Here is a 142,529-nt window from a genome sequence, read left to right as displayed (position 1 = left end):
ATCTCTGTCTCCTCATCGTCTTCTTAATATTGTGTCAGAGCAAAGCAGCATCTCTAACAAACACGCTGTTCCCAAGGGCAATGCCGCCTGGCCTGCAGCCCCCTGGCTGCCATAAAAGCCCCTTGGGGCACCATAGTATCTGCAGGGTTTAACTTTTCAATTTTTCCACACCCCTTGGGTGTGAAGTAAACTTTTCAAATACGACCTGATCCAGTATTGTCTGCCTGAGTCTGCTGAGAGCCGGAAAAATACCTTTGTGAGGTGTGAACAACCCCATTCATCTCACTGGTGTCTTAATTAGGACGTCTAACAATGACCCATAAATGTCAGTATCGTTAGCTATTTCACTACGGATCAGTTCAGCAGAAACATCCAGCAAATATGGTGGATCGTAAAGAAGGCAGAGCTGAAATTGATCCTCTTGATTTTTAAATCAGTCTCATGACGTTGGCGGGCCTGCCTCAGGCTACCTAACTGTCTGGGGACAGCAATGCTGCAGCACGCTGGGAGGCAGTGGGCAGGGAAGCTTGCCCTGGTGCTGTCCTTGCCAGGCCTGTCCTGGGGATGGAGAGAGGCCTTGAAGCTCCAGGGCTCCCAGTCTAGCACTAACTTTCAAAGACAAAGAGCTCAGGTCCAGTGGGAAGGGGGTGCCTTGTGCTAGGCAAGGTCTGTGGGGTGGGGCAAAGGACACTCACTGCCCTCCAGCAGCTGTCTGGGCAGCAGAATAGACGGGGGGGGGGGGGTAAATGGGGGACAGCCAGCTGCAACATGGTTGGCCGATCCTTTGGTAGGGGCAGCCAAAGGCAGGCGGACGTGATGCTGGCCACATTGCTCCCTTATGTACCACTGGCTGTGAAACTGACCTGCTGTAACCAGCTCAGCCTGATGCACTATTGGCTGGGGAGAACTTTGCAGCTCAGATGAGCAGGTGGGTGGAGATTCTTCACCAGGGCTGGCTGGGACGAGATGCAGTCCTGCTCTGAGCACAGGGCCATCCCAGCCAGAGCCTGGGGGCTCTGCCAAGCACTGTCCCATATTAGTTTGTCCCCAGGTCTTTGCTGAGGAAACTCAACACAGCATTTGTGCCCACACACTCTCCCCTGGGGCCTTTCATCTTCCTGGCGCTGTCTCTGTGGAATCATCGAACGGCTATTGGCCCTGTCCCCTAACACTGCACGGTCAAATGAGCTGATTAATAAATCATCACAGAGGGTTTGACACATGCAGGTTCACAGCGCCCCGGATCTCTGCTATTAGCACCTTTGATCTAAATGGCTCAGGACGGCGTCTGCCACCTCTTTCAGCCACCAGGAGCCCAATATATCTCCCGTGGCTAGTCTGGAAGGAGGGAAGTGGCGGGAGGCAAGTGGGTCAGTGGAATGTGTTTGCCTGAGTTGGAGACAAGCCAGGACCCCCGGCTCTGCCCTCCTGCTCAATGGAGCCTTGGGAGCATTGATGCACCCAGAGGGGAAGAACGAGAACTGTGTGATGCTTGGCAGCCAGTCCTGCCCTCAGCCACCTGTGGATGCACTGGGGCATCCCCTGAACCTTCCTCAGATCTGCTTGCTCTACCCCAGTATGTCAGCGTCCGTACTCGATGGGGACTCAGCCCCAGGGTCTGAGAAAGCGTCTCCTCTGACAGACCCACGAGCAATGACATTGCCCCATAGTGAAACAAATCCAGTGAAACGCGATCACTTAGTCTGTGCTCAGAACTCAAATACAATCTTGGCCATGTGGGCCCCACCTAGTCCCCAAATCCCGAGCCATGGGCCCCACCCACTTGGTCCCCAAATCCTGAGCCATGGACCCCACCCTTCCCAGCCCCCAAATCCTGACCCATGGACCCTACCCAGTCCCCAAATCCCGAGCCGTGTGCCCCGACCCACCCAGTCCCCAAATCCCGAGCTGTGGACTCCAACTCCGCAGTCCCCAAATCCCGAACTGTGGGCCCCAACCCCACTGGGATGGGGTGCACCAGACACTTTGTGGCCCCGATCTGGAGGCCCTGCAGCCCTACTACACCCCATGGCAGGAAGGAGCAGTGGAGGTAGTTCCTCCAGGCCTTCCTAGAGAGGTCTCTTGGAAGCAGCCAATTGGAGCTCAACAGGCTCTGATAAAAGGAGCTGCAGGGGCTGAGTGGCTCAGTTCCCGGCTGGGAGTGGAGGAGTGAAGAAGGGGCTTGGTTCTGGCCCCAGGCACTTGAGGGGTTGTGTTTACTGGCCCTGGGAGTGAGAGGGCCTGAGACTGTAAGTGGAAGGCTAAGGGGTGAAGATAAAGGGGCTGGGTGGGCAGAGGCCCCAGAAGCAGCAGCAGAGGATTGCAGGGAGCAGCATGTAGCTGCTGTTCATAGGGTCCCAGGGCTGCAGCCCAGAGCAATGGCAGGCTGGGCTCCCCCACTGTCCGAGTGGCCTAACCCTGAGAAGGGGACCAGGCATGTTCAGAAGCCCAAGCAAGTGGTGGGATTTAAAGGGCCCAGAGACAGGGCTGAAGACCCTGGGAGGTCAGGCAGTTGGTTGAACCATTTGCTACCCTGGAAGGGGTTCATCCATTTTTGACTGTGTGACTTGGCGAGAGAGCTGAGCCGCTGGAGGCCTGCCTAGTGAGGTCAGCAACCTCCAGGGAGCACCAGGAGTGGGGGGGAAAGATCACAGCACCGCACCCAGCTGATAGGAGACACTCACGACAGGTGAGTGTCCCCCTCACGCCCATCCACCCACCAAATCCTGTGCTGTCTCCAAAACGGGCTCTAACCACTGTCCCGTCGCAAAATGTGAGATCCAAGCCCAGCCCAGAATAGGAACCCTAACGCTGTCCCACCCCAAATGAGGGCACTAACCAATCTCTTCTTTAAACCATGGTTTGTAAGTCCAGCCCAGACCAAAACATGGCCTCTGATTCCAGCCCAGACCATTAGCATATTGTAGGCTCTTACCATGTTCCATCCCAAACGTGGGCTCTCCTACCTTCCCACCCAAACGTGCTTTGGCCGTGTCCCATCTCAGGCCATGTCTAATGCCTGTCCCGTCGCAGAGCGTGGGCTGTAATCCCACCCCATCCCAAAGTGGGGGCTCTCGCCCTAGCCTGTCTTAAAATAAGGCTCTAACTTCATTCCATTCCAAAACCTGGGCTGTAAGTCCGTCCGTCCCATCCCAAACCGTGGCCTCTGCCTCATCCCATCCCACAATGCCCATCCCAAACTACACTATCCGATCCTTTAATGCTGGCTTGAACCATATCCCATCCCAAACTGGGGGCTCTAACCAGTCCAGTCCCGAACAATGGGCTCTTACCCCATCACATCTCAAAAAGTGGCCCATAAGCCACTTCTGATCCCCAACCCTAGATTCTCATCCTGTCCAATCAGAAAATGTGGGCACTAACCATGGACGACTTGTGCCTCCCCATGCTTGGGGGGTGGGAAATGTGACCGCTGGATGTATCTCCCCTTCCCAGTGACACCCTCCCCGCCCTGTGCCCAGCCCAGGGTCACCGCGCTCGTCCCATCCTATGTTACCTGTGGGGGTTGGGGGGAAGCACTGTCCTTCTCTCCCTGTGCCTCCCCCCGGCACCTTCAGCTGCTCTCCCTGGAAGCTGCATGGGGAGAAGGACGGAGTCGCTTCTGCCTGAGAGAGCCTGGCTGGAAGGCAGCGGTGGCCTGCGCCCTGCCTGGGCTCAGCTGCTGGGGACAGGGACCAAGCGAGCCGGAGCCCCCCCTCCCCTCTACCGGCACGCTGCCTCCCAGCCAGGCTCTCTCAGGCAGAAGCGGCTCTGTCCCATTCCCCATGCAGCTGCCAGGGAAAGCGGTGAGTGTGCTCCGGGGGGGGGGGGGGGATAGAGGGGAAAATGCACAGGGAGAGAAGGACAGAGCCCCTCTCCCTCCTTGCCCCTGGCAAGCCAATCTGGGGGGCACTTGACCCTCCAACCCCTCCCCTCACACACATCGCCTCTGGCTCTAACCTCACCCATCTCCCAAAAGTTGGCCCAAACCAAGGGCTCTAATCCTGTCCCATAACTAAAATCTGCCCCTGCCCTCTGGGTGGCTGTGGTACAAACCACCTGGCATTGGGATGCACGTGGCAGGACGCAAAGGCATCCCCGTCTGCACCATGTCTTCGTTATGAAATTCTGGCTAACGTGAGTCTAAAACCAGCCAATCTTAAGCATCACCAGGAATCCTAAAGGCCTAAACCACTGACTAGTTTCAAGCACAAATTAACTGAATTTTAGTCCAGTTGTCCATGGAGTTGAACAGGCTGCGGAAGACCTGACTTCCTAACATAAAAACAAACGGCGAGTGCTTCCCTAAACAGCAACAGGCTGGAAGGGGCAGAGGGTACAAAGCCTCTTCGTGCCGCTGCAGCCTGAAGCCAGGGAATAAAGCTTGTTCTCCTGCCAACCCTCCTGCGTGTCAGGCTGTTACTGCACCGTCATGCGCCCTGCCCACCAGCAATACCACTGGGACTCCAGGCATGCAGAACCACACCCACCTCATCCTCTGGGCCTAAACAAACCCTGCCTCTTGCCCCGTTTGGTCCTCTCGCATGTTCCCTGGACATGCCAAAGCTAATGCCCGCTGTCCCCTTGCCACCTGCACCCCCGTCCCGTGGCCCCCAGGCCCTCGCACACTAAACTTCCTCTGCAATTCTTCTCTCTCCCCTATGCTGGAAGCGACTAGCTAACTTGTCCTGAGCCGGTAAGCATCAATCGGTGCCAGATTGCCACTGACCGGGTGAGCCTTAAGGGGTTAAATGAAGGACATCGTGGGAACCCTGGAGTCCCACCCCTCACCTCCAGGGAGCGCGTCTCATGGGAGTGAGGGGGGATAGCCCAGGGATTTCCCCATACTGCAGGCCTCTCTGGGGCCTCAACTCCACAGGGCCTTTGGGCTAAGCGTGACTGTGAGAGCCACACGGTCACCCCTGGCGATGCCTGTGAGACACCGGCTTGTCTTCAGGCTCCCGGACACCCTCCCTACTGAGCCGCCCCATCGCTGGAGGGGGAACAGCTGCCTGGCAGCCCTGACTCAGCCCTGCTGCCGCAGGGAACACACGGCGCCTGGGAGCGATTCACTGCCCGCTTCTGAACATCATAGCGGGTTTGGTTCCTGTCTGGGGGGAAGGCTTGGTCTGGCCCATTTCCCCTGCACAGGTCACCCAGCCGTGCCTGGAAGGAGACAGACACCTGTCCCCAGCGTGCGCCTGAGTCAGATCCCAGCCAGGCGCCGCTAGGCGGGCAGTGTCAGGAAGAGGTGGCCACCGCCTGGGGACTGCAGGGTGGAATGGCCGAGGCTGGGCCGGGCCCTGTGGAGGGTAGGAGAGGGCAGCCCCCCACATCAATGGGCTTGTCCAGGCAGCTGAGCGACCGGCTTGCGGCAGCCTTTCCAGAGCCCTAACTCCACAGGGGCCAGCCAGCCTCTCTTAGCCGCTCCCATTTCCATAGGAGCCACAGGCTCTGTTTCCATGGCGATGGCAGAGAGCCTTGGCCTTCAGAGCAATGTGGACCTGCCACAGGTAAAGGGACCAAGGCAGTAAACAAGCAGCAGGAGGAAAATGAAATCAGGGCAGAGATGAGCAGAGACGCGTATCTGCAGCTTAAGCCGAGAGAGAGACTGAGAGGAAATGTCAGCTCAAAACAAAGTGCTATTAAATATGGGCCGGGTTACAGCCCTGACATGCTCTGCCCAAAGCCACACCCTTCTGCCGGCAGGCAGTACTGGCTAGATCACTGCCAGTCGCCTGCACTCCTGGGCAGGGCTAGCATGTCCTTTAACAGGGATTTCTGAAACCCCAGGTGCAGAGTCCTCTGTGGGAAACCAGCGTGTCACCCCGAAATTCCCAAGGAAACTGCTTCACACATGCCTTCTCTGGAACAGCAGAAATCATTAACACCCCCCACCACCACCCCCAATAGCCGCTTCCCTCTGGAGATCTTACAGCGACGGACGGACGTGAGTCCCGCAGCCCACATAGCAGGTGGGCAGGAAACCTCCTCATCTCAATTTTACTGGTGGAGAAAGCTGAGGCGCAAAGAAGTGACGGTTTAAATTTTCAGCAGTACACAGGCATGTCTGCAGGTGCCCGGCTTGCACACAGGCTACACCCGAATCTCACGTGCAGGTCACGGGTTTGCACACCTGCACGCTTGACTTGCACACCCGCAGGCGATGCTCTATGTACACCAGCCAAGCCTGTGCAAAGGCTGGTGTGTGTTTCGAAGATTTGGACTCACAAAGAGAGTTAGCGTGAGAGTCGAGACGAGAACCAAGGAGTCTTGACTATAGGGCAGGGATCGGCAACCTTTGGCACACGGTCCGCCAGGGTAAGCACCCTGGCGGGCCAGGCCAGTTTGTTTAATGCCGCATCCGCAGGTTCGGCCGATCGTGGCTCCCATTGGCCGCAGTTCGCCGCTCCAGGCCAACGGGAGCTGTGGGAAGCAGCGGCCAGCACATCCCTTGGCCTGCGCCGCTTCCCGCAGCCCCATTGGCCTGGAGCGGCAAATCACGGCCAGTGGGAACTGCGATCGGCCGAACCTGCAGACATGGCAGGTAAACAAACCGGCCTGGCCCGCCAGAGTGCTTACCCTGGTGGACTGCGTGCCAAAGGTTGCCGATCCCTGCTATAGGGTGACCAGATAGCAAGTGTAAAAAATTGGGACAGGGGGTGGGGAGTAATAGGTGCCTATATAAGAAAAAGTCCCAAATATCAGGACTGTCCCTATAAAATCGGGACAGCTGGTCACCCTACTTGACTACCAGTCTGCTGCTCTACCATTGACCACACTCTGAGGCACCAATCTGCCTATGTTAAGTGGATCAGTAATAACACACTGCCCCCTGGTGTCCAGTTGTGTGTAATCAACCTTCAACATGAGATGGGTCTGTGGAGCAGCCAGCAATTAGATGGGGCTTGTGGATTCGGTTGATAAGCTGATCGATATGCCATTTATACCATCAGCTCTCTGTCACCCAGGGATGATTCAACATTTCTGGGAGACTGCAGCAGCAGCTGCTTCATTCAGTAGCTGAACCAGGAATCTCCTCCCAGAAGGAACCAGACTGCAGTGGAATGCAGGCTTTGGGCTGGGCCAGTGGCCCGTCTCTGATTGCACCCAGCTGCAATAGGGCCTAGCCCTTCCATTCATCCTTTTAGCTAAGCCATCCTCTTAGCTGTGGCTGAGCTAAGCCAAGCCTCTGTTTGGTACAGGTTTCCACACTCCCCTGTCTGCTGTGCTACGGTCCATATCGCTGGGGTCCAGCACTCCTGACAATGCCCTTCTCTGCAACACGTCCAGCTTTCTCTGATTGAGCCGCCTGCCTAACCCAACCCACTCCATCAAAGGAACGCAGGAGAAATGCCACCTTCCAACCAGCCAGTCACAGCCCAGCTTGCAGCCCTGCAGGGCCTGAGCAAGCCAGGAAAAGACAAACAAGAACCCCACTTGGCTAGTTGGGTGCCGTTGGCAACTCTTGCAAGTTTATTGTGAAACTCATGCTATTTGGTGTTTCTCTTCAAGCCTCAGCTCCTCATCAGGTGATCGCATGCTACTCACAGCAATTCAGTGTAAAAAAGAGGAAGTTTCTATCCCTCATGAAAATGTGACCTCTAAAAGGCTCAGAATCCAGAAGGCAAATAAAAAGACCCAAATGTATTCTCTTTAAGCCAGTCTCATGAGTTTTGAATGCTTGGGTTGGCAACACTACAGGGCTGCTCCATGTGGATGTTTGGGGAGTGAGAACTCCTGGCTCTTAGGGTATTTCTCCACTGCCATTAACTCAGGCTCATTCTCAGCTGTTGCCCCTCGTTCCCCCCCTCCTGGCCACACACAAAGCCCATGCACCAGTGTTTGGTGGTGCTTTACACCTTGGCTAGCTGGCCTGGCTCAGAATACAGACTAGAGCATGGGTGCTGCTTTCACTCGGGCTGGAAACCTATCCACTGTGCCATGAGGACACAAGCTAAATCACTCAAGTGCTGGTAGTCTGTCAGTGCCTTCCCACAAGTTTCCCCACGTGCCCAGGAGTTTTCCCACAATTCACTGGGAAATACTCCCAGAGTGGCTCAGCTTATGGCAGCGCAAAGAACCATGGGAGCTGCCCCCAGAAGCCCTAGTGAGAGAGACAGGTGAGTGCAGCACCAGTGCGGACACGGTAACTTGGGTAGGGCAAGCTCAGTGTTGCAGGTCTCCAACACCTGGACTACCTGTGCAGGGAAAACACAGCCTCAGTGGCTGTGAGCACCCTAATGCGCCCCTGCTATTGCAGGGCTCTGGAACCAAAAGTGCTGCAGAGCAGGACACAGAGCAACCTGCTGCTTTGTTTCGGACACCACAACCTTCGCTGACCCTCTGTCTGTCTAGGTCCGTCCATGGCCTGTAAGACGTGAGCACCTGACACCCGTTCATGGATTTGTCCCTCACAGCACCCTGGGAAGTATCGTCACCATTGTACAGACAGCAAACCCGGGCACAGGGTGGACGGTGACTTGCCCAAACCTGCAGAGGAAGTCTGCAGTTGAGTCAGTGAATGTGGGTCTCCAGAGCCCAGTGCAGTGTCCTAAACACCAGAGCCCCTTGTCCCCTTCACCCTCAGCCTGTCTGGCTCTTCCTCCCTTCACACTCCTCGTCTCCACACCAAGCCTGCTCAGTAACTGTACTGCCACGGCTCGGGCACCGTGCTGCCAAAAATAAATAGTCAATCGAGTCGCTGTCTAGGAGGGTGCTTTACGGGGGTAGAAGCTGAGTTTTACTGTGACTATTTATCATCAGGGATTAGCTGGCAGGTTGCTTCCCCGTCTCTTTAGTTTCTTTCTGACTCATTTTTCCCAGGCTGCTTAATGGGAAATTTCTTGTCATTTCTGATATTTGGAGAAGTGTCTTTCCTGTGGTTTGAACAATCGAGCTGAAAATGCCTTACAGTGCAGGATCTCCTCTGACACGTGGTTCTTGCTCTCGGTCTAGCTTGTGCTCACTGACTGTGTAGTTGGGAGGGTTTGCCTGGGTTTTGAATCTATCACTACCGTGAGGGTTCTGCTGGGGAATGTTTCTGCTCAGGGCTATTTAGCAAACCAGCTTTGGGGGGGGGGGGGGGGTGACGTTCCCCTGGTGTTATCTGGACTGGTGATCTGCTAGGACACTCCAATCCTCGTCTTCGGGAGTCGGCCTTACCCTGCTTCGCTGTGAGAACCCCCCACTCCTGGGCTGTTCACGCACAGCCTCTAGCATGTAAGCTGCTCCCAGCTATGTGAGTGAGCACTTTTGGCCAACCGCTGCTTGGATTGTGCAGTCGAATGACACTAGCCAATATCTCTGGTCCCAGACACAATCCTAGGAACCTCTGTCTTGCAGTGTCCAGTTATGCCCACTGGACACTGCAAGTTTATATGAGTTCATCAATTTAACAAAGAAATTGATATGTACCAGGCTTGTTATCCCCAGGGGAGTCTCTGACACGCTTCAAACCAAACGCACTGCTTCAGGTAGAATAAACCAACACATTTATTAACCACAAAGATAGATTTTAAGTGATTATAAGTCAAAACACAACAAGTCAGATTTGGTTAAATGAAATAAAAGCAAAACGCATTCTAAGCTCATCTTAACACTTTCAGTGCCCTTACAAACTTAGATGCTTCTCACCACAGGCTGGCTGGTTGCTCTTCAGCCAGGCTCTCCCCTTCAGTCGCTTGGTGGCGGTGTCTGTAGATGGAGGTGGAAGAGAGAGGAAGAGCATGGCAAATCAAGAAATTTATAATGTTCTTTCTTCCCTCTTGGCTTTGCCTCTCTCCCTTCAGGGTCAGGTGAGTGTTACCTCATCGTAGTCCCAAACTGACCAAGGGAAGGGGGGTGACTCACTTGAGAGTCCAACAGATCCTTTGTTGCTGCCTAGGCCAGTGTCCTTTGTTCCTGTGAGGCTTGTCTGGGTTTGTCCCATCCATGCCCTGATGAGGTGTGAACTGCCCTTCTGTTCCCGGAGAGTTTTGCCTGGGCTTGTTTTAAGCCATGAGGACACATTTTCAGCCTCATAACTATATACATGAAATTACAACCTATAACATTACTATAACAATGCTCAGTGCATCATGAGCCTTCCGAAGACACCCAACATGACAAACTTTGCATTGGATACCAGACAATCATATTATAAGGATGAACATGGGGGTGCCGGGTGTTCCCCTGAGGTACAGAGCATCACAGGCCGGGGAGGGGGGATGTTGCTCTGTTTTTCCCAATGTGCTGGCAGCTGACTTCCTGCTGTTTGGTCTAGTGCCTTGAATAGAGCTGAGTGACCCCTTCATACTGAAGATTATATGCAACATGTTTGCCCCTTTCCCATTTGGGAACTGTCCCTGAACAGACCAGAAACTCCTCCAATGGGTGGATTACCCTCTGGAAGAGGACACTGCCGGTGCTGGTTCATTTCTCAGGGAGAGATCTTTTGATTTGAGTTTCATGAGCTGAGCAGTTACCAGTCAGGGTTTGTGCTTCTTTTGTGGGGACAGATCCTGCTCCCCCGTCCCCCCCAGTGCACAACCTGTGTCAGGAAATGTACAAACCCTGCAGGAGGGGATCAGCGAGGCCCAGGGAGCACGAAGAACTTATGAACTCACTATGGTGTGTTAAAAGATAGCTGCTCCTCTTCCCCTGCCTGGGGAAACAGGTTTCTCAGGTGGGACTTGCTCCTACAACTCCCCTGCCACTGTAGTGACAATCCAGTGCTCCCAGAAATACCTGTATACACTCTGATGACATGATGACTAATTTAATGTAAGAATTTGCAGATATAAGTTAGGGGGCAGCTTGTCAACTTATCCCTGAATATATATGGTATTTACGGTTTCTCCCCCCATAAGTGTGGGTGGGGAAAAATCCCCCCCAAAATGGGGAGAAGGGGACAGCAAGGAGCTGTGAGAATTGGGTCGGTGGTTGGAGGCTATAAATAATCCCCGAAGGATGTTTCAAACTGCACCTTTACAGAGTAAGTATATATACGGGTAAGGAACCATACAGCTAGCCGGCAGTACACCCAGGCAGTGCTCAACCTTCAGCCTGGGTGGGCACCATACACACAGTTTACCCCTGTGGCTGGGCTTTGCCTGCTAGAGAAGTAGACTTTGCTTTTTTTACCCCTTTAGGACAGTTAAATAAAAGAGCTCTCTGGGAATGTACATTAAGGCTGCTCAGTTAAACACGCTGCAGTCAGGAAAGGTGCGGTAAGGCTGATTGCACACAGCATGGCCAAGCCCAAGGGCTCAAACGTTAAGTGTCAGCCCCCCCCCCCCCCAAACCATGAAACTGGCTAAAAATAAAAATCACAAGATCTTAAAAAATAATAAAGTTTGAGTCTTTGTCGCCTGTTTTTTGAGCCATACGGGGTGTCATTTTCTCCACAACCACAAAGATAGAAACTTACTTTATTTTTAATGAAAGCCAAGAGTTTTATGGAACCACCTGACTCCAGGAGCTGTAAAGAAAAATACTAAATATTGTGAATCTCATCCTAAGCCAGCAAGAGTTGGCAGTACTGTCCGGTGGTGTACAAGGGGGCAGAGTTAAGGTTGCACATTCACACTTTGCTTCCCCCTTTCGAGTGTGCATCCTTAATGCTGCATTCACAGCAGGTTTCACATTTATATCTTGTATACGGGGGGCTGGAACAATTTGTATAGTGTGGGTGCTGAGAGCCATTGAACCAAACTGTAAACCCTGGATATGATGGAAACCACTGCAAGCCAGGGGGTGCGGCAGCCCCCCCTCCCCACACACACACCCCTAGTTCCAGCACCTGTGATTGTGTATATCAAATGAGGCCAGATTTCAAAGGCTCAGCACCCACAAGCGTGGCCAGATTTTCAGATGATCTCAGCTCCCACCATGCCCTTCGATGTGCTGAGCTCTTTTGAAAATTCTGGCTTCAGGCGCGGAAGGCCCAGGCAGTCGTTCTGTCCATTCTGGAGAGCACCACACATGCTGGGCCATTTGTAAAAATAAATCCCTATTACTATAATTTAGGGAGAGACAAATGGGAAGCAGCCCTGGGTGAGCTCCTGAGAGGGGTGCCCTGGAGCTCGCTGTGCTGAGTGCCTGCATGTGTGGCAGGGCACAGATCCTGGCAATAGAGCTGGCTGTGGTGGGGGCTGGCTAAAGCCTTGTGGACGGTGATGGAAGGGTCTACACAGCACATGCAGTCAGTGTGAGGAGCAGGTATGTTCCTGCAATGTCAGACGTTCACCAGCAGAGGGCAGGAGACTCCAATTTTTCTGCTGAAGTGCAGCTGCCGCCCATCCAGGGTCCATGGCACTGAATGCGCCAGGTGTGCACAGGTGATCTTACTTGGAGATTGCCTACACCGAATGCTTGCAAGGAGCAAAAAGCTACTGGGACAGACCGGGGCGCTTCTCAGTCCTCAGAGTCCAAGGCTGCAACATGATAGTTTAAGCCAGGTTCAGTCCAAGCCATACTGCAAGGCTGAAACATCCTTTACTTTGTGTGCTACCATGTTATTCCCTATCCCGATACCTTTGCCCAGTGTAGAAGGGACCTTATGTTGCTCACTCTCTTACCTTCCTGCTCCCTTTGTAATCCTCAGGCTGGGTCAATGTGCTCTGCACCCTTTGGGTAGCCAAGGCCCACCGGCCAAATGATCTATCTGCTGTCTCAGTCTCCCAATCCACTGCGCAGTCTGTGCCACTTTCCCAGTGGCTGGCAGGGGAACCCAGGCCCGCCCACTACTCCACATTCCTGGCCAGGGACCCTATGCCCAGCAACCACAGTCTGCTCAAGCTCCGACCCTGTTGTTGGTATTTCCCTGGACTCTTTCCTACCTCTTTTCCCTACCTTCTGGGTTTACTATGGGAGCTTCCACTGGGCCCCGTGACTACTACCTGCTCTCGGGTTCTTGCCTGTCTGTAGTCCAAGACAGGAGCCCAGGGCTTACTGTCCCCCTAGAACTCCTTCAATTCCCCTCCTCATTCTAGGGAGTAACTGCAGCCCCTCTCCTGCTCACAACATCCTGGTTTTATAAGCCTTGCTTGTGTTCTCCCCTAGCTGGGCATCATCAGCCATTGGGCTTATCAGGCCTTGGCTCCCCTCCAGGTGCAGCCTAAAGGTTAATTGGCCTATTTTACCTATTCAGGCCTTGGCTGGGGTGGGCACCCCTTCACACCCCCAGACACCCAAGTCATGCTCCAGTCATGCAGTGCAGGCTGGCAGACAACGGTGTATGTATGGATGTTTGCACAATGCTCAACAGTACTGCCAACAATGTTGTACGGCAGCAAAACACGGGCGCTGACGAAGACAGAGGCGCAGCGACTGTCTGTCACGGAGAGGGTGATGGAAAGAAGAATTCTGGTAATTTCAATCCACGATCGAGTCCCCAATGAAGTGATCAGACAGCAGAGTGGAGTGCAGGACGTCGTTGTTGGGAGCAGGCATAATAAAATGCGATGGGCCGGGCATATAGCAAGGCTCACTGACAATCGATGGACTGCAGCTATCGCCGAGTGGTACCAATGGGAACTGAAACGACCACTCAGCCGAGCCCCAAAGAGATGGGAGGATTTTATTGTGAAAAGACATGGCCGCACATGGAGAAGGAAGGCCAGGATACAAGAAGAATGGAAGACGTGTTGTGATCGGCGCAATCTATACGAGGGCTGAAGGACCGATCCATCAAGGATACATGGAATTCAGGATACATGATTTAATGGTCCCTTCTGGCCTTAAACTCTGTCAAGCTCTGACCCTGTTGTTTCAAAAGCAGAGGTCCCTACCACTCAACCTAGGCAACTCTTCTTTATCTGTAACAGTATAGGGCCTATGACTCACAGGGTATGTCTGCACTGCAGTGTTAACTGAGCCAGGATCTGAGTGGCCACACTGCAAAGGTCAGACTTGAGTGTCCATTTGATGGCATCCACAGGTGCTGCACTCACTCTGAGAGTTGCTAGGACTGCTGGGAGCATATCCCACGGTTCTTTGTGCTGCAGTAAGCTGAGCTGCTCTGATTCTTTCCCAGGGAATTGTGGGAGAACTTGTCTGCCCTTCTAGGCAGATGGTGGGGAGGGAATTGTGGGAAGGCATTTGAGGACTATCAGCACTCCAGTCTGCAGCCTCCCTGTAAAGTGGGTGGGTTACTGGCCTGAGTGTAAGCAGCACTCCTGTTTTAGCCTGTAGCCCCAGACGAGCCAGGCAGCCTGCGTGTAAAGCACCACCACACTTGGGGCAGAAGGTTTGTGTTTGGACAAGAGCTGGGTTAAGGGCAACGCCTGAGTTAACTGTGGAGTGAAGACAAGGGCGCAGCTGAACAATACTGATTCCATCCGGTAGAGGGAACTGTTGTGCACTTGGGTGCATGCATGCACACACGCGCAGACACACACAGGCACACACTAGCCAGTTTATGACAGCATTGTCCTTGTTTTACAGGTGTCTCCATCTGACCAGCAGCATTATTCTTTGCCATCTCCCATGCTGGACCAGGACGTTTTGTAGCAACTGAACATTTCTGGAACATACATTATGCAGAATTGCTTCTCTCTGACTCTGTCTTTCCTTTGGCACCCTGTAGTGGGGCAACTCCCCAGGCTGCAGGCCTTGTGCAAGGCCTGAAGAAGGTCTAAAGAAGGTACTGGGGCTGCAGAGGGGCAGCCCGGGGATAAGCAAAGGCAGCAGGTCCTAACCCCCTTGCCGATGATGAGTGGCCATGACAGACTGCAGTTTGCCCCAGTGAGCGGGGGTTAGATGACGACTGGCAGTAGCCACTGAGGCAAGGTGGGTGAGAGGGTTGGGGGTTCCCCTGGGAGGAGAGACCCAGAGCGTGGTGGGGTACTGCTGGGGCAGCACCCCAAGGTAAAGAGCACCGGAGTCCGGGAGGGACACAGGGGCCAGCAGCAGGCGAGACACTGGCCAGTAGGAGGCGCTCTGAGTGCTGGAGAGCTAATTCCCAATACAACCAGCAGGAGGCGCCACACCGGTGAGTCTCGCTTCGCTACATACCCACATTTATTTCTGCTCTCTGGGATGGTCTGTCTCTGCTATCTACCAGGCTTGTGAGCTTAATGACTTTACAGAATTCTCCTCTACAGCAGCTGTGGCTGTGAAACATGATAGCCAGGTGAGCTGAATGCTATTCACCTGGACCATTTGGGATCTATCATTGTTACTGAAGAGAACATGGAGACCAGTGAGTGTGGAGACCAAACAGGACTCTCACTCTGCCATGCCTCCCCGAGGTAGAGATGCTGCTGCCAGCCTGAGACCCACAGGAAGAAGAATGAGATAAAGTGATGGAGTTGGGGGTGAGGGAGTGACAAAGAGGCACAGCTGGGCCCACAGCTCAGTCAATTGCTCCTGCCTAGTTTGTTTTCCTTGCGTCTCTTTTCTTTTTCTGACTGTTTTTGCCCCTTAGTGAATTGTTGTCACCATGGTATATAGGAGGGGCAAATACATTGCAGAGGGGAAGTTTACTTGGGCCTTGTCTACATGGGAATAACTACTCTGGTATAATTTATTTATTCTGGAATAACTCCTGTGTGGACACACTATTCTAGAATAAAAGTGATACTCAACAAAGGAGTAATTATTCCAGAATCCTGGGGACTTTATCACAGAACAAAGGGTCCACACAGGGCACTATTCTGGAATATCTATTGCAGATTAGTTATCCCAGAACAGCTATGCTGATCAATTTCCCCATATAGATAAGCCCTTGCTTCTTGTCAGTAGAATTGACTTAACTCCAACATAAGCCGCGTGCAGAATAAACCAGAAGCTACACACTACATTCTGAGCTGGTTCTCAGATAAAATACAGCATGTCCCTGTGAGTGGTGAGATCCGCTCCCTTGCTGACAGTCCCGCTGAAAGTCCTCATCTCGCACACTTTCTGATATAGCAGGCGTCAGAGGGGGAAACCTGCCAGGGGGGACATTGGCAATGCAAGTGCCTTCTAACTTAACTAACCTTGACAGTGTCCTTTTAGCTGTACTGTCCAAGTGGTAAATTGATACCATCTCTCAGAGACTCAGACCACTTTTCCCATAGCTTCCTGGCAAGGAGTTGTCTGAAGCATTTGCTGTTGTCATTTGGAGTTTCTTCCAGTTCCCTTGTTCTTTTGTTCCTCATCTCTATTCCGTTCTATTTCCTGCTTCTCTTGTAGCCTCCAGTTCAGTGAAATAAATCTCTCCATCTTGCTCTCAGATGTATTAGTAAAGCCATGCAGATGCCTCTGGTATAGGGTGACCAGATAGCAACTGTGAAAAAACGAGATGGGGGTGGGGGGTAATAGGCACCTATATAAGAAAAAGTCCCAAAAAATGGGACTATCCTTTAAAAACAGGACATCTGGTCACCCTACTCTGGTATGTCAGCTCAATCCCTATGAGTGTTTGCTTTGCTTTGCAGAGATGTTCATCAAAGATCACGTCCACCATCCAAAATGTTCTCCCCTGAATGTGACTGCAACCATAAAAAGGGGCAAGGGGCTGAACCTAAGGCCAGCCTGCCTGTAACCTCACCATACCCAGTGTCCAGGCTTGGCCCAGGCCTGGCCCAGTCCAGGAGTTGCTGCTGGGACAGTTTGCAGGTGGGGGAGTCTCTCTTATGGAAACACACACAGCATAATCCTCCCAAAGATACAAACCCTTATGCACTGGGCTTCCCATCAAATTCAAGGTTTGCAGGATTGAGGCCTCGCTTGCTGTCTTTTTCTGGTGCTGTTGGCCTCCTCTGTCACTTTCCGAGATGCTCTGCTGCTGCCCTGTAAACTTAGGCCTGGTCTACACTTAAAGCTTATACTGGCTTATCTATGTCAATCAGGGGTGTGAAAAACCACATCCCCCCAGTGACGCCGCTGTGCTGAGACCACCCCAGTGTAGCCACGGCTAAGCAGACAGAAGAGAGCTTCTGCTGGCATGTGTATAAGGGCGCCCCTTCGGCCCACGCAGACCGCTAGGAGACTCTGCTTGTGAACTCCATGTGGGGTTCACTTACAGCATTCCCCCATCGCCTTGACAGCATTGGGCAGCACATTATCTATAATGCATAGGATTCCTCAGCCCCTTAGACCACAGAGAGGAGAGGGAGGAACTATGTCTTGGCTTCCATGTGCTCAAGCTCTTTCTCCCTCTTTCCACTTCCTTCCTGTGTCTTCTACTCCCTGAGCTAATGGACTAATTAGTGTTCTAACTCACCCCAGCCCAATCTAATCTGTCAGCTCGGCACAGCTCAGCCCCTCAGGTTTACTCGGGGTGATTTAATTGGGAATGCAGTGATCAGAGTGCTGGTACAGCTGCTGTTGCCCAGCGCTCTCACAGCACAGCGAGTGTCCTTCGGGGAGGTGTGCTCCCAGACCAGCGGAAATCCCTGTCTGGCAGCGCACACTGTGTCTGCCCGAGGGGGCGGTGCCAGCGTGGTTTCCATAGTGACATACCCCCAGACTTGTCAGAAAAATGCCTTCAGTTAAGCAATAAGAGCAGAGAGGCGAGCTCACCCAGCCACCCAATGCTCCCCAGGAATGATTCAGCGCTGCATCTTCCCTCACCCCATTCATCGCAGTGCACTTAGAACTACATAATTTACCTCCCCACTCATTGCCATGTGGGAAATTCAAAGCTTTCCTGGAACCACTGAACACTCAGCCCAGGTCCACACGCAGTTATTACACCAATTTAACTCTGCTGGGTATGGGTGTAATCCTTCCCATGTACTTATACTGCTACAACCCTTAGTGTAGACACTGTTATACCAGGATACAGTTACTTTAGGGCTTGTCTAGAAGTAAAATGCTAGAGCGGCACAACTGTAACGCTTCAGTGTAGACACTATAAGCTGATGGGCGGGGGGAGGGTACGGAAGGGTTGTTCTCCTGTCGCTGTAGTTAATAGGGACTTAAATCAGCTTAACTATATCGCTTAGGGATATGGCTTTTCACACCGCTGAGCAATGTAGCTGGGTTGATCTAATTTTCTAGTGCAGACCAGCCCTTATACATATATAGCATAGTCGTCCGTCCCCCCCCCCCGCCCATATGGGAATAAGCTATACCAGTATAAGGGCTGGTCTGCAAAATTGAAAAATTACATTGGCATTGCTAGGTCGTTCAGAGGTGTGAGAAATCCAAACCCTGAGTGATGTCGTTGAGCCAACCTAAGGCCTGGTGTAAACAGCACTAGTTCGATGGAAGAATTCTTCCCTCAACCTAGCTATCACCTCTCGGGGAGGTAGATTAACTACAGCAACTGGAGAACCCCTCCAGTCACTGTGTAAGTGTCTACACTGAAGCGCTGCAACGGTGCTGCTGTAGCATTTGAAGTCTAAACACAGCCTAAGCATCTTGATACCAAAAGAAGCCACACCTACCCTAGTACAGTTAAAGTGATACAACTAGCCAGGGCAGCTTCTTTCTGTTTTTTCTTTACAAAACCCAAGGAAATTAAAAGCAAAATAACCCCTACAGTCATGTAACATTAAGGTAACATATTTACATAAACTAACAACATTGCATACATACAACACTAAGCTTACATATACATAAACACAGAAAGAGCAGGGAAACAAAAGTTAAGATTCTCATAACAACATTAACTCACCCATCTGTATTATTTTTAGTTACAAATGAGGTTATTAGCTGTGTACACAGCATGGGCAGCGTGGGTGACTTAAGGACACTATGCAAACTTTAACCTGTGCAATCCCTGTTTTTCTGAGGTTAAATTTATAACTGTAATGTTGTATTACCACATCCTTTCCCCATTTCATTATTACTTTAGAGAGGAGTCAGAAGTTAAGGTATTTTCCCAAGGCCATCCAGTGAGTCAGCAGCGCTCAGCATTTTCTGGCTCCTAGCCCCAGGCTCTATTCACTAGACTTGCAGTTCTCGCACTGTGGTATGCAGGTGGCAGTCCCGTGGTATGTGAGCTGGCTTACTAAAGTATGGTATCAGAATAGGAATCTATTACACCTACACAGAGTAAAGGTGCCAAAGTAGGGTGCCAAGTACTAAGTTTCAGATGCGGTATGCTAGGTCTGAAAGTCTGAGTGAGAATCACTCCCCTAGACAATGCTGCCTCTCTACCTTTATTCTCTGATTGAGCTATTAATGGGCTTGTTGTATTGTTTTCCTCCCTGACACTAGCCTAATGACACTGAACATCTGGCTCCATGGAGAAGTCTTATTTGCTGCCTCTGATGGCAGTTGTGTGGCTGCCTGGGACTCAGTTGCAGGTTGAAGTCTCAGGGTTCACCAGGGATGCTGGCTGTGCTGACATAGCTAGCCCTGTTCAGCGATGTCTCATGAAAGCTGAAGCAACAGCTTTGGACATAGGCAGGTTCAATCGGCGTCCCTGCACACAGGGTTGGAGAGACATGCAGGAACACTAAAGGACAATAACAGACTTTCTCTGATTGCAATACAGAAAGTGACTGACAAGTGAGGCAACTCCAAGGGGGCTAACATTCTCTTCAGACCATCAGGCCATACTGGGCAATTCTTGGTTCCAGACAGCTGACTGCCATTGTCTCTGACAAGTTATCCTGTCCTGCTTACCACGAGGAACAGTTGCTAGATAGAAATCATACTGTCATGGGTCTTGGTGGAGAATTTCAGTTTGACAGATGTGCCACTCCAAAGTAAAAGGCAAAACAGAGAGCGAACAGAGGGATATATATCCTGACAGCTCTTCACACTAGCTCTTCTTTCTGTGCTTCCCACCATCTCAGCTGCATACAGAAGAAGGGTTCTGTTGGACAGATCTTGAATTAGATTCACTATCTAGGCAGTTGCAGCTTTAAGGCGCAGTAAATATTCAATGCAGGCACAGCAAATGCGACCCAGTGAAATAACAAGATATGCACTGCCCTGAAACTGACCAGCCAGGACAAAGCAAACTTTTCACAGTGGTGACAGTGAGCAGAAACAGTGTCCAGCAGTGGGTGGGAGGGCAAACCTGAGCAGGGGCTGGAGGGACGCATAAGGGTGCAGAGCTTAATGTTTAAGGAGTGAGGGACAAAGCAATGGCACTTGTTAGGGATCTAACTAATCCTTCCCCATGCAAATGCAAAATCCAGCAGAACTAAGTTGCTAACATGAAGTGCTGACATCTCCTTGTGTACAGCAGCATTATTCTGTATGAGGTGACCTGCAGAGGACTTTTAAACGTGGAGATTGTGCCCTTTTTTTGCTTCTTTATAAAGTGCAAAGAAGACCTGGCAGGTTTAAAAACAAAGTGGGAGTGGGTCTAGTGGGACTGCACCAGCTGAAAGAGCAATCGTGCAGATGTTCACACTAGCTGTTTGATGTCAGGTTCTGCCCTATATCCACACTCAGCACTCTGATGGCTGTTGCAGTTGTACTACCCTCCGGTACCTAGCCAAACTGCTCCCTGAAGCAGTGGTTGTGGGATTTTGAAAAGGCCTTCTGGAGACCCAGGGGATTGTAAAAGAAGGAGATAAGCTCCCATAACTCCCTAGGAGTTGCAGCCACTTGCAGAAAATATTCACTGTACAGGCTGGATGGCCAGATCTCTCTCTTTGTTCAGAGACAGTTTTTTGAATCACAAAGTGTCTCCAGGGACCCAGGGACAGGGTGGGGTGTTCCAGCAAAACACCTGGAGTGCCAAAGACCAAGACCAGCAGTGTAAAGAATTAATGCTACAGCTCAGTGGGAGAGGCCCCATCATCCTGCACCCCAGCATGAGCAGCTGTGTGAGTCCCTTGGCAAACTTTACTGGATGAAATGCCACTTTTGAGTCAGGACCACAACCAGCGTGGTTCTTCTCAAGATCTGGCTGCAGAGCTTCTGAATGAGGAAGGAGAGTTTTCTCTACTTCTGTGAGGATATAACCATGCAGCACCAGGACAGGAGTTCTACTCCCTATGGAAAAGAGAATGGTGATTTCTCTGTAGAAGCGGTGGAGCCTGGGGTCATTTCTGATCAGTCTGGGAAGCCCGTGGTAGGTGCTGTTGTGGTGGAAGTATGTATGGCAATACATAGAGTGTTGTAGGAACATGTGTCAAGGTTATAAATGTGGGGTTTCAACAGTTTTCTGTCCAAACAGTGGTTAATGTGCCCAAATCCTCACTGGTAGACAAGGCTAAAGCATTTTAAATACTCTGGGAGGGATTTCAAAAGTGTCCAGCATTGGCCTAACTCTGTTCCCATTGAAATCAATGGCAAAATACCCATTGACTTGAATGGGACCATAGATAGGTGAAGCTGAACCCAGATACGACAAAGGTGATGCTGGTGGGCAGAGGAAAGCATTTTGAAGAGTTTGCAGCAATGGTGCAGTCTCCTTTGGTTGAAGATGCTGGTGCACAGCCAGACTTGGTCAATTCAGGATTGCTACTAGATTCCCCACTAATGTTAAGCTCTCACATAGCAGCATCCGTGAGTGACGCTTTCTACCAGCCCTGTTCAGCTAGGAGTCTCTGTCACATCCTGGCAGATGATGATCTGGTTTATTTATATACCTCCAGTCTGGACTATAGCACTACAGAACACTGTACCGTGTCTCCTCATCAACATGGACCACATCACATATCTCACCCATCAGCTGCTCTCTACAATGGCTTCCCCTGGAATATCAAGTTAAGTTCAAGGTCTCAGTCCGTATCTTGCAGGGGCTCCACGCCTGGGCCCAAGATATCTAAAAGATCACATAAAGCTCCAGGATGTGGGCTGTGGTTGACAACATTGCTCCTCAGGCACAATGAAACTTTGTACCACAAAGGTGAAGGATCCAGACTTTGAAACTTTCTGCTATATGACTAGCTAATGTGATCAGAGTAGCCCTGTTCATAACATTATTGTTTATTATACAGTAGAGGATGGGGGACTATTGTGCTAGGCACTGTGCAAATGACAATCTAAATAGACACGACAGACAAACTGTGGGAGGGTAAACAAAGGCAGAAAAAGGTGAAGTGATTTGCCCTAGGTCAGCGTCAAAGCTGAGAACAGAACCTATGTCTTCTGACACCAAGTGCAGTGCCTGGACCACATTGCCTTTCACATAACAAACATTTGAAAAAGCAATGTTGGTGCTCTCAAATACTGTGCAGTTAAAGGAAATGTTATTCATAGCATGAACTGTTTAAAAGACAAAACCAAGGCAGCAGACGAAACATGAAATGAAAAGGGCCTATTCAGGACCTATATTACTCAAGCCTATTCTAGTGGATGGGTTCATGGCACTGGGAAGCTTTTATAGAGAAAGATAAAACTTAACAACTGATGGGCAGGAAATCATAGCCAGCCTCCCTGCTCTTTACGGCTCCTGGGAGATGATACTTCCACAGCCCCAGCCTTCTCCTCTCTCTTGAAGATGTGGTTCAAGCCTCTCACATGCTTGTGAATTTGATTCTGATCTCACACTCTGTGCATTAGTGTAATGACATTGATTTCAGTGGCTATACATTGCTAGAGTGAGCCCAGAATCCAGTCAAGGGTATTCCAGGACCATCTTGAGCCTGGTTACAAAGCATCTCCTCTCTATTTCCCTTCTATTATTATTTTTGTTTCAGATTTATTACCTTGTTATATATTCACAATGCAATATAAGACACTTATATAATAGATTGAATGAAAGATTTACCACATTCATTTCCAGGTTTCCTTTAAGTCAGTCTTCAAATATGCTCCACTCATTGCAGGCCACTGATAACAGAAGAGCACCTACATTTGACATTTTGAAATCATGAAAGGGCATCACCCTAATGGTTTCTAAGTAATCAAGGACAACTTTGTTAACTCCTCTGCAGTAGCTCGGTTGGGGATGAGACCTCCCATTTTGAGCAATTAAAGTCACCAGCTTTGTTTATGGGATTTTAGCCAAGAGGATTGTTGAAGGTGGGTGGTGTCAAGCCCACAAAGAGCAGGTGAAGGTGCTATCAACTAGGAGTATAATAATGCAATGAAAATGGACTTTACCCAAGTAGTTCTCTCTCCCTAGACAGGCAGTGGGATGCCATGGAGGGAGCTTGGGGCTGGGATCTAGAGCACCTCTCCTCCCAGCCCATCTCTACCACTGACTTCCTGAGCGTGTCACTTCAGTTCCCTGCACCTCTGCTCCCTGCCCCTGCAATGGGGATCCTGAAGTTGGTCTGAGTGGCAGGGCTTTGGGGCTCAGTTGTTACTGTCTGAGAGCGCTGAGGATTGCGCAGCCAGCCCCCGAACAATGTGGAGTGTCATTAATAGTTGAAGTGAAGGCAGTGGGGCCCTGCTGGAGGTCACTGTCCTCAGCAGAGGTTGCATGGGGTGCGGGGGAGAGCACACGCACAGCTCCCCCTCTTCGCTAATTGCAGAGGGAGACTGGCCCCTCCTGCTTTGCTCTGCTGTAAACCCTGCTCCTCACCAGTGATGAGCTAAGTGCTCAGGGAGGGCGGGGTGCTCTACGCAGCGCCCTGAGAGGATGAGTTACTCCCGGGGGTAGGGCAAAGCGCCCCCAGGCGGAGGCTTCCCGGGCCGGGCTCCCCTGGCACGCTGGGCCCGGGGGGGCGGCTCCAGGGGCGGGCCCTGCCGCACGGGTCCGCCCGCCTCACTCCCCGGGCGGCTCCGGCGCGGTGCGCGCCCCACTCAGTGCCCTGCCCGCTGCCCGGCTGGAGGATGGCGCTGCCGGCCGAGCGCGACGGGCTGTTCCGGGCGCCGCAGAGCCTGGTGCTGGAGGCCCACGTGCCCAGCCTGGCCGCCTACCGGGAGAGCTACCGCCACTCGGTGGAGGAGCCGCACGGTGAGTGCCGGGGCGGGGCCAGGCCTGCTTGGGCACGGAGCCCCGGCCCCGCTGTGCCCGCCGCTCCCCGGGCTGGGGCGGGACCCGACCCCGCTGCCCTGCCGGGCCTGTGCTGGGCGGGAGCCCCGGGGACCGGCCCGAGGCGGGGCAGGAGCCGGGTGCAGCCCTGGTGTGCCAGGAGCCCGCGGGGCAGAGCTAAGCTGGAGCCGCGTCTCTGGCTCCCCGCCCTCGGCTGCGGCCAGCCCCGGGCCTCTGGGCGCGGTGTAAAACCAGCGTGCAGCGGCGGTCGCCGGGCTTCGCGCCGAGACAAGTGCGGGCAGTTCCGCCGGACCCTCCCGCCTGGCGGGCCGAGCGTGGGGCTGCCCCGGGATGCAGCGGGTGCCCGTCGGGCTGTGCTGCCTGCACCAGAGCAGAGCCTTTGGCAGGCTTGACCAGCGCTTCCTCTGGAGCGAAAGCGGCGCGGGGCTCCTGCGATGGTTTTACCTGAATAACTGACAGCCAAGCCCAGAGGGGCTGGGGCTCGGCCCTGGCACACATTAAGCACTGGTCTTACTGTGCTAGTTATGCGCCGTTGTCCCTCAGAGCAGGGCTTCCTGTGTCGGGGCCTTCCGCCCTGTGTTTACCATGGGGAACCCTTGCTGTAAAGCCAGACGGTGTTTTCTAAAACTGAAACCCGTTCTCTATTCATTACCTCAAATCCTTTCCCTCTGAGCTTCATACAGCAAGGCACTGCTAGCGTGGGGAGGGAGGAAGGGAACTCTTACCGCCTCTCGAACGCTTTTCGGGCCCAGGTCTGGGCTTTACCCAGGAGGGTCAGCACTGTTATCTCTGTTAAATCTGAGGTACAGAAGCTCTTACTTCACCGGCAGCAGGCACGTTGCTAGCAGTGCTGATGGGAAGGGAACTTGGGTCTGTGGATGCAGTCCCATGCCTAAGCCACTGCCCTGTGGTGCTACCCAAGGGCTGTCTTATGCAGTGCGAGGAAGCAAAACTGCTTGAGAGTGATCTTGCTGTGACTGGTTGGAAAGGAGAGTATGCCAGAATGCTGGTGACCTCTGCCACCCCCATCCCTGCCTTTCTACCTCTCCCTAAAATGAGCCTTAGCTTTGTGGATGGGGAAAATATAATAATCTTATTAGTATTTCTGCAGTGCCCACTGTGCGCTAGATACTTTTCAAACAGGAAGGCACAGTTCCTAGTCCAAGGAGTTCACCAACTGGGCAGATTTATGGTGTATGAGAAACTAATATCCATTTGTGTCTGTGAAACCTTCTCTAACAGCTTCAAAGCTTCAGGAAGTGGCGAGATCCCCTACAACCTAGAGGGTCCCTCTCCTACAGAGAGATCCCATACAGCACCCTAGAGGGTCCCTCTCCTGGAGGGTTGGGAATGAGGAAAGGGTTGACATAAACTCAGGAAGGATTTTCTGAACCTTAGATGTGGTGTGGAGGAAAGCACGGACATTTGTGTCAGATGCTGACAAACAGGCAGTGAGGTGGAAGGTCCGGGGAGGACAAGGAATGAGTCATGGGTGGCTGTGTAGAGGGGGCAGAGTTACACAGGGCTCCGAAGGTGGAAACAAGGTTGAATTTGATATAGTGAAGGGAGGGATTGAAAGATGGGGGGGAGAGGATTATTATGGTGGAAACTGGGCATGGGGGGGAATTGTTTTAACAGCAGTATTTTGTATGGTTTGGCAGTGGGGAGGGACAAATATGGGTTTTGAGGAGGTCATTGAGGAGGCATTTGCTAGCAGAAGTAGGCTGGCTGTTTAGGGTGACCAGATGTCCCGATTTTATAAGGACAGTCCCCATTTGGGGGGCTTTTTCTTATATAGGCAGCTATTACCCCCCACCTCCTGTCCCGATTTTTCACACTTGCTATCTGGTCATCCTATGGCTGTTAGACACCTCCCACTGTCTCTGCATGCCATCTCTCCTATGCTCTCCTAGGCTACACCTCACAGGTATCTCTCTGTTGTTCTCAGAGGTAATGTACTCGGTACATTTCCCAGGGCTGTCACTCTGTTTTGATACTTCCTTATAACTAAATGCAAATTACTCTGCTTGCACAGTATAAGTAGGTGTAGAGTTTTTCATCAGAACTGTGCATGTTATGTCAAACATTCTCTTGGGTAAATGCCTGTGCGTCTAAACCTGTCAGTGAGGGTGGTGCTGTCCATATCTGAGCTCATATTAACCAGTCCATATTATGGACATACAGTTAGTTTTCGAAAACCACAGGAAATGATGTTCCCAGGAATTACTGTACGTGATTTGAAGCTCAGAATGGGATAGTGGAAAAATCTGCTTCTTGAAAAAGGGGTGGGGTTTTGTTTTGGAAAGAGTGGGCGTGTTACACAATCTGCATGGTGTGAGGACACAGCTGGAGACAGATCTAGGGTGACCAGATCGCAGGAGTGAAATATCAGGACACATTGGGCTAGCGGGGCGGGGGGAGGGGAGAGGACGACAATGACAGACACAGGTGCACAGAGCCATGAGAGGGGGCCCTAGGAAGCTGCGAGAGGGGGCCCTAGGAAGCTGCGAGAGGGGTTGTACGGCCCCTACTGCAGCCTGCACCACAAGCCACAGGGCAAGGACACCTATTGAATTCAATGAGAATTTTGCATGTGAATTGATGTACCTAGTTCTGAGATTATAAAGCCAGAAGGGATCCGGTGATCACCTGGTCTCACCGCCTGTATAGCACAGACATAGAACTTTCCCAAAATAATTCCTAGAGGATAGCTTTTAGAAAAAGCTTTTAGAAAAACACCATGACCCTTAGTATATTGTTAATCGTTAATTACTCTTACCATTGAAAAGGTATGCCTTATATCCAGTCTGAATTTTTCTAGCTGCAACTTCCAACCGTTGGCTCATGCTCTACCTTTCTCTGCTAGACTGAAGTGCCCATTATTAACTTTTTGTTCCCCATGTAGATACTTACAGTCTATAACCAAGTCACTTCTTAACCTTCTTTTTGTTAAGCTAAATAGATTGAGGTCCTTGAGTCGATCACTATAAGGCATGTTTTATTATCCTTTAATCAGTCTTGTGACTCTTCTCTGAACACTCTCCAATTTATCAATATCCTTCTTAAATTGTGCACACCAGAACTGGACACAGTATTCCAGCAGTGGTTGCACCAGTGCCAAATACAGAGATAAAATAACCTCTCTACTCCTGCTTGAGATTCCCCTATTTAGGCATCTGGTCACCCTATTTCTGTATGCATTTCCCCAGGTTTTTTGGTAAAAATCAAAACTGAACTGCCCCAGAAATTCTGGCATGTGGAATCATCGTGAAACTTGCATGGCTCCAACCCTGCCGATGAACCTTTAGATCCTCTGCACAGACTTCTGCCACTTGAGCTAATGGAGTAAGTGATGGCAGAGGCAGTAGGTTGTCATCCTATATGTGGTAGATCAGCTCTATAGGGGGATGAGACACTTTTTTTGCCACTGGGTTTCACAGATATCTGCTGACAGAAGTGGAACTGTGAAACTCAGGAATCCTGGGTCTATCCCAGGCTCCTGAATGGAGTGGTCTCTAGTAGTCAAAGACCCTTCTTCCCCGTCCCCTCCAGTCTATGTCTATCCTATTGCTGTCTAACCCGCCCCAGCTCCTCATCTGATTTCAACTGCCCCCCACTACAGCTCTGGATTCCTTGTCCCAGTTTCCTGGTCCTGTCTCACTCTCCTCTCTCCCCGCCCCCATCCCTCAGATGGGATGTTCGTTCCAGACTGGCAAAATTATAAGGCTTCCCAACATTTCAACACTTCCCATTCTAAATTTTCGGTTGCTTAACTATAGGCTAGCTCTGCCTACAACAAAGCATATTCAGAACCTCTGATTAAGGGGATTATAAGTGTAGCAGCCTCCATCATAGCTAGTCACCAAAGATTGAACCTGAGCCATCCAGACTTAAAAGCATGAGCTTCTACTACTTGAGTTCAAGATATAACTCCCTTAGCTGGTAGCTATACAGTTATCCTCTAAAAATCCACCAGAGGAGGGCACAAAACACATGTTGGACAGTGAATTACAAAAGTGCCAAATATTATTATTAGACCTGCAATACTTTTCACAATGAACATCAGCAGGGGATAAACTGGGAGTTTAAGAATATTTGGAATACAATTTTAGAATAACATTCAGTGCTGTGGTTTAAAAGAAAAAAAAAACCCGTTAAAACTCATAACTTAGCAGTATTCAGTGTTTAAAAAAAAAAAACTTTTAGGAGCTATGGGATACAAGTTAAGAATGTTGAAACAGGAAGATGTTATGCTTAGTTACCACTTGGGTAAGGCGGCGTGCTATGTAATACTTGCAAGATTTCACTGTAATGTTTTACAATATATAGCAGTGCAATGCTGATTCCATTGATATTGTTGAGCAATTCATGCTGATTTTATTTATTTCAGCCCACATCTTAATAGTTTTGAATACTATAGATCACAATTTTCAGCTCAGTTGGTCTGAACATGCAGAGCTTTAAAACTGCTATGCTCTAAACTGTATATTAACTACAATTTTATAAACCTGCATGTCAGAGAACTGTGTGCCACTACTACTAGGCAGTGGCACAAGGCAATTCAGTGTGAATCACAGAAATGTAGGACTGGAAGGGACATCAACAGGTCATCTAGTCAAACCCGTGCACTGAGGCAGGACTGAGTAATAACAACTAGACCATCCTTGACAGGTGTTTGTCTAACCTCTTAAAAAACTCCCATGACTGCTATTCCATAACCGCTCTAGGTAATTTGTCCAGTGCTTAACTACCTTTACAGTTAGGAAGTTTTTCCTAATGTCTAACCTAAATCTCCCTTGCTACAGTTTAAGCCCATTGCTTCTTTTTCCTGCATGTCCTGAGTGGGACGGGGGTGAGTCCAGGCAGTGGGATTGGGGGGAGGGAGGTCGAGGAAGTCGGTGGGTGTGTGGGGATGGACCAGGGAAAGCAGGGTGGAGGAACTGAAGGGGACAGGACTGGGACTGGGGGAGTCAGGGGGGGCTGAGGGGAGCATGAATGGGACAGGGTAGAGAGCTGTGTAGAGTGGGGCGGGGCGGGGGAGACAATGGGGCTGGGCTGGGGAAGGTCGGGGGGTTGGGGAGAGGGACAGGGTCTGGAGGGGATGAGACAGAGGGGAGCAGGACTGGAATGGGGGGAAGTTGAGGTGGTGGGACAGCAGGGGGAGTGATGTAGGTGGGATGACGGGAGAGGCTGAAGAAGAGATTTGGGGTAGGGCAGGGACTGAGGGCAGTGGGTTCGGGGTGGGAGGTACAGGGGGAACTGCGGGGGAGGCTGAGGGAACAGGGTCAGGGTGGGGGCTGAGGGCAGTGGGTCGGGTCTACACTGGCACCTCTCAGCATTGCTGTGCCGGGCGGCAGACCTGCGCCAGTGCTACCCTGGCAATGGAAGAGCCCTCAGTGGAAATGCAGACTTCATGACACAGACCCTCCTCGTCACTTCAAACCTGATGCTGCTCTGGTCAGTCTAGGCTCTTGTCACTTTCAAACCCATGCAGGGTATCTGGCTCTTTTTCAGTTCTCAGGTTAAGAAAAGCCTCTGCATTTTGTGAGGGCTTCAGCATTCACATTCCTACTTCACAAACTGTCTGCCTGACACATTGCTCCCAGGGCATTCATCTTTATTCATTATCGGCAGGTCCATCAGATTAACGAGCAACACTGGGGGAGGCAACACAATGGTGTCAAGGATTTTTAATTTTTCAAACCACTTTGGCCTCAACAGGGATAACAGCAAATCTGGACAGAGCAGATGGGTGTCAGGATGGGTTTGGGTATTTATTTATTTATTTTTTTAAGTGAAAATGTTTGGGTCTGAGCAAAGGCTGCAAACTTACCTTTGGAAACCTCTGCTGATCTTTTGCCCCAGGGGCTAACGACAGCCTGGAATCCGGGACAGATTTCCACATCCATGCAGGGTGAGATGATGGGGGGGGAGGGGAGGGGAGGGCCTGTGGGGGAGGCTGTTGGAACAGGGGCAGGGACTGAGGGCAGTGGATTGAGGGTGGGGGGCACAAGGGGGACACTGCGGGGGAGGCTGAGGGAACAGGGTCAGGGTGGGGGCTGAGGGCAGTGAGTCGGGTGAGATGATCGGGGGGAGGGGAGGGACTGTGGGGGAGGCAGAGGGAACAGGGTCGGGGGGCTGAGGGCAGTGGATTGAGGGTGGGGGGCACAAGGGGGACACTACGGGGGAGGCTGAGGGAACAGGGTCAGGGTGGGGGCTGAGGGCAGTGGGTCGGGTGAGATGATCGGGGGGAGGGGAGGGACTGTGGGGGAGGCAGAGGGAACAGGGTCAGGTTGGGGGCTGAGGGCAGTGGATTGAGGTTGGGGGGCACGGGGGACTGCGGGGGAGGCTGAAGGAACAGGGTCAGGGTGGGGTCTGAGGGCAGTGGATTGAGGTTGGGGGGCATAGGGGGGACTGCGGGGGAGGCTGAAGGAACAGGGTCAGGGGGGCTGAGGGCAGTGGATTGAGGTTGGGGGGCACAGGGGGGACTGCGGGGGAGGCTGAGGGAACAGGGTCAGGGTGGGGTCTGAGGGGAGCCCCCCCAGACGGACCTGCCAGGGGGCCAGGTGAGCCCAGCAGTGCTTATCTGGAGCGGCTCCCAGGAAGCATCCAGCAGGCAGGTCCCTCCCAGTCCCTCTTGCCCCTTCCTAGGGTCGGGTCGGGTTGAGGGGAGGGGGGCAGGGATGGGGGGGCTCTCTGCCCGGCGACTGCTGCCTGCTGCCCGAGTCTACAGGCCCCGCCCCGCTGCAGCACGCAGGGGAGTGAGACCTCCTCGCTGCCTCTCTGTGTGCCGGGGCAGGGGCAGGGCTGCGCTCTGCAGGCTCCTGCCGGCCAGGCGGGGGGCCCCGTGGGCTGGCGCCGCCATGCCGGGAGCTCACTGCGCGCTGCCCCAGGGCCCAGGGAGGGAAGGTGAGTGGCGCCGGCTTGGCGCCGTCCCCCTCATATAAGGTGACCAGACGTCCCGACCAATGTAAGGTTGGGACGCGGGACAAGTCCCCTAAAATCGGGACTTTCCCGATATTATCGGGACATCTGGTCACCCTAGACGGATCTCTTGAACATTAGAAGAAATTGCCAGGTTGAAATGTAACATACACCTCTACCTCGATATAATGTGACCCGATATAACACAAATTCGGATATAACGCGGTAAAGCAGTGCTCCGGGGGGGGGGGGCGGGGCTGCGCACTCCGGCGGATCAAAGCAAGTTCAATATAACATGGTTTCACCTATAACGTGGTAAGATTTTTTGGCTCCCGAGGACAGTGTTATATCGAGGTAGAGGTGTATTATCTCCAAATTTTGGAAGAAGGTAAAATGCTTTTACATACTTGAAGACTAGGTTGGTGGCAACTGCACCACCACGTTTTGTAATCTCAGTTGAACCAGTTTGAGTGAGTATTAGAGAGCGACTTGATGAGGGTGGTAAAGGCTGCTTTTAAAAGAAGCCTTGGCTCATGCAAACTTTCATTGCATGAAGTGTAGCAGGTTTGCAACCTCCACTGAATTTGACCCTATTTCTGTTTCCTATCAAGGACCATTGAATTTTATCTTCAGATATTAAATGTGTCTTGATCCATTTTTGTCACTTAAGGTTTGACTGTGTTACTTTTGCAGAATTTTGGGATGACATTGCTAAGGAATTTTACTGGAGGAGCCAACACTCTGGACCCTTTCTGAAGTACAATTTCGATGTGACAAAAGGAAAAATCTTTATTGAATGGATGAAAGGGGCTACAACCAACATCTGCTACAACCTGTTGGATAGAAATGTCAATGAAAAGAAACTTGGGGACAAAATTGCTTTTTACTGGTAATGTTCTGCTTTTATTATAATGTAGAAAGTGTTGCATGTAATCCTGGAGCAGTGGTTCTCAACCTGTGGTCTGTGGACCTCAGGGGGCCTGCAGACTATCTAAGGGGTCCACAAAAGGTGACTATGAAAATAAAGTTTCAGATCCCAGAAAAGGCATTCCGTTTTTCTGATCAATCAAAAGTATGTGAATACCCCCCCCCCCAGGTCAAAACCCGGAAGTGTTGTCGTTACTTTAGAAGCCCACAGTTTAGCGCCCTTTCTCACGCTGCATCAAGTGCCATGCCAAGCATGTGCAACATTTATAGTTGCATTCTGTTCAGTCAGTTTTCAGTCTAAAACAGCTATGGTAGGGGTTCGCAGACCACAGGTTGACTTTCCAAAGGGGTCCGCTCCTCCATTTGAAATTTTTTAGGGGTCTGCAAATGAAAACAGGTTGAAAACCATGGTCCTAGAGTAAAGGGTATAACTGATCCTGATTTCTATTAAGGTACATGTTAAAACATAATGACCTGAGAGGTAAATGATGGGGAGACTCCACTCTTTCCATAGTTACGATTAGAGTTAGCTTCCCATTAGAAGCTGGCTGTGAAACCTTCTCTAACTTCTTCAAAACTCCAGGGTGTGTACATGCAAAAACATGAAGTGGCGAGATCCCCTTCAACACGTTTTAACCTTCTTTGCTGGCTTGTCAGAATTCCAAAATGGCTTGGCCTAGAATTGAACATGTATTCTAGGAAGCTTGCAGTCAGCAGATGCAGATTTTCTAAATAATGTAAAAGCTATGCTGAGAAGATGGTGCATTGCTAGGGGCCTTGTGGTCTAGATGAGTAAGTGCTGGGGTGGTAGGCGGCACCTCCCACGTCTTAGTCCTACCTCAGTCACTGGCTGATAGCACCTACATACCCTTGTGAAGCAGGTAAATGTCACTTTACAGATGAGGAAACTGAGGGTCAGATACTAACTTCTGCAAAGTCACAAAGCAAATCAGTGTCAGAACGAGAGTGAAACCCACCTCCTAGCTCCAGTCTTGTGCCGTTTGGGCAAGGCCTCAGGCTCAAGGTGAAAAAGTCTGAATTTTGTGTGGAAAGCAAAGTAATCCATGGATATGTCAGTGCAGTTGAGTCCATGTGCCTTTCGTACATTCTTGTTGAAGCATTGCGTGTTTTGCTCTTAGTCCCAGGTAAAACACTTCATTGAGGAAAAGGCTGAAAGTTTAGGCCAGTAACAGTTCTGAAAACACTTTCTGTAGAGTTATTTACACCTGGAATTCCCATCCTGAACCAAAAAAGCAATTGCTAGAAAACCTGGAGTTTTGGTGCTAAGGTGCCATGTTGAAGAATACTCACTATGAGTGACTCCCAAAACGTAGTAGTAGTTAAAAACAACAAGGAGTCTGGTGGCACCTTAAAGACTAACAGATTTATTTGGGCATAAGCTTTCGTGGGTAAAAACCTCACTTCTTCAGATGCATCTGAAGAAGTGAGGTTTTTACCCACGAAAGCTTATGCCCAAATAAATCTGTTAGTCTTTAAGGTGCCACCAGACTCCTTGTTGTTTTTGTAGATACAGACTAACACGGCTACCCCCTGATACTTGACACCATGCAAGGTAGTAGTAGTTAGGCTACCTTACTCATCTTGAAGGGGTCGCGTGCTGCTGTATCACTTGAACCAGACTGCATCTGATTACATCGCATGTTCCCATGACTCCTGGTTTCTTTAGGGTCACATGCAGTCCACTGAAAAATATGTACACCTCTACCCTGATATAATGCGACCCGATATAACACGAATTCTGATATAACGCGGTAAAGCAGTGCTCCGGGGGGGCGGGGCTGTGCACTCCGGCGGATCAGAGCAAGTTCAATATAACACGGTTTCACCTACAACGCGGTAAGATTTTTTGGCTCCCGAGGACAGCGTTATATCGAGATAGAGGTGTACTTGGTTATAATATACAAAAGCTGGGTGTGGTCATTCCACACTGCCTTTCAAAGGGACACATGCCTCCAAATACAAAGATATCAGACACTCAGCTCCCCCACCAACAGATATGAACCTTTTAAGCATAGAATCCTCAATTGTGGGGCTTATGTGGTAAGAACCAATGGTAGTGTGGAAGGAAGCTTTACAGCTCTGAAGTGTAGTGCTGTAGTCAAAGTGGTACAACCCTCTAGACTGGATGAATTTATATTAGTATATTGGACCACGTCCACACTAGGGGTTCTTTGCCAGTACAGGTATACTGATCCTAGTGTGGACGTAGCTTGTACTGGTCAAAGGTGTGCTTTTACTGGTATAGGTTATTTCATACACACCCTGAGCAAAACAAGCTATACTGTTAAAAACACAATTCTGTTGGTATAATTATGTCCTCACTAGGGGCTTCTGCTGGCATAGCTGTGTCGATTGGGGAATCACACCTCTTCATGCTAACTGACACAGCTATGCTGGCAGAAGTCTGTAGTGTAGACATGGCCCCAGTAGAAAGGTACCCTAATACTGTTATAACTATTCCTGTATGGGGAGGAGACTGGTATAAGTCACCTTTATACCAATATAACTGTATCCACACAAGAGCTTTAACCAATGTAACTTCAGTAAAAAATCCCCCCACCCTAAGAAATAGTTATACTGGTAAATTTTTATTAGTATAGACAGGCCTACATGTTGGTGAAAAATATTTATTCACATACATACTGAACAAATTCTGCAGCTTTTCTAAATTTAAGATGACTCTTTAAATTCCTTTTGAAAACTTTTGTAAATTCATTCAGGTAAAAGTACACACCTTACAAACTGTATGGCAGGTTGGCGATCGGGCCAGGATTTCTATGTGCGTGTGCATGTTTTCTTCATTCAGGCTGGGCATTCCGAGTTCATATAAAGCTGCATGTAGAAGGTTCTGACAGGCAGTCAGCAGCCTACGGTTTCAACCTTCAGTAATGGTAAAAAAAGTTGTTTGCCTGAAGTTCTTTGGATTTGATTTGACAGGCTTTGTAAGAGTGTCTGACACACTCAGTGGATGTCAGAGATGTAAATATTGGTTCTGGACATCTTGCAGCACTGATGTGGTGGTGGTAAAATAAATTTTAGTAGCACACAAGGGTCATACATTAAAATATTGTTGGATAAATCTTCGGCTTGCTTATGAACATTCTAAAGCCAGCATGACTGCTTGTTCTGAAGCTGGTGTTAGAATGTCTGTAGCTATAAGATGTGCATGCAGCGGTTACTCCTGGGGGGATTCTGCACCAAAAAATTAAAAATTCTGCGCACAATATTTTAAAATTCTGCATATTTTATTTGTCAAAATAACACAATATAATCACACCAGTTTCAATTATTTTGGTAATTTATTTCAAAATACCTGTCAGCAAGTATGTTTGTAACAATACAGACAACAAAAAAGATTCAAGAAATGATTTTTGACAAATAGATTCCTCATTAAGTATATTAATACAGAACTGTGAGGAATAATTCATTTTAACTACAATACAGAAACGTATTTCCCGCACCCTGTAGAAGCAGTATAAAGAATTGGGGTAATGAAGGAGCTGAGGGAGAGGGAAGCAGGGAAGGAGCCTGGGGGTGAACCTGGAGGGTTGTTGGGTGTGGGTGGGAGAAGTATGGAACAGAGTTTTTGGGGGGTTGTTAGGGAGTTGGGGAGCTTCCCCCGTGCAGACCCTAGCTGACTCCTAGCCCCTCCCATTTAGTCGGGCATATCTGCCCCTGTTCCCATATGTCCCACTGCCACCCCCTCCACTTCCGTCCCCATGTGGCCCTGCAACCCCACTCCCATTCAGCCCCCGCCCCAGTATGTCCCCCCCACTAGCCGTTCTGAACCCCAATCTATGTGACCTCCCCAGCAGCTCCATGTGCCCCGCTCTGTCTGTCCCCCGCCCCATCCTCTGCCTCCTCACCTGGCCCTGCAGGCAGGGTGCTGTGAGGAACGCAGCCTCTCCTCCTTCCTCTCCACGGCTAGCTGCTATGGCCGGTGAGCTGGTTGCCCTCTGTTCTGGTGCCACAGCAGCACCTGGTGGGTGAAAGGTGTAACTGTAGTGCCTCTCCGGCAGAATGTATTTTGTGAGGAGAAAAAAATATCTGCAGGGAAATATGAATTCTGTGCATGCGCAGTGGTGCAGAATTCCCCCAGGAGTAAGTGGTACAAGGAACATAAGGCACATGTGGTTATGGACCTGAGGAGAATCATAGAATATCAGGGTTGGAAGGGACCTCAGGAGATCATCTAGTCCAACCCCCTGCTCAAAGCAGGACCAATCCCCAGACAGATTTTTTTACCCCAGTTCCCTAAATGGCCCCCTCAAGGATTGAACTCTCAACCCTGGGTTTAGCAAGCCAATGCTCAAACCACTGAGCTATCCCTCCCCCCAAGAATATGGCACAGTAGCTATGGAGTAGGCCTTTAGGAAGTCTGTAAGCAGGGGTTGAGAGTGTCAGAAGAAGAGCATTGTACATTGGAAACATGCACACAACTTAAAGTACTTATACCTCCCCCAGAACTAATTATAACTCTTCCCTCCACCCCCACATTAGTGAAAAGCACTCAGCCATCTCTGCAATGCAAATGTTGGAGTTTAGATCCAAGTATTTTTGAGCTATGACAGGCCAAAAAGACTCTGAGAAACGCTTCTGAAAGTCCAGACAGCTCTTCTAGGGCAGGAGTTCCCAAAATGTGGGCCACAGCCCAAAGGTGGGCTGCAACACAGTCCCGCATGGTCCGCCATGGGTGGAGTTGGGGGGCATGGTGGGGCATTGCCCCCCAAACTGTATACGTTGGTGGAGTGGTGGCTGGTGATGGCCCCTGCCTGGGGCCAGAGGAGCCCAGCCCCCCTGGAGGGCGAAATGGAGGCGGAGGGTCAATAGAAGGGGCCGGCTCCGAGAAGTGGTGGCTTCCATGGCGGCTGAAGGAGGCAGGAGGGTTTGTGGCCAGCCCCACTCCCAAGCTGCCGCACCCCGCAATGTGTGGCTGTCGGCCCCCCGGAGTATCAGCGTCACAGTCCCCATAGGGATCGAGGATTGGTGGTGGATGATTGGGACCATCAAGGTAACAGCCGGACCTGACCTGAGCGCCTGCCTCGGCTCAGCACTGGCGGCCCCCAAGCCCTTCCCTCGTTCCCGGGCAGGGGGTGGCTGTGAGGTGCACCAGGGTGCTGGGTGGGTGACTGAGGCAGGGCTGCCAGGTGACCAGCTCAAGGCACTCAACAGGCTGCTGAGGTGGAGGGTGTCGGCGGGGACTGGCTGTGGCACCTGCCTGCCCCCTTTGCCCTCTCGCTGGCCCCAGTCCCTGCTGACACGAGGGGCCATGCATGCCCCGGGGTGCCCCTCTCTCTGATGGATGCATTTTAATAGTGGGCCCCGGTGCCTATTGCAGCTGCACAGGTGGGCCTCAGGGAAAAAAGTTCAGGAATCTCTGTTCTAGGGAATCCCTAGATCGGGAAATACCTTGACTAATTTCCCTCAAACTTGCCATCAATCTCCTGTCTTGGGAGGGCTCTTGCCAGGCTAATTTGCAGGCAGGTGGTTAAATTTTGGCAAAGTTAGGTGGGAGAGAATTCAAGATTATGATGGAATATAGGTCACCAATTATGGGAGAATGACTAGCTCCAGAACATGGTGCAGATAAATATGGTATGTGGTTTTTGTCCTTTCTGGAGAAGAGCAATTGGCAATGATGGGGTGTAATGTAGGGTCTAGTAATAAACACATCGGAAGGGAATGCCAAAAGTTAGCTCTTGGGCCTGATTTCCTTCCCACACCTGACTGAGAGTGATGTTACGTTTTGGATGTAGTGGCATTACTCCCAGTTTACACCAGCATGAAAGAGAGGAGAATCATGCCCCATTTCATTAGTCAGAAGTTGCTGGTGGGGTGATATAGCTCTGTTAATTGTCACCGGACCTCCCAGAGGGACCATATGCAATTGACTAATGTTGAAATTTGTAATAGACGACTATTGTAAAGTCACCAGAGCTGCTGGGGGTGGGAATTGAAAGCCAGAGCAGAGTTGCAGGCTTGGTGGTATGTCAGGGTCGTAACCGCTGGCAGCAGTGTAACTGTTGCCCACATGGGGTTGCTTTTTCGGCACAAAGGGCAGCAGTTATCTCTCTGATCTCTTGCCTCTGCATGCATGGTGCATATCACTTTTATTCCCTTTAATAGGACTCTCTTTGTCCATAACAGAACTCCAGCAGGAACAGAGGCAGACGCCATCTTGAGTAAATGCAAGATGTTTTCAGTTTCTGATCATTCCTGAGCATCTCCTGCTGCCTAAGAACATTTGAAAGTACTTTTATTTCCTGTCCCCCGCCACTTGTGATTCCTCTTCCTGTGATTGGTGTTGCTGCCACCGACTAAAAAGCAACAGAAAACCAGGAAATGTGCCCCAAATAACTCATTTGTCTGAAATAAAAGATCTTTGTCCTAAATGCAGCATTGCAGTTAGTTACCTGGTGCTGAGGCTTCTTTGAGATCACAGGGTTATGTCGTCACTGCCTCAATAGTTTGAGGTGTTAAAAATAAACAAACAAACCAGGCAAGAGAGTTAAAAGGAAAAACTTTGTTACCTAATATTGCCCCAACCTCTAAATCCCAAGGTAGAAATGTGCTCTTCCAGGGATTGCCCACGTCTATTCCACTCTAGGGGTGTGCATACGCAGTGTACCATCTTGAGTGCACTGGCGCACACATGCCTGGAGTGGATTAAATAATGCAACACATCTCGAAGAATAACAGTTACAGTGTAGGTAAGTAACTGGGTTTTTTTTAACCTTGGCCTGTGTGTAGGAGAACCTGTAGCATGTAACTTGGCCTCTTGGAGAGAGACAGCCTGCCCATTGTACAGTTGCAGTGACAGCCATTTGGGATTTAGGGGCCTGGGGATGTATTCAGGGAGGGGTGGGATTGGAGCTCTAGGGGTGCTGCACATGAGGACCAAGGGGCGCTGGCAGAGCAGTGAGGGGTGCCTAGGATTGGGGTAGCGTTGGCATGCTGCTGGTCAAGTGGGATAGTGGCACAGCTCTGAGAGTTCTACGGCGCCTACCGGCTCTGATCATTTTAAGAGCATCTTGGTTACTTGCTTTCTTGAGCACTAAATATGAATCATCGTTTTTAAAAGGGGGAAGCAGAGACAGTAACGAATTCTGGCAGTTTTACTGCAGCTCTGTTAAAAAAAGAAAAAGAGGATATTACAATTAATGGGCTCGCCCAGTCTGAATCTGGGGTAAACATAAAATGCTGTGTTAAGAAGGAGCAAATATTAGGATGAATTGTAGAGGGAAAAGTATCTGGTAGAGTTGCTACTGCTTCAGCTGATAACCAGAGTGTTTGGGCATTTATTCCAAAATTCTTCAAATAAATCTCTCTGAAAGGAAGAAAGCTAAGTGGGTTTAGAAATGCACTGCTGGAAAAACCAGACAGTGTTCTCTGACTGCTGCTAAGTGTTGTTAATAGGGACCAGGAGACTGGAGAGATTAGTTATTTAACATAGCCTGCCAATGTGGGACAATAGATGACCTGGATGTGGACATATACATGATGGGAGGACTTGGGGTTTTTCTGCACATTATAAAGTTCTCCAGAATCTAAGCTTGAATTTAAACCAGTGTTTCTCAAACTGGGGCCGCCGCTTGTGTAGAGAGAGCCCCTGGTGGGCCGGGCCAGTTTGTTTACGTGCCCCGTCCGCAGGTCCGGCCGATCGCGGCTCCCACTGGCTGCGGTTCGCCGCTGCAGGCCAATGGGAGCTGCTGGAAGCGGCGGCCAGTATGTCCCTCGGCCCTCGCAAGCATTGGGTCAGTGTTGCTGTAACATTGAGGATGGATTTTCAGAAGCATTCCACGTTGGCCTAGCTCAGCTTTCACTGCAGGCTGTTGTAATGCTCCCATTGTCTTCAGTGGGGCAGAGTTAGGCCGTTGCTGGGCCCCTTTGAAAATCCCACTCTGTCTCACTTTGGGCAGGTGATGAATGCAGGCTCCTCGACGCTCACCCTCCAGTTTAATAGCTCCCTGATTGATTTATCTTGTGCCCAACTGCTTGGCCTCTCTAAACATGGTTGTCTTGGTGCAGGCACAGCCCAGCTGACCTGCTGCTCTTTAAGAGAAAAAATGCCACTTGGGAATTGGAGAGGGTAATGTTTGTTTACTAAGAGCTCTGTTGAAATAAATGACATATCTTTCAGCCCACGTTTTACTGCCTATGATGTTCTAATGAGCTCAGCTGCTTTGGCCGACTGGCCAGTACCAAACCATTGTGTATAGCGCTGCTGTTTCACGTACTGTGCTGTTGGTAGCCCCCTACAGTCCAGCCCTGTCAATCATTTCGGTGCTCTCCATCCTTCCAGAAATAACCAGCTAATGCACACACCCAGAGTGGCTGGAATAAAGCTGTAAACAGTAAAATATATCAAAAATATCTGAATAACCCAGACATTTGCTGCTCTTAAAAATGAGGGTAAAAGTAGTGCTTGTGTTTCCACCAACTAAAAGGTGTTGTAGCCTAGTGGTGCAATCTGAGAGTTCCAGACTCCAGGGGATTGCTATGAAACTCAGTGCAGCAGCAGTGCCAGCTTTTTCAGTGCAAGAGTGACATTCATTGAATCTTGCAAGAATACTTCCCTGCTTCACAGAGCTGTGGAGGGTGAACCCATTAGTGAGTGAGAGCTGCTGGATGCTTCATTGATGGGAGCCCCAGAAGCACCAAGACAGAGTTGGATATTAAAACATGAAGCAGAGAGAAGCCTTTATGTTGTGGATCAAATTTACTGAGCATCTGGGTGGGGATGGTTTCTGCCAGTGACTCTTAATGACTGGCTGTCTTTTGAAGAGGCACAAAAGAGGAAATAAGAAAAACCCTTCAAAATTTTCAGTCTATTGAGGGATCCTGGAAGAAAACCTGGAAAAATGACTAAATAGGCTCTGTCCAAGTAAGCGACCAGACAGAGCAAACAGGGCGTGAGAGAGAGCCTACTGAGAATGGGCGCAACCCTGGAGAGTCTCATAACATATCTCCAGCCCCAAGTCTACTAGTGTGGGGTATCGGGATGGACATATTTATTGCCCACTATGCTCCATAGCTCATTTGTCAAAAGGCCAATTCCCCGGTGTTCTTACTGCAAAATGCTTCTGCACTATACTGAGGTGGAAGCCCTCAGTGCAGGAAACTTCCCAGAACTCAGAACTTTCCTGCCAGCCAGACTTTCCAGGTGCCCTAATATATACTGCCAGCGAAGGAAGTCCACAAGCTGTCTGACCCTAGGGGCAACCACAAATGTTTGTGGAGTGTCCTGGCAAGCATATAAACACTGACTTGAGTTAAAATCTAGTTAAAACTCATGGGTGTGACTTGCCCAGTGAACCTGTCCTTAAAGTAAGGGAGTAGTGGAAAATTTGTAGTGTGTAACTGAAGTCAGAAGCTGGACTGAGAGAGCTTTAGCTATGTTGGGACACTGCATTTCAGCTGATTTTGCCCTTGGTCATTCAGTGGTAATGTGTATCTCGTTCTGTGGAGAGGACTGATTTCGTGTCATGCCTGCATCACAGCTGGGGCTGGTCTGAGGAGCTCGCTCTGAGGTGCTTCAGCTCCTGGATTCTGAGTAAAGCCAAACTAGTCTCAGTTTGGAAATGCTGAACTTTTTGTTCTTCTGTTTAGCAAAGGTCATTGTGATCCTGGTGAGCGTCTGAGTGTTGTCTCCTAGCTGGTTTATAGAATCATAGAATATTAGGGTTGGAAGAGACCTCAGGAGGTCATCTAGTCCAATCCTCTGCTCAAAGCAGGACCAACACCAACTAAATCACCAAGTAAACGGTTAGCTGAAAGGCTCTCAGCACTACCAGTGGCAAGAGTGCATAAGGGTGTGTGTGTGAGAGGGAGAGAGAGAAATGGTTTCCCAGCTCTGTTTGGATGTGGCAAAGGTGGGGAAAAAGCACAAAGGACCAGAGAAGAGATTGAAGGGAACTTGGTGTTTGTTCTCTTAATGAAGTTATACAGGTAGATCCTCCATATGCAGCTGTGTGGTATTAGCGTTCGGGAGCTTATCTTATTGTAACTTAAAGCTAGTGTGATTAAATGAGTTTAGCTTTTGATAGGTGTGGCTGCAGCTGAGATGGGGCTAGGCAGAGTCTCTTGGCAGCAGGACCATGCATAGTAAAATGTTTCCTGATCCTGTTGGCTTGGTCTAAGGGGGAATGGTGGCTAGGCCCAGAAAACACAGTTGCCAATGTCTGTAACTTGTTTCCAGGGACAGTTTTCCAAATCAGGTTGGGGTCTAGTGTCCATCAAACTCCCACCCACCCTAGAGTGAGATGTAGATCTAGGCCTTATTAAAAATACACATTTCTTAATGATCGGAGTTTCAGAATTCCAGCTGTCATTGAAGAAATGGCCTGTGACTCACCCTCAAAATGGCCTGTGTCATAAACTCTCTGCCCCAGCCATCTCATCAGAAATGTAGTAGTCGCAGAGGAGACACTTTGTGACAATGCATAAACACATCAGAGCAGTAAAACCCCATTGTCAGTTTAGCACAGTCTGTATTGGCCCAGTAATAGGAGTGATTCGTTACAATTCTCTTATAACAGACTACTTCCTAAAACCTATAAATCTGTGCTTGACGCATTGTCTCGCTTGCCGCGCCATGCCAGACATTGTTATCCAGACAGCTGACCTACAGGTTTTTTGGTCATTAGGAATTGTTTTTTCGCTTCTGAAAGCTGAGCGAGAAGCAAAGCGTGAAGTCTGCATGGCAGGTGTAGGCTGCTAGGGCGTAGAGAGGTGCCAGGAAGTGCTTCTGTGTTCGTAGCATTGATGGATGAGCATGCTGAACTTGCACATTGGTTACCTCAGTGCTTGTTGCAGTGACTTGTGTCTGTCAGATTGAAATGTTCCTGGCTGTGACACTGAGGAATATGTGAAGAGAATAGGCTGGCACCAGAATAGCGAGCTTCTTGCTTTAACAGAAGGCTAAAGCAAGTAGAGGCGTGGGGTGGGCTGAGATGTGACCCAAGGCATCTCAGTGTAGAAGTTAACTCCTGACCAGAACACCTGTCCATAAAACTAACTCCAACCTTCTTACAAAGTAGTGACCCTCCCTTGTTCACAAGTCCTGTGTGTAAGCCAGGTCACTGAACTGACATCGGCATTGGAGATCTGCAGAGCTTATCTGCCAAGACTTGAGGCTGGGACTTTTTCTTCTGCAAACAGTTGGTATCTCAAACATCTAGAATAGGGTTACCATACGTCCGGTTTTTCCCGGACATGTCCGGCTTTTCGGCAATCAAACCCCCGTCCGGGGGGAATTGCCAAAAAGCCGAACATGTCCGGGAAAAATGCCGGCCGGGCACTTCCCCTCCCGCGGCTGCTCTGCTCCTCCCCTGACTCTTCGGCTCTGTTTAAGAGCCGAGCACTACGGGCTTCGGGCAGCCCCCATGCCTCCCGACCCTGTGCCCCCGGCCGGGCACTTCCCCTCCCGGGCTCCGGCGGCGCAGGGTCCGGAGGCATGGGGGGCTGCCCGAAGCCGGTAGCGCTCGGGCAGCTCGGCTCTTAAACAGAGCCGAAGAGTCGGGAGGAGCAGAGCCTCCGGCCACGGCGGCTCTGCTCCTCCCCTGACTCTTCGGCTCTGTTTAAGAGCCGAGCGCTACGGGCTTCGGGCAGCCCCCATGCCTCCGGACCCTGCGCCGCCGGAGCCCGGGAGGGGAAGTGCCTGGCCAGGGGCGCAGGGTCCGGAGGCATGGGGGCTGCCCGAAGCCCGAGCGCTACCGGCTTCACGGTTTGCCGGGCAGCCTCCAGACCCTGCGCCCCCGGCTGGGCGCTTCCCCTCCCGGGCTCCGCTGCGCTGGGGAAGCGCCGGCCGGGGGCGCAGGGTCTGGGGGCTGCCCGGCAAACCGTGAAGCCGGTAGCGCTCGGGCAGCCCTTTTCGCGTGGCTGGGAGTGGGAGGGAGGAGGGGGCGGAGTTAGGGCGGGGAAGGGGCGGAGTTGGGGTGGGGCTGGGGGTGGGAAATGGGCGGGGCCAGGGCCCCGTGGAGGGTCTTCTTTTTTTATTTGTTAAATATGGTAACCCTAATCTAGACTGGTGCAAGGAATCCTTATGCTGCTTTGAAATGTTAGTGGGGCCACCAACGGTAGCCAGCGAAATCCAGAGCCTGGCACTTTGCAGGTGAAGGGAGGGGAATTCCTTAGGGCCAAAACAGACCTGAGCTGCCACAGCAGGGAAGCCCAGTGCAAGAGGGCCTCCGTGCAGAACAAATCAAGGTTCCACTCCTTGTCATAGGACGCAGCCTCTCTGTGGGGCTGGGCTGATAGCAAGACACAGTTGGGAGCCTACATAGGAATCAAGTATCAGAGGGGTAACCGTGTTAGTCTGAATCTGTAAAAAGCAACAGAGGGTCCTGTGGCACCTTTAAGACTAACAGAAGTATTGGGAGCATAAGCTTTTCGTGGGTAAGAACCTCACTTCTTCAGATCCAGACTTGCATCTGAAGAAGTGAGGTTCTTACCCACGAAAGCTTATGCTCCCAATACTTCTGTTAGTCTTAAAGGTGCCACAGGACCCTCTGTTGCTTTTTACGTAGGAATGTTTCCTTCCATTGCTCCCCGGTGCCATGTTTGTTTTTCTTGCTCTGTGGTCAGATGTGGCTTGGGATGGTGCTGCCCTCGGACAATGAGAGTCCAGGGCCATGTAGGAGAAGGACCGAAGGGAAAGGGCAGTGACTGCTTAGTCTCTTCTTCTGGTGCATGGTGCCTTTAACTAAGGGCTTGTATACACATGGAGCTATTCAGGAACAGCCATTCCTGAATAACCCCATGTGTGGATGTGCTTATTCTGGAATAGGTGTTTTGTTCCTGCATAATTTAACCCCACTTGCAAAGTGCATTAAACTAAAGTTACACAGGAACAAAACACTTCTTCCAGAATAAGCATGTCCATGCCTAGAGCTATTCAGGAGTAGCTGGCCCTGAACAGCTCCATGAAGAGACAAACCCCAAAGGCTCACAGTAGAAGAACAGAGCTGAGTCCTCACCTAACAATTCCCTTTTAGCAAAAGACCCCATAGATGATATTCGCCCATGTTCACTTGCAATACTGTTCATGTGGAAACTCCCACGCACAAGGCATAAGCCAACTGCTCAGTTAACTGCCTGTGTTAGGGAAGGAGCTTCCGGTTTGGATTATTCCAGAGGTGATTCTTCAGAGTCCTTTTTCATCGCATTGTTGTCATTGGCAGAGATTCAGTTCCAGGCTGCAAAGGAGCATTAGTTTGAGCTGCTGTGGCAGTTCCCATTTCCTAAGTATGATTACCACCTACACATTTTCTTATGCATCTTGTTTGGCATTCGTTCTTGCTCTCTCTGTCCTTGTAGGGTGTGTACAATTTATGGCTCTTGCAAGATTTCTTTCCTGAAATTGCAATGCATTAGCAATGATACATCTCTGGAGACAGTAACTGAGTAAGAAGCCAGACTACTTAACACAATACAGTCAGAAAAATAGATTACCAATACAGTGATTAAATTTGGTGGTCCAGCTTAATTAATGGCAGCTTAGATGAGGAAAAATATTTCTCTGTTAGGAGAGACCTTTAAATAATTGTCAGAATGTGACATTGCAGACATTTATATGGAAATAAAACTAGCTTTTTTGTTTTGCTGAATGGATACCCATATCCAGAAACTGCATTTGGTGGTATAAAAAATGTTTAGGGGTGAGCTTTAGATGTGTGGCGTGAAGGGGGTTTCTGTCTTATGGTTATGAAGACCTGACAGAGTGGCACATTCTTTTATGCCTTGGGATCAGTGACTGACTCTTGTAATGCAGACAGAGTCTAACGGTATCTTTGTAGCCAGTTAGTGACTTTCTCATCTGACCTGGTTGCAACACACACAGTTGAGTTGTACTCACATGGCAGCTTTTCTGCCTCACAACTATGGCTGTGCATGTTTGTATGGCCAACACTTTCCATGCTGCTTAACCATGTTTGTATCAATGGAGTGCATTCTGGGAGAATCTGGGTAGCTATTCCATACTGCCGTTCCCTCTGGTTGAGAACCACTGCAATAGGCTACTGGTTTTCTTGCTTTCACTAGAGTAAAAACAGTAGGGCTTTCTCTAAGTCATAAGAACAGCCATACTGGGTCAGACCAGTGGTCCATCTAGCCTCGTATCCTGTCTTCTGACACTGGCTGGTGCCAGATGCTTCTAGCAATTGGAGGTTTAGGGATACCCGGAGCATGGGATTGCATCCCTGACCATTGTGGCTAATTGCCGTTGATAGACCTATCCCCCATGAACATAGCTAATTCTTTTTAACCCATTTATCTTTTGGCCTTCACAACATCCCATGGCAATGAGTTCCACAGGTTGACTGTATGTTGTGTGAAGTATTACTTCCTTTTGTTCATTTTTAAATCAGTTGCCTATTAATTTCATTTGGTGAGGCTCATTCTTTTGTTATGTGAAGAGGTAAATAACACTTCCGTATTCACTTTCTCCATACCTTTTATGATTTTATAGATCTGTGTCATGTGCCCCCTTAGTTGTTACTTTTCTAAGCCAAAAAGTCCCAGTCTTTTTAATCTCTCCTTGTATTGGGTGTGTTCCATACACCTAATCATTTTCGTTTCCCTTCTCTGTGGATCTTTTGCAATTCTAATATATCTTTTTGAAAATGGGATGACCAGAACTGCCACAGTATTCAAGGTGTGGGCGTACCATGGATTTATATAGCAGCATTATATTTTTCTGTTTATCATCTAACCCTTTCCTAATGGTTTCTAACGTTAGCTTTTTTGACTGCTGCTGCACGTTGAGTGGATGTTTTCAGAGAACTGTCCACAATGACTCCAGGATGTCTTCCTTGAGTGGTAACAGCTAATTTAGACCCCATCATTTTGTTTGTAGAATTGGGACTATGTTTTCCAATGTGCATTACTTTACACTTAACAACATTGAATTTCATCTGCCATTTTGTCGTCCGGTCACCCAGTTTTGTGAGATCCCTTTGTAACTCTTCGCAGTCAGCTTTGGACTTAACCATCTTGAGTAATTTTGTATCTTCAAATTTTGCCACCTCACTGTTCTCCCATTTTTCTTAATCTAGATCATTTATTAATATGTTGAACAGGACAGGTCCTGCTACAGATTGTTGGGGGACCCTGCTGTTTATCTCTCTCCATTGTGAAAACTGACCATTTATTCCTACTCTTTGTTTCCTGTCTTTTAACCAGTTACTGATCCATGAAAGGACCTTCCCTCTTATCCCATGACTGCTTTACTTTGCTTAAGAGCCTTTGGTGAGGGACCTTGTCAAAGGCTTTCTGAAAGTCCAAATACACTATATCCACTGGATCAGCCTTGTCCACATGTTTATTGACTCCCTCAAAGAATTCTAATACATTGGTGAGGCATTATTTCCCTTTTTACAAAAGCCGTGTTGACTCTTCTCCAATACACCGTGTTTGTCTGTGTGTGTGATAATTTGGTTCTTTACTATAGTTTCAACCAGTCTGCCTGGTACTGAAATTAGGGTTACCAGACTGTAATTGCCCAGATCGCCTCTGGAGCCTTTTGTAATAAATCCACGTTACATTAGCTACTCTCTTCTATCCTCCAGGTACAGAGGCTGATTGAAACGATAGGTTACATACCAGTTAGTAGTTCCTTCAGAACTCCTGGGTGAATACCGTTTGGTCCAGGTGACTTATTACTGTTTAATTTATTAGTTTGTTCCAAAACCTCCTCTACTGACACCTGGATCTTGGACAGTTCCTCAGATTTGTCACTTTAAAAAATGCCAGAAGCTTCCCCTTCCACTGAGCAGTAATTGTGAAAGGAGGGCTGAGTGTGAATGATTAGCTTGCTGATGGTTCACTTACTGTTGATGTTTTGTATTTGCGAGGGCGTTTTGGTGCATGAGTGGCTTTGGAGTGCAGTCAACCTGGCAACCACTTCTGGAGACCCTGGTAATTGTCAAGACCAAGGGTCTGAAAAACTGGGATGTGCATAATCAGCCAGATCCTGTTCTGGAACACTTCCCTAGCACATTTTCCTGTATGAGGCACTGAAGTGAACTTAAATGCAGATGCACAGAGGTATAGCGTCCTTGAAGTTGCTGAAGTAAATATCTGTACTTGCTGTTACATCCACATCTGTCGTATGCAGGAGGACAGGTATTACTTAACTCAGCTGTGCAAATAGGGTGTAAATGTAACCGTGAGAGTAATTAACCAGTGGAACAATTTACCCAGGGTTGTGGTGGATTCTCCATTGTTGGCAAATTTTAAATAAAGATGGGATGTTTTTCTAAAAGAGCTGCTCTAGGAATTATTTAGGGGTAGCTCTCTGGCCTGTGTTATACCGTGCAGACTAGATGATCACAGTGGTCCCTTCTGGCCTTGGAATCTATGAAAAAACACAGTCCCCGTCTAAAGGCGCATGGCGGGCCTGTTTTCTTGCTTTAGTTAAACCCTCCCAGACTTGAAATTTCTGTGCTGTTATAATTGGCCCATTGGGGAAATATTTTAGTGGCTTTGGTTTTCGGTAGACAGGTATCCTCAAAACCGCTACTATAACTGGTACCAGTTAGCCTTCTTGTTCATAAGGTGTGTCACGATAGCAACTGAGTGAGGCAGCAAACAGTGGAAATATTCTGGAGTTTACAAAACAAGTCGGTTTGTACCTTTGCAACTCAGCCAAACCCCGGTGCTTTGTTTGGTAAAGAGTTGGCTTTGCTTAAGGAGTTAAACCTTTGCTTATTCCATCTGTGTAGTAAGTTTTGCTTGGGAGCTGACTCTGGTTTGGGAGAGCATGTGTGTATGTGTGAGAGAGAGATTTGAAATGAGGTGGAATAGCTGAGTCACTTCTTACAGCCAGGTCCCAGGGAACATGGGGCCAGATTGTGAGATCCTCACGTTTAGTACCTATCTCCAGAAATAGTCTCACTGAATTCAGTGGGACCACTTGTCAAGAAACATTCTACTAATTATGGGTAAGCCTGTCAGTGTACCCATAACGAATGGGAAGGCTGTGCGTGTTTAAATCCAGATAGGTTCTTGAAACTGAAGAGGTCATTACTAAAAGACAGGTTTCAGAGTAGCAGCCGTGTTAGTCTGTATCCGCAAAAATAACAGGAGTACTTGTGGCACCTTAGAGACTAACAAATTTATTAGAGCATAAGCTTTCGTGGGCTACAACCCACTTCTTCGGATGCATATATGCATCCGAAGAAGTGGGTTGTAGCCCACGAAAGCTTATGCTCTAATAAATTTGTTAGTCTCTAAGGTGCCACAAGTACTCCTGTTATTATTACTAAAAGAAGCATCTCCTGGGATACTGTAGCTTGTCTGCGAGCTACTTTGGTTCCATTGGTAGCCATTTCAGTGCCACTGCTGCTGTTTCTGCAGGAAGACAGAACTGCAGATGCAAACAGTGCAACCTGTTTTCCATTTTGGAAGAGAATGTGGAGGAACTCTGACAACAGCTAATGTTGCTGAGAGAAATCACTTGCAGACCAACTGCATATAGAGCTTGAAGAGAGGCATGGTCAGGGGAGTTGTGGTAGGTTTAGACCACATGTGGGATGGATATACAGGGGAGTGGAAGAATATGGTAGCAAAGAAGAGAAGAGGAGCAACTTGTAGCAACAGAGCCATTTGGTTTTGACAACAGTGTTATAGTCTATCCTGGACTAGGAGGGGGGGAGGGATAGCTCAGTGGTTTGAGCATTGGCCTGCTAAACCCAGGGTTGTGAGTTCAATCCTTGAGGAGGCCATTTAGGGATTTGGGGCAAAAATCTATCTGGGGATTGGTCCTGCTTTGAGCAGGGGGTTGGACTAAATGATCTCCTGAGGTCCCTTCCAACCCTGATATTCTATGAGTCTAAGATACAGAGGAAAATGTCAGTTTGTCAAATCAGCTAATTTAATAAGAGGGTAATGGAGAAGTACTTTTTATTTCTGGGAGTTTTTAACTTTCTTCTTTGGGTAGGGACAGCAGAAGTGGAAAAATAGAGGGTGAATGAGATTCCTGGCCCACCCACCAACAAGCTCAATCCCCAAGTTACAGACCCCCTGGGCAGAACAGATGGAAAGCCAGGGATGCAGAATTCCTGTGGAAACTGCAGAAACAATCAGTCTGTAGAAGTCTGTGTTCTCACTAGGAATAGGCACATATCTGTGGGCGACCTAGTTCTGGTTTTTTGGGCTTAGAGTATTGTAGCAGCCAGAGTGTCCATTGATGGCTATACTGGTGTACCCAGTCACTGGGGAGGGCAGGGCTGGGCTCAGCTTCCGAGTGTGTTGGTGGTGCAGCTAGTAGTTCAGGGAAAGCGGACATTACAACTAAATTGCTTAGGCTAACTTCTACCTTTGATGCCATCTTTCTTAGAGCACCAAGTGAGGAGAACCCTGGCCAGAGGGCAAGCCAAATACGTCTAACTTGTTTGAGAACTGGAAACCCTCATGAAGGAATTCCTGCTCTCTGCATGACTCTCCTTTCGGAGGTGGTAGTTTGTGTACCTGTTGTTTCTGTACACAACTCACTGTTGCTTCCACCTGTAACTTTGCTGGTTGGCTGTAGTGAAATTGTTCATGGAAGACTCTTTTAAAAGTTGAGTGAACATTCAAAAGAAGAAAATATCAAGTACAGTTTGAGCTACAGAATGAGCCAATCTGCACCTTGAAGGCACATGCAGATGTGGGTAACTTTTTCTCTTGCTACCATGGTGTTTTTCCGTGGCAAGATAAATAGACATGAATCTCTCGTCTTCTGTCTGCATGGATTTGTGCCAGGCTTTAAGTGATTAAACTCAGTTTCTATGACTGGCTGAAAGCTCGTCTAAATTACTATTTGTCCTCATTATGAAATTAACCTTGGAGAGAAAACAGATACAGATCTCTGAGATGAAATTATTCTGGGCAGACAAGAGAGCCACCAGTAAGATACTAAGATAGGAATGGCGTATGTACCACCATAGTTACTGCATTGTAATCCACTTAAATACTTGCTAATGTCATAGATACACCTGCAAAATGAGCAGTGCATTTTAGAGCAACAGGTTTCTGTTGTGTATTGGAGGAAAAGAAAATCTCTTCAGTAAATCTTCAGTGACACAGAGTAATGGATACATCAGGACTTTTGCTTAGCTTCCTCCAAATGCTTCCCTTCCCGTGTTTTGGATTTCTCGATGAGAGAATCTTGTAATTGCTGGTGGCAGTTATGTCAGTAGCATTTTCCTAGCACCAGCAGAATGAAAATGGTTCCATATTACAATACACATCAATTTCTTGCTGGTGCTGTCCCAAAAGCCCAGTTATGCAAAATATAAAGCTGTTCTAATGACCCTCATCCTTTGCTGGGCGTGGACAAACGACGCATGGGGGAAATGGACCTGGGGAAGTAGAGAGGTGAGTATGGGGAGGGTCTGGAGCTTGGAAAGAGAGTGAAAGCATCCAACAGAAGGCTTTCGGAATATATATTAACATCTCAATCTTGTGCAAGTCATCTATGTTTGTATACAAAGACTTTAATCCAGGAGCAGATAGTCAACACAGTCACTGATGAACAGGGCTTGAAAAATGCACATTACCCCTCCTAGTCCTAGGAATAAGCCTGCTACTCTGGGCAAAAAATTGCTTGAGCCACTATGTTCCTGACATTTTAACAGTTCTTGCTGCGTCTGTGTGTAGCATATTGTCAGTTCTGAGTAGGGGATGGTTTCCTGACTATAACTTAACTACCAGGGCTGGTCAAATAGCAGAAAATAAAATTTCATAGGCTAATTTCACCAATACTATGCTAATCTACTTACGGAATAGTATTTGACTCATTACAGAGCTGGTGAAATGCCACAAAATGTTAGGCAAATCCATCTAGTAGTATATCTGAATCCTGCTCCACTAACCCGCATTACTACATCCCTTGGAGTTGTCAGACCTTCTCTTCTTTTCTTTCCTTCTTTCCGCTCCCCAGGTTTTTGCTTTTCACAGAATACGATACATCTCTTCCTGAGTTGTCTTCACCCTCTGCTTTTTTCCTTTTTCCTACCTTTTGTTGCATATTTTTCCTTTGTTTTCCCCTAAATCTTTCTGACTACTTTATTTCTGTTCTAACACCAGACCTTTCCAGCCTCCCCCATTCAGGTACCCCACAGATCTTGGAAACTTTACCAGACATGCAATAGCCAGAGGACTAAACCTATTAACCACAGAGGTATGGGCACCTCACCAATCGGGGACAGTGCATCGGTGAGACGGCATCTCCTGACCCCTCTGCCTGTTGAGAAAGGGAAGCGTGCTGGGATTCCTCCGAGGGCGCTGTCCCTGGACCCTGCTCTGGGGACTCCTTCTCTTATGTTATTTTGTTAGTGTTTGATAAACATCAAGTTCTCTTCCTCTGTCCTCCCCAACACCCTGCCCCCCTTCTTTCCTCCAACCTCCTGGTTTCTGTGCAGGTGCTGAATCTTTGCTACCTCACACCTTCTCCAGTCTCCTGGTGGCTGCAAGGGGGGAAGAAGGGGGCTCTCCCCCCCCTCACATTTTGGGCTTCACTTTTGAGTTCCCTTCCCCTGAGAATAGTTCCCACCCCTGCCTCTGCAGTTAAGAATGTTTGTAAGCTGTTGAAGAATGAAACTGACCTGATGCATGTCAACTTCAGGGCTGTCTACCTGGATCTGAAAAGCAGCATTGTTAAACTAACAAGACTGACTAGTTTTCGCTCCTGCAGCTTATGGAAGCTCTGGGCAGCAGCAGCGGCACTGGAGCAGTCTGTCTGCAGACTGAACATTACATTGGTTTAACCTTGGTTCATGTTTGAAGGGTTATCTTTGTAACCATAAAGGCCAGAAACTTTTGTACAGAATCTAAGCTTTTATTTTAAAGGGTTGGCACTTGCCTGGGGAAGCTTCCTGTGTGTTCTGGGCAAAAGGTTTTTAAATCCTGCAGGTAAATGGCTCCAAAGCGTGAAGAGAACAGAAATAAAATCCTCTCTAGTAGACTCTCAACGCTTGTCATTTGTTTACATAATAGAGCTTGACGTCTTGATTAACTTCTAACAGGATGTATCCGCTGTTTGAAGCTATTGAGATGGGCCACTGTACAGAAAAAGTAACACACACACAAGAGAAACCATCATTCGTGTAGTACGCAGTACTAAAGAGAGAGCCTTGAGTTGCACACTCTTCTGGAACATGTGCCAAGCTGCACCTGGTACTTATTGCACAGATTCCCAGGATTTGAGGAAAAAATACAGACACTCTGGTAAATCAATCCTTTTATTCTCACTCCCATATATAAGACCTGGCTTTTCTGTGTAGTATTCTTTCCAACCAGTGCTGATTTGGGACAATCATGTACTCAAACTCATCAGTTAAAATGTCTCTCACAGATAACTAGCTCAAGAATTTCTTCCTCATTTTTTCTTTTTTCTTTTTTGGTGTCTTCCCAAGTATCTTCTATCTATTGGACGCTCTGTGATACGCATCCCTTTTTCCTTTTCCAAGGAATGTGTCACTTGTCCAGTAGAGCTTTTTGTGAGCTGGAAAAAACAAACAAACCTTAATCACAGTTTTATAACTGCCTAGCATTGCTGCAGCAAGTTTTTCAGGTTCACTGACCTCTATTCTAACGGGATTGCTAATCTGTCAGCCTTCTGGAGAGCCACTGTCTACCCCTACCTGCTGCAAGGCAAGGAAAGCACATGGATGATTCACAGATCAGTTGATATTCAAGGTTTAATGTGAGGCTCATGCCTAGTTAAGGACACTCTTGCAGATACATTCCCTGCTCTTTAGCTGTTTGGGGGCGCAGCTGGTAAACTAGTTTGTCACCTGTTGAATCTAACCAGATAATATGGATAAGACGTTAAAACTCTTATTGTTGACAAATATTGGCAGAGATATTAAGCCTCATGAAGCCAATCTCTGAGAGATCAGCATCAGACTTATATGGGGGGCAGATTATCCCACATCTGCTATGGCAGGGATTTTACACCTTCCTCTACAGCAGTCATATCAGATCTCAGTGGTTCAGAAGCCAAATTAGCCATTAACATTACTCAAAAGAGCCACAGGCTGCAGTGTGAATTCATTGCTTCATTTACTGTCATGCTCTGTATTCAGACACCGAGTGTTTTAATATCATTAAAACTTTCAGTGTGTTTGGGGGGAGGGATAGCTCAGTGGTTTGAGCATTGGCCTGCTAAACCCAGGGTTGTGAGTTCAATCCTTGAGGGGGCCACTTGGGGATCTGGGGCAAAATTAGTGCTTGGTCCTGCTAGTGAAGGCAGGGGGCTGGACTCAATGACCTTTCAAGGTCCCTTCCAGTCCTAGGAGATGGGATATCTCCATTAATTATTATTATTACATGTGCTGCCAAGAGCCACAGGACACACACTAAAAGAGCCACTGTCCGCTTGAGAGCCTCAGACTGAGTATCACTGCTCTAAAGCATCTGATGCTGCCCATGGTCAGAGGCAGGCACTGAGTTGTAGCCCTCAGGTCTGATCCAGTCTGTCCGTTCCCATATTTCTGTGTCACTGATTTATAATAAACTCTGCGGGTTAGAACTTGACCCCCTGGCTTCCAGATGGAGAAAAGTACAAACACATATGTGCAAGATTTGGACCTACAGATTGTGCTGGAGAACGTTGGGATCTGTGCTCTTGAACCAGCAAGGGAGCCGGTGGGGTTAAAGTCATGTACAATAGTGCGGCTGCTATCTATAACCACACTTACCTTAGGCTTGGCAGAATGTGACTTTCAGGTTTTATAATTGTGGTGGATAATATCCAGGTTTATTTTTAAGCATTTTTAAAGATTTTGATCTATTTTAAATTTTCACTGTGGGGTCAGACAATTATTCAAGGACAGTACACATTGGGGGTTCAAAAGGTTAAAGCTTTATAAACTGTTAAAACACAAATGGTCAGCATCGCATGTCAAATATACAAAGTAAATATCCTTAAATCAATTAAACATTACCGTTACTATTCCTTTGCTTGTCCATTCGTAACAAGCCTAATTCAAAAGTCTTAATCACTGGAGTTTGACTAATCCAAGGAGCATTTTTCTTACATTACAAGTGTCTTGTAAGGTGTCAAGGCTGTATCCCTACTTTGAACTTTAGGGTACAAATGTAGGGGCCTGCATGAAAACTGCTAAGCTTATCTACCAGCTTAGCTCTGGTCCCGCTGCCACCATTCTCGATGGATTCCCTCCCTGGGAAGCCTTGAGAAACCTTTCACCAATTCCCTGGTGAATACAGATCCAAACTGCTTGGATCTTAAACAAGGAGAAATTGACCCTTCCCCCCTCCTTCCTTTCACCAACTCCTGGTGAATACAGATCCAAACCCCCTTTGGATCTTAAAACAAGGAGAAATCAATCAGGTTCTTAAAAAGAAGGCTTTTAATTAAAGCAAAAGGTAAAAATCATCTCTGCAAAATCAGTATGGAAAATAACTTTACAGGGTAATCAAACTTAAAGAGCTCAGAGGAATCCCCTCTGTCTTAGGTTCAAAGTATAGCAAACAAGATAAGCACTCTGGTAAAAGGTACGTTTACAAGTTGAGAAAACAAAGTAAATCTAAGACGCCTTGCCTGGCTTTTACTTACAATTTTGAAATAAGAGAGACTTGTTTAGAAAGATGGGGAGAACCTGGATTGATGTCTGGTCCCTCTCAGTCCCAAGAGCGAACAACCCCTTAAACAAAGGACACACACAAAAACCTTTCCCCCCCCAAGATTTGAAAGTATCTTGTCCCCTTATTGGTCCTCTGGGTCAGGTGTCAGCCAGGTTACCCGAGCTTCTTAACCCTTTACAGGTAAAAGGATTTGGAGTCTCTGGCTAGGAGGGACTTTAGTACTGTACACAGTATGGCTGTCACCCTTCCCTTTATAGTTATGACACGCCCCCCAAATCACAGATAGTGTTGGACGTTCGGTTCCACACTGGCTGTGATTTCTTCCTGGAGTTCTAGGAGAAAACAGAGTTAACAAGACACATGTACCTTTAGACATACTACTGATTATATAAAAACTAACAATATGTTTCATTACAAGAACAATTGTTAACCAGTTAACTCTGGGAAACTTTCCCGGGAGAGTGCATCAGCCACTTTGTTAGAAGCTCCCGAAATGTGTTGTATTTCAAAATCAAAATCTTGGAGAGCTAAACTCCACTGAAGAAGTTTTTTGTTATTCCCCTTGGCGGTATGAAGCCACTGTAGCGCAGCATGGTCTGTTTGTAGTTGGAAGCGCCGTCCCCAAACATATGGGCGTAGCTTTTCCAGCGCGTACACAATGGCGTAGCATTCCTTTTCGCTGATTGACCAGTGGCTTTCCCTCTCAGACAGTTTCTTGCTGAGAAACACGACAGGATGGAATTCTTGATCTGGTCCTTCCTGCATTAAAACTGCTCCCACGCCTCGCTCGGAAGCATCTGTGGTTACTAGGAACGGTTTGTCAAAGTCTGGGGCCCTTAGCACAGGGTCAGACATGAGTGTTGCCTTAAGCTGGTTAAAGGCCTTTTGACACTTATCAGTCCACTGAACTGCATTTGGCTGTTTCTTTCTGGTTAGGTCTGTCAGCGGGGCGGCGATTTGGCTGTAGTGTGGTACAAATCGCCTATAATATCCGGCCAAGCCTAAGAAGGATTGGACCTGTTTCTTTGACTTTGGAACCGGCCACTTTTGGATAGCATCCACTTTGGCCTGTAGGGGATTTATAGTTCCTTGACCCACCTGGTGCCCCAGGTACGTCACTCTGTTTTGGCCTATTTGACACTTTTTAGCCTTAACAGTTAGTCCTGCCTGCCGGATGCGCTCGAAGACTTTTTTCAGGTGCTCCAGGTGTTCTGTCCATGAATCAGAAAAAATGGCCACATCATCGAGGTAGGCAACTGCAGATTCTCCCAATCCTGCTAGGAGACCATCTACAAGTCTTTGGAAGGTGGCGGGTGCATTTCGCAACCCGAAAGGGAGTACATTGAATTCATACACCCCTGCCTGGGTGACGAAGGCTGACCTTTCCTTAGCGGGTTCATCTAGTGGTACTTGCCAGTACCCTTTGGTTAAGTCTAAAGTAGAGATGAATTGGGCATGTCCCAATTTTTTCAATAGCTCATCTGTGCGTGGCATTGGATAGTTGTCAGGACGAGTTACAGCATTTAGCTTACAGTAGTCCACGCAAAAGCGTATTTCCCCATCTGGTTTGGGAACTAGAACCACTGGAGATGCCCATGCACTGGTAGAGGGGCAGATTATACCCATCTGTAGCATGTCCTGGATCTCCCTTTGTATAGCCGCTTGGGCATGAGGTGACTCCCGGTAGGGTGGGGTTCTAATTGGGTGAGCATTACCTGTGTCAATGGAGTGGTATGCCCGTTCGGAGTGGCTGAGAAAATCGGTGCAAAGCTTGTGCACAGCTCCTTTATCTGCTGTCGCTGCAGACGTCCCAGGGTCGTGGAGAGGTTCACCTCTTCCACGCCACCATTCCTTTTTCCTTCATAGTAGACACCTGCAGGCCACTCCGCGTCATCAGTTTCCTGGGCTGTAAACTGGCAAACGTTTAATTCTCTAGAATAAAAGGGCTTAAGAGAATTAACATGGTATACCTTAGGCTTTATGTTGGAGGTGGGGGAGGCTATGAGATAGTTAACAGCTCCTAGGCGCTCCTGGACCGTGAATGGTCCTTCCCACGACGCTTCCATTTTATGGGCCTGGAGCGCCTTTAAGACCATGACTTGGTCTCCTACTTTGAAGGACCGTTCTCTGGAATGTTTATCATACCAGGCCTTTTGCTCTTCCTGAGCATCCTTTAGGTTTTCTTTAGCAAGGGCTAAAGAGTGTCGGAGGGTGTTTTGTAGGTTGCTTACGAAGTCTAGAATGTTAGTTCCTGGAGAAGGCGTAAACCCCTCCCATTGCTGCTTCACCAACTGTAATGGCCCCTTAACCTCGCGGCCATACACAAGTTCAAATGGTGAAAACCCTAAACTGGGATGTGGTACAGCCCTGTAGGCAAAAAGCAACTGCTGCAACACTAGGTCCCAATCATTGGAGTGTTCATTTACGAATTTACGTATCATGGCCCCCAAAGTTCCATTAAACCTCTCCACCAGACCATTGGTTTGATGGTGATGAGGGGTGGCAACCAAGTGATTCACCCCATGAGCTTTCCACAGGTTTTTCATGTTCCCTGCCAGGAAATTAGTTCCCGAATCTGTAAGTATGTCGGAGGGCCACCCTACCCTGGCAAAAATGTCTGCTAATGCCTGGCACACACTTTTAGTCTTGGTGTTGCTTAAGGGTACAGCTTCCGGCCATCGGGTAGCAAAATCCATGAAAGTCAGTACGTACTGCTTTCCTCTGGGTGTCTTTTTTGGGAAAGGACCCAGAATATCCACAGCTACTCGCTGAAATGGGACCTCAATTATGGGTAGTGGCTGGAGAGGGGCTTTAACCTGGTCTTGGGGCTTTCCCACTCGTTGGCACACCTCACAAGACCGGACATAATTAGCAACGTCCTTGCCCATTCCCTCCCAGTGGAAGGACTTCCCCAACCGGTCTTTGGTTCTGTTCACCCCAGAATGGCCACTGGGATGATCATGGGCTAAGCTCAAGAGTTTTACCCGATACTTAGTGGGAACTACCAGCTGTCTTTGAGGATGCCAGTCTTCCTGGTGCCCACCAGAAAGAGTCTCCTTGTATAAAAGTCCTTTTTCTACAACAAACCGGGATCGGTTAGAAGAGCTGAGAGGCGGTGGGGTGCTCCGTGCCGCTGCCCAAGCTTTTTGAAGGCTGTCATCTGCTTCCTGCTCGGCCTGGAACTGTTCCCTTGATGCTGGAGACATCAGTTCCTCCTTGGACTGTGGACTGGGGCTTGGTCCCTCTGGAAGCGATGCAGGTGCTGGGGCTGTTTCCATTGACTGTGAACCGCTGTCCGCTGGTGCACTATGTGGTATTTCAGGCTCTGGCTGAGCCTCTTGGGTAGGGTTATCTACTGTTTCTGCCAGTTTAGGCTCGCTGGTGCCCTCTGGCATTGGAGTTGTAGACGGGGTTGCAAGCGCTGGACTCAGTGCTGGCAATGGTTCTGGTGCTGGTTGCGTTGCCAGTTCCGGTTCTGGGACTGGCTTTGGCTGGGTCTCTGGGATTGGATCCACTACGGCTGTTGCAGTCGTTGGCAGGGGATCCGGTTCCACCACCTGGTTTTGGGTCTCCGGTAACACAGACGGGGCCCTGGTGAACGGCTCAGGAACAGGGATGGGGGTGAAAGCTTGCTTAGCCTGGCTGCGGGTGACTATTCCCACCCTCTTGGCTAGCTTCACATGGTTGGCCAAGTCTTCCCCCAGCAGCATGGGAATGGGATAATTGTCATAGACTGCAAAAGTCCACATTCCTGACCAGCCCTTGTACTGGACATGCAACTGGGCTGTAGGCAAGGTTACAGACTGTGACACGAAGGGTTGAATTGTCACTGTAGCCTCAGGGTTGATGAGTTTGGGGTCCACTAGGGATTGGTGGATAGTTGACACTTGTGCCCCAGTGTCCCTCCAAGCGATAACCTTCTTTCCGCCCACTCTCAAGGTTTCCCTTCGCTCCGAGGGTATGAGAGAGGCATCTGGGTCTGGGGTTCTTTGGTGTGATTGGGGTGTAATGAACTGTAATCGGTTGGGGTTCTTGGGGCAGTGAGCCTTTATGTGCCCCAGTTCATTACATTTAAAACATCGCCCTGCTAAGGTATCACCGGGGCGATGTTGGTTGCTGGAGACTGGTGTGGTGGGGTGAGAAGGCGTCTGGGGTTTCCCTTGGGATGTGGGTGGGGTCTTGGGTTGTCCCCGGTGATAAGGTTTTGTTTCGGCTTGCCCCTTCTGATATTCGCTCCAACTGCTACTAGCTTTTTTCTTTTCTGTCACCTCCACCCATTTGGCTCCAATCTCCCCCGCCTCGGTTACAGTTTTGGGCTTCCCATCTAGGATGTACCTTTCTATTTCCTCAGGAACACCCTCTAAAAACTGCTCCATTTTTACTAGGGAAAGCAGATCTTCCAAAGATTTAACATTTGCTCCTGATACCCAGGCATCACAATTTTTGTCAATGTGATAGGCATGCCGGGTAAATGACACATCTGGTTTCCACCTTAGGGCTCTGAACCGCCGACGGGCATGCTCGGGTGTTAGCCCCATTCTGAGTCTGGCCTTGTTTTTAAAAAGTTCATAACTGTTCATGTGTTCCTTAGGCATTTCAGCCGCCACTTCTGCTAAGGGTCCACTGAGCTGCGGCCTCAGCTCTACCATGTACTGGGTTGGAGGGATGTCGTATCCAAGACAGGCCCTTTCAAAATTTTCTAAGAAGGCCTCAGTATCATCGCCTGCCTTGTAGGTGGGGAATTTCCTGGGATGGGAAGTGGTACTTGGAGAGGAATTGTTAGGATGGTCTGATGCATCCTGCTTAGCACTTGCTGCTTCCAGTTCATGCTTCCTTTCTTTTTCTCTCGCCTCCTCTTTGGCTTTTTCCAGCTCCATCTCTCTCTTGTGGGCCTCCTCTTTGGCTTTCTCCTCTCTTTCATGGGCCTCCTGTTTGGCTTTTTCTTCTCTTTCATGGGCCTCCTGTTTGGCTTTCTCCTCGAGTTTTTTAATTTGAAGTAGTCTCTGATGTTTTTTCTCATTTTCTTCTGCTTCTAGTCTGGCCAGTTCTAGTTTGCTAGCTGCTTCACTGGTAGTCATTTTCCTGGTTTTCTTGTGCTGGGTCTCACCCTCTGCAGTTGACTGAAACTGGGATGTATTTAGCTCAGGCTCCTGCTGAGTGCTGCTGAGTTAACAGAGAGTTTCTAACTAGCTACTTCCCAGGATGTAAAAAAGAAAAAAAACACAATTCAGCTTGTAAATTATCTTTACCAGTTGTTTGCTCATTAATTGAACCCTTCTCTTAACAAAGGACCTTGTTAAAAAAACTTAACACCTCTGCCTTCAGGCAAGGAGAGATAAGATATGCATCTACCTTCAGCTCTGCTCTCCAAGCAGCTAGAAGGAAAAAAAAATCTCTTACTGGCTTTTGGGTTTAAAACGATCCCACCGCTGTGCCACCATGTCAAGGCTGTATCCCTACTTTGAACTTTAGGGTACAAATGTAGGGGCCTGCATGAAAACTGCTAAGCTTATCTACCAGCTTAGCTCTGGTCCCGCTGCCACCATTCTCGATGGATTCCCTCCCTGGGAAGCCTTGAGAAACCTTTCACCAATTCCCTGGTGAATACAGATCCAAACTGCTTGGATCTTAAACAAGGAGAAATTGACCCTTCCCCCCTCCTTCCTTTCACCAACTCCTGGTGAATACAGATCCAAACCCCCTTTGGATCTTAAAACAAGGAGAAATCAATCAGGTTCTTAAAAAGAAGGCTTTTAATTAAAGCAAAAGGTAAAAATCATCTCTGCAAAATCAGTATGGAAAATAACTTTACAGGGTAATCAAACTTAAAGAGCTCAGAGGAATCCCCTCTGTCTTAGGTTCAAAGTATAGCAAACAAGATAAGCACTCTGGTAAAAGGTACGTTTACAAGTTGAGAAAACAAAGTAAATCTAAGACGCCTTGCCTGGCTTTTACTTACAATTTTGAAATAAGAGAGACTTGTTTAGAAAGATGGGGAGAACCTGGATTGATGTCTGGTCCCTCTCAGTCCCAAGAGCGAACAACCCCTTAAACAAAGGACACACACAAAAACCTTTCCCCCCCCAAGATTTGAAAGTATCTTGTCCCCTTATTGGTCCTCTGGGTCAGGTGTCAGCCAGGTTACCCGAGCTTCTTAACCCTTTACAGGTAAAAGGATTTTAGAGTCTCTGACCAGGAGGGACTTTAGTACTGTACACAGTATGGCTGTCACCCTTCCCTTTATAGTTATGACATAAGGTATCAAATGAAAGCTGGTATCACACTGGTAATTAATATAATTGTGAAAGCGTGTATATTAATGCTAAATGAAGAATTATGAATAGTTACTGATATACTTTAACATTTGTAACCAAACAAAGGGAGAAACAGGTTTTCTTCCAGACAGGAGGGAAGGTAGTTATCTCCCTGCCTTTAACGTAAATTAAGCATTGTGAAATCAACACATGGGAGACAGCGGAGGTAATATCTGTAGGATGACCAGACAGCAAGTGTGAAAAATCGGGATGGGGGTGGGGGGGTAATAGGAGTCTATATAAGAAAAAGACCCAAAAATCGGGACTGTTCTTATAAAATCGGGACATCTGGTCACCCTAAATGTCTGTGAGTGTCCAGTGATGAGCTGCATAATGCGGAGGAGCGCTCTTCCAAAGGGTTTGGGGATTAGGGTGTATCCAGGGTCTCCTGCGAGGCTAGGAGGGCTGGCAGGATCCTAGGGAGTTTGGCTGGATGGCTGATAAACTGGGGTTACAGGTAGAGTGCTGCAAATCTGCGGATATCCGCGGACCATGTTTGTGGATCGGATGCAGGTACAAATTTTGTATCCATGCAGGGCTCTAGTTACAGGGAGCTGTCATCAGTTTAACACCAACAAATCCCTTTTGCTAAGGGAGAAAGGTAACAAGGTCACCTATAGTTCTGGACGGCCCTGAGAAAGCATGACAATTGTAGACCTGCCCTGAAAACAAGCTTTTGGGAATGAAATACATTGTTTAAAAAAGGCTTAGCATTAAGGTGTTTTCTCTAAACGGCGCTTGCTGGGTATCAACCAATAGGCACAACATACATTCTCTAGGCCGGGTGTAGTTACTACTGTAGTTAGCCTAGCAGAGTCGTGTAACCCAAAGTTATGGATGGGGGAGACAGAAACTTCCCCCGGCCTAGATTTATATAGCAGTCAATGCTGAGTAACTCTTTATACGACGACCCAACAGTTTGCAAGTGTTTGTATTTGATTTAAACGTTCTTCACCTGAAACTCTGTTTTTTGCTTGGTGAAATACAAAGGTGTAACTGGAAGCATTTCTGTAAGGGGCGTTAATGGGGCCTTAGAGAAGGTAGGATTAACTGAGCCTCCCTACTGTCCGGTGTGAAACGAAGGCCATGCCAAACACTTGTCTGCTCTGCTTCACTAATGCGCGTGTGCTGGCTGCTAGCTACAGAGGTGTGTGTTGAGTGAATGTGTAGTTAGTAATTGAGCCCCATCCACTGGGGAGAGAATTTCTGTGGTGACGACTTCATCAGTGGTGTCCAGGCAGAGTCTACAGTCCAGCGAAATTTGATATTTGTAGTGAATTTTATTGCATAGCTCCGCAAACAAGATGAAATAATCCCGCCAATCTAGATATTCACTAGACAAATCTATGCATTCTGGAGCAGCGTCCATCTCAAGCTGGGTGAATTCTGGGCTGTCGGAGCAGCACGGAGTGCAGAGCAGTGAGCAGTGTTTGAACTGGAAAGAACAAGTGTAATTTTCTTAAAAGCTCCTGGCAGTTTCTCAAGTTCTGAAAGGCTGTAAGTAATGTAAATGGCCCAGAATTTCCTGCCTTGCTTTAATTAGACTGAATGGCCAAAAGGCATCATACTAATGCAGAGCTGACTCTGATACAGGACGGGGGGGAGCTGCCTGCTTGGTTTTTCTGTGCGTGGACAGGTTCTGTTTGCTGCTTATGACTGTAGGTTGCATTTTAACATTAGTAAAGTGTTACTCGTAAAGGCAGTGCCAAGGACCTTTGCAGGTGATAGAAATCCTTTTAGGCTTAAAGGGACATGACAAAGACATTTAAAAAAAAAAAATCCTTACCTAGGTTAATCCCATGGGGTTCTGCATGGGTTTGGGCGTGAATCTGTGCAGATCTGATAGCAGAGTAGGGGCTGAAATTTTAAAAATCAAATGTGCTTTTGTCATTTAACAATATCCACGGATAACTCGTCCAGCAAGGTGGTTGCGGCCAGCAGCAGGGACACCAGAAGTCCCGTTAGAATTGCACTTAGTTTTCAGATACATTGTGAAGTTTGTGCTGTGAAGCTCTGTTCTCCTTCAGACGATTAGCTTGTTGGGCAGAATGGAATGGGCACTGGGGGTAGGAGGCAGTGTGGCCTAGTGGATAACCCACTGGACTGGGACTCTGGAGATCCAGTTCTAGTCTCAGCTCTGATACTGTCCTTCTGGGTGACCTTGGGCAAATCATTTCACCTCTGCCTCAGTTTCCCCATTGGTAAACTGGACCTAATGATATGGACCTCCTTTGTAAAGCACTTTGAGATCTACTGATGAAATGCACTGTGTAAGAGTAGTGTGTTCATACTGGTGTCTCTTATCCTCTGTTTGTAATAACTTCATATACACTTGGAAATACCATTTTCCTGCCCTGTGTTGGGTAACTCTGGATTCTTGCTACCAGGACCATTAGAAACAGGGAGTGAAACAACACCAACTGGTTTGGTTCACACTTTGTTGATGCACAGCATCAACAGTGGCAGCAGCGCCCAGGCAGAGCAATGTTTGCTGGGTCAGTTTGTGCTTCCTCTGCAACAGCAGGTGCACAGAAGCTGCTATGCCATGTGAGGGTCTGAACTTGTTACAGTTAAGGGTGAGCTGGACCTTTGCCCTTTCTGTCTCTGCAGGCACTTTTCCTTTCCTTCTGTGAGTTCAGTGTTGTGCTTCACCCCACTTCTGGACTGGATTGACCAGGCGACAACCCCCCCGGTTACCATCTGTATCACCACAGCTGCTAATAGGCGTCTCTTTGGGAGCTTGTGACGGCTATGAAATCTCAGTGACTCGGGACAGTTTCAGACATGTCTGAGCTAAACGTAGCCTTTCGTTGCCAGGGGAAGTAGGTCCCACTTGACCAGGCCCCCCCAACATTGGGGCTGGGCGAGAGGGTCTACCTGTACAGCTTCTGCCTCTGCCTCTGCCTCTGTCAGCTTGGCCCCCGGTCTGTGTGTCTCAGCTCACAGGCAGTCTTCTGTCCTATTCAAAGTCTGCCCTGCAATGCTTGAACCTGGTCAACCTGCAGCTCACAGGTGGGGCCAGCCAGAGCCTTGGTCAAGAGTGTGGTGGGGCTACTGTTGAAGGAGCTGACACCTATGTTGGGGTTAACTGTCTGCTTTCCTGCAACCCTCCGGAGCCCACCAGGACCAAGTTAACTTTTAGCGTTCCATAGAGCCACCACCCACTCAGAATCGAACAAATGGAGGTTCACACACCACTCCAAATAATAGAGCTCCCACGTTCTTCATGTTTCTTACCCACGGGTAAAGGGGCCTTGTCTGTATTACTGTGCAGCCCATGTTGGTGGGCCAGGACTAGCTCCTCGCTAGGAACCCCAGCACTTTGGGCTGGACTTCTCCTTAGATTGCTGCCTCTGAACCTCACTAGTGGCATTCCCCTTCTCTGTTGTTTCTGCCTCTGGCTAGTAAATTTAGTCCCCTTGGGAGTTTTGGCTAAATCATCCAAGGCTTCTTCCAACAAGCCTACGATGGGCTATGTTGTGGGCCTAAACAGTCAGTCATGTTCTCCTAAGCTTGTCACGGAGGTTGAGTGTCAGCCTGAGCAGCACTGAGCTAGCAGGGCCAGCAGGCAAAGGGTTAAGATACCATACAGACGTTTGCACATAATCTAAATGATATGATCTGTTCAAATGCCTGTCAAGACTAAAACAGCCAGCCCAACCGGTGTCACTGCCCGCCCACATCACCAACCAACCAGTTCGCCATCCCAACCACCAAACAGAGGAAAATAAAGTACCGCACCACCCCCACTTCCAGGGGATTGATGGCCTTGCAGTTCATCCAGGTGCTAGATAAGGAGTGTTCTGGACCGGGGGGACAGTCCTATCCAAAGCTGAGGGTCCTTTGCAGAAAACATCCTGCTGCCAGTGCCAGTCCCCTCCCAACCCAGGGAGCTGAAAGCTTGGGTGCCTCAGGAGATCATTTCTCAATGATGTGCTGGCTGTGCCAAGGCCGCCGCCTACACAGATGCTTCTTGTGCAACCATTTCATTTTGGAAGTAGTCTCCTAGGCCTGATCTGCGCGGTGAGACTGCACCGATTGAAGTAAACTGGCTTCTGAGGCCAGGTGTGCACACAAACCTGCCCTGTTTAACTAACACGATGCTTTAGACTGACTTTTAGTTAAACTGCTGCAAGTCTGTGTGTAGAGAATGCCTGACTCTACTTAGTGAAATCCATGCGGAAAGTTTCAGTTGGTTTGAATGCCCACACAAGGGGATTTAGAGCCGGTGTAGTTAAAGCAGTGCTATTCCTGTGTGTAGCCTGGGCTGAGCTTTGCAGGGGTGCTTTCTGCTGCTCTGCTTGCACTAACATTCAAACAGTAAAAGGGTTGCCAGATTAGTCAAAACTTCTAGGAACTACTTCTGTGCCAAACCTCCCGGGCTCCCCTACAAATTGTCATGTTCAAATCAACTTCCGCTCCCCCCAAACGGAAACCTCTGTGTTCATTGTCAAGAGGAAATAAGACGTCAGGCTGACTGCTGGGGGTGGGCAGAAACAGGCCTTTTGGCAAGACTCCTAATGAAAAGTACTCCCTTCATTTGTCACTGTAGAAAGCCAGAGCACCTCAGGTGTTTGCTTAAGTAGCTGGTGTGTATTGGGTTGGGGAGAGGCAGGAGATGTGGAACCTCAGCATTAGTAGGTGAGGAAGGGGGAGAATCTCCCCATTAGATCTTGTCCCTAACTAATTTGAGGCCTGTCCTTGAGTGTAGCAGACAGTAATCCGCTACAGTAAGTTTCATTCCTCTGTGCAGTTCGTGAGAGAGCTTCTATATCAAACGGAGAGGCTGTCTCCCATGGCGTGTATTAAACACCCAGTTCAATCTGATCTGTTTCTGGTTTCTCTTTGCATGGCCTGTAGGGCTTCCGTCTAGGCTTAATGTTTTGTGCCAATCCCCATTTTCTGTGGGACCATTTTTTAGGATTCACTCCACCCACAGAAAAGTCTGTCTTTTCTGCATCAATACTGAACAATAGGCCAGTGTTTCTCTGTTGCACTTGCCAGGGCAAATAACCTTCTCCCTTTATCTATTGGTTGTTCATTTCATCATAATCTTAAATGATCCCTATTAATGCATTTTGCAGAGGATTTTAGCTGAATGTTTCAGCCCATCTTCTTAGGTTATGATTAGGAATGTGGGCCCATTAGAGGCACAAGTCTTTCCCAGGCTCTGGCATTACTGTTACATTGGCTGCTTCTGCGTCTCTCGTCCATCTTGGCTGGGGAAATCATGTCTCAAGCAGCTTCATTTGGTATTTCAGTTTATTAAATTGTAGCTCTGTATAGTGGGTTGATAAAAGCCTTTCTGATCCCCCTTAGTTGGATAACTATCCCTCAGAGCATTATAGACTGGTTAGGGGTATACCACAAGGGCTACAACCTGGTCTCCAGCAGATGAGTGGTTGATTCCAGCTTCTCCCCTCTGCTTGTGCCTGTGCTCAGGGGAAGGGCTACTGGGAGAGCGGAGGGATGACCGCCTGTACAGCCCCAGGTCCGGGCACTGGCTTGGTCCCTAGGCTACGGGGGGTTTTCCAGTTACCACATTGTGACTTGATTATAAAAGTCCTGTGGTGCCGACCAAACCTTCCTGAAGGTTCCTGTGTCTGCACTGCTGAGTCATGCCGCAGGCCAGGAGCTGGCTTTCTGGCTTCCCATGTGAGCTTTCTGTTGTGCAGTTGTGTACCCCAGGCCTCTTTCAGCATTTCCTGTCCAAAGACTGCATACTTCCCTCTTGCATTTATAACTGGGTTACGTTTTCCCTCTTGTGCATTAGGGAGCTCTTCTAGTCAGCTAAAGGGACGCTGTCAGCACAGTCAGAAAATGTTTTCTCCCCCCTATAGGAGTTTGTCTCGGTTTTCCCAGCTAGTTCATGCTGGGCATTTGACAGCATTGAGTATATGGTCAGAGTGGCTGTTTCCCTGCTGAATTGGTCACTTTCTTGTGCTGTCACCCAGTGCAAGGGAGTGAAAAACGTGCTACAAATCGTATCTTCCTGTATTGTAAAACCCCACTGGTTGGCAGAGGGGCTAGATTTCAATTTAGTGGCGGTGTCTAAATCTCATGACTTTGAGGCTAACTTGTCATTTTACGCCCCAGCTTTGTTTATCAGCTGTCCAGAATAACAGCCTCCGTGACTGCCCAGAGCATTCAGGCAAGATTTATTTTCGCCTGTTTGATTTGTAACTCCATCCACACAAACAGTGTATATATCCAACCTTGTCACACAACCTGGAAACAGGACTTCCCTCTCCCTTGTTCCCTGGTAGCTAGAGAACACCTCTTCCAATGGGTCCTTCCTCCCCTGGGAGCTCTCCTTTACTTCTCCACACCTTCCTGAATTCCCTCCCTCCCTCCCTTGTCCCCAGCCACCTATTTAATGGTGTCTCCCTAGGAGTTCACATATGGGCCTTCCTCATGTAGGATGGGGAAGGGGGAACGGGCAGAAGGCCACAGAGCTGGTACTGGCTGGGCCTCTGCCTCTAGCTCAGTGGTTCTCAACCTCCAGGCTGCATGCAGCCCAATTAGCGCACAGCTGCGGCCTAGCTCAGCTATGTGCTAAAGGCCATGGGGGCTCTGGGTCCTGGCTCCACCCGGCGGGCACAGGGTCCGGGTTGCGGGCTGCTGCACGGCCCCACATGGCGGGGTCTGGGGTGGGGTCTCTGCCCCCACGCCTGGCTCTCTGCTCTTGGCCCCTCTCTGAGGAGTGGTCTCTGGCTGGAGAGCGCTGGGCATAGGAGTTTGTGGGGAGGGTTAGGTGGGGGGTACTGTGGTTCTTAACCTGCAGCCCAGGTAACACTTTGTGGCCTATAATCACAAATAGGTTGAGAACTATTGCTCTAGCTGGTGTGTGCCTTCCCCCTCGTACTGTTGGCCAAAGGGAGATGGGGGAGATGCTCTTAAAGGCTCAGTCTGACTGCTCTACCCTTATGCTGGCTTCCTGCTGGGCTCTGTCTGGGCCCCCAAACATGGCTGTGCCTCAGGTCCTGCTGCACCTCCCTTGGGAGACTGACTGTCCCACAGCCTGGCAGATCTCCCTTCCAGGAAACTGTTCCTTTGCTCAGCTTCATCTTGTTACTCCTTATCCTTCCCCCACTCAGTCTGAACAACCCCTCTCTCCTTACACCTGCTTATCGGTGACATCCCTGCTGATAAAAGCCATGGCTGCTTGTGGAGTGCAAACACTGGGGTGGGGGATGTGTTTGACCATTGCTCAAGCAGGTTACACAAACAGTAGCTTACAAGGTCATCTAAGGGCTTGTCTACGCTGGCACTTTACAGCGCTGCAACTTTCTCGCTCAGGGGTGTGAATAACCCCCCCCCCCCCCGACTGCTGCAAGTTTCAGCTCTGTAAAGCGCCAGTGTAGACAGTGCACCAGCGCTGGGAGCTACGCCCCTCATGGAAGCTATTCCCAGCGCTATGTCATGACTACACAACCATGTTAAAGCGCTGCCGCGGCAGCACTTTAACATTGCCAGTGAAGACGTTCCCAGGTGCACTGAGCTGTTGACATTTATTCCTGTGATTCATTTGGGGGCAGGTTCTTGGCTTCCCCTCTCCTGGTGTGAGCTGCAGGTGCTAGGTGAGGCATTAGTCCCCATGCTCTTCTTCCCACACCACCTTTCCTCACACCCAGAGGCCCCTCCAGACTTCACACCAGCGCGTTTGTCACCCTGTCAGTTGGTGCAGATGAAGCCAGCACTCCATGACTGAAGAATGCTGCAGTGAAGATGGCTGTGGAGAAAGGGTTCTGTGCTTGCCCTGTGCTGAAGGGAGAATGGGTGTTGAATGCTAACTGCTTGGCTGGCCTTCGTTGCCCTTTGCCGTATTCAAGAGCTCTGTTAAACTTGATTCCCAATCGAACCTGGGGCTGGGATGCTGCGTGTTTCAAACAACAGAGGTCCTTGGCTCCTCCAGCTCCCGGGACTCTGCAGCAGATTAAAAAACATCAGTTAATCAAATCAGTCCCTGCCCCCATAATGAGATCTCCCAGGCTTCTACGGATCATCTTTTTATAATAGATCCTTCTTTGATGCCTCGCTAAGGGATGACTTTTCCCCCACCTCTCCCTGGGGTGGCAGCCATTCCTGTGTACCTCTTGCTCCCAGCTGGGCACATCTCATCTACCGGAGTGGTCCCATACTGCTTTACTGATACCTCAGCCTTTAACTCCTCCTCTATTTCACTCCTCTTGTGGCATACTTCCGGGGGTGACTGCTGTGCCACAGCTGCTCAGAATCTGGTGGCTGGCTTGCTGAACTGGGTTAGCTGCAGGGAGCACATTGCAAGCATGCTCTGGAGAGCCTGCTGGCTCCCTCCTCGCCTAAAACAGTGTGCTGAGAAGGAGCTAAGAACCCTATGGAGTTTGGCACCCACTACCTGAGAGTAATTAATTACTGTCATTACAGTTGGTATGGCAACCCCACATCTTTGTGTGTGTGTGTGTGTGTGTGTGTTCCTACTGTATTTTCCACTCCATGCATCCGATGAAGTGGGTTTTAGCCCACAAAACCTTATGCTCAAATAAATTTGTTAGTCTCTAAGGTGCCACAAGTACTCCTTGTTCTTTTTGCTGATACAGACTAACATGGCTACCACTCTGAAACCTGTTACCTGAGACTTGTCTCCCTTCTAATGCACCAATATGTTATTTGACACCTGTTGATGTGCTTTGGCTAACGGTTCCTGGAAGTGGGTATCTGGGGGCTGCTGGGTGGGGATCTTCAGTGGAAGGCCCTTGACTTTGGAAATAATTTTCCTTTTTAGAAACCTGAGTTCAGAGCATAGTTCAAAGCTGACCTGCTCCCTCCGGCAGCTGCCTGAGCGTCTCCCAGAGCAGTCTTTTGTGTGTTTGTTCCAGATTAATTAGGGACATGAGTACAGGGCCGACTCTAGGTTTTTTGCCGCCCCAAGCAAAAAATGTTTGGCTGCCTCCCACCCCAGCCCTGGGCTACCCCCTGCCACCCCAGCCCTGGGCTCTTCCCCCCCCCCCCACCCGCTGTCGCCCCAGCCCTGGGCTCTCCCCCCGCCACCCGCACCCCCTGCTGCCCCAGCTCTGGGCTCCCTCCTTTCCCCCCACCAGTGCCCTCCCACCCACACACCTCCTGCCACCCCAGCCCTGGGCTCTCCCCCTTCCACCCACACCCCCTGCCGCCCCAGCCCTGGGCTCTCCCCTGCCAACTGTACCCTCCTTCCGCCCAAGCCCTGGGTCACTGGTAACTCGCTCCCAGGGCGGGTCATTGAGCAGGAATTTTAGATGTGCACAGAACACAGACAGGATTGGTTCCCATATGGTTACAGAACTCTAGTAAAGTGGAACAATTTTCAGCTTGTGTGATTGGAGGATATCTGGAAACATATTATAAGACTGTCCTCCATAAATGAGGAAAAGTTAAGGTGCCTTTATTATTCTTTTGTTCCACTCTTTGTTTCTATGGGGAATTTGCCAATGGAATATCACTGTCTTCCTTTTAAACAAATAAAAAAAAAAAAAAAAAAAATGGCAATGGCTGTTGAAAATAGCAATTCCAGTCCTAATAACCACTGGGAAGCATTTCTTGCTCAATTTTATCCTACTTTTTCTACAGCAAGTTACAGTGGATCAGTATATTTGATTTGGGAGAAATGAAGTAACAGCTGCCCGAATTGAGCTTGAGCACTCCTGAATGTTGAGGTGTTCAAATCTGGAGGGCAGGTGCTAGATTACCTTTCTGAATATTAGCTAAATTTGGAAAGGAAAAATCATTTTCTGCTTCCATGGCTCAGACGTGGAAATCCTCCTACGTGCCTGGTTCTGTATCTAAAGCTGCCCAGGTCCAGAGCCTCCCCTCCCTTACTTTTCATTTTAAATTCTAGAGGGATCCACGTACCTCCCTTGCTAGGCTTCAGATAGAGAGGGGCACTGTCCATTTAGTCCACAATTCTTTCTTTGGGGGCTGCAAGGTGAGGTCACAGCAGTATCCCTAATCCAGTCTGGGGATGTCTTCAGAAGGGGATAGCTGGGCCAAAGCCTTCTACTCCTTGGGCACACTTGTTCCCCGTTCCCAGGGCCACCCCGCTTTAGCAGTGAGCTCTCCATTCACAGCAAGCTGCAGCATGAGGTTTCAGCTACCTCACTCCCTCCACCTCTCTTTCCTGTTGGTAGCGGCCAAGGGAATGTTGGGAAATGAAGTTCTTTCCCTGCTCCAGGGCTGGCTGTATAGGCAGGGAGCTAACCAAGGAACTACAGCTCCCAGGGCCCCCTGTTGGTTCTCAGCTCCCATGCTGGATTCCTGCCGCCCCTGCAAATGGGCTGCCCCAAGCACCTGCTTGCTTTGCGGGTGCCTAGAGCCGGCCCTGCATGAGTATCTTTAGTTTGGTCAGTCACTAACTTTGTAGTGTACAGTCATTGAAGATTAATTCTGCAGGGGCTCTGTAGGCAAAGGGGTCTGTCTGTCTGTGTGTCTCTCGCGCTGCCTTCTTGGCCAACACACCCAGACTGTACTAGGGACATCCAGAGCTAAAAGCATGACCTATTACAGCTTGAGCTAAAGAACTGTGCCTCTGTAGCTACGGGCTGTACTGGTTCCTATCCTCTGTGGATCAGGCACAGGGGGGGCCCTGTAACACACACCATTGGGTTACATATGCACATGCAGCATGGGAATTCCTAAACCATAGGATTGGAAGCCCAGTGTTACGTAGCTATGACTCTCTCAAGGGCTTGAAAGTGTTAAATCTTCTTCATGCTGTGATCCATGTGGTGTCATAAAGTTATGAAGTAACAGCTAAATGCCAGGATTCAAACTGTGCTGTGGATTGGTGCCAGGTCCAAATGGCATTTCATAGATGTATTTAATTTAGTAAAGTATTTCAAGGAGCTTTTGTTTCTCCTTTGTAACAATTTTGAAAATTGGTTCTTGACTCATAGTTTTAAAGAAAACACTGTTAGGAAAAATCACACTTCAGCAATTTCTTGCCTGTGCTACTAACACATGAGGCTATTGAACTGTAAGAACTCTGCATAATGACAGGTTTCAGAGTAGCAGCTGTGTTAGTCTGTATCCGCAAAAAGAACAGGAGTACTTGTGGCACCTTAGTGACTAACAAATTTATTAGAGCATAAGCTTTCGTGGGCTACAGCCCACTTCTTCGGATCCGAAGAAGTGGGCTGTAGCCCATGAAAGCTTATGCTCTAATAAATTTGTTAGTCTCTAAGGTGCCACAAGTACTCCTGGGTTTTTTTTGTAAGAACTCTGTAAATTTACTCTTTGTCATTTATACAGTCTTATTTTTGAAGTTCACCCAGCCTGAGTAATGAAAATAGCTGGCCGATTTCACTGACTGGTTTTCCCACACTGTGTTTGTGCAGCCTTTTCTATAGAGATGGACCCATACCAAATTAACAGCCCTAACATTATGGGGAAGGTGTTCTAGATGTTTAAATTTTGCACCTCAAACCCATCACAAGGCCTGAGGTTCTCATTCTCGAGTCAAGTGAAACCCTATTAAACACTGAGCAGATGAAGCTAATTCTTATCAAAGGATTTAAAAAAAAAAACAAAAAAAACCAAAAAATCCCCAAAAGAAGCAGAAGTGCATGTTGAGGCTTTGATTCCTGCCCAGTCTTTATTCTTCACCCCCAGTGTTTCACCTATTGTACCATGTGCTCATTAAGAAGACAAATAACTTTAAAATTACAAGTCCAAGTGCTGTGTCTTAGGAAGCCGGAGTGATCCACACACTTAGGAAAATGCTTCTGTGTGATCAGTGGCCACTAGCTGCTCTGCTCCTGGGGGGCTGGGTGAATTTTCTGTGGGATTAAAAGTGACAATTTGACATACAGGCCCCACGGCAAAGGGAACTTGTACATTCCTTACAGTTGCTTTGTGTGGGGACTGCGTTCTGGTGGGACTGTAATACGTACAGTGAGGCAAGGTATTCTGAGGCAAAAGTGAGGGTAATTCACCCTGGAAAGCACCTCCTCTTTTTTTTTCTTTTTTTTTTTAAATGAGATTACAGGTTAATAAAGGTACTAGTGTTGAAATAAAATACTTAGACTTCTACAAGGCATTTGACTTGCAATCCTTCGCTGCATAAACGGGGGAATCTCAAGTAGGAGCAGAGAAGTTATTTTACCTCTATTTAGCACTTGTGTGACTGCTGCTGTAATCTTGTGTCCCATTGTAGTGTCCACATTTCAAGAAGGTGTTGATAAATTGGAGGGGGTTTAGAGAGGAGCCACAAGAATGAGTAAAGGATTAGAAAGCGTATCTTATGATAGATTCAGAGCTCAGTCTATTTAGCTTAACAAAGTGAAAGTTAACAGGTGACTTGATTACAGTCTGCAAGTACCTGCATGGGGAACAGATATTTAATACTGGGCTCTTCAGTCTAGCAGAGAGAGGTCTGACACCATCCACTGGCTGGAAGTTGAAGCTAGACAAATTCAGCCTGGAAACAGGGTGTAAAATTTTAACAGTGAGGAAAAAGAACAGGAGTACTTGTGGCACCTAACAGTGAGGGTAATTATCCCTTGGAACAAGGGTTGCTGTGGGTTCTCCATCGTGAAATGGGCTGTTTGTCTAACAGGTCTGCTCTAGGAATGATTGTAGGGAAGGTCTCTGGACTGTGTTGTACAGGAGAGGTCAGGCTAGGTGATCCCAATGGTCCCTTCTGGCCTTGGCATCTCTGGATCGGTTTCCCAATTCCAGCCCTGTAGCTGCCTGCCAGGGTTGCAGTCTCCCCACTGGTCTGACCCTCCGCAGAGCGCAGGGTGGGAAGTGTAATCTGTTCTCATTGGCTGCTGCACCAGGGTGTAGTGATCGGCTCATCTTACTCCACCAGACACCACCCTCGCCTGAAACAAATGGGCTCCTTTGGAGTTTGTTGCCAGGGAGGGAGCGTGGAGGGGGCTGCTGATGTAATAATATGTTAATGGCACAGGAATTAAATGCAGCCAAGTAACACTTGAGGCAGGAAGCCAAGCCATCCTGGAACAACTCCAGTGAGCACTGAAGTTCAGTAACTATTGAGGGAGGATCCTAGGGCTTTACTCGCTTGCTGAGCCTCCCAGCCCCTTGTGGGGCGATTGTTGTACATACTCCCTGATAGGCAGCGTGTGGCACACTTTACCCCAGACAGCTTGGGGCAGGGGAGCAGACACACTGCTAGCTGTGTCCTTGGCTAAAGCAAACGTGCCCTGCTGGCCAGGACAGAATTCTGCTGGCATTGGAGCATGCTGTGCTGCCTGCCTGAGCACCCAGCTAGCATGCTGCACCTGTGGTCTGGACATGCTCCCTCCTCATGCAACATGCCCCCGTGGGATTCATCTGCTGGATGTTTCTGCTAATGCTCTTCTGAGGGCTGTGTCTAGCTTGTGCCCTGTTGCTTGAGTGTAGGTGGAAGAAGCAGCTCCCCTTCTCTGTTCCCATTGAGAGAGTCGCATTCAGTAGAGGGCTGGATTCAACTTAGTCACTGAGAAACTCCCTGGCAGATCCAAGATGGAATTCTGGGGCCAAGTTCTTACCTGGTCTAAGCCAGTGCATCAGCTTTACCCCAGCTCTGAAGAGTTCCTCGAGTCTCTCTTGACCCTGAAATCCTGTCTACACAAGGGCCACACTCAGATTGCCAACACAGGTGCAGATGAACTAGGCAATGTTGACAGCTCTACTGCAAGTGGGTTGCCATCTGCTGCCATGGTTAAACCTCCTGTCACCTAACCTCGCTCAAAGTGGGTCTGACTACACAAGGGTTTCCAGTATTGCTCATGGTGGCAGAGCTGAACTGGTCTTAGCAATAGTGGGAAGTGTCTGAAAATTGTCTCTAGTGTCGACAGGGCCCAAGCCTCCTGCGCTAATCATTAGTTCACTTCCCTCCCTTCATTTTACTCTCTCCTTCTTGCCGGAGGCCACACTGGCACCTGTGATCAAGATGGAAATCCATTTTCAGTTGCCATTGATTGACAGATCCATTGCCTGTCGCACACCTGTGTGCACATAGGTGTAGTACCTTGGCAGCATATATGCATATGCACACACCTGTGTAGGTACAGCTGTCCTTTCATGTGTAGATATGGGTGTCCAGAGCGCAGCTTGAGTAGGGCTCAGCAGCTACCTTTGTAGGCTGTAGATTTTCAGATACTTTAAACTTCTGGGGGATGCACCGCTTGAGTTTCTTTGTGGCAGGGGTGCCTTTGGCTCTTGCCATCTGTACTGTTTGTGACCCTCCCCACCCTCGGAGACTGGAAATTCAGTGCTGCTCAGTGAATTCTGATTGCTTCCATCCATGCTGCCCTATCCCGGAGCTGGGTTTCAGCTTGGCTGGGACTCCGGATTAAATCCTACTGCTATTGCGAGTTTGGCTGGAGGTAAGAAGGGTAGGCTTTGGCCCTTTCTGCTCAGAAAGGCAGCTCATTAGAGACTATAGGCTGTGCTGAGAGCTGGCTGAAGCTACACAGTTACTGCTTATCCTTGTAATCCTCTCCGAATGAATCTTGATCTCTGTTTTTGCAGGGAAGGGAATGAACCCGGGGATTCCATGAAGATCTCATACAGCGAGTTGTTGCACAAGGTCTGCCAATTTGCCAATGTTCTCCGGGAACAAGGTACCTGACTTAGCTCACTTTTATGCTGCTCTGATGTGGGAGGTGATATTGCTTAGGGGCGAGGGCACAAGACTGGGACCTGGGAGACCTGGGTTCCCAGCTCTACCACGGGCCTATATTCTGCACACCCATTTCCACATCTGTAAAATGGGGATAAAGATACTGACCTTTGTAAAGTGCCTCGAGAGCTACTGATAAGCACTATACAAGGGCTAGAGATTATTGTTATTAAATCCATTACTGTGTTTAGTTGGGTTATAACCGACACCTTGCTAGGAACTTACTAGAGGTTTTGATGATAGCACCGGAAGCTGGTTGCATTGGTACCTCTTTAAAGGGGCATTGCATAGAGTGGCACCCTGGTGCAGTAACCATTCCAGGTGCCTTACCAAGAACTTCAGTGATTACAAAAGCAAAGTGTGTGCGTGCACACTTGTACATCTGCATATACATGGCTTGGAAATCGCTGGCATTCATATTGTTGCCATTTCACTATAAAACTTTGTAAGCACTTTTGGTTCTTTGGCTTTATACATCGTGATGACAATGCCAGTCTGTCATTACTCTCCAAGCTAATGTCACTGGAAATCGTCAGTGGGGCCTTGCATCCTTATTAAACACATGAATGCATACAAGGTTAAACATTCAACCCAGTGGCTCCTGTCAGCTGAGCTTTAAACTGAGAGCTTCTTTGCATGTGGCAGTGATGTTGATTAACATTCTGCTAGTGTGGGGTTTTATATCCTATTTCCCGTCTCCTGTAGTGGTTGTTTCCTATGCTTTCTCTAGGAGCAGCAGGGCACAGATCTCTGATAGCCTCGTGTCATTGAAATCTTAGCTGTTCCACCAGTCTGCCCGCATGGGAAATATCTTCTGTTTCTTTTTCACAGGCATAAAGAAAGGAGACAGAGTTTCTATCTACATGCCAATGATTATCGAGCTGGTTGTTGCCATGCTCGCCTGTGCCAGGATTGGAGCGCTTCACTCCATTGTGGTAGGAGCAACTGCTGGGAATTATGCTAAATTCAGAGCCGCTGCTTGGGATATAGATAGTTTTCCTGTGGCAGAGTGATGGAGGGCTGAGAAGAGTTGGTAAGCTGGGCAGTGATTATGAGATGGATGGCGGCTAAAATTAAGGTGCCATTTCCTATCCCACTTGCCCTCGCTAAAAGACTTGAGTTTAAAAGTGGAGCAGCTTTTTGCTTTGCTCCGCGAGCTGTACTGTGGTAGCAGCCTGGAGGGGGCCATCACCTTGCCCTTCTCCAAAGGGAGCCTCAGGTATTTGACTGGCCCATTGGAGTCCAGTGCGCCTCCTGGCCCTCTGGCAGTATCTGTTAGTGCTCGGAGGCTCACTGTTGCCTTTTTGAATCCTGTAATTCCCAGCATGTCAGCATCCTTTGCTGCTGAGAATGATTGTGTTCTTTTGTCAGTTTGCAGGTTTCTCAGCAGACTCCCTTTGCGAACGGATTCTCGATTCCAATTGTTCTCTCCTCATTACAGCAGGTAAAATATTCCCCAATCCCCTCCACCTTGCAGGTCCGTAACCACGGCGTTAGCTGTGGAAATACGTTATTTTTAAAACTGGATTAACTATTAATGAAGGAAAAATATATTCCTGCAAATGGGGTATTCTGTTCAGATGGGGTGGAGGAAGGAGTTGTTTCTGAATAGAATTGCCAGTTCTGGGGTACGTTCCACTGGCACATGTGCTTTAGTAACTGTTTCTCCTTTCCTGATAAACAGCGGAGAGTTAAAAGCAGCCTATGCGCTTTGCTCAATGGCTTGTGTTGCTGCCAACTCTTCATAGCAAGTGTATTTTCAAAAACTAGCTTTGCGTCAGCTTTTCTCTTTGAAATAAATTGGATGCTTCTTGATGCAGTTTCCCAGATGCATCATTTATGTGGTGCCCTCCCACCCCTCCAGTAAACTGCAGCATTTTGAAGAAGTCCAGTAATGTGTTGCTACACATCTTAACTTGTAAAGCTAAGATGTCAGTCCATCTGGAGTGCTGCGAGATTTGCATATTAGTCCCCTGCCTTTTGCCCAGCCATGTTCTCTGTAGCACTGGTTATATTATTAATCAACCAGAGAAATGGGAAAGGCCTATTAGATCGTGCAGTCTGCGTTCTGACAGTGTAGGATTGTTCCCTACAGAACATTCCCAGGTGTTTTGGTCAGCCTAAATGTGAACCTCTCCCAAGGAGGGGATTTTACCACTTCCCTTGGAGGAGTCTTCTGTAGTTCAACTGATCTTGTTAGGCAACCTTTCCTGACACCTGCGCAAATATTCTCTTTCCCATTTTGTTTGGTCTCTTCCAGTCATCCTCCCGGAACCATTCATTCCCCTCCTTAATACCAATGACCTTCAAGTATTTGTAGGCTGTCCTGGCTAGTGAGCTAGTTTAATGATTCACTTACTGTTTTTTAGATGCCTTTTATAGAGGTGATAAGCTGATTAACCTGAAGCAGATCGCAGACGAGGCCCTGCAGAAATGTAAAGACAAGTAAGTTCCTGTTCGCCTGGAATGAGGGGACCTTGGTCAGCTGAGGCATCTTTTTGGTGTAGGCCTAAGCCTACTAATACCTATTTGGAGAGTGATTAAGAGTCTGGAAATAAGCAACCCACTTGGTGGGTCCTAATGTGTGCCCAGATATATACTTAAAAGACACTGCAAAGACACCTTTTTACCTTGAGCTGCTGTTCTAAATGTGCATATTGTACCTTGTGCACCTTATGGGTGTGCAGGCTATTTGGTCTTGTGTGTAACGTGTGCTCAGTAGCCATTGATGGAAGCTGATCTCACCTGTTGCCCTCTGACTGTTTTTGTTTGTTTGTTTGTTTGGCAAAAAGCAAAACAAAAACAACAAAAACCCAGACAATTGACTGAAGTTCTTCCTTTCCAGTTGCCTGGGAAAGCTCCTTCCCTGAGCTGCTAGGAAATACAGTCCAGGGATCTGGCAATGACACAGGGAAGGGAGATGAATGGTGGTGGGAGAAGTGATGGAGGTGCAGGTCTCTCCCCAGCAGTGGAGTAATGGTGAATGCTGAGCCGTTTGCTGTGGTAGCCTTGCTGTTCGGTTATGTTTCAGTTAGATGTTGAGGCTGGAAGCTCAGGTGCTCAGTTCGAGGGAGACACGAGGTGAATCCAGTACGACTCTGTGCCCTCCCTGCTCTGCCAGTTAGCTCTTTGAGACAGCGGCTGTGGGAGCAAGCAGGCCTGGGTAACAACACCTGCTGTTACTGGTGGAATGATTGCTTTCAGCAGTAACTAATCGCATACAATCAGCATGTTGGCCTCGGAGAGCTGTGCAGCTCCAACATGCTCAGCCAGTGCAGTGAGAGCCTCATTGTCTCTGCAGCGGCCTGTATAACGGGTCCGTGGCTGTACGGGAGCAGGCTAATGACTCCTCCTTTCCCTTCGCAGAGACTCCCCTTTGAAAAACTGCATTGTGGTCAAGCACTTGGGAAGGGAGGAGGAGCTGGTGTCAGACGGGATATGCAGCAAATCGCCACCTCTGAAGAGGCTGTGCCAGGATGTACAGGTGGGTTCCCGCAGGAAGCTAGGAGGAGGGATTCCCTCGTTGCTCTGGGTGTGAGCCCAACAAATCGATCAGTACAACCACCACTGTGATGCTTCTCTGGGCTTTTGTGTGTGCAGACTCTTCCCTGCTGCTTGTTCCCTCCCCTTTGGATTTATGGTGCCATGTGACCTCTCAAGAACCACCCCCCACCCAATGAAATGATTGAGCCCCTCCTGGCATCCTGCTGTTTCCTTTAACCCCCCTGGCAGCTCCCCAAAAGGAGTTAGTGCAGGATTCCATGAACTGAGCAGCCCAGGAGCTAGAACGAGACATGTTCCTCTTCCTGGCAGAGGAATTTTCCTTCTGAACGAAAATAGCCATCTCCCCTCCCAGGCCCAATGACACGTCTTCCCAGAAAGTGCCCGTAACACTGACAGCTGAGTCCGATTCCCAGCCTTGCCTCTATCTCCCTGCCGACAGCATGGGGAGAGGCGGCTGTATCAGCTGAGCAGGGGCTCAAGCTGTGGGTAAATGGGAGCTTTCACTGAGTGGCCTGGAGGCAAACCAAGCGCACAGTATTGTAGTAGCTGACTAGAAAGGTCAAACAGCTGCAGTTGCTGGGCACGTGACATTTGCTTCTTGAGGCAAGGCACAGGGTCTTGTTTTATCAATAAATGTCCAGCTATCTCGGAGGCAACCAGTCTGCAAGGCAGGGCTTTCCCCCATCTGAGAGAAACGTATTAAAGTATTGTAGGGACCCTAAGGCAAGTGTCCTCCCCCCTTGCAGGTGGAGCCGAAGGCAGCACAGCTTGGCAGGGTGGGGAGAGTGGAATTCTCTACGTGATTAGCGACTTCATTGCATTCTAGAAGATAGCTTGTCTCTCTGGGGGAAGGATCAGCCATGGGAAGTGTAGGTATGACCTTTGGATAGGTCCCTGGGCATCGCCCTGCACAGACCCAACACTTATGCCCTATGGGATTTCAGTCTGTTTTTAGCACGTTTCCTGAGTGCAGTCTTGTCTGTTCCCTCTGCGGTGGGAGAACTCTGTGAAGTGTGGCCTTGCTGGGCCTGAGGGCTTGCTGTGATTCTCCAGCACAGCTGAAGGTGCCTAAGAGGCTTGGGGCCAGATGCCTGGAGAACACTTTAGGCAGGGGTGGAAGCCAGTGAAGTGGAGGAGACTGAAAAAGGAGGGAGATGGTCTGACCATGGTGTCCAAGTACTTGAGGGGGCGTGCAGTCATGCTGTGCACATGCACACTTCAAGAGACGTGCTGCCCATCTCTGCCTCCTCTCACTGGAAGGAGACCACAGCCCAGTTGTGGAGGTGGAATCCCTCCTTGCCAGTTACCCAAGATTGCGAAAGCTCAGGTTAGTGCCCTGAAGCTGCTCCTTCTGCCCCGTTTGCAAGGTGGTATCATAGGTCAATGCCTGTGCTGTCCGTCACGTCTATGGTAGAGATCCAACAGTCCCAAGTGTGACTGGAATGGGTTGGGAGAGCTGCTATTCTGACATGTCGTCATGGTAATTGACCACTGTGGAAATAGTGGGAATACATGGCAGGTTTGAGGCTTGCTGAATGGTGTGCTTGCTCCCCCAAGTGTGGAACGCAATATCTCATGCTCCTGTGGGAGGGCTTAGTGAACGCTCCTTGGGCATGTTTTCAAAGTAATAGTCCATATGCACCCTTCAAAAAATGTGTGCACAGCAAATGGGGTATTTGCATGCATGGATGTGCAGGCTCCAGGTTGCATAGGCGTGCTGGTGATCTGTGATGGTAGCACTGTTTTGTAGGGGGCAGCGTATCCCCCTCTTTTTCCTGACAATCTGGCCGTATATGTTGGTCTTTGCTGCAACTCTGGCCTGTTAGCTGTGCTGGGTAGCTCCAAATACAGGGAAAATAGTGGGCACACTTCATTTTAAACAAATAGATTAACTGCAGCCTAGTGATTCTGCTTCCGTTCATCTGATCTGTAGGCTGTAGTCTGTCTTTTCTCTTGGGGGGGGTGGCGCCTGCCTTCACACTGGGTACATATTGTCTGGGCCCTGCCTGTCAGGGTGTGTGTGTAACCTAGGGCTGAGTTACTATTTGTCAAGACCCAGAAGGGTGATAGATGCTGTGGGGTGCTGTTCATTACTTAACGCCTCCTCCTGGTAAATCCATTTAAGCGCTCTCTGAAATGCTGATATTTAGTCCTGGGTCCATACCTGTCCCCTTCCACCTGCACTTGCTGCTCCTGCGCTGAACACACCATGTGAGGGTTAAATAGCCGTGTAACTGGTCTGTGTGTTTACTCCCAATGGACTGTGTGCACGCTCGGAGGTGGTGGCCTGCACAGTGTTTAGCAGAAGAGGCGAATCTCTAGGGAGTAGAACTGAAGTGGAAATGAAGGGCAGGCATTCATTCAGAGAGTGCCTCCTGGCTGAGCGTCCGTCACCATGAAAATAGGAATGTATTGCCTGCTGAGCCATCCTGACGCTAGCCCGGAAAACTCCCTGCGTGCACAGAAGTGGACGAAGGCCCAATGTGGATCCTCCACTTCTCAACTCACACACCCTCTTTGTGGATTTTTAACAGGAAAAAGAGACTGAGAGCTCAAAGAGATTCCATCCCAAGGTATTTACATCTAGCAGCAGCTTCCTCCTCTCAGCGCCTCTCCCCTTTGCTTCCCTCTCAGTGCTCCACCTCTCTAACAGCTCTCTCTCTCTCTCTGTCTGCACGGCCACGTGTATCTTCGTAATCGGGTTACCAGCAGTTGCATGTTAGTGGTAGACTCACTGACCCCCTTGGCCTTAGTCACCCGGGGGTCTGCAGACCACTCCCCTGGGATGGGATGGGGATGCTAACCTTGTTGTGTTAACATTTTAGAAATCTTCTGTAGTTGCATGAATGTGCAGAGGCGTAGATGGAGAAACAAATATCAGAGACTCTCGTAATGTGGGTCAGGGTTTGTTTGATGGTAATATCCTTGCCTGGTTTTTTCCTCTTCGTAAATGGCTAGTGCAGAAGTCCTGATGGTGTGGAGAGAGCAGCACAATACACAGCGGGCTCACGGCAGATGTACGAGCCGTGTGTCCAGTATTAGGATGGCATTTAATCTGTTTACCTTTAAAAACAGATCTTAAAATTAGCCTCTTTTTGTAGTGAAGTTGGCACTAATTGAAGTTAACTTTCCAACTGCTGTTCTGTGTAAGGAGAGCTCTTCTACTAATCCTCACTAAACCCGTTAGTGATGTTCCTTTTCAAATGTCATGTTTTTTCTAACCGCACAGACGTTGACACGGGTAAGTAAGAGGGGGGTTTGTGCAGCAGGGAGCCTGCAGCTTTAATGCCTGCCTTCCGTGAAAAAGGAGCTTGTGTGTGGGGCTCCATCTGGATGAAGGGGGCTCTTCAGAAAGCATTCTGCATCGTAAAAGAGGTGGCTAGGCAGTGCAGCTGTTCATGGCACAGTGTCGTGCGTGAGACCTTGTTAAGCAGTAGGCTTGTCTGAACAAGCAGGAGCTCGCCCAGCCCAGCCCTCACACCAGCTCCTTGGAATAAAGTCTCTTATCAGTTTATAATAGTGTGTACACTTTGGTGATAAGGTGTTTGCCTTGTGTTACCACCCGTATTAACACAGCAGGGAAATGGGCCTATCTTGCTGTTCACCACTTCTCTCATATACTGGCTGGCCCCTATCAGCGTGCTGAGATGGGTAACAGAGGCTGAGCAGGAAGGGGCACAGGGTGGCTCCAGGAGAACTGCAGCAGGATATCCTGTTCCTGCTGGCAAGGTGCTGCTACTCTGGGCGTGGACACTGCACGCCTACTGTTTCCATTAACGGAGGGTTTGCCCAGATCTTAGGCTGGGATGCTGGAGGGAGCCTGAGGGAATTAGGTGCTCAGGTCAATGGGAGTTTGGTGCTGACCTCCCTTAGGCCCTTATGAAAATCCCACCTTTTCGTTTTGAAGATCATCACTGTCGCCCTCTGTTCTCTTGTATCTCGCTAATTCCTGCCGTAGCATTGGGAATGAGCAGAGAGCCTGTCCCAAGCTGCGGGACAGAAGCCAAGAGAATTGTATTAGCTAATTTCTAGAGTACATACGAGCAGAGGGTACTCTCGACTTAGTCCGAAGAACAAACAGGAGTTGGCTCAACGATAATTACTGCTTGACCCACAAGTAATACTGAGCACGATATAATTGAATGCAACGTCCTCAGGGGAGGAATTCTATCAAAAACTAGCACAGTGACATCAACTATAGAGAAGGAATATCGAAAAATAGAGGCTAAAAAAGGCTCTGAAGTCAAAAAGGAGGAAATGTTCAGAAATCTCTCTACTCTACTTTGCAGGATGGTTTTGTAAACCGCCATAATGGAGTCACACAGGGCCTATGTCACCCTGTGGGAGCAGACTGGCCAGGATAGCACAGTGTGGGTAACTAGCAAGATAAAGTCAAGATTTGCCAATAGAAAGGAGTGTGAGCCATGGCGTGTCAGAGGGAAGCTAGGAGGGCTAAGAGGGCTCTGGAGGAACGGATAGCCGAAGGGATATACACACAAACAAGAAGGAATTCTCTATGTATATTGCAGAAGCAGGAAGCTTGGGGAGAGCTGGCGGGTTTGCTGAACTACTAGGGAGTAAAAGCAGCAATTCAGAGAAGCTAAATGACTATTTGCATGGATATCGTTACCTGAATGTCAATGCAGAGGTGTTGGGGAGAGAGCTACTCCAGACCTACTCTTTAGGTTAATAGGAGCCACTGTCAGACTGAGGGGTCAGAGGTGTTGAAGTACATTAGTTACTAAATTGCAACATGTCACCAGGCCTGGATGATACATCCAGGAGTTCTAAAGGAACTCACAATGTGGCTTACCCACTAGCAGTAATACGCAGTCACTTATTAAAATCAGCTCATCTTCTCGAGAGTAGCAAACGTACCTTGCTTTCAGAAAGGCACTGTGGGTGACTCAGGAAATCAGTTGCATGAACATTGCTTCAGCATCAAGGAAATCGGTCTAAGCAATCATTAAAGTTAGTTATAACAATGCCTAGATTAACATAATAGGGACAAACAAAGTCATGCATCTAATCTACTAGAACATAAGAACATACTGGGTCAGACCAACGGTCCATTTAGCCCAGTATCCTGTCTTCTGCCAGTGGCTGGGGCCAGGTGTTTCAGAGGGAACAAAGAGAACACGGCAATCATCAAGTGATCCATCCCCTGTCATCCAGTCTTAGCTTCTGGCAGTTAGAAGCTTAGGGTTACTCAGAGCATGAGGTTGCATCTCTGACCATCTTGGCCAATAGCCATTGATGAACCTATCCTCCATGCACTTATCTAGTTCTTTTTTACCACAATTGTAATTTTGGCCTTCACAACGTTCTCTGGCAACTAGTTCCACAGGTTGACGGTGTGTTGTGTGAAGAAGTACTTCCATTTGTTTGTTTGTTTGTTTGTTTTTAAACCTGAAGCCTATTAATTTCATCAGGTGACCCCAGGTTCTTGTGTTATGTGAAGGGGGTAAATGAAATTTCTTTATTTGCTTTCTCCACCTCATTTGTGATTCGACGGACTTTTATCATATGCTTCCTTAGTTGTCTCAGCCCCCAGAACAGAACTCTGAACATGTCAGCAAAATGGTAGGTAAAGGAGAACCCATTGATTCTTATTTGGGCTTCAAAAATGCCTTTGACAAGACTTTCACAAGAGGGCTATTAAGGAAACCAAGTAGTCATGGGCTGAGAGGCAAACTACTGTCATGGATCAGAAACTGGCTGACACAGGAAACAGAGTAGGAATAAATGGGGAGTTTTTAATATTGATAGAAGTTAATAGTGGGTTGCCATGAAGTTCTGTTCTACAAGGGACAGTAAAATGGCAAAACTTTCAGATTGTAGTCTTCACTAACTTAAATAACGGTGTGTGAAGAACTTCCGAGGGACCGCTGATGATAAAGCTAGGAGTGTGGGCAGAGTACATGATAGCATATTAATGCCACTGAGGATGAGTACAAGATACTGCGGGTTAAAATAATTTGAGTTTCTCCAACACATTGATGGATTCCAAGCTAACTAATCATTCAAGGGAAAGACAGAAGCATTTCTGTGTACAGTTCCGTGAAAGCATCTGCTCAAAGGGGAGAGAAATCATAGGTCTTGGGAAATAAATTAATTGATTATTTAAATTGACCTGCTCTCACCCAGAATGCTGGTTTTGCTTCTGATCATCCTGTCTCAAAGGATATAGCAGACGGGATGGGGCCGGGGGGATGCAGAGGTGGGCGAGGAAAACTTAGTTCTATACTGGCATATAAAGAGAGTGTGAAAGATTAGGACTATTTAGAGAGGAAATGTGTAAGGAAGGGATGTGATAGAGACAATATAGAGAAGGGAGATTGGGCAACAGGATCTCCCATTCTCATAATAGAGGAACAAGGAATCATTCAATGAATTTTATAGGCAACAAGTTTAACACTGAAAAAGAAGGAATATTCTTAGTTCATAATTACGTGTGGAACTCTCTGCCACAAGCTACCATGGAAGACACAGACGTAGCTGAATCCCAACAAAGGATTATGCCGTGTAGTTGTAGCCGTGTCAGTTCCAGGCTATTAGAGACACAAGGTGGATGAGGGAATATCTGTTATTGGTGCAATAAAAGATACTACCTTGCCCACCTGGTCTCTCTAACAAAGGATTCGTAGATGGTGGGTAATGCGGGTCTCCTCAGTTACATTAGACAAGACCAAACCATAATGGATATAAACCCTCATGCTTCAGGCAAGTTAGACCTTAACTCCATTGTAGGAATTGCTACGAAACCCTATGTTCCTACAATGCTGAATCCGCTTCCTCCTCCCACCAGACAGCAGCCCAGCCTTCTTTGACGTCCCTTGAAGAAGTCCTATCCCTTCCTCTGGGGAATTGCTGCTGCTGAGAACAGCTGAGAGTAGCCTGCTAGGGAAGGAAGTACTCTGAGCAGACCCGGGAAGTTTGGGCTGTACCTGACTGGAGAGAAAACTCTTGTGTTTAGTTTTGAACTTTGTTAGTAAATCAAACCCTAAGGAGGGCTGTTGGGATTGGACTGGAGAATCCTGTGTGGAGTTTATTTGGGGATCGAAGAAAGGAAACTTGTGCAGGGCTGCACTGAGGGCACTAGGGGGCAATCTCACATCTACAGTTTTGCTTTCATCCCAAGGCAGAATGGGAAAACCTTTGCAGGATGGGCCAAGGGTTTCCCTCCCAGCTGTAGTCAGGAGACCAGAGCTGAGTGTGCAAGGTGAAATGGCTGCCGAAGGAGACCCCGGTGCAGCTCGGAGGCCCCATGTCCCAGCGGAGGGAGATAAGTCGTGCATGTGGCACTGGAGCAGCTGTCCCTGGAATACTGCTTTCATTTGTGAGCAGCATGTTCCCAGAACTGTATTGACAAACTGGAGGGGGCTCAGAGCCCAGCCAGCCGTGATGGAGGGAGCTGGAGGGATTGACTCCTCAGGGATGGTGGAAAGATAAACTGTGTACAGCTAAACTAAGTGATGGTGATGAGTGGGACATAAGTTTCCATAAAGGCTGCAAGCCCCATCACTTGGGACATCTTAAAACTAGACTGAACAAAGTGCCAAAGAGTGTTGTGTTGAGAACAGCCTGGCGAGGCTCTTGGGAGGTGGGCAAGTCTTTGCCAGGTCAGATTCTATGGCTTGATGGGCAGTGGAAGAACAAAGGGACGTTATGCTTGGCTTTCTAGCTGGCTATTAACCCTGCCTCTTCTCCTGCGTACTGGCCAGCTCCGTGCAGGGCAGTGCAATGCCGCCTCTCCAGTAAGATAGGAGAGCGTGTCAGGTTTGTCCGTGCATAGCTGGGAAGGGATGGCGTTCCTTAGAGGGAAGATATTCAATTACATGAACAGTAGCTGTCAGGTTAATGGCCACTAGCTCTCCCAGCTTGGCACTGATGACCAGGAAAGCCTTGAGCCACGTTGCTGCTGTCTCCCACTTGAGGCCTGTGTCCTCCACAGCAGACTGGACCCAAATTCTGCAGCATGGCCCCCTGGTTCTTTGACCAGTTGAGCGTCTGTGCAGCTTCCAATAAAGTAAAACCTGGAGGCTTGATGAATACGCATTGGCACAGTGTCCCTTGGGCTAGGTATTTTAATACTAACTGCACTGCCAAGTTCTTGTGGTGGGTGGGGGTGCGTCTGTAGTTTCAGGTTGTTTGCAGACTTGAGCCGACGTTTGCTGCACCTGTTACGCTCGGGTCGCGTTTTAAAGGTTTTCTTGGTAGCCCTGTGGGTGGGAAACATCCCTGGTTTTAATGGAGGCTGTGGGTCTGAAGCATGATTTTGCAGGCAGGGGTGTGCTCAGGGGCATGGAACATGCAGCACTGTTCCAAGCTAATTAGCCTTTTGCTACAGCGTGTTCCGCTTGCTCAGTCTAGCTGCCTTTGGAGATCATCCCCTCCATCTTTCGCTTTTCTTCAGACTCCATGGAATTCCCATGTTGACCTTTGGTGGCATGAGCTTATGAAGAATGCCAGCAAGGAGTGTGAGCCTGAGTGGTGCGATGCTGAAGATGAGCTGTTCATTCTTTACACCAGTGGATCAACTGGGAAACCCAAGGTATCTTTCACAATGGCTAACTCATACTGCTTCCCTGGCCAGAAATGATGTCTGTAACAGGAACTAGTCCATAGGTCTCAGAGATACCAGTAATAGGGGCTTACCCCTGGGGGAAGTTAGAGATGAACCATGCTCATACTTCAGTTATGGAGCATTCTATGAAGTACTTAGTCTACGGTTCTGTTTTTTCTGCTGCACTTTGCGAGAACTCTGAGCTGGAGAGGTGGTAGCTTTGGGATGGAGCTGTGCTTTTCCAGTTCAGACACTGAAGTCCTGCTCCTAGTACTTGCCAGTCTGGTGCTGGTCAGCTTGGGAGGGCTGGGGGTGGCTTTGCCTTTGAAGCGTTCCCTGCTGATCATGTGTTCTTGTTGCAGGGCGTCGTGCATACGGTGGGTGGATATATGATTTTTACAGCTGCTACCTTTAAGTATGTGTTTGATCACCATCCTGAGGACATTTACTGGTGCACGGCTGACATCGGATGGATAACTGGCCACTCCTACCTCACTTACGGACCTCTGGCAAATGGGGCAACCAGTGTATTGGTAAGTTCTGTGAGGGCTGGGAGCCTCTCCTGGAAGGTAGAGACCAGCCTGCTGCTGAGCAGCCTCCCTTGGTATCTGTCTGTTTCTGTAATGAGCACAAGCCCCTGCCCTTGTGACCTGCTCTTCTCTCTACCTCATTTGAAAAGCAGCCTGGGAGTCAGCGCGCATGCTGTGCGGTAACCAGCGCCTTGGAGGCTGCAATAGCAGAGTGCTGCCCCATGAAGAGGGCGAGGCACCCGGCACGCAGGCCTCACAGAGTGGAGTTGGAGGGCTCAGCAGAGGAGGCCAGTGCCTGTTGCTCTCGCTGCTTTGTGATAGGGCAGGAAGGGCTTGGTTTGTGAGATTCTTGTGTAAACAAGTGGTTTTTGTTTGCCCTTAGAAACTAGGGCCTTGTCTGCCCTGGGGGATGCTGCGGGGATGGGAGAGCGAATGAATCAGGGTGTTGGGACAGCGTGAAAGCAGAGCTGCTATTGGGAGGGGTTTTGTCTTGCCGCTGTGATGCTTTGCTAGCACATTTATCTCCAGTGCCTGAAGGACACTTGGGAGAGAGGCTGGCAGAACCCCAACCCCCCCCTCAGGAACCCCAGCAAAACCAGGGCAGGGACTTGTCAGACCCCAGACTCCTCAGGGGAAAAAGGAGGAGGAAGAAATTTTTTTCTTCCTTTCTGGGGTGATGCCGAGCAGCGTGACAGTGTCTGCAGGCCGTGTGTTACGCCCTCCGGGCCCAGTGCAGTTCTGGAACACGGAAGTTTGCTGCTGTCCTTGTTCCCATAGCCTGTATTAGCTGCATTCACTGGGATGGTAGGGCTGGCTTTCCCTGTCACGTCGGCATGAGCCCCCAGCACATCCGCCTGTCTGGGGGGCGAGCTGCAGGACCCACATCCAGGAGGCATTGTGCTGTGGCTGTTGTGAGAAGGGGCCACGTTGGCAGTCCTCTGGCTGGAGCCAGTCCGCACATGGCCTTCTCCCCCACTTGCCTGGGAGATGTGTCCCTACCTGGCACTGATAAGCCATGGAGCCCAGAAGCAGCAGGGGGTGGAGCAGAGGGTGCTGTGCCTGCTGGGTGGGAAGCCCTGCCAGCCCTTGTGAGTGTGCAGGGGGAGCTCTCCGTGGGGCGGGGGTTGGGACTGGGAGGAGCAGGGGAGGCATGAAGAGCCAGTCGCCCTTAATCCCCAACCTAAAGGCCATACACCAGCAGTCTCTGGGCCCTCGCCTCTGCAGAGCTGCTGAGCCTTGGGAGCCATTGGAGCACTGGCTGGTGGGGGGGCCGGGGTAGCTTAGATCCCTGCCTCTGGCCTGCTCTTGTTCCTTCATGCCCCCAAGCGCGGCTGTGCTCAGCTCAGGAGAGGCTCCCAGCCCGGAGCGTGGAGGAGACCTGGTCCCTGCCTCTCTCGGTGGCACAGAGGCTCTGCTCTGTTCAGGCAGCCCTAGGCCTAATGCCTGGTCTGCCTGGAGCGAGGTGGGCTCCCAGCATCCCCTGGGCCCCGCTGTGCTCAGTCTCAGCTGCCTGGGCTCCAGGGCAGGGTGCCAGGCTCTCCCCAGGGCCCGTCACAAGGGCTGGGCAGTGGCTGTACTGACCGTGGTGTCTCATGCTCAGTTTGAAGGTCTGCCCATCTATCCAGACGTCAGCCGCATGTGGAGCATCATTGACAAGTACCAGGTGACCAAGTTCTACACTGCGCCCACAGCCATCCGACTGCTCATGAAGTACGGCGATGAGCCTGTCAAAAAGTAAGCACAGCTCCCCAGTGGGGGAGGGACCCCGATAGCTCTGTGGGCACAAGGCAGTAGGACCCCGGAGCACAGGACTGGCTTGGGACTAGTTGCCTGAGAGCTCCCGCCCTTCCCTGAGCAGATGGGTTGTGGATCCCCAACAGCAGCTGTCTGGAGCATTTTCTTTAGATGAAGGTTTCTAACCATCGGAGGAGTGACGTTCTGGAACAGCCTGCCAAGGGGAGCCGTGGGGGCAAACACCTAACTTGTTTCAAGACTGAGCTTGATAAGCATATGGAGGGGATGCTCTGATGAGACTGCCTATGATGGCATGTAGCCGATCTGCGACTGCAGCAAGCAGCAAATCTCCCCAATGGCCGGTGATGGGACACTAGATGGGGAGGGCTCTGAGTTACTGCAGAGAATTCTTTCCCAGGTGTCTGGCTACTGGGTCTATTTGATCGCCATATTTGGGGTTGTGAAGGACTTTTCCCCAGGTCAGATTGGCAGAGACCCTGGTGGTTTTTCGCCTTCCTCTGCAGCATGGGGCCTGGGTCACTTGCAGGTTTGAACTAGTGTAAATGGTGGGTACTCTGTAACGTGAAGTCTTTAAACCATGATTTGAGGATGTCAGTAACTCAGCCAGAGGTTAGGGGTCTGTTACAGGAGTGGGTGGGTGAGGTTCTGTGGCCTGCAATGTGCAGGAGGTCAGATGAGGTGATCATGTCTGGCTCTAAAGCCTGAGTCAATGAGTCTATGCTGTGTCTGGCCTGCACAAATGGGGGAACCTTCCCGTTACGATGCTTGTAAGTGGGCACCAGGAATCTGGAGGTTATGTTTCTGAGCCCTGGGCAGTGGGTTATGGTGAGCCGCTTTATCCCATGTCACTTCTCAGCGCTGCCCCTGGTTGGTCTTAGGCAGAGTCTGAAACACCCACCTCATGTTCTGATTTCAGAGTTCTGGGCTGCGGCCAGATTGCGTGGCAGGACAACTCCCACCAGCCTTGGAGCGGGACTGCAGGGGTGTGTGCTGGGCACAGAGAGCTCCTGCATTGGGGGTGTTCCATCTCCACCACCAGCCTAATGTTCCCAGACACTGTGGAGGGACTGAGAAGGGTGATGGGAACAGAAGTTGCCCTGAGCTCGTAGTCTGCAAGGACTCTGGTCCTTGCTATCTGAGCTGCCCTGACTGCTAGGGAGTGTCTGTGTGGGGCCGGCTCTGCTGCTGCTCCGTGTACTTCCCCTCTCCGCACATGCTGGGTCCTGGAGGAGCTTCTTGAAAACCCAAACTGGATGGTCGGCGAGGTCCCCTATGCCGAAGTTGGCTGTCTGGGTTGGGCAAGCTCACAAACAGGGCTACGAGCCAGTCTCCCTGTGGCCTGGTCCAGGCTAGAGAGCGCGTGCGCATGTGTGAAACCCGTCGCTTCTCATTGCAGGTACAGCAGGAAATCCTTGAAAGTGCTGGGGACGGTCGGGGAGCCCATCAACCCCGAAGCCTGGCTGTGGTACTATCGGGTAGTTGGAGAAGAGAGGTGTCCCATCGTGGATACCTTCTGGCAGACAGAGACTGTGAGTTCCTCCCTGCCAGCTCTCCTCAGACCCCCCCCAGACCTCCGGGAGAGAGCAGGGAGCCCTGGGAGTTCTGTAACCTCTAAGGGTGCCAGGTGCTGCCCCCCTTCAGTCCCTGTGAGGTGCCAGGCTGCTCTGCGGGCTTGCTGCAGTGTCGTGTCCACACAGTAGGGTCTAACCTTCCCGGGAGCTCAGGGAGCGTCACAACCACACATGCTCCCATGGAGGCTAGGGGTGAGTGGGGAGCTTCTTCCTGTTACCCCCCTGCCTGGTGCATCTCTGATTACAAGGCAGTACGGGGCCTGCCTTTCAGACGGGGCACTGCCAGGGGCTGGCTGGGGTAGGAGACCGAGCTCTCTGGCCTCCTGCTCCTATTGTGTCCAACTGGCTGCTGCTGTCACTGCTCTCCAGGCTTCCCACCTGCCTCTCCTCAGCCCATACGTCACTGTGCCCCCGCACTCCTCCCTCTGTTTCTTGTCTCCTGCCAAGCTGCCCCAGTGCATTGCTCCCTGCCACACATCCTGCCTGTGCATCAGTCCCTCCTCCCGCCGTGCCCCGAGCTGCTGGCCAGCATCTGAGCACATTCCAGGGCCGGGCAGTGTCCATGTGTGAGGGGTCAGGCAGTGTGAATGGCTGATCTCCGTTGCTTCCTCCCGCAGGGTGGCCATGTGTTGACGCCGCTCCCCGCTGCCACACCCATGAAGCCGGGCTCCGCGGTGAGTAGAAACCATTCGAGCGCCCTGTGGCTGGCGTGCTGTGTTCTGTGCTCTCCTGCTGCTGGGATTTTTCCGGGGCAGTGACTCAGGGGTGGGGCCTGGGCTCAGTGACACCTGTAAGGCCCCATTTGCGCCGACAGGGCCCTCCGTGAGCGTAACTACCTGGTTTGCTACGTTGCCCAGCGCAGGCGTGATACTGAACTCCCTAGATAATCTGTGGGAGGAACTCTCCCACCCCAAAGCCTGGGCAGCATGAGCACTGGCTGGAAGGGGTTGAGCCAGGCCTGAGCAGGGGTGAATTCCCTGGGGATGTATGGCCATTATGGAGCCTAGCGAGAGACGTGCTGCTCCATCTGCATGGTTACTGGCAGACACTCAGGGACTGAATCCCTCCCCAAAGCCAGGCTCACTCTGCGCTTCCTTTGTCTGTTTTAAGGGACTTTAATTTGTGCTGTTCAACTTTCTCTTTCCATGAACATCTCCTGCAGACGTTTCCGTTCTTTGGTGTCGTCCCTGCTATCCTGGATGAATCCGGGGAGGAGCTGGAGGGAGAAGCAGAAGGCTACCTGGTAAAGAACAGCTGATGCTGGGCTCGGACCAAGCCCTGTCACAGTTACACCAGGGCCGCGGGGAAGCTGGGGCTCACCGAGTGACTGGCTGGTTCCCACTGGGGAGTAGGAGTCACATGCGTGTTGGTTCCAAGCCAGGGGCCTGAACTGGTGTGAGGTTATCCCCTCACAAGCATATCTAGTTACACCTTTCACATCTGTGCTGCAAGACGCTCTTGTGCCATTAGAAATGATGTTGGACTCTAACCGCCAGCGTAGGAGCCCTGTAGATTGTCATCAGAGCTATTGTATAATTGACAAAAGTGTTGCGGAGAGGGGATTAAAGGCTATTTAGCGAGATCCTCCCCTCTTTAGGAAGTTTGCGGTAGAGTGCGCCATCAGGAGCAAGGGAACCTGGGGCTTTCCCAGCTGTCAGCTCTCTGCAGCATGAGCCGATGCTCAGGGTGAAGTCAGTGATTGCAACTGTTTGGGAATCCGGGATGTTGATAGGGCGGCATCCTACCTCTCTAATATTGGCTGCCCCATGGGAGATCTTACTTATGTCTGTCACAATGGGGGAGTAGCTCTTCCCTGTACGATTAACTCTTTTACCGAGGGTCACGGTGGATTCTCCATCACTGACAATTTTAACTCAAGGTAGGCTGTTTTTCTAACAGGTATGGCTTGGGAGTTATTGGAGGGCCCGTGTTCTAGAACAGAGGTTCTCAACCTTTTTCTTTCTGAGGCCCCCCCCAACATTCCACGGCCCACGTGTGCCACAACAACTGTTTTTCTGCATATAAAAGCTAGGGCCAGAATTAGGGCTAGCAAGTAGGGCAATTGCATGAGGCCCCACGCCACAGGGGGCCCTGTGAAGCTAAGTTGCTCAGGCTTTGGCTTGAGCCCCATGCGGCAGGCCCCGGGCTTGAGCGCCATGCAGCGGGGCTTTGGCTTTCTACCCTGGGCCGCAGCAAGTCTAATGCCGGCCCTGCTTGGTGGACCCCCTGAAACCTGCTCACAGCCCCCCAAGGGGCCCTGGACCTCTGGTTGAGAACCACTGTTCTAGAAGTCGGACTAGACTATAACAGTCGTCCCTTCTGGACTTGGAATCTACGGTTTCTCTGCAAGGGGCAAAACACACTTCATACCCTGTAATTAATGGCTATATAATTGTGGGGATGTGAAGGTAGAAGCAGCATATTGCCCTTTGTGTGTTGGGCGCTGAGAGACTTTGGTTAATACGCTGTAGCATCCTGCTCTCGGCAGCTGTGATCAGAGATCGGACACAGGGTAGTATGGGGCTGAGCTAGTGAATAGGCCCAGGAGTAATGCAGGAGACAGACATGGCTATCTGCTGGCTAGACTCCTCTGTCTTTCTCTGGCTGTGTAAGTAAGAGCCCATTAGAGACCATGACCTACAACTTAGGCCAAGAACTCGTGCTGCTGTAAGGCTGTGTACTGGAGGGGCTCCATGATTCTAATGCCACATCTCAATATCCTCTCCCACAGGTATTTAAGCAGCCCTGGCCTGGAATAATGCGCACAGTGTACAGGAACCACCAGCGATTTGAGACCACCTACTTCAAGAAGTTCCCAGGGTACTACGTGACAGGAGATGGTAAGACTTCAGGCAGCAGCCTTGTCCCAGGGACTGGCAGCTTGTGTGGCCTCCTCAGTGTCCCCGCTTTCTGAGCGGGAGGGTTGGTGGGCCGTTCCGCTAGCTGGGGATTAGCAGCTCATGGCATGGGAGAGCCCCTGGGATCTCACTGCATTCCATTTCCCGACTCCTTTGTCAGATGCATTGAGTTCTGCCGCTGTGTCCTCATGCTGGTGACTGGTTCTTTGTAGGCTGCAAGAGAGATAAGGACGGCTATTACTGGATCACGGGGCGCATCGACGATATGCTGAACGTCTCTGGTGAGAACAAACCTTTTGGCTGTGGTGGAGAGAGGAGGCACGTATTTTAAAAGTGCAGGTTAAAAATTCCAGCTAACCTTTACAAAGCAGTGGGAGAGGGAATCCCCCCTTGCTCCCAGCCCCCGGCAGCAAGTTCTGCCTTGCCCAGCATGAGGCACTCCCACACCAGTGGCTGTTTGCACAGCCTCTGGCCACAACTGGATAGTCTCAGCTGAAGCTACTGAGAAGGGAAGCACACAGCCAGTAAACTGTCTGTAGCCAGCCATGCATGGGGCTTACTCAAGCACTAGCTGTTGCAGCCTGGCCCATTGTCCCTCTATGCTGTCACAAGCCTGTGAGTGGAGCCACTTGCTGGGCCCCACGTTTCCAAACCAGCTGAGTCTGTGTAGAGACTAGTCACAGTTTCAAGCTCTTGGACCCTACGGCGCACTCTTGTCTGAGGACCTGGGACACCTTCATCCAAACACCCAGATCCGGAATCTGGTGGATGAAACATCCCGAGCTCCCGTGTCGCTTACATGTGCTCCCCTAGAGTTCCATCTAGGCTGTGAGCACGCTGGGCTTCTAGTTTAACTCTTTCATGGACAGTGCGGCATAAAAGCAAGGACCACAGGCTTAGCAAAGGAATTTCTTACCCACAGTGACTTTACTCTTAAACAGCTCGAGAGCCAAAAATAACGAAAGTCCTGAAACACCCCCTCCACAGTCTGATCTCGCACTCAGGGTGAGGTTTGTCAGAATTTCCAGCTACGTCATGTCCTGTCTGCTCTCTCTCTCTCCTACCGGACCTTTATACATGTGGCAGCGGTTGGCTCCCCACTCAGAGCAGCACCTCTGCTCTTAGAGTTCCTGTCCCTTTTGCAGGTGCTCCACTGGGACGCTCCAGCCCCCTCCCCCAGGCATACTCGCCCCACCTTGCAAGTCCCTGTGCAGAAGACCCATTGCTGCATGGGGAGGGGCTGGTAATTGAGACACTTGGAGTTAGTGGCCCTCAATTGCCATCTTCTCAGCGATATTCCTTCCAGGAGGCGTCACGCGCCTTTCCTAAACAGGGTGCTGGCTGCAATACAGGACAATAATAAGCAGGGTCAGACGTGTGTTCAGCCCATGATACAAACCGGAGTTGTAACTTGAGAGACTGTCATGCCTGCCGGGTGTCTGGAGGCGTCACTTACAGGAGCACTTCCAGTGAACCCAGCGGGACTGACCTCGTGGCAGGGCCTTGCCTGCCTGCCTGCCTTTGGAGGAGTGTGAGTACTGCACCAGCAGGGAATGCTCTATGAGCTCGGTGAGGCGAATTACCATGGTTACTGCTCCCTGCTGGTGGATTAAAGGCACCATGTAAATAATATTGTTAATCTGACTTGTAGACATTTGGGGAAGGGGGAAGCTCCTGGTGAAATTAGCCCCTGTTCCAGGAGCCAGGGCAGGCTGTTCCCAGCTGTTCTCTGGTGCTTTATCTTGTCTCCAGGCATGGCGCCCCCATACTGCCAGGGAGACGATTCCACGGGGCTGGTGATCATGCAGTCTGAAAGGTTCAGCCAATGTCTCTAATTCCTTCCATCCCATTGCTCCTCATTCAGTGTATCAGGCTGAATAACCCCTCCCTTGCTGGCATGCCGAGCCCTCGGATCCTGGTTGCTGGTTCTCTCTCTCATTCCTCTATCGTTTGTCGAGCTAGAGACATTCTTCTAAACCTTTCTGAAACACAATCCCATCCCACCCCCCCAGCTCCCTCAGTTTTTTCCCTCATCTCTCATAAGGCAGTTCCCAGTGCTGGTTATCGTACTCCGGGTAAGGTCTGAGCAGACCGAGGTGCATTACTGCTCCATGACATAGCGGGTAGTTACATAGAATCATAGAGTCCATGGCCAGAAGGGCCCATTGTGATCATCCAGTCTGGTCTCCTGCGTAACACAGGCCAGAGACCTGCCCCACAATAATGCCTAGAGCAAAGCTTTTAGAAAAACAGCCCATCTTGATCTGGAAATTGCCAGTGATGGAGAGTCCACCAGGGCCCTTGGTAAGTTGTTCCATTGGTTAATTCCCCTCCCCGTTAAACACTTATGCCTGAATGTGTCTAGCTTCAGCTCCCAGTCACTGGATCTTGTTAGACCTTCCTTTGCTAGACTGAAGCACCCGTTATTAAATATTGGTTCCCCATGTAAGTACTTGTAGACTGTGATCAAGTCACCCTTTAACCTTCTTTGTGAAGCTAAATCGGTTGAGCTCTTTGAGTCGATCACTATAAAGCAGGTTTTCTAACCCTTTACTCATTCTCATGGCTCCTCTCTGAACCATCTTCAATTTATCATCATCCTTCTTGAATTGTGGACACCAGAACTGGACACAGGATTCCAGCAGCGGTTTGCACCGGTGCCAAATACAGGAGGCAAAATAACCTCTCTACTCCTGCTCGAGTTTCCCCTGTTTGTGCATCCCAGGATTGCATTAGCCCTTTTGGCCACAGCGTCACATTGGAAGCTCATGTTCAGCTGATTATCCACCACAGCCCACAAATCTTTTTCAGAGTCACTGCTTCCCAGAATAGATTCCCCCATCCTGTAAGTGTGGCCGACGTTCTTTGCATCTAGATGTATGCATTTACATGTAGCCATATTTAAACTCACGTTGTTTGCTGGCACCCAGTTTACCAAGCAATCCAGATTACTCTGAATCAGTGACCTGTCCTCTTCATTATTAACCCCTCCTCCAGTTTGTGTGTCATCTGTGAACTTTTTCAGTGACAATTTTTGTTTTCTTCCAGGTCGTTGATAGAAATGTTAAATAGTGTAGGGCCCAGAACAAATCTCAGCAGGATCCCACTAGAAACCCACCCTTTCAATAATGATTACAATGACATTTTCAGACCTATCTGTTAGCCAGCTTTTAATCCATTTAATGTGTGCCAGGTTTATTTTAAATCTTTATAGTTTTTCAATCAAAATGTCGTGCGGTACCAAGTCAGATGCCTTACAGAAGTCTAAGTCTATTACGTCAACACTATTATTTTTATCACACAACTTGTAATCTCATTTTTAAAAAAAGATGTCAGGGTACTTTGATAGGATCTATCGGTTAGATAGTAACTGACAGAGGTGGCCTGTTGGTTACCTGCTCCCTCTGCCTTTGGCTGGGGTATGGTAGGAATGCAGCTTCTCTAGTACCATGGGCGTTAGTGTGATACAGTGACAGTTCTGTGACAGCCCATAACTAATGGGTAGCTCTGCTTGGTGTATCATTAAATGCCAGTGGGATAGCTAGGTGTATCAGCACCCAGTGGTTGGTGGCAGCTTGCCCAGCCATGGAAGGGCCTGCTCAGAGACACATGTTCTGGACAGAATGTAGCTTCCTGGGCTTCTCCCTTTGTTCACACAAAGCTCCTGCTGTTTGTCAAGTATCCAGGGGTGGGGCACATGGCACAAGGTCTCCCCAGAACGAGGTGGGGGCTGCCCTAAGGCTCTGAGCAGAATCTCCCAAGAGTCCGTTGTAGTGCATGCAAACAGAACACCCAACCGGAGCTTAGGGGCCCTGTTCGCTCCCAGGGCCCTCCTGGAGCAAGGGAGCCAGACACTGCTGGACTCAGCAGAGCGCTGCCTCTTTCTTTCCAGGCCACCTGCTGAGCACCGCGGAGGTGGAGTCTGCCCTGGTGGAGCACTCCTCCGTTTCTGAGGCTGCGGTGGTGAGTCACCCCCACCCAGTGAAAGGCGAGTGCCTCTACTGCTTTGTGACCTTGAGGGATGGCCAAAAATTCACCACGGCCCTGATGGACGAGCTGAGAAAACAAGGTAACAGCGGCAGAGCTGTCGGCGTTTTTCGTGTAGAGTGTGTTGTGGTAGGTTCCCCCTGTCGCCAGAGAAGAGGGAAGGGCTCTGCTGGACGTGGCGAAGGCTCTGCAGGGGCTGACGTGCCTGCTGGGGAGTTAAGCAGCGTGGCCTCGCCGAAGGAAGGTGCCTCTCGCCTAGAGAACACCAGTGCCCTGCCAGGGCTATGGCCAGCTCCCATCTGAGCCCCTTGTGCCCCTGGAGCCTGGGTAGCAAAGCAACATCAAGGAAAAGGGTCGAGTCCCAGGGCTAGCAGAGGCTAAAATTAGATCTCCCAATGTTGTGGCTGCTCATGTGACACCCCCTGCCTCCTGTGAGCTGGCAGCGGCATGAGGGGCCGTTGAGCTGGCACGCGCCCAGACCCCTCGTTCCCCAGCTCCGTTCACTGAGTGTGTGTTGGAGGCAGGCGTGGGTGCTGCTGCATGCGTGGTTCCTGTAGTTGTGATCTGTGCTGGTGCATGGACCGTATGGGTTGCTGTGCTTGCTGCTGCCTTTTAACTGAAACCAAAATGTTTTGGTCAATGTCTGTGGACTTGGTTTTCCTAGAAAGGGAGGGAATGTCAGTCCAGGTCTCACGTCCGCCTCAGGGCGTCCCTTCCAAAGCCCATCCATGCTGCTAGCGGATGGGCGTGAAGACAGTGATAGTGACAGTGATGGGCGTGCAGAGGCCCCATGGGAGCCTCTTTGCATTCCTCTCCTGGCTCGTCATTTGCTGCTGTAAAACTACATACGTGGCACCAAGCAGGATGGGAGACTGGAAGAGCTGGTGTAAGCTGGTGGTGAATCCAGCGCGCCGTCCCAGAGCAGTTATAGATGGGTGTGGTGTGATGCGTGTGGGAGTCCAGCTAAACTGACACAACCTCCATTGACATCCGAGATGACTGTGGTGCGTGAACAAAGCAGTAAACAAAATGCATCCAGGTTGCCTGTTGCCCCAGGGGAACCCTGAGGGGGGTCAGTCATTGCTATGTGGAAATGGGCACAAACCCTGGGGAAAGCTGTCTTAATTTCGAGTCCTTAAGTGCGCCCTAGAAGCAATGGAGAGAGACTAGAAATGGTCAAACATCTCTCCTGCAGCTGGAGCATGTGTTTTGTGGAGAGCTGCATGCACTCTCCTCCCCTCCAGCCCCGGGTCTCCAGGGGCAGAATCCTGAGCAGTGCGATTGTGCTGCCTGGCCCCATTCTGCAAACACCCGCACCTTTGCTAACAGCAGAGATACCGGAGTCAGCGCAGTGCAGCCCTGGGGGGCTCGTTTGTCCCACTTGCTGCTCACTTGGGTTCCAGCTCTCGCTGAGTCACTTTGCCCCAAAAAGCGCTCTGGGAAATCTTAATAATTATACTGAAAATCTCTGTTTTGTAGTCAGAGAAAAAATTGGACCGATAGCAACCCCTGATTACATCCAGCATGCTCCTGGTCTGCCCAAGACCCGCTCAGGTAAGGAGTCCTGGTTCACTCTTCTCAGATACACCATTTGGGAAGCAAGCAGCAGAGCTCCTGGTGTCTGCAGGCTGGGCAGCCCCGGAGGAAGGGAGTCACCGGAGTGCTCCCAGTGGGGATCAGCAGTCTAGGATAATTACGATAGATTTTGGTGGGGTCCAGCTGTCCTGAGAATGGTCTTGGAGTGCCCAGGTCTCTGCATGTCTAGACTTGAAGAAAGCTATGACCCAGTATGGCTTATTCAGTGGGAGCCTCCTGAAAACTGACTCTGAGTCTTGGTTTGACTCCCTGGACATACAGGTGAATCACCACAGCTCTTTGTTTGACAGGTAAAATTATGAGGCGCGTATTAAGGAAGATTGCAAAGAACGACCGAGATCTGGGAGATACCTCAACTGTGGCAGATCCAGCTGTTATAAACCACCTGTTCAGCAACAGGTGTGAGACTGTGCTGTAGCAGAGCAGCATGCCGTCCTTCAGACTAGAGACGCCGAAGCACCGAGTCCTAGTAGAGCGGGGCCGTCCGGAGGAGTATTGTATTCACTGGGGGAGAGAAGCCATTACCTGTCAAGTTGAATGTGAAATGCCATCAATGGGAGAAGATCGGCTCTCGAGCTGGTCCTCTCGCTGTGTTGTATCTAGCTGTCTGTGCCTCTGGAGAGGATGTACATGATGTTGTTGATTGATACTGCGTATCTGAAATTCCAGCCTCGGTCACTCATTGCAGAATGACTTACATCGTTTTCTTTTCCATCATTTTATTCATGTTTTTTAAATTGACTTTGTGTAATGGGCGGGGCCTGGCATCGTGCCCAGAGTGGGGATTGGTGGTTTGATGGCAAATGGTGTTTTGCTCCCAAACAGTAGTTATGTGCCTTGGGCGCCAACAGATTCCTGGCAACAATCTCTCTAAGTTAATGCAGAACGACTGGAATTGCTCTTAATAAACCAGAGTGTAGTGGGATTCGTCTGCCACTATCCACATTGCAAATAAGCTGCTGCTTCTGTATCCGTCTGTTGGAGGCTGAGGGGAGTTTTAGAAAAAGGATCTGCAACTCTGTAGCTGTGCAAGCTATTTTTAATTTTCTTTCCACCAAATCTGTTTAGTCTGAGCTGTATGTTAGCTGAGATCTCCAGGGCTCGGCAAGGGAGTAGACTGTGGCTGGGGGCTTTGGGGATTAGTGACGTTTTATAGAACTCTTTTGGTACCAATATTTTGTTATGTTAACTGCTTGGCACCAGGAGTTGGATTGTCCCAGCACAGGGTCCTCCATGAGCAGTGGATGTACTAGGGAACCACAGTCAGGAAGGGCTGAGTTCAGTGCCGGGACGTGCCATACTGGCTGTGCTCCCTAGTGTCCAATTGCTGGTTCTGATAGATCACGCCGGTGCCAGTTAATCTCAGTAGGGATAGCTCATCCAGTTGCCTTTGGGGGGGGCGGGAGGGGGAGTGGGTGCTACACATATCAAAGGGAAGGTGATTGAGAACTATGCAGAGGTGTCTTCCCTGTTGCCAGGCGAACAGGACCCGTCTCCAGAGGTGCCCCGTCTCACAGTACGTGGAAAGGGGCAGGCAGGGCCTTACTATTCCAACAAGGTGCTTCCTCATCCGAAAAACTAAGTGAAAGGTGTTTAAATCAAGTCTATGCTTTAAATCGGACGTGCTGCTTCATGGTGGGAAAACCCTTGCACGGACTCAGGACCGACAGCCTGAACATACCTGACAATGAAGGTTACGGATGGTGACAGGGTTTCTGCTATGAGTCAGTTTCCATGCTGCTTAACTCCGGCCTTGCCTTGGGGCTGCTCTGGGGAGACACTGCCTTTGTGATGTGTTTGTGTTAGAAATGGCTTCCAGGCTCATTTGATAATTTACACGTTAACATACGGAGAAAGTAGGTTTTCAAATTTGCAACCCTGGCTGTCTTGTGGCTGCCCAAAAAAATGCTGTAATTGTCCATACAACTATTTGGCACTTGAATTGGCCAAAACAAACTCAAAGCTCTGTCCCAAAAGCCAAGTCCTAATGGATAACGTTAGACTTGTCTCATTGCTAAATGTCGCTCATTTCTGCTGTTCTTATGCTACATGTACATGTCTGTGACCTGTAACCTCCGTGTATACGTCTGACCTGTGTACCCAGCAGCAATGGGACTGGGCCATTAACCTGCTACATTCTGTTCATAGGAATAGCTTCAAAACCATATTGTCCTCTTTTATCTTGGTCTGTAATTTCGGTTGGAAAACAGCTAGACTCCTGTTCTAGTTGGAATAAAACTCAAAGAAATAAAAATGAAACCCACTCTGGAGCGCTCACTATTTGCGGGTGACGGTCTGGGGGTGGTTGGTAAATGAAGATCTTAGTTGCAGTGCCCTCGTGGACTTGGGCTGGCACTTACCACTTCAGATCTGCACCATCACTCACCTGATGCAGAAGGCACCTCGCATTTTGGGGCAGGAGTTTAAATTCTGCAGTCACGCTGAGACCTGCACCCAGTAAATCTGAGTGTGCAGTAGATTCAGATCCGTGTCCTCCTGTTTCTGTGTGACTAGTGTATACTGGCAGGAGGTTTGCAGTCAGGCAGTGACTGGACTTTTTGTCATTGTCCATAAACCACGTTTAGCTGAAAGTGCAGGTTATGGAGATCAAAGCCCAAGATAGGGCCTTGCTGTAGCACATGAGATCACTGATGGGAGAGCTACAGATTTCACATACACGGGGGGGGGCACTCCAGCTCCCTACATGGCAGCCTGGAAACCTTTGTCCTCCCTTTACGTCTCACTGGATTTCACAGCCCCTCAGCCCTCCACTCGCCCTGGAGATGCTGTTTTGCTCAGGATTGCAGTGAATCGCCAAGCACTTAACTAGGGGTCTCCCTCAAGAATGGCTTCTACTTGCTGGATGTGCTCATCTCACAGAGGGCTGCCTGTTGGGGCAGTGTGAGCATCAACCCAGCTGTCCTGAGAAGTTATGAAGGGTCCCATAGCCAGACAATCACGACGCTCTCATATGAACTCTCACAGAAAATGATTAAAGACAAAACCACCCTGTCACCGGTGGGTGAACACTTCTCCCAGAGTGACCACTCTGGGTCTGACCTCTCAGTCCTCATCCTCAAAGGAAACCTGCACTGCACCTTCAGAAGACGAGCCTGGGAGCTTAAATGCATAACTCTGCTAGACACTAAAAATCATGGACTGAACAGACACTGAATTTATGGTTCATTACAACAAACTAACCCAGTAACAACTGCCCCCTGGCTCCCCCTGCAGCTGCCTCCCCCGTCCCCATGGGTGGAGAGATGTTAACAGGCCAGTTCATCTTGAATGGTCCCTTGAAATGTGTATTAACTCCTCATGCTAAACAATCTGTTCCACCTTCTATTTAGCTGTGACACTGAGTACGTTTCCCAGACCTTCAGAAGAGCTCTGTGGAGCTTGAAAGCTTGTCTCTCTCACCAACAGAAGTTGGTCCAATAAAAGATGTTAATTAATTAACCTCTACCTAATCACATGCTTTCCCCTAGTACTAGACCCACTGCAACACCTTTTACCTTATTAGAGTCATAGGCCATGGCCAGAAGGACCATTGTGCTCATCTACTCTGATCTCCTGTATAATAGGCCACAGAACTGCCCCAAAATCATTCCTAGAGCAGATCTTTTAGAAAAACATCAAATTTTGATTTTAAAAATTGTCAGTGGTGGAGAATCCATCAACACCCTCGGTCAGTTGTTCCACTGGTTAATTACTCTCACTGTCAAAAATGTACGCCTTATTTCCTGTCTGAGTGTGTCTAGCTTCAACTTCCAGACATTGGATCATGTTCAGGGGTCGGCAACCTTTCAGAAGTGGTGTGCCGAATCTTCATTTATTCACTCTAAGGTTTCGCATGCCAGTAATACATTTTAATGTTTTTAGAAAGTCTCTTTCTATAAGTCTAATATATAACTAAACTATTGTTGTATATAAAGTAAATAAGGTTTTTAACAGGTTTAAGAAGCTTCATTTAAAATTAAATTAAAATGCGGAGCCCCCCAGACCGGTGGCCAGGACCCGGGCAGTGTGAGTGCCGCTGAAAATCAGCGTGCCATAGGTTGCCTACCCCGTGTTAGACCTTTCTCTGCTAGACTGAAGAGCCCATTATCAAATATTTGTTCCCCATGTAGGTACTTTTATACTGTAATCAAGTTACCCCCTAACCTTCTCTTTGTTAGACTCAGAGTCCATTTGTTTATCACTATAAGGCAGGTTTTCTAATCCTTTAATCATTCTTGTGGCTCCTCTCTGAACTCTCATCAGTCGATCAAAATTCTTCATGAATTGTGGGCATTGGAACTGGACACTATTCCAGCAGCAGTCGCACCAGTGCCAAATACAGAGGTTAAATGAACTTTAGTCCTACTCGAGATTCCCCTGTTTATACATCCCAGGATTATATCAGCTCTTTTGGCCACAGTGTCACACTATTCAGCTGAAATAACAGGAGTACTTGTGGCACCTTAGAGACTAACAAATTTATTAGAGCATAAGCTTTCGTGGGCTACAACCCACTTCTTCGGATGCATATAGAGCTGATTATCCACCATGACCCCCGCAAGTCTTTTTCAGAGTCATTGCTTCCCTATAAGTATGGCCTGCATTCTTGGTTCCTAGATCTATACATTTAAATTTAGCCTTATTAAAAACATATTGTTTGCACCCGGTTTACCAAAGGATCCAGATTGCTCTAAATCAGTGACCTGTCCTCTTCATTATTTACCGTTTCCCCCAATTTTTGCATCATTTTCATGTTATGTTTTCTTCCAGGACACTGATAAAAATGTTAACTAGCATAGGACCAAAAACCAATCCTGCAGGACCCCACTAGAAATAAACCTGTTTAATTCCCCATTTACAATTACATTTGAGACCTATCAGTTAGCCAGTTTTTAATTATTTAATGTATGCTGTTAAATTTAATATCATTCTAGTTTTTTAATCAAAATGCCATGCAGTACCAAATCAAATGCCTTACAAAAGTCTAAGTATATTCCATCAACCTAATACCTTTGTCAACCAAACTTGTCATCTCATTAAAAAAAAAAAAAGTTAGCTTGACAGGATCCATTTGCCATAAATCTATGTTGATTTGTATTAATTGCATTACCCTCCTGTAACTTGTTATTAATCAAGTGCTGTAACTGACACTCCATTATCCTCCCCGGAATTGATGTCAGGCTCACGTGCCTATAATTACCCTTGTCATCCAGTTTACCCTTTTTTTAAAATTAGCACATTAGCATTCTTCCAGTCTTATGAAACTTCTCCAGTGCTCCAAGACTTTCTGAAAATCCACATTAATGGTCCATTGAGCTCCTCAGCCAGCGCTTTTAAAATTCTTGGATGCAAATGATCTGGACTTGCTGATTTAAAAATGTCCAACTGTAGTAGCTTCTGTTTAACATCACCCAGCTAACACACCTCAGATGTAGCCTTGGACAGATCCCAGGAGGACTTTCCTGTGTCCTCAGTATGTCTCTGCACAGATGGGCAGGGCAGCGGGTGAGCTTTCCCAGGGCCTGGCCTATAGAAGTAGGCTTGGATGGAGTTGGGGATGCTGCTGGTGGCCGCAGTGAAGCACCTAGGGCAGCAGTTCGCCAACCTTTTCAGTGCGTGGCTCAAGCCCTATTAGAGTGATCACTTCATGGGTCCGCCTTCCCTCCCATGGCAATAAAATACTTTCCTGTGTCGGCTACCACAACTGCTTCCATGGAGAACCAAAAGCACAGATGTGTTTAATGTGCATTTATCTTCCTTCAAGTGACTTAGCAGATGGGGATGAGGCAGAGAGTAACTGCCATGTGCCGAGCTAGTTGTCCACTCTGCTTGGGACCCACCGACCTGGGGGAGGAGACGGCAGTATCTGCTGCAGTAAGTAAGGGGGTTGGAGCCCCAGGGAGCAGCCCTCACCAGGAGGGATTGTCTCCACTTCACTGGCTAGGAAGTAACAGCCCCTTCTCTGAGAGAGGCCATCACCGTTACCAGGACCTTTGTACCTCCAGATTGGGTTATTGCCGTGTCAAGCCCATGCGGAAGCTACAGCAGGGCGCTTGCTGCTGGCCTAGTTCAAATGCCATCGGAGATGCTGGTTTGGGTGGAGCTTGGGGTTTGTTTTTTTTCCAGGCCCTTGATTTCAATTCCTGGGGCTGGGGATCCTCAGGGGAGAGCCCTCAGCAGGGGCATTCACACCCTTCCACCCTCCCCCCCATTGGTCTGGCATAAGGCGGAGGGTGGAGCTGTGGGCATGGGGGGTGTTGGAGTAGTGAGGAAGGCTGAGCAGTGGGGCTTGAAGCAACGCAGGGGAGTGTGGGGTGGAAAGGAGGAAGTCAGAACTGTACTTCATGTGTCTTCAAAAACTGGTCTCACTCGCTCCCTGTAATTCAATCCTCGGTGCCTCCTTCTCCACGGTCTGGGGGACACAAGGCAGCCCTGGGCACTCTGAGCCCTGCATTGAAAGGTTGTGGGCAGTAACTTCCTGGGTTTTTTCTCAGCCCCTCTATCTTCCACAGCCCAGCCCATCCTCCTCCCCTGGCCTCTGGTCCTTGGGCAGCAAATACTCCAGCCCCAGCAAATGCTGGCTGTACTTAGCCCCTTCTCTACCCTGCAGGGAGTCTGGGGGGGCTAGAGCCCCCCATCTCCCACTGCACAGCTCTGTGCCCCTGCACTGGGTATGGGGCGTACTGAGAATGTTTGTTTAAAACCAAGGAACGTAACAGCTACAAGCTTTGATCCCGCAGTGTTCAGGCTGCCCACTGCAGAGCGGGGCTGAACTTAACTCTGGAAACCAGGGAATGCAGACCTGAGGTGCACCCCCCCCCCCACACACACACACACAATGTCACTTTAACTCCGCCCCTTGCCAGCTGCACTGGGGGCAGGGGGAGGCATTACCCTGTACCCCAGGCTTTTGAAACACAGCCAGGCTATTACCCACCTTCAGAGCTGGCTTGCAACACTTCCTGCCTCTGAACTGTGCCAGCTGTGAGACTGTTAACCAGGTTGCACTCCAGCTGTTCCAATTCAGCAGGGGGGAGGGGTGATGAGGACCCCAGGTTCTGTTTGCAGCTGTGGGAGTGTTGTGGGGTCTCGGGGTTAGAATAGGGGCAGTGGGAGTCAAGATTCCTGGCTTCTACTCCCACTATGTGACCTTGGACAAGTTCTTTCCCCACGTGCCTCACTTTCTCCCTCCGGACAATAGGGGGTGATGAGCCCCCATGGTGGGGTTTGGAAAGAGCTGCACAGTCGTTAGCAAATTATCCCAGCAGTGTTTGTATCTGGCCCAGCCTTCCCACTCAACAAGCCGGGATTCAACGCACAGGCTCTGGGCTGTTAGGCGTTCCCAAGTTCCAGGCAGTATGTGACATTGTCAGGAAGGGGTAAGGTTTTGCCCATTGGGTGGGAACATTTGACACACCATGAGCATACATAGGGGTGTGACATGGAGCAGGTCTGGATGTTCCATCCAGGGGTATCCCTATGCCAAGGGGCTGAGACCTGACAGAACTCATTGCAGAGTTAGGTCCCAGTCTCTAGCCAAATGCTATAGGGCTAAGCTCTAAGGGAATCCATTGCCCACTGGAACTACTGCAGATGTAGGTCTCAGGCAAGACCCTCCACCTGGAGCCAGGCTCCCATAGGGCCCCAGCACAAATCCAGCCAAGAGCGAGGAGAAACCCAGCCAAACTTGGCTGGGGAACTGGGAGCAGCTTCCAGACATCAAAGGAACAGGCCAGGTGCAGCAAGATGGGCTCTGGAGCATGTCACGCACTCACTGGCTCCAACAAGGCCCCAGGTCAGGTGACCAGCTGGCCCCGCCCCTGCCCCAAAGTCCCCGCCCTAACTCCGCCCCTCCCTGCCCCTATTGGAACCCTCTCCAAATCCCCACCCCGGCCCCGCCTCCTCTCCCAAGCGCCTCGTTCCCTCTCCTCCACCCTCCCAGCACGTGATGGGAGGGAGAAGCAGGATGCGGCGGCGGGCTCAGGGGAGGAGGCGGAGGTGAGCAGACACAGAGCACCCACGGAGTTGGCGCCTATGCCTGCACTCACCAGTGGCGGGAAGTGCAGTGACCCGGCCCCAACCGCACCGCCGGTGAGTGCTGGGGGGCGGTTCCCTCCTGCCCCCCAAGCCAGCTTCCCCCACGGCGGCCTGGGGCCAGCCCCCGTGGAGGCCTGGGCCTAGGGTGACCAGATATCAAGCGTGAAAAATCGGGACGGGGGTGGGAGGTAATAAAGGCACTGAGAGCATCAGTGATACTCTCACCTGCCCCCAGCATAGAGTGTTTCACTCTATATGCATCCGAAGAAGTGGGTTGTAGCCCACGAAAGCTTATGCTCTAATAAATTTGTTAGTCTCTAAGGTGCCACAAGTACTCCTGTTAGTGTTGTCACAGCAATGGGCGGGGGGGGAAGGGAGGAAAGGCGTTCAGGGGAGGGCTTGAGCCGGTTGGGGGTGGAGGGAGACCTTTTCTAGGGGTGCTGGAGGGGTCTGACATGGAACAGGATGCAGGTGGGGGCAAGTGAAGTGGGGAACAGGCCTCCACTAGCAAATGTGCAGAGCAAATGGGCTGGGCCTGGGCTATTTGTTTATTTAGATTTATGCAAATGCTAAATTAAGGAGGCCGATCCATATGCTCCAGGCACTCCTGTCCTCAGGTACAAATGTACAACAGGAATAGCGAGTGCAGCAGTACAATGTAATATGCCCAGACAAAAATGACATTAAAATTCCATGAAGGGTGAGAAGACATTAGTAAATCAGGGCAATCTGCATGGTAGGAGTGCTGTAATTAGCCCCACACTGAGCATTATAAACTCAGGAAATTCAGAGTTAAAGTTACACTTAAATAAACCCAAACTGTTAAACACACAGTTAAGCCACCCACAAGTGTAACTCCGCTCTGTAGTAACACCATGCAGTAACCATGCAAGTATGGTTAATGCCCTATGGTGTTTGTAGGCACAGCTCAAACGGATTCTTAACAAACCGTTGGCTTTATTAAATATTCTCCCTCCATGGTGGCCCTCACTCTAGGGCAGCGCTCAGACTGTCTGGTGCCTTCCCAGGACATCTCTAGATCCTACCAGGGTTACAGCTCTTATGTTTCATTTTAACTGAATTTCCTGGGAGGGTATAGCCTAGGGATTTATAATGACACCAGCCCTGTAATGTCATTCACCCTAAATAATTGATGTGTATGCTGCACCTACCAACATTTGCTGACCAAAAAAAGTAGATTGATTTGCGTAAAATTAAACCTATTTGCATAGCGTGCTTGCTGGGGGCACAGAAGGCTTTTCCCTGGGACAAAGAGCCATGGGGAGGCTGAGAGGAGAGGAGAGAAGGACTGGGACAGGGTGGAGAGGACAGGCAGAAGCCCCTCCAGAGCCAACACTAGAACCCAAAATTCTTAAATCTCACCATTCCTGTGCTGTCAGCCAATACCTGTGGAACCCACTGGCAAAAGTGTCCCCTCCCCCACAGCACTGTCCACACACAGGATGACAAGCTACTCTTGCTATCAGCTGCTAGAGGTCTGTGTGGTGGAGCTAAGGTGCCAGCCCTGCTGATGCACCATGGGGGTGTCAACATGGTGGGATTTTTAGGAAATTATACACATAGAAACAATGTTAAACAGAACATTAAGGCGGCACAGGCAAGCAAGCACACAAAAGGTAGGAGATGCCAGGATTAAGGCTGCATGTGAGGCGGAGGGGCATGAGGGAAAGGTTGGTCTCCTAGTTATAGCACTTGATTACTGACCTGGAGTCTATATCCCTAACTCTGCCAGAGTTCCCATGTGATGCCAGGCAAGTCATTTAGCAAACTTTTCACAGATGGTCACTAATGGGGTGTGCCTCATTTTCTGGGTGCCCACCTTGAGACCTGGCACCTGATTTGCAGAAGTACTGAGCACTGTGTTGCAACTACAGTCACTGGGAGTGCTTGAATACATGACAGTCACTGGGAGAGCCTGAATACATTAAGTGCTATAAAATGCTAAGTACTCTTAAAAATCAGGTCCTAGGCATCTCAAAATGAGCTTGGGATACCCCCCCCCCATCTCACCAGCCGGCCTAGGGCTCCTCTGCCCCCTGGCCGGATCCCAGTGCACCTCCAGCTAGTCCCTGCTTCCCTGTGGGGTCCCGCCTGTCTCCCCGGAGCTGAGCTGCCTGGGACTGGTGCAGAAGCCTGGCCAGTCTCGGTCAGTTTAGGGGGGAGGGAACAGTGGGGGGAGGCGGGGGCTTGGCTGGGCCCCTCCAGGCAAGTGGGTCCTAAGGGAGCCCAGCCGGGGCAGGCGCTGGCCTGGCTGATCGCGCCACTCCTGAGGGGCAGGAGCGATTCCACACCCCAGGACCAGCCCTGACTGCACTGCTGACAGAGACACCTCCCAGCAGGGTTGGTGAGTGCGCCTGGGAGGCAGGGCATGGGGGAGTGGGTCTCTGGGGGCTCTAGGGGCGGGGAAGATGTGTGTCTTGGGGCACTAGGGAATGGGGGTTCTGTGTGGGGTGCTGGGCAGTTGTGTTGGGGTTGTGGGCCGGGGTGGTGATGTGCAGGGTGCTGTGCATTTGTGGAAGGGGTGCTGGGCATAGCAGGTAAGGGCGGGCTCTGGCGCTAGGGAGTTGGGGGTGGTGGTGTTCGTGTTGGGCAAGGGGGACTGTGTGGCACAGCATGCGCCCACCCCCGAGGGGAAGAGGCACGCAGGCTGCACAGGGCCAGGTGGGCCACTGTGCATTTGGCAACTGCCGGTTTGTAAAGAGTGCCCTCGCACTGGGCTGGGAGCAGGTAGGCCCCTGCAGTGCCATGCCCCATTGCCTCTGGCTGGCCCCTCGCTCTGGGGACCGACCTCCCTGCACCATGCTCCATTGCCCCCATGGGGGCCCACAAATATGTTTGGAGCCGGGCCCACAAAAGGTTAATCTGACCCTGTGTGGATACCATAGTGATGAGTACCAACCCTGAGAGGAAATCAATTCTGTATTGGAACAGGGTTTGAAAAGTGTGCAGTAAATAAGGTCTGGGGCCGCTGACTAAACAATAACAACAAACCAACATATCGAACAGTTGCTCACTCAGTGAGTAAGTCCATCCTGTGCTCGGAATGAGGAAGGGGCCTGTTGAAAATGTACCATGTGACCATGTAACTAAATTAAAGACTAAATTAAATTAATTAAAGACTGTACCCAAATGCATGTGGACCAGGGGGCCAAATTAAGATTTCACAGGCAACCTTAGTCCTGGAATTTCCTAACTTTGATGCACTTAACTCAGCAACCTCAGTAGCTTTAGGTAGTTTTTGTGTGTGCAATGTAATCACATAACAGTGACATGGGGGGAAGGGACCAGACTCATCGAGCCACTCTTCTTCTCTACTTAACATCGCAGAGGGATCAGAAAGACTTTTTTAGCCCTGGGCACTTTATTCTGCTACTATCAATAACCCTTCTTTCCAAGATATAGTTGGTTTTGCCTGTAACAGTAAAGCCATCAGCTGGCTGGGTAGGGTGAAATTGCTAGGGGTTGCAAGCAGTAAGCTGAGCAGATAAAGCACTGCCATAGCAGAGCAGCTCTATAAAAATCACATTTAACGGAGGCTGCAGTTCTGCTTAGCCACTTTTTTCCTGCTCAGTCTGAAGCTAGTGAGTTGATTCCTTTGAGTGAAGAGGAACCAATTTGAACTAAACCGCACGCAGGAACTAGGAAGCACCAGAGCAGACCAGGCGCATCCTGTGTGCCAAAAGGCATAATTACACTCCAGTGCAAACAGCATTGCTGCCTCCCCCAGGCAGGAATTGCTAATTCCTCGGAGTAGAATCAGGAGGCTGTAGTAGAGAGCGAGCCTGGGGCCTGGTGCAAGGCCTGAACCAAAGTCAGCAAAAACCAGGCTATGAGCAAAAGTCAGGCCCTGTCATAATGATTCCTTTGCTTCCTGGGGTATTGGATATTGTTTAACCTATGGGGGAATATCTCCCTCCAAGCTAACTAAGGACTGTGCTTTTTGTGTCCAGGGAATCTTTAGCCCACACATTTTGTATTTCAGTCCACCACATTTCCCAGCCCTCCTGCATGGTTCTTTGGTTTTATCACCTTCACTGTTTGGGCTGCTAGCCCTAGAGGGTTCAGTTTAACATCTTTCCCCCACGCTTCATGGTAAGGGCTTGTCTGAGACACATATTTGGGAAATCAGTGATTATTCCCAATTGCTTTATTGTTTCTGCTCCAATCAAATGTTCTCTCCCTTCAATGGCACACTTTTCCTGAACTGCATGTGCACAAAACTAGGGAGGTAATATTTTAACATTATATTCCCTGCATTTGTACTGACTGTAACTGGTATGCATTACACATATCTTTTACTATGGGGATCCCTGCCCCTGTATCTAATAAAAAATTGACAAGCCCGTCCCTGATTCCAATGCTTATATGGGGGCATCCCCAAACATCTACAGTCATGGGATGTTGGAAAACGCACTCCGAGTCCTGGGGAGGGCTGTCCTATGGCATTTGTTTGTTGGTGATGGGGGTCATTTAATACCACAGTCTCAGGCTGTTTTCTTATCTTTATTTCCACTGTCCCTGCTAATCCTACATGCTTGCAGCTGTGCCTGTAACTTATCCATCTAGCCTTTCAGAGCTCTATTCTCCTGTATCAACTGCCCCATTGGTGTCCATTCACCATTTCTTCCTACTCCTCTGCCTCTACTCATTCCACAACCTCTAACCCCAGCCTTGGGGAGAGGATCCATGTTTTCCAGTGCCCTAGCTGTGGTCGCAGCTCATTTACTAGCGTTATAATAATTATAATTATAATAATAATTAATGGAGATATCCCATCTCCTAGAACTGGAAGGGACCTTGAAAGGTCATCAAGTCCAGCCCCCTGCCTTCACTAGCAGGACCAAGTACTGATTTTGCCCCAGATCCCTAAGTGGCCCCCTCAAGGATTGAACTCACAACCCTGGGTTTAGCAGGCCAATGCTCAAACCACTGAGCTATCCCTCCCCCCCTTGCTGCCTCACAGCTACTTCTATTTTCCCCAGTCACTCAGACAGAGGCATGTGTCTGCCTTCATTCTCACCCCTTGCTGTCATCCATTCCACCACACCTGAGAGCAATGCCTGTAACACAATGTCTTTTAATGTTTCTTGTTCTAATTTCCCTCCCCTCAATGTACGTTTCAATTCTCTCAGCTAATTGTGTGGGAGCCTCCCCTGGCCTTCTTGCAATTTTTGCAGCCATGCTTGAAGATCATGTAAAGTGCTATTGTCATCCATCTAATCATTTGAGCAACATTATCGTCAAATCTAACAGTGCGGGTGCTTACGGATCCAATCATGTCCAAAGTAATGGCTTCTCTGCTATAGAAATACCTACTGCTTGCAGAATTGTGAACATTTATGTATCCACACCAAAAACTCATTACAATTTCCTGGTGGGTGGGGGACCTACAGCTCCCACCAGAGCAGTTAGCTCATGAATTTTTAATGTATCAATTCTAGGTGTTAACGCACTGACTCTAGGTTTGTTAGTTTGAGGCTCTATACTCTCCTTCTCCCATGATTAAGGCTAAGATTTTGTCCCAGATATTTTTAGTAAACGTCACGGACAGGTCATGGGCAAAAAAGAAAAATTCACAGAAGCCGTGACCTGTGCGTGACGTTTACTAAAAATATCCAGGACAAAATGGGATCTGCGGGTCCCCACACCATCTGAAGCAGGGGAGCTGCGCAGGGGCTAGGAACCTGCCAGATACCGCTGCTGCCTGCAGCTCTGGGGGCCCCCCTGCTGCCCATGGGGGCTGTGGGGTGCCCTCACCTCTGGTGTCAGCCGGGAGCTGTGGGATACCCCCGCTGCCTGCAGCTCCAAGGGCCCACAGTGGCTAGGAGCTCGGCGGTTCCCTCAGAGCCATGAGCTGTAGGATGACCCTGCTGTTTGTGGGGGCTAGGAGCTGCAGGGTACCCCTGCTGCCCACAGGTCTGGGGGCCTGTGAGCTCGAGGGTTCCCTCACAGGGGCTGAGAGCTCTAGGGGTTCCCCACGGCCTGCGGCAGCCAGGAGCTCATGGCTACCCTGCCACCCACAGCGGCTTAGAGCTCCAGGGTCCACTAGAGGCAGCAGGGCTACAGCAGCTCCCTACCCCCATGGGCGACAGGGGAGCCTGCAGCTCCCAACCACAGACTGAAGTCACGGAGGTCGCTGGAAGTCATGGATTCCGTGACTTGTGCGATCTCTGTGACTTAATTGTAGCCTTACCCATGAGCAGTTCACAGCCCATGTTGTCTAATGAAATCTGTTAACCATTGTGTTTCTTTACCTATTCAATCTCCATTCTTCCTCCCCCTATCCATTTGCTTCTCCCATTCTAAGAGGTACCACTGTCTCGGTTTAGGTTTTGCCAAACCCTGGTTCTTATCATAAGGTGTTGGTGCAGTGCAGTGGCCTCTGCCCAGGATTGTTAGATAGGGGTTGGTCTAGGTCATTCCACATGTCCCTCTTGCACCACCCGCTCCAACAATCCCATGTTCTAATTTTGCTAAAGCCACTTTTCCATTTCTGTCCCCACATACCAGGTGCTATGAAAGTACCTGCAGTCTGTTGTTACACTTCTATATTTATGCTGGGAGATGGCACTTTTTTGCAGATTTTCTATTGCAGTTCCCAGATTCTTAGTTTCCTGTTTCATTTGCTCAAGCATATCATGCATCTGAATTGCCTGATGCCCTGGCAGCAGGGCCTGGGTGTTCCAGTGCTCGACAGCTTGAGTTACTTCTTCTCGTTTTGGTGCTGTTACTTGTCCCATCAATGTTGTGGCATGTTGTCTTAGCCATCTCACAGCCATGGCAATAGTTTTCAATATTCTACACTTCTTACTTTTATTCTTCTTCTTTCAGGCTACTGTCCCTACCGTAGACTTACGTATTCCAGTCCACCTTTCCACACATTCTTTTTTAAACTCCTATGGCCTGCCTTTACTTGTTACGCAGCAGCTCTATTCCTCATCAAACGCTGTGGGGATTTGAAGGAAAAGGTAAGGGGGTTCCCTAACTCAGAGTTTTGTGTCATGTTAGATGGCAAATCCTACAGTGGGTCTGTGGATTAGCTTGTGTGAAGTTATCAATAAGGCAAAAAGATCAGATGAGAACCCAAGACTTTGAGGGAAGAATTAAAAAGGAAAGATAAGAAGGGGGAGGGAGGGAGTAGCATAAAAGTATTTGGTACAAGTATGATTGCACATGCCCTCCTCGTGATCACTGGGCCTGGAGAGGGAATGTCCCTGTGGTCCTGATTAAAGACATTTATCAAGACACTGAAGTAATCAAACCCTAAAGGAAATCACAGCTCTTCTGGTAGCAGTTAGGGCAACAGATGTGGGAGGTATCCTCTTCATATCACATAGGGAGTATCCAGCACAGCCACCCCAGCTGCCACCCCGCCATCTGCATGCTCAACTGCCTTGGTTCGCAAGAGGTGACCAACGTGCTTATTCACCACCATGTCCTTCCCGTGCCTGCAATGAAAGGTTAAAGTGAGCAGCTGCAAAATGTAAAGCTTTATGCAACGTTTGGCATTTCTACCGATCCTAGATCTGGAGAATTCTAGCCTGGTCCCCCTCTGCCACCGCCCTGGGCAATAGGACATGTATAAAACACTTTGGGTGTAATAGTAAGGCTTCTCTTCTGTTGACAACAGATTTGTATTACTGTAGTGCCTAGGAGCTGTAGTCCTCGGCCAGAATTCCACTGGGGTAGGCAATGCACAAACAAAAAGACAGACCCTGCCCCAAAAAGATTAGATGTGCACCTGTTTCAGGAGGAGTACATCTATCTAGGGAACAATGCAATAATAGCACTGTCACATCCATTATCCCTAGTCACAGCCCAAGAAAGAGCTATATTGGCAAATTAAATTCAGGAAATTCATTAGACTTTGTGCCTTCAATGCATGGCAGGGAAAAGAGAGGCAACCAGGCCTGCCTACCTGCCTGAGATTAGAGCAGGCTGTGAGAGAGGGGAAAGAAAAACATTGTCAAGTTAAAATAGTTTTAAAACTAAGAAGTTTCCTATGGCACTAGCTTCATTTTTCAATTTAAAAAAAAAAAAAAAAAAAAAAGGTTTCTCTTGCCCCAGGTATGTGGACTATTGTTTGCATTGGGCTTGTACAAAGGCTAGTCAATTTCTCATCAATTGCACTTTAGTTCTTCCTCACTAGCATATGCTGCAGTGTTTGGCTGTAAGTATTGCTGGGGAGAATGTTTATCTTTAAAGCTGTATATAATGGGTTTCTATTTTGAAATCATGGCAACATTTCTAGGGGCCCTGGAGGGGTTAGGTTTGTCCATACACAAAAAGAAGAGGAGAGTCAAAGCATCAGCTGACATAGTATCAAAATACATAGTACAGGGAAAACTGTACTGTAAGCAGCATTGCTCAGCCACATAGTCCATTCAATGAAAACCTCTGGCCTGGAATGTATTTGAGGCTGCTGCACAACTCAGCACCATAGAGCACACAGAGACCCGCCAATATTAATCTTTTTCTCTGTGGCCCCAGGCTTATGAAATTCCCGCAAGGCCTAAGATCCTGAAGATGACACCCTGGGAAATCAAGTTTCTAATCTTTTTTTTTTACTTCAGGCAGTTTATGTTCCAGTCTGCTGGTATGAATTCTAGTTGTATTTTAAACTGGTATGGTCTGGCACTAGCTGGGAGTGCAAGTGTGCCAATGTTTGGTGTCTGTGTGACACGCACAGAAAGCTGCTGACAGAGGTGATGTTGGAAGACTTGCATTTCTGTTATGAACTCACTTCCGCCCACTTGTCTGGCCTGTGCTGCTTCATTGTAATGCCTGCTGCTCAGAACTGTTTTAATTTACCAAAGCTGAGGGGATGGCTGAGACCGGGACACGGCAATATTGCAAAGAAAGCCAACTTCTCACCTGACGTAGACACCAAAGACCCCCAACTCAGAGACACATTCTGATATTTTCAGGGGACTGTGAGCCCGGAGCAAGTAATTCATCGACGTCTGAGGTCTGATCCTATCCATTAGGATATAGGAGGCCCTCTCAGGGCTGTCTTTAATCTTCTCCAGAAGTTGCTTGAGCTCTTCCCCATAGAGATTGTTCCCTGGTAACATACAATTTCAACAAATCCCCACAGCAGAAGCGATTAGATGGCCCTGAAGAAACCCCAAATGGTGCAAATGTGAACACCCACCCATTAAGCAACACGGATGGATGCAATCACCAACCCCTGCAGACTGCACTTGTTCTCCATGGAATTCTAGATTCAATTCTATGAGCCTGGTTTCCACTAGTCTAGGTCTGGGATTCCTCAGTGATCACCCACCCCAATAACTGCAATCAGCAGCACTAGCAATGAGGGGGTCGCACAGGGGCTGGCCCATGGCTGCAGAACAGCCTGGAGGTTTGAAAGACAGGTTAAAAAGACAAATCTCTCTACGTTCAAGGGACAGGAAAGAGAAGGAAAACCAAAGCTGACCAGTCAACATAGGATGTTGGATGCTTGTACTACCTGGGCAGGAATAGAAGGGAGGGCATAAGATAAAATAAACTTGCTGGGTGAGATTTTGTGCTGTGCCTCCAAGAGGTGCAACACAAAACTCACAGCCCACAGAGGGGGGCTAAGATGGCTTTAAGCCACTTTTGTGTCCGAATGCCACAGCTGGTAAGAGGAAAGCCAAGTATTACATACACCAAATATGGCGTTATAAGGCACCTTGCCTGTTCCAGGTATCTTACGAGCACTGCAATGAAAATACAAAACAAATATCCTAGAGAAGTGCAAAGACCTGATCCTCCAGACAGGCTGCTGGGCTCTGTAGCTCACAAATCACATAGCAAGGAAGCTGAATACCTCCGCCTTCCCGCTGAGGCTTTAGCACATATCGTTCTGGATCAGCAATGGCCATTGCAACCATCTTAGCACCTTCTTCGCCCTAGTGGGAGACAGAAAATGGAAGACAGAAATAGCAATAACAAAATCCCAGCAATATTCCTGTCCCTGTTTCTATCTCGAACAAGCAGCCAGTTCTGTTCTGTACTCCAAAATTGAGCAGAAATACCACACTCCACACAGCAAGTTCACTGAAGAGGCCAGGAAAAAAAAAGACTTGAAGTCTTAAATTTGGCACTGTGTTTAAGAGAGGGTTTGTTAAATGCGTTTTCCACTACTCTCCTACTGTGCTGTAGTTTTTAACTGAAAGGTCACACAATCAAATCAAAGCAGGTGTGAACTAAGTAGGAGACTGATTTATGCACCACACAAATGAGACTACTTACCATATCCAGGGAATAGAGGCCAGTAAACGTCGCTCTTATCCGAGCAACCGCCTCAGCCTGGCTGGGCAGTAATCTCTCCACGACTCCTGGCTGGCTCAACTCCTGCTGAACTTTTTTGGTCCCAGCAAGTTGGGTAGCAATGTCAGGACACTTAACTGCTTTGGACCTTTCAATCAACAACCGTGCCTCCCAGTTCTAAGAGAGAGATATAGCAAGAGTCACTTGAATGAATCTAGGTTCCCTGATCCCCCACACGTATTCCACTTCCTATAGTTAAACATTCTCATGCAGCCCCAGCGGGAAGGAAGGGAGCACACAGAAGGCATGCAGACCCGAATCCATGGGGGTCCCTTGCTACTGCTGAAAGAAGCACTAGCAAATGAGCCGTAGGTCAGCCTGGATATTCTCCACTGGATTGGCGCAGACAGACAGCTCAGCACTGGTGGTGGTGATTAAGTTCTACGCTCTGGTGCTAGTCTGAAAGTACCTTACTGCCTAAAGCCTCTTAAACAAGGATAAAAATCCATTCCAGACCATGTACTTTTCCAACATGGTCCTAATGCAATACTCCAGGTCAGACATTACCTCTAGTCAGAGGGTTAGCCCTATACATTACTAGTGAATGTGTCCCCTTCAGCTTTGTAAAAGCACTGAACTGCTTCTATAAAACATGACAACAATGTGCAGCAGAAAATTCTTTTGAGAAGAAATCTGTTCACACATCCCAGGTATTCTCCAAGCCAGCACTATCTGAATGCCAGGGGTGCAATGAAGAAGCTCAGATAATTAAGGGATTTAATTTACAGACTTGAGGGACGAATGACCCCATTCAGGGTAACTGCACTTGGTGTTTGCTTTTTAAATAAAAGCAGTCAGTACCCACCTGTTTGTTATAGTTCTCTGGCATGTAACCTTCTCTGTAATACACCACCGCAACCTCTTGGCCTTCCCTAGAATAAAGACCATCATATCAATCCATCCTCCTCTAGCCGTCTGGCTGTAACAGGGATGACTCTCCCCCCATGTCTGAAAGCTAACATCTGCGAAGAACAATACACGTATAGACAGCTCTGTGGGTAATAATTAGCTAGCGGGACAAGCAATGGATTATGGAGCCAGCTGTGTACAGCACACATGCAAGGCTTTTCACAGAAGAGTAGCTAGAAGCCTCTGGTTATGCATCAGAATATCAACAATTTGAGAAATGGAGCATTCAGAACATACAATCAGACATGAACTCCTTCTAGAGCAACAGCTATTCAGCTTTTTAAAAAGCACCTCCTGTCCCAGTGCAAGGACCATCTCCCCCCCATTTATTGTTGCATAACATCCCTGTGGCAACTACAGAAATTGCTTCTATGGAGAAGTGACAGTAGGAAAGATCTGATGTATTTTTAACTGCATTTAATACCACCAGTCTTCTGCTCTTGATCACAGTAAAAACTAATCACACTTTGGGTGAAATCTTGGCTCTGTTAAAATTAATGGCAAGCTCCCATTGACTTCAATGGGGCCAAGATTTCATCCACTGTCTCCTTGACATCTCCTCACACCCTTGCCAGTGCTCTTCTGCTACTAGTTCCCTTGCTCAGCTCTCCTGCACATACTTCTCTGCAGGCTGCTTCCCTTCTCTAGTGAAAATTCATATATTTTAAAACCAGAAGTGACCATTATACTGACATTATACTGTATAATTCAGGCCAAAGAACCTCACCCCGCAAACTTTGTGTCAAGCCCAAACGCCACACCAACTGCCTTGTCCTCCTCTCCCTCCACTCCCCCTGGATATACTGTCTGGTTTTCTTCTCTCCAGGACAATCCTCTCCCACCAGTGGCTCTGGTTGATAGCTTTGGCTCCATCTGCTGCTCTACAGAAGTGGTCCAGGGTAGATGCATCAAGACTGTCCTTTGTTTCTATGGACACCCAGATTTTTCTTTGCAATGAAGAGCCTGGATGCGACACCACCAGCTGGAAGAAGGAGGCAGCACTATGTGACCTGCCTGCTCTCTGCAGAGGACTAGCTAACACTCCATAGACCACAGTTTGAGAACCACTGTCCTAAAATACTGGGAGTTGTTCTTCACAAATCACTCGAAGAGCAGTTTGCCCTAGATTTGCATTAAGTCTCAGATATGAACAACAACTTTGATATCTTGATGATGCAGGTGATCTGAGTAGATCCACTCTCCAGTTCAGCAGCTACCACAAGACCAGACTCTGGCTTCACCAACTCTGTACATGATCAGTGAGTAACAGCTGGAGAAACTAGTTATTACCAGGAATGATTTAAAGGGATTCAGTCAGTAAGAAAGGAGGAATTCCTGGAGGAAATGTAAACATTGTTTGATATGATACCTCTGATTAAAAAGTCGGGGGGGAAGCATAACCATAGAAACATCAAACGTGAAACTGGAGAAAAATGAATGTAGCCACATAGCTAAACTTTGGGACAGGACATGCCCCTTTTATGGTTGGACAGCGTCACGCACACTGAGGACCTGCCCAAAATAAACAATAAGCAGCACCGTATTTGGATTTTGTGAACGTCACACTATGGTTTCAACAGTCTGACCTGTGTCAGGACTCCAAGAGACTGAAGAGCAGAAATAATGAGACTTTCTCCAACTAAAGAATAAGTTGGAAGTTACAAAAACTGAGTACAGTAAGGAAACAGTGCTTTCTATAGTGGCACAAATAACTATGCAATAAAGTTCTCCCGGTAAATGTATGTTCCCATGAGAAACGTGTCTCACTGCCGGTCAGCAGAAGAGTCCTCTTTGGGGCACCCTCTAGAACAGTGTTTCTCAACGACTGGTCCGTGGACCGGCGCCGGTCCCCAAGATCTCCCTGACACACTTTAAGAAGGCAGTAAGCCAGTTCCTGGTACCAAAAAGCTTGAGAAACACTGCTCTATAACAGCTACGCTGCATGCATATTATATATATATATACACACACACATATACACACACACACACACACGAAACATGCCATCCTGCCGGGTCCTCAGGGCTGTTGTTCAGAAGAGGGAATTTATGCCTCCATGTGATATTGGACTAATTTTATATATGCAAAAAAACCAGAAACATTTCTAAAACTATTTCAGTTCCAGTGAAACCAGGAATAGCAAGCTCTGGATTTCTTATTGAAGAGGATAAAAATGTAAAACCTACTAAATCTCAAAAGAGAGGGATATGCCATCAATTTGGATTGAAAGTTGCCATTTACTGAGCGCGATGTAAAAAGAATGTCTCAGACCCACCTCTGCCAATCTGGGGTCACATCTGTGCCTAATGCCTGTTTAAGAACACAGCAGAATGTTGTGGCAGGGCCTTGGCAAGTACTTACATGTACAGTCTCCTGTCATTATCTAAAGATGCCTTTTCAAACACATCTTCAAACCGTCTCCGGATCACCCGGATATTCCTTTAAGAGAGGAGCGAGAGTCATTGAACTTGGCAAAGAGACAGATATCTGCAAGTGAAATCACGAGTGGAATTTACATCCCCAATAGCTTTAGAGCCCTAGAGGAAAAGGGTAAGGCTTGCTGGCTTCTCTCTCCTTCTTTCCAAGGTAATTTAACTCTAACAGATTTTCCTCAGCATCTAGAGGTCTTAAGTACTGGTGAGGAGGCAAGGTAATGAAATAAAAAAAGGTTTATGTGGCTGGCCCATAATCACGTGTCCCCTTTCCATCAACCAGATTGTCCTCATCACTCCTGCCCATCTTATTAATATACATAGCACAAAATAGATCAAAAAGCAGAAAGATACATCCCTAGGTTTTCATACCACTGTAACTGGGCTAGGATCCTTTGAGAAGTCACTATAAGGATAGAGAATTGTGATGGTCTTAGGCATAATTTAGATTTGAAAAGGGAAAGGGGGGGTTGAGGGTATAAGGGGAAGGGAGGCAGTGTACAACCAAGCCTATTATGAACAGAAATATTCCCCTGCACTGTTGTGACCCCCAAATACAACAGCATTACTCTAATACAGGAGGACCAATAGAAAGTGGCAGGTTTACTCTTTGCTCATAGTCTAAGACAGGGGTGGGCAAACTTTTTGGCCCGAGGGCCACATCTGGGTGGGGAAAATTGCATGCAGGGCCGTGAATGTAGGGCTGGGGCAGGGGGTTGGGTTGCGGGAGGGAGTGCGGGGTGTGGGAGGGGGTGCAGTGTGCAGGAAGGGGCTCAAGGTAAGGGGTTGGTGCAGAGGAGGGGTGCGGGGTGTATGAGGGGGCTCAGGGCAGGGGGTTGGAGTGCAAGTGCAGCAAGGGGTTGGGGTACGGGGTGCAGGAGGGGTTCAGGGTGCAGGTTCCAGCCCGGCACCGCTTACCTGGAGTGGCAGCGGCGTGCACCGAGGCCAGAGCAGGCTCCCTGCCTGCCTGCCCTGGCCCCGCACCGCTCCGGGAAGCGGCCGGCACCACGTCCCTGTGGCCCCTGGGGGATGGAGGGGTAGAGGGCTCCATGCATTGCCCTCGCCTGTGGGTACCTCCCCCAAAGCTCCCATTGGCTGCGGTTCCCCGTTCCCGGCCAATGGGAGCTTCGGGGGAGGTACCCACAGGCAAGGGCAGTGTGTGGAGTCCTCTGCCCCCCCTTCCCCAGGGGGCGCAGGGACGTGGTGCCGGCTGCTACGGGAGCGGCATCGGGCCCACGGCGCCACGGGGGTGGAAATCCCAAAGGCCGGATCCAAAGACCACCCCCAGTCTAAGAGCATGTCTACTGCCCAAACTGAAATGCTAAGTAACCCTAACACAAGTGGTTAAAAGCACATTGGATTTTTAAATGCTCAATTTTAATAATCTAAGATAATACTAGGAAGACATGAAAGTTTTTTGTTGTTATTTTTTTTAAAATGAGTTATGTGATCTGGGTCCCCGTAAAGTGGGATTAAACAAATTATTTCATCCTAAAACGTTAAACAGTTACCTGGTCCACAGCTCATTTTCTATGCAGCGTTGGTCAAAAATATTCCTTTGGGGGTCTGCAACCAGGACCACCACCACAGCCCTGAAACATACACCCCAAGAACTGCATTAGAGCCTGAAACACACCCCACACAGAGCTATGGACCTCTAGCTAAAGATTTCATCTTTTAAATTCACTTTGGTGGTGGTGTGTTGCTTGCAAGGCTTTCCAACTGATGTTCTTTGCTAGTTCCTAGTCCACTTCTAAAGGGCAGTGCCAGGTGCTGTGTTCTTACTAGAAAGCAGCTCTGGGCAGGAGCACAAGGGGAAGAAATAGGAGGATTCAAGAATGGCTACATTCTTCTACCAGTACAAGTCTCCCACGCCTTTTAGGGAGCACCTGTGGGCAGCTGGATACTCTCTAATTTTAAAGAAAACAGTGTATGGCCAACCCAGTAACTCTGTGCTCTGAAGAACAGAGATCCTCCTTCCCTGGGATGGTAGGGGAATGAGAGCACTACAGAGTTAAAAGAAGTGTTGTATGCATTAAATAGACCCCTTTTAAAAGGTGCAGTTCGAGAAATAAACATGTACTCATCCTGACATCTTCCCACAGGCTACTCCTCCCTTACCTGGCTGAGCCATAGAGTTCCCAAGCTTTCGCAATGCCCAAGGCAATCCCTTTGCATGGATTATTGTCCAGTAACTTCAAAGCTTCCTTGGACTTCCCCAAAACATTCAATATGTGCCTGTGACATAAGAGAAATAACAAAATCACATGATAATCCCAGCTGACCTAGGATTTGTAAAACAAAAGTTCAGAGAGTTTGTGGATATTAAGAGGTTACAACAGGATGTATACAGTACAAGACACACAGAGCGTGCAGACTGATGGTTTGCTGAAACCTCCTCACTAAGCAATGAAGTATCCTGGTCTGTTTCAAAGGGGTTCCCTTACCGATGCACAGCGGTGGTTCTTGAAGTAAGGCCTCCGAAGCTGGCAGCAATGGTGTTTATTTCGATTTGCTTCAGTGCCGGAGTGCCACGGTCAATCATATAATCGGAGCGATTTATTCCTAAGAATACTGACTGAACGAGAGGGAAAATAAAATGCAAAATATAGCACACTGCCATTCCTCCACACCTCTGACCAGCATAGTGAGGCCCTTCACTTACCACAGGCCACTTTGACAAATTCACTTAAAAAAACCCCTCCTTTTTTAGGGCTGGATCCAGCAATCTTCACTCTGGTAAAATAACCACTGGTGTCAAGTGGAGTTTTGGCAGAGAAAAGACTGTAGGTTGGGTCCTTAACTTATTTCCTGCATTTATTTGGACAGACATCATCTGAAGCCCTTATCGTTTCCCTCTTTAATATACATCTCATGGCAAGAAAAGGTAACCGATATAACTGTGGTACAAAAACAACAAGGAGTCCGGTGCAACCTTAAAGACTAACAGATTTATTTGGGCATAAGCTTTCGTGGGTAAAAAACCCACTTCTTCAGATGCATGGAGTGAAAATTACAGATGCAGGCATTATTATACTGACACATGAAGAGAAGGGAGTTACTTCACCAGTGGAGAACCAGTGTTGACAGGGCCAATTTAATCAGGGTGGATGTAGTCCACTCCCAATAATTGATGAGGAGGTGTCAAATCCAGGAGAGGGAAAGTTGCTTTTGTAGTGAGCCAGCCACTCCCAGTCCCTATTCAAGCCCAAATTAATGGTGTTAAATTTGCAAATGAATTTTAGTTCTGCAGTTTCTCTTTAAAGTCTGTTTCTGAAGGTTTTTTTGTTCGAGTATTGCTACTTTTAAATCTGTTATAGAATGTCCAGGAAGACTGAAATGTTCTCCTACTGGCTTTTGTATGTTACCATTCCTGATGTCTGATTTGTGTCCATTTATTCTTTTACGTAGAGACTGTTCGGTTTGGCCAACGTATATGGCAGAGGGGCATTGCTGGCACATGATGGCATATAACACATTAGTAGATGTGCAGGTAAATGAGTCCCTGATAGTGTGGCTGATGTGGTTGGGTCCTCGGATGGTGTCACTAGAGTAGATATGGGGACAGAGTAGGCAACACGGTTTGTTACAGGGATTGGTTCCTGGGTTAGTGTTTCTGTGGTGTGGTGTGTAGTTGCTGATGAGTATTTGCTTCAGGGGGCTGTCTGTAAGCGAGGACTGGCCTGCCTCCCAAGGTACCCGTCTCGCTCGGTCAATCTGTTTCGTCATTTCCCCAGGTGGGTATTGTAGTTTTAAGAATGCTTGATAAAGATCTTGTAGGTGTTTGTCTCGGTCTGTAAATTCGGTTGTATCTTAGGGCTTGGCTGTAGACAATGGATCATGTGATGTGTCCTGGATGGAAGCATGTAGGGAAGTATAGCGGTCAGTAGGTTTTTGGTATAGGGTGGTGTTTATGTGACCATCACTTATTTCCACTGTAGTGCCCAGGAAGTGGATCTCTTGTGTGGACTGGTCTAGGCTGAGGTTGATGGTGGGGTGGAAATTGTTGAAATCCAGGTGGAATTCTTCAGGGGCCTCCTTCCCATGGGTCCATATGATGAGGATGTCATCTATGTAGCGCAAGTAGAGGAGGGGCACTAGGGGACGAGAGCTGAGGAAGCATTGTTCTAAGTCAGCCATAAATATGTTGGCATACTGTGGGGCCACGCGAGTACCCATAGCAGTGCCGCTAACTTGAAGGTATAAGTTGTTCCCAAATCTGAAATGGTTGTGGGGGGGAGGACAAAGTCACAAAGCTCAGCCACCAGGTGTGCCGTGGCCTCATCAGGGATACTGTTCTTGACAGCTTGTAGTCCATCCTCATGTGGAATATTGGTGTAAAGAGCTTCTACATCCATGGTGGCCAGGATGGTGTTTTCAGGAAGATCATCAATGCATTGTAGTTTCCTCAGGAAGTCGGTGGTGTCTCGAAGATAGCTAGGAGTGCTGGTAACATAGGGTCTGAGGAGAGAGTCCAAATAGCCAGATAATCCTGCTGTAAGGGTGCCAGTGCCTGAGATGATGGGGCATCCACGGTTTCCAGGTTTATGGATCTTGGGTAGCAGACAGAATACCCCTGGTCGGGCTCTGGGGGGGTGTCCGTGTAGATTTGTTCCTGTGCTATTGCAGGGAGTTTCTTGAGCAGATGGTGTAGTTTCTTTTGGTACTCCTCAGTGGGATCGGAGGATAGTGGCCTGTAGAATGTGGTGTTGAAGAGTTACCTGGCAGCCTGCTGTTCATAATCCAACCTGTTTGTTAGGACTACAGCACCTCCTTTGTCAGCCCCTTTGATTATAATGAACAGGTTGGATTATGAATAGAAGGCTGCCAGGCAACTCTCCAACACAACATTCTATCCAGAAGTCACCTACTACAGGACAGGCCCAACAAAGATCCAAAGCCCACCCCTGGTTGGATCCAAAGGGACTGGGAGTGGCTGGCTCACTACAAAAGCAACTTTCCCTCTCCTGGAATTGACACCTTCTCATTAGTTATTGGGAGTGGACTACATCCACCTTGATTGAATTGGCCCTGTCAACACTGGTTCTCCACTTGTGAGGTAACTCCCTTCTCTTCATGGGTCAGTATAACAATGCCTGTAATTATCACTCCAAGCATCTGAAGAAGTGTGTTTTTTACCCACGAAAGTTTATGCCCAACTAAATCTGTTAATCTTTAAGGTGCCACCGGATTCCTTGTTGTTTTTGTGGATACAGACTAACACAGCTACCCCCTGATATATGGTACAAAAGAAACTTAACAGCACAGGAAAGCCCTTAAGTGCTACTTCTGACACAGCTACACTGAACTGGAACCCACCAAAATGCTCTTTAGAGACTTTCAGAAGACAGCATTATAAGTGTGTATAATCATGGTCCACTTTCACAAAAGGTTAGATGTTTCCAGCAATACCCACCAAGAATACTAGAGGCATGATTGTTGAATGGTCTCATAAAATGGGACAAGTTACTCTTATGGTGTGTTACTGGCCAAGATACCATAATCTAGAGAGTAACCCTATACATCCTCCTCCTGACTGAACAATTCAAAACCAACCTGTGGGAGAGATCTTTCAAATGACCAAAAAAACCCAAACTTCCATTATGAAAGAAAGGAGGGTGGCAGCTAATGGGGAGGGGGGGGGAGAGGGGGAGACTTCCTGTGGAATACCTGAGCCAACCCTTCTTTCAGAACTTGCTTGTAGATTTTAAAGAGATGAGCTGTGAAGTCATCCACTTTGATGGTGCTAGAGAAAAAGAGAGTATACCAATCAATTTACCTGGTTATAAGGGAGATATATAAATAAAGCCCTTACCTGAGGAAATCTATTATCTATTACACGGTGGAAGCTACAGGATATACTCCCCAGCACAATGCACAGGGCTGTGGTCAGACCACGCTCTTGAGCATTAGTAAGAGCTGCACAAGCTAAAGCCTCACCTAGGGCATTTACAATGTACCCTTGTGCATATGGCAAGAGTTTCAAGTAGTCAGATAACCCTTCTCCACACACACAGCAGTGGGGACCCTAGTAAAAAGCTTCTCTGTGAAGAAAGTTCAGAGACTCATACAGTTAAAGGTCAGAAGGGACCATCATGATCATCCTGCACATCACAGGCCAGAGAACCTCACGCACCCACTCCAGTAACAGACCCCTAACCTCTGGCTGAGTTACTGAAGTCCTCAAATCATGGTTTAAAGACTTCTAGTTACAGAGAATCCACCATTTACACTACTTTAAACCTGCAAGTGACCCAGGCCCCATGCTGCAGAGGCTCTCCCTCCCACACTCTCCCTCTGCAGCTGCCAGTGTGAATCTCTGTGAAGGAAGAGAGAGAAGACAAACAGAAGATAGAGAAAAGAAGCAAAGATAAAGACCAAAAGTCTCCCCACACCCATTGGGGTCTGGTATAATAATTCATAGCGCAAATTATGGGGGCCATCACCAAATTCACCTTTTAGTAGTTTACTGGCTGGCCATGCTGCACATCACTGTACTCACTGCTGTATAACCCTTCTAGAAAGGGCCCTGGCACAAACTACATGTATGTTCTACTCCAAACAACAGGATTATTTACTAGCAATAAGTTGTTTACATAACACACTACCCCCACTTCCCTTGGCCAAGAGACACAGGAATCCTGTGCCTGGCCACATAGCCACAGGTATCAGCGACTAGGTTGGGGTGTGCACGTCTTCTCCGGCAAACGTCCATTTAGACAGCCCTGCAGGTTAGATGGCTCAACCTTTAGTCCCTTTCCTCCCCCCACAAGGGTCATAACAGATTAGTCATGTCATCATAGTACAACACCTCTTTGAACATACAAGGTGCACCCTCAGCTCCCCCCAGGATTACTGGACAGGCAGGGATAGCGACAGATGGAGCTGAAAGTCTGACAGAATTTTGGTCCAAAATTTGGGGCAAGATCCAAATATCTTGTCTTTGTGGAATATTTTATTAAGTGGGCTGGAAATCAGAACCTGCAGCTCTCAGACCCTCCTGGCTATGCCAATGGCTGCCAGAAACAAAACCTTCAGCAAATAGCGGTACAGAGAATGAGATCCCAAGGGCTCAGTGAGATCCCAGTGGTTAACACTGAATTTAAGTCCCAAGCAGACTCCCAGGTGGGAGGATAAAGTCTGTAAGATCATCTGAAGTGGGGGCACATAGTGAGGCAAGAGAAGCCCTTTCCATACCCCATTTTCCCATATAGATCTGTCATTTTTTGCAGGACCCAAAGAGACCCCAAAACCTTAATGAAAACAGCTAAAAAATACTACATTTAAATAAGAATGTAGAGTCTAATGCACCTAACGACTTATGGACTACTGGCAACCATTTTATGAAAACTAATGTGGTGGGGAAAAGGAGAGATTAGTTCTGTAATCAGTCTGGCAGACAGAGATAGTAACCTGTAGCAGAAGTTGTGTATTTATACCCTCTGTCTGTAACCTGAAGAACATCTATAAACTATCAGGAGAGATGACTGAGGGCATCAACTCAAGAAGTAAAAGCAAAAATGGACTAAGAGTAAGAGCGATAGAAGCTTTACATTTAAAATATTTGTTTAGTTAACATATACAGTACAATAAATACCTAGCAAGAGTGCGTTCCAGGAATTCCGCGTTCTGGCTAATAGTATCCACAAGTAGGTTAAAATCTTGTTGAACAGCATAGGCTTGTTCAAAGATGGTGCTTGGTACTACAGATGGAAGCAATGTAAAGGGAGCATAATTCACCACCTGCAGATAAGGGTCCAACAATGGAAAAGTCAGCCATTTCCCTCACACTTCCTTTCCCTAACAGACTGGGCTGAAGCCCTCTGAAAGTGTGGCCCAGCCAGTCCCAATTTAAATTAAGTTAGTCCCAATTTAAAACTGACATATTCTAGACTAGATCCTTACTTCATCTGTCCTTGAACAGACTTTCCCTCAGTACACCACAGGCTGCATGGCCTGAACTTTGGCATGTCTAGTTTTGAGTGTTTCACTTTACAAAACTTAATATAATGGAATTTGGGTTGGGAGACCTCAGTAGCAATTCCATAGTTACAATTGTGTTGAACTTTTCATTTAAAGGAGTATAATCTTTGTTTTCACTTTAATGATAGAATGTAGTCTCCAGATTTACCACAAGTACTGTTTAGAGAACGAATGAATTTTATAGTATATCCAGTTCTGAAATTTATCCCTGAGGGTATCATTATTTTTGACTCACTTTAGCTACTCAACTCCAGTCACTGCAAAGTCCAAACTCCATACACCTCTTCACTAGGACCACATCTCAGGCATAAGCCATTTTGGGCATAAGCCACTTTGAAAACAGCAATTTTATACAGGACAAAAGTTATTCTCCTTGTTTGTCATAACTTTTTGTGCACGCCAAGAGAAGCCAAGGCGCCTCTCGGAAGACAATGTGTATGTCTGCTCTGCAACACTGCCTTCCTACTCCTCAGCATCAAATCCTAGAATTCCCTAGGCCAGGGGTGGGCAAATTACAGCCCACGGGCCGAATCTGGCCCTCAAGCTCCCGCTGGGGAGCAGGGTCTGAGGCTTGCCCTGCTCCAGCCAAGGAGCAGGGTCAGGGGCTGCTCCGCGCGGCTCCCAGAAGCAGCAGCATGGCCCCCTTCTGGCTCCTATGTGTAGGGGCAGCCAGGGGGCTCTGCTCCACACGCCGCCCCTGCAGCTCCCATTGGCCAGGAACCACAGCCAAAGGGAGCTGCAGAGCGGTGCCTGAGGACGGGGCAGCGCGCAGCAGAGCCACCCAGCTGCACCTCCGCATAGGAGCCGGAGGGGGGACATGTTGCTGCTTCCGGGAGCCACTTGAGGTAAGCACCGCCCGGAGCCTGCACGCCAAGCCCCAACCCCAATTTTGTGAGCATTCATGGCCTGCCATACAATTTCTATACCCTCGGTCCAAAAAGTTTGCCCACCTCTGCCCTAGGCGGATGCTGATCTTAGACTGACTGGACAGCAGAGTCAGCATCAGAACACAAAGATACATGGCAGAGACATACTCCATAACATCACTGTCAGTCATCTCTTCAGTCTTCCTGCAGCCTGCCCATGGAGATGCCAGACAACAAGCCAGCCTTCAGCCAACACACAGTCCCTCTCTCTCTCTCATGCTGCTGGTGGACCCGATAGACCTTGCTTATAACACAAGAGTTCCCCTCTGGCAAGTTATAGGACGTTCACCAAAGGGAGAAGTTTCCTCCCAAGCAGAGCTGGTATCCCTGCGAAGTCCAGGCCATTTCAGGTGACACCATCCTCTTCTCCTTGTTCAGTTATGGTGGTAGCTAAAGGTTCCTCAAAAGCAGAACCTCCCACTGACAAACTTCCTGGGATTCACCAGAGATGAGCTCTGCTCAGATATTGGGAGCACGTCCATCACACCAGGACTGCCCCTGGGGAGAGTGAACACACAGCACTGACATCCAGTGCTCAGACACCACATCCAAACCTCATGTTTTCTCATGGACAAATAAAACAGATTTTCATAATGCAGGTAGATCTCCCAGTAGAATATCTTAGTCTGACCACAGTTGGTATTATGGAGTATGTTGGAAGCTTACTCTGCTATTGTCTCAACTCTGCTTAGTCTCCTGTGGAGCTGTGCAGTTATTGCAAAATAGTGCATATTTCATGATGACTCAACAAATAAGCCACATCACCTGCAACCATCTCCTTCCCAAGACCTTGTCCTACGGGGCAGAAATCTTGCTGAGTCATTTGATCCTTTTCCAAGAATGCATTATTTCTATGTGAGAACATGGCGTAGTTAAATAAGCTGAGCTTACATCAGATGAATTGGATTCCTCTTTGGTCCTCATCAGAACTCCTTCAAGCAATGCTGCATCCACAGCGATTGCAGCTACCTCCGGAATGAGCTGCGCATTGTGCAAAACATCTTCCCATATGGCCAGGTGGGCAGTCATTTCAAATGCTAAAGACAGAAAAGAAGTCACTCACAAGACAGGGGGAGGAACCAGAGTCCAATGCTCTTTACCTGTACATGGCCTAATCTTTCTTGCTTAGTAGGTGATGGTGGTGGGGTGCGAAGGTGGTTGTTTTGTTTTAAATTAGACCAGATGAAACTGCAGTTTTCTTCTAGCTTTAGCAAGTTCCCTTCTGTACTGAATTCAGATCTGGATATCAGAGGTGATACACACAGGGTTGCTGAACAGGCTCTTAGCATGATATGGGCCTTAGTCAGCATTTCTTACTCAGGCAATACTCACACTAACTTCCCTGGGAGATTTGCCAAAGTGCCAAACAGGTCTTCAGACCAGGCACTGTAACTATATTCCTGGGGCTTTTGACCCAACTAATTGCTCTAATATCACCTATTAAACATAACAGATGCATATTTAGAGGGAGAGATATTGCCAGATATAGAAAAACTGTTTTTGTGGGGAGAAGAAGTAAAGCAGATACTCATGTTTTCATGACTCTTAGAAAACAGATGCAGCAGAGAGGTCAAGGACTGACCCAACTCTCCTATCTGCACTATTGATTGGTACCATGTTTGTGACCATCCAGAACATGGTTAGGACAAAGTTCTTAGCCGTGTGGCTATACTCTTTTTACCCTGCTTGTGAACAGGGCTGTAACACATGTATCAGGCTCTCACCAATTTGTAATTTCTATCATGACTGCCAAGCTGCATCAGTGTAACTTGCTCTCAGCAGCCAGAACAGTCTCGGAGAGGTACGAGAATGCACCAAGAACCACATTTTTGCACCACAGCGGTATGGTTGAGCAAGGAAATATCATGCAGTGTTAATGCACTGAAATATGTTAGTGCTGGAACTATGTCAAATGAGCACGTCACCATTTCTAATTACGTTTAATACGGTCCTACATGGTGCACAGAAGTTGTCCCTCCAGGGCAGGGTTGAGGCCTACTGATGAGGCAGCAGCATGTATGTAGGAAACTTGCATCATCATTGCTCAGGTTGTACTATCTCTGCATATAAACAGACTCCTCATGGCACAGATCGTGACTTCTTTATGTGCCTTACAAAGCATTGCTCACATTTATTACAGCACTCTATACATGTAACAGAAGTGTCAATGGAGCCTTTCAAGGCACAATGTCACCTGGAGAAGTGCCATGTTAGTGCTTGTCTACAATGGCACTTTACAGCACTGCAACTTTCTCATTCAGGGGTGTGAAAAAACACCCCCCTGAGCGCAGCAAGTTTCAGCACTGTAAAGCGCCAGTGTAGACAGTGCACCAGTGCTGGGCGCACTGGTAGCGATGCCTCTCATGGAGGTGGGTTTTTTTTTTTTTTTTTTTTTTTTTTTAGGAGCGCTGGGAGAAAGCTCTCCCAGAGCTCTGCCATGACTACACAAGCCACGGTGCTTTAACGTTGCCAGTGTAGACAAGCCCTTAGAAAAAGGACGGCACAAGGCTACAATAGCTATATGGACATCTGCTTTAGAAAGGAGTCAGTCATTTAAGTGGGCAATTTAAAACAGCCATCAGTATTTAAGGTGAGTGCTTCTCAGCAAGGCACACAAAGCCCAATGAAGTGCTTCTCCTTGGCCAAAGGATACCACACCCTGGGACGTGTGCCATTTTGTTTATAAAGTAGTTGATAAACAATAAGCCATTTAAAATATACCAGTTAAGTTCATGACCTATTAATCCAAATAAGCCAGTCCTGCTGGAACAAAGAAAAAGCGCCCCCCCCCCCCCCCCCAGCTGCATGGAAGTAGCAGCCCAGACCTCCGTACAGCCGGAGCCCACCTCACCCACAAAGCTCAGAGCCAGCACCAGCGTCGGGCTTCCTCAGCTCTCCCGCCCGAAGCGGGTCACAGCCCGTCCGGCCTCCGGGCCCGCACAGCCACGCCTGATGCTGAGCGGGGCCCGGGGGAGCTCCACGGCCAAGGGAGCGTGTGACCCGCTTTCGCTCCTGCCGGCCCGCGGGCGCCTTCCTGCCCCCGGGGCGTGCTAGGGCCACCTGCCCGGCCCGCGGCATGGCCGCGCCGTGAGGCTCTGGGCAGGGCTGTGATCTACCCCGGGTAACGCTGCGCGCTCTCCCGCCTGCCAGACCCCCGAGCCGGGCCGCTGTAAGGGCCCGAGGAGCGAACAGACCGGGGGGGGACAGAGTGCGGGACACCCCCCCGCAAGGCAGGTCCAGCTCAGGAACCTCACCTGAGGCGGGCTCTCGTGAGCGGGGGAAGGAGGACTGCCCCCCCCCGGGAAGCGACAAGCCCCAGTACCTGGCTCGCAGCACCTACCGGCTGCGCGTGCGAAGGGAAATGCGCTCTTGCTCTGCTCAACCTTTGATTGGACACGCTTCTCTCAGCGCCCAGAACAGCACCGAGCGCGCGCCCTCTCCCGTGATTGGCAGGAGAGTAGGCCTATCACCGTGAAGTAACGAGGGACGCGAGGTCGCCAGTCAGGGCTGGACTGAGCAGTTACAGAAGGAATACATCGGAAGCGGGATGCCCCACCGCCCTCCACTGCGTACCCAATCGCTTACTGCGCCTGCGCCGGGCTCCCAGGCAGGCCCTCACGGCGCGTGGCGCCCGACAAGTTGGCTGAGCAGCGGCAGGGCGCGAAGGAGGAGGGCGGGGTGGCCTCGTGCTCGGATCTGCAGCCACCAGCCGGTGGGCTCTGGCCTGGCCCAGGCGGTGCGCTGTGCCTTGCCGGCCTCGCTGGGGGCTGAGCTAGCCCCTCAGGGTGCTCAGGCCCTGGCAATGCACATCGTTAAACACCCCGCTCGGTGCCTGCCGAGGCAGCGTCGCCCCCCAATGCCTGGCCCTATGCGAGTTGCTGGAGGGCACCTGGGGAGCTTGGGAGCAGAGCCGCCCCTCACTCTCCGGCCCACGCTGGCCGGCAACCAGCGCTTCAACTGCAACCTCTCTCAAACGCAGCCTCCTGCCAGCCCATTTTTGTCAGGTGCTTTGTGAGCTGCTCCCACCATGATCTTCCTGCCTGCTGCACCCAATGCCCAGTGTGCCGCTGCTTGTTTCCTGGAGCCCAAGCTGTCCTAGTTCAACCCTGTTCCAGGCACTCCTGATTCCCTCCTGCTCACCGGCTGCCAAAATCTGGAGGTGGGGAGCCCTGCTTAACCGGACTTCTGTGGTCAGCTGAAGCAGGGTTCCCTGCGTATCAGCCCTTGAAGTCTATCCCCTTCTCCTCAGTTCAATGTCTCCCCGATACCTAGAGAGACAAGGAGGTAATACCTTCTGTTGGTGATGGAGACAAGCTTTCAAGCTACAGAGAGCCCTTCTTCAGGTCTGGGAAAGGTCTCCTGGATACCTACACAGCTTTGCTTCATGCTTCCAACTTCTCTCACTACTGAAGAAATACAAGGCCAAATTTTGTTAGTGTAGTAGGCCGACGTCTTGAGACAGAAAGTGATCCACAGGCTGAGAATAGGTTCCTCCGTGGGACCAGTCTGGTACGCTGTGTCTAACACTGAACTTTTTCTTTAAAAATCTCTCAATGTTGCTATATGACTGGTTCAGCTCCACTGGGGCTAGAAAAAGTGGGAGCACTAAGATAGACTGGCTACTGATGCTTTTACCACTGTTGCCCAACTGCTTAAAGCAGGTCTAGCTGACACATGGCTAAAAATACAGGCAAAGCGTTTATAACAGCACTCCCACCATTGGAGCTGCACCAGCACTACACCAATTGTGGGAGGTTTTTAATAAAAAGCTCAGACACTATCCAGAGAGAAAGAAACTAAGCAAAACCAGCAGCTCCACAAATCTCTGCTCTTTGCAGTTCATAAATCTTCGTGTATTGAATTTGCCCTGAATAGATAAATGGTGAGTGGTGTCTCACGAAGTACGGTAGGTTTTCCTGGCAATGAGGAAAGAATGAAAGGCGAGGGAAGAGACTTTCTAATGATAGTGTGGCTCCTAAGAAGCTTGGCCTTAGAACCATACAGATGGGTGAAGACAGCATTGCTACCTCTGAGGTCCATGCATAATAAGAGATTTGTGAATGATCCAAAGAATCAGTTCAACAGGATTCTTCAAGTAGCCAGAAGGTGTCAGACCTAAGTAACTGGTGTCAAGTTGCTTCCCCTAATCACAAAAGTCATGATTCAAGTATTTTACATATGGCAAAAAGACAGCACTGCAGAGCCATCCACTCCACACCTTGCATCAGCCCCATCAGGATCATTGGTCCGTATTTCTCTGATCTCCTTGCTTGTAAGAGCTCTGATTAAGCTCATGAAGGACCAAGCAGTGACATTTCCAATAGCCACAGTCTGGCCAAGAAGACTCTGGTGTACCAGTTATTGGTGAGCTACTGCTCTGACTATCGCATGTCATGGATCTTCTGTTTCAAAGTCTAGTGCTACACCCCAATCCAGCAGCCTCCATTTTGTCATTCTGGTTGCTGTGAAGCACAGATTAACAAGGGGGTATTATACTATGATGAAGTGACAGACGCCATTACATTTTTCAGGAAAAAATCCTCATATAGTATATGTCAGGATAGGGAGAAAGTTTGAACACAGATGGTATGAGAAAAGCAAGAGTTAAAGGCTCGAATCCCTGCCATCCAGGAAGTCCTGCAGAAAAGAAGGGGGCATAAAAACTGTGTCTTCTTACTCAGCAGATCTGCTTTGTGTATATAAGATCTAGAGCTGCTGGTGACAAATACAAGCTGCTTCTCCTATTAAGAGCCAATCACAGTTGTAAGGCATGTGGCAGTTCTCCAAAAAAGGCAATTTTTTTGGAGTTTAATGTACCTGCCCTACACACACCGACATCATCTATCATTTGAAAGCTTATTTTATGTATGTTTAGATAAGGTATGATGTGAAACTGTCAAGTGGTGCTGTAAGTGAAACAATAGTACCCCAAAAGAGAAAGTTTCAATTTTTGCACAGTTCCAGAAATACAGCAACATAATTCTGAATACAGTTTTTACTGTTTAAGTTAATTTCAACACCTTACCATAGTGTTTATTGGTTAAAGCTACCATAGAACAATGTATTAAAAGATTTGTATTGGTTTTGCATGGGCAAGTATTTTTTTTCCAGGAATGCTTAAGCTGTTTAGCATGTGGCAAGAATGGCAAATATCAAATTTTCCAATATACTAATATTAAATGTTTTCACATCGCATATTCTTAATTGTCAAAGTATCTCCCATGTCATTCTAATAGTTTTCTATATTTTCAATTGAAATTTGCTGACCAGATCAATCTCAGACTGAAGGTTGTGCACCAGCAGCATAGATTGGATGCCCATAGTTTGTGCTGAACAGTGGGTAGATATAAATGTATGTGAATTCCTAATGTAATGCTTCTCCATTTGTAAGCTTTTGTACATACAGTGTAGCATCTAGTCTGCCTGGTTGAGGGTTTTAATTTGAAATGCATGTAGTATAGAATCCTAGAATATCAGGGTTGGAAGGGACCTCAGGAGGTCATCTAGTCCAACCCCCTGCTCAAAGCAGGACCAATCCCCAACTAAATCATCCCAGCCAGGGCTTTGTCAAGCCTGACATTAAAAACCTCTAAGGAAGGAGATTCCACCACCTCCCTAGGTAACCCATTCCAGTGCTTCACCACCCTCCTAGTGAAAAAGTTTTTCCTAATATCCAACCTAAACCTCCCCCACTGCAACTTGAGACCATTACTCCTTGTTCTGTCATCAGGTACCACTGAGAACTAGATCAGGGGTCGGCAACCTTTCAGAAGTGGTGTGCCGAGTCTTCATTTATTCACTCTAACTTAAGGTTTCATGTGCCAGTAATACATTTTAACTTTTTTAGAAGGTCTCTCTCTCTAAGTCTATAATATATAACTAAACTATTGTTGTATGTAAAGTAAATAAGGTTTTTAAAATGTTTAAGAAGCTTCTTTTAAAATTAAATTAAAATGCAGAGCCCCCCTGACCGGTGGCCAGGACCCGGGCAGTGTGAGTGCTGCTGAAAATCAGCTTGCGTGCCGCCTTCGGCACGCGTGCCATAGGTTGCCTACTCCTGGTCTAGATCCATCCACTTTGGAGCCCCCTTTCAGGTAGTTGAAAGCAGCTATCAAATCCCCCCTCATTCTTCTCTTCTGCAGACTAAACAATCCCAATTCCCTCAGCCTCTCCTCATAAGTCATGTGCTCCAGCCCTCTAATCATTTTTGTTGCCCTCCACTGGACTCTTTCCAATTTTTCCACATCCTTCTTGTAGTGTGGGGCCCAAAACTGGACACAGTACTCCAGATGGGGCCTCACCAATGTCGAATACTAGCCTTTGAAATGTTCTGGAAACTAGCTTTTAATTTAGTGACACTTATGCACACTTACTATTTGAGATGATCATACAAAGCTTTATATTGGGCTACACTGGTACAGAAAGTGCTCACTAAACAAAAATGGCAATTTTGATACTAACAGATCTAATTTATATCTAGATTAGCACAAGCCTGTTTACTTGTACAAAGTGAGAAATGGTGGTAGTGGTGATGGTAATGCTAACAAGATACGTTGGGAATTTTAACTCTATAGGGAAGTTACAATATATGAAGACATGGAGTACACAAACCCCTTAAAGCTTACATCAAAGAGAAAAAGATTCTCCACAAACTTTGTTGTTTGTCAAGGAAATCAAAACAATATAAAACTGCCAAAAGCCACCAATGCTGGACAGAATTCTGTGATGCTGGCAGCAAAAGCCAGGAGATATTAATTGTATTGGCAGCTATTGGATGCCTTTTCTAGTTTAGATGATGTGCCACCAATACTCTATGACAGGGCCTGCTTTCAGAAATACACAAGAAAGTTGACTTTGACACATGTAGTGAACCCAGGAAAGAAAACAGACAATCTGATCAGACAGCATCATATTCACCTGCTTCCAGAGTATGCACGTCCTCCAGTGATTGGTCCTGTTGCATTGTTTGCTTGATAAAAAACACAACACATTAATAAAATAGAAACACTGGAGAGAGCAACCAATCTCAGGGAGGCAGCACTTCAAAGAGGAGATGATATGTTGTGCAGAATACCCGTGGAAGACTTGATTGCTAAGGATGCAATTTATCACTCAACGTGCCTTTCTTCCTACTTGAGTAAAATGAATCTTAAAGCAAAACCATCTAGTTACACTTCAACAATACAGTCATCTTATGACACTGCATTTCAATCAACTGATTGAAGAAATGTATATAAGATCATTAACCAGCAAGAAGGCTCTTCTCCTATCCAAGCTGCTACAAAGATATAAAGCCCTACTTCCCTCAGATGTAGAAACTGCAAGCAATTCCAGCAGCAAGATTAGAAAAACATTCTGGTTCTGCAATTTCATTCCATGCACAGCACGAACTAGGCAAATCTACCTTTGTTCTATAAAGTGCAATAACATTAGCTGATGCTATCCAAGCTACTAGTAATCTGAAGCAGGAACTTAAGTCATCTAAATGTTTGGTCGATGTTCTTCTGGTGAGTGAGCCTGATGAACAACTTTCAAATGACCAAGTGGTTTTGTATAATGCCACTTCAATCCTTCAGTCTGAAATAGCCAAAATGAAAGCCTCAGAATATTATCCAAAGCCAGGTGATTGTAATTTAGAGAAGTCATCTACTTTTGTGCCCCAGTTGGTGCAAGAGTTTCTTTGTCCATTCATTGATGGATAAAAATGCACATAATTCAGCCAGCAATGAGTATCATCTTTCAGAAGACATTCAAATAAGATGCTCTCAATTGCAGAGCACATAGGGTTTAACAGTTCCAAAATTAACACACCACTGCACATAAGCCTTGCTGCACAGCTACACCATGAATCTGGGGCTTGTAGTTTAATTGACAGGCTACATCTTCACTGATTTTATCAATTATGATGAACTGAGGCAATTCATCACTAGTGCTGCAAAAACTGAAGTAGAAAGACTCCAGGGAGATGTGTTCATTCCAAATGGAATTGTACCACTACATGCGGATGGAAATCTCATCCATGAAGGAGATAATATAATCATCGTAGAGACCCTTGATTGAAATAATATCTTTCACTCAAGAGACAGAGTGGTATTTCAAGAACAGTCTCCAGATAGTCCAGCATCACAAGAAATATCACTGAAGTGTGGGGAAAAAATGTCACTCTACCCAGGCAGATTCTCTTTTGCAGTGTTTGAAAAAACAAAAAATGTCTAGCACCAATTCACCATGAAAAATACTTGAGAAAATCAACTGTAGTCAGAACAATCTTTCCTGCACAGAACTGTGTATATACCAAGAGAATAAAGAATGTGGCAACCCATGATGATGATGACTAGAAATGTCACCAGTGCTATTACATTTCAGTGATGCCTGTACGCATTTATTATTAGATTTTATTTTTACCCTTTAGATTGTTGTTGTGATGCTTTGAGGTCAAAAGAAATCCAAATTTATGTTTTGAAATAATACACAGTCATTAAACTAACAGAAACTAATGCAAATATTTCAAAGTGGTCATTTTAATGTGTTGACAGTGTCATTATTTATCCCTGTTTTTTATGGTAAGGGCACCACTTGACAGCTCCACATCATACCTCATCTTCAAGTATACACAATAAGCTCTAGAATGATGTATGATGAGCGTGTATGTAGAGAGGGTACATTAAGCTGACCAAATCAGCGGTGTCTGCTGCTCCTTTACATCAGATGAGAAAGTTGGAGTCTATTTTGCCTCAGACATCAACAGAATTAAGTTCTATTTGCAGCATTTTAGTGGTTGGTGACATATGGACCAGAAGTGTTCCAGGTGGAACTTGTGTCATTGGCATGTGGAGTAGATAAGTTTTTAATTTGTAGATTCAGCACTTTGGAAATGGAATCGAGACAAACCTGGAGCGCCAAGATGCCTATTGTGAAGTCACTAGCCATATTCTGCATCAAATTCAGGTCTGGTGTACATGCTGACAGTGAAGTCCAGTAGCAGTCAGTGAAGTTAATGGGAGGTATGCCCATTTACTCCAGGGCCAAAAACCAGAAAAGGGCCCTCTTACTCCACAATAAGCGTGTCCCCACAAGGAGTTATTCCAGAATAGCTGGAGTGCTTTAAATTCACACCCTACCTCACTCTGGCTAGAATAATTTCCCAGGTAGACAACCCCTGCACCTTGCCAGGCCCTAAGTGCCAGTGGGGGCAGGAAGGCACTCCGCAGGGCTTCACACTCCCTTCCTTCACCTTCCCAGGGCAGTTAAACTGCAGACACCCCCATAGAGGAGGAGGGACGCTCAATCTGATGCTATCAGCTCTCCCTTCTGAGCTGCTCATTTGGCCCTTTGGTAACTGCCCACCCCAGGCGGTTTGGCCCTGTCTGAGAGGCGGGGCGGTCACTGTGCCACTTAGCACATGGGGATGGGGGGTGCCACTTGGCAGGGAGGTCTCTTGGGCAAGGCCCTGACTTGGGAGGCTGGTACCCGTGGAGGGGTCCCGCTGGCTGCAGACCCCCGCTGGGGGATGAGCACCCAAGGGAGAGGCGAGGTCCCAGGCGGAGGGGCTGGAACCGGGGGGTGCGGACCGTGCGGTACTGGGGCGGGGAGCGGCACGGGACCACTACCTGATACGGAGAGTCCCCGGGCGCTGCAGGGGGAGCCCGTGGGCCCTCCCGGGGAGCTCGGTGCCGGCCAGTACCGGGGACGGGGGGCTGACGTCGGAACTCCATCACAGTGCCGTGTGACGTCACCCCGCTGCGCTGTGAGGCATGCTTACGTCAGGCAAATCCCCTCGGGGACCCGGAAGCGGCGGGCGCGTGGGCAGCAGAGGCCATGAGCCGCGGGAGGGGCGGAGCCTGCGGGTGAGTGGGGCGGAGCCCGACCCCAGGGGGCAGGCAGGGCCTAGGGACAGCTCTCCCCATGGGGCTGGTAGGGTTCGGGGGGCACAGGGGGAAGCTCTCCCAATGGGCTGGTGAGGTTGGGGTGCACAGGGGGAAGCTCTCCCAATGGGGCTGGCAGGGTTTGGGGTGCACAGGGGGAAGCTCTCCCAATGGGCTGGTGAGGTTGGGGATGCATAGGGGGCAGCTCTCCCAATGGGGCTGGCAGGATTTGGGGTGCACAGGGGGAAGCTCTCCCAATGGGGCTGGCAGGGTTTGGGGTGCACAGGGGGAAGCTCTCCCAATGGGCTGGTGAGGTTGGGGATGCATAGGGGGCAGCTCTCCCAATGGGGCTGGCAAGATTTGGGGTGCACAGGGGGCAGCTCTCCCCATGGGGCTGGAAGAGCCCTGGGTGATGTCGCCTCTCCCACATGAGATGGACAGGGTATGGCAGGAGTGAGAGTGGGCAACTCCTCTCCCACAGGGAGGGCA

General features: G+C 49.0%; 2 protein-coding genes across 3 annotated transcripts; one reads left to right on the top strand and one right to left on the bottom strand.

Moving 5' to 3' along the window:
* Nucleotides 1–23,640: 23,640 nt before the first annotated feature.
* ACSS2 (acyl-CoA synthetase short chain family member 2) lies at nucleotides 23,641–101,477 on the top strand. 2 transcript variants are annotated; one of them, XM_065414291.1, is made up of 19 exons: nucleotides 23,641–23,728; nucleotides 31,385–31,580; nucleotides 76,033–76,124; nucleotides 77,015–77,118; nucleotides 77,555–77,627; nucleotides 78,553–78,628; nucleotides 79,550–79,667; nucleotides 82,222–82,260; nucleotides 88,104–88,241; nucleotides 88,616–88,786; nucleotides 90,384–90,517; nucleotides 91,935–92,067; nucleotides 92,727–92,783; nucleotides 93,272–93,352; nucleotides 94,841–94,949; nucleotides 95,180–95,248; nucleotides 98,860–99,036; nucleotides 100,434–100,508; nucleotides 100,841–101,477. In XM_065414291.1, the coding sequence occupies exons 2-19, from the start codon at nucleotides 31,492–31,494 to the stop codon at nucleotides 100,966–100,968; spliced, it is 1,863 nt and encodes a 620-aa protein (XP_065270363.1). In that variant the 5' UTR covers nucleotides 23,641–23,728; nucleotides 31,385–31,491; the 3' UTR covers nucleotides 100,969–101,477. The 2 variants fall into 2 exon arrangements, with proteins under 2 accessions (XP_065270363.1, XP_065270364.1); XM_065414292.1 differs by lacking the exon at nucleotides 82,222–82,260 and having other exon boundaries at nucleotides 23,666–23,728.
* A 13,688-nt stretch (nucleotides 101,478–115,165) lies between these two features.
* On the bottom strand, nucleotides 115,166–134,560 carry GSS (glutathione synthetase). Its single transcript, XM_065414462.1, has 13 exons — nucleotides 134,516–134,560; nucleotides 132,067–132,212; nucleotides 129,864–130,009; nucleotides 127,937–128,012; nucleotides 124,714–124,844; nucleotides 124,388–124,504; nucleotides 123,778–123,858; nucleotides 122,196–122,273; nucleotides 119,731–119,797; nucleotides 118,848–119,042; nucleotides 118,423–118,504; nucleotides 117,483–117,672; nucleotides 115,166–116,056 (listed from the first exon to the last, which is right to left on the bottom strand). Exons 2-13 carry the CDS (start codon nucleotides 132,202–132,204, stop codon nucleotides 115,933–115,935), a joined length of 1,425 nt encoding a protein of 474 aa, XP_065270534.1. The 5' UTR covers nucleotides 132,205–132,212; nucleotides 134,516–134,560; the 3' UTR covers nucleotides 115,166–115,932.
* Between the last annotated feature and the right edge of the window lie 7,969 nt (nucleotides 134,561–142,529).

Source organism: Emys orbicularis, chromosome 12 (assembly GCF_028017835.1).
Source record: "Emys orbicularis isolate rEmyOrb1 chromosome 12, rEmyOrb1.hap1, whole genome shotgun sequence".
NCBI lineage: Eukaryota > Metazoa > Chordata > Testudines > Emydidae > Emys > Emys orbicularis.
The sequence above is the reverse complement of the archived record's forward strand: the minus strand, read 5'-3'. Positions and strand labels throughout refer to the sequence as shown.

What these genes read in the sequence shown, in the direction of transcription:
- ACSS2 (XM_065414291.1), top strand. Translation starts at nt 31,492, where the DNA reads ATGAAAGGGGCTACAACCAACATCTGCTACAACCTGTTGGATAGAAAT. An exon ending in TTCTCTCCTCATTACAGCAG is followed by an intron (nt 77,628 to 78,552) that starts GTAAAATATTCC and finishes ACTGTTTTTTAG; the next exon opens with ATGCCTTTTATAGAGGTGAT. An exon ending in CCATGAAGCCGGGCTCCGCG is followed by an intron (nt 92,784 to 93,271) that starts GTGAGTAGAAAC and finishes CATCTCCTGCAG; the next exon opens with ACGTTTCCGTTCTTTGGTGT.
- GSS (XM_065414462.1), bottom strand. Translation starts at nt 132,204, where the DNA reads ATGACTGCCCACCTGGCCATATGGGAAGATGTTTTGCACAATGCGCAG. An exon ending in TGAAAGAAGGGTTGGCTCAG is followed by an intron (nt 124,845 to 127,936) that starts GTATTCCACAGG and finishes CCTCTCGTTCAG; the next exon opens with TCAGTATTCTTAGGAATAAA. An exon ending in GCCTCAGCGGGAAGGCGGAG is followed by an intron (nt 117,673 to 118,422) that starts GTATTCAGCTTC and finishes GTATGTTACCAG; the next exon opens with GGAACAATCTCTATGGGGAA.